Source organism: Dermacentor silvarum, chromosome 1, assembly GCF_013339745.2.
Source record: "Dermacentor silvarum isolate Dsil-2018 chromosome 1, BIME_Dsil_1.4, whole genome shotgun sequence".
Taxonomy (NCBI): Eukaryota; Metazoa; Arthropoda; class Arachnida; order Ixodida; family Ixodidae; genus Dermacentor; species Dermacentor silvarum.
The window spans coordinates 106,967,348-107,111,526 of NC_051154.1; the positions used below are offsets into that span (position 1 = coordinate 106,967,348).

Below are 144,179 nucleotides of genomic sequence, written 5' to 3' on the forward strand. Positions count from 1 at the left end.
CTCTAATGGTCCACCGATTATCCATCCTACGCATTACATGGCCTGCCCAGCTCCATTTTTTCCTCTTAATTTCAACTAGAATATCGGCTATCCCAGTTTGCACTCTGATCCACACCGCTCTCTTCCGGTCTCTTAGCGTTACTCCTAAGATTTTTCGTTCCATTGCTCTTTGTGCGGTTCTTGTTCTCGAGCTTCTTTGTTAACCTCCAAGTTTCCGCCCCGTATGTTAGCACCGGTAGAATGCAATGATTGTACACTTTTCTTTTCAGCGACAGTGGTAAGCTCCCAGTCAGGATTTGGCAATGCCTGCCGTATGCACTCCAACCCAATTTTATTCTTCTGTAAATTTCTTTCTCGTGATCAGGGCCCCCTGTGAGTAATTGACCTAGATAAACGTACTCCTTTACAGACTCTAGAGGCTGACTGGCGATCCTGAATTCGTGTTCCCTTGCCAGGCTATTGAACATTATCTTTGTCTTCTGCATATTCATCTTCAACCCAATTCTTACACTTTCTCGATTAAGGTCCTAAATCATTTGTTGTAAGTCGTCTCCATTGTTGCTGAATAGGACAATGTCATCTGCAAATCGAAGGTTGCTGAGATATTCACCGTTGATCCTCACTCCTAAGCCTTCCCAGTCTAAGAGATTGAATACTTCTTCTAAGCATGCAGTGAATAGCATTGGAGAGATTGTGTCTCCTTGCCTGACATTTTTCTTGATAGGTAACTTTCTACTTTTCTTGTGGAGAACCAAGGTAGCTGTGGAATCCTTGTAGATGTTCGCCAAGATATTCACGTATGCCTCCTGTACTCCTTGATTACGCAATACCTCTATAACTGCTGGTATCTCTACTGAATCAAATGCCTTTTCATTATCTATGAAAGTCATATAGAGAAGTTGATTGTACTCCGCAGATTTCTCAATTACCTGATTGATGACATGGATATGATCCATCGTAGAATATCCCTTCCTGAAGCAAGCCTGTTCTCTTGGTTGACTGAAGTCAAGTGTTGCCCTGATCTTATTCAAAATTATCTTGGTGAATATTTTATACAACATACTGAAAGCAAGCTAATGGGTCTATAATTCTTCAATTATTTAACGTCTTCATTCTTATGGATGAGTATAATGTTGGCGTTCTTCCAGCTTTCTGGTACGCTTGAAGTCATGAGACATTACGTATAAAGGGCCGCAAGCTTTTCAAGCATGATATCTCCTCCATGTTTAATCAATTCGACTGTTATTCCATCTTCTCCAGCAGCTTTTCCCCTGGTCATGTCTTGCAAGGCCCTTTTAATTTAATTCCTAGTTACAGAAGGAGCCTCTGTATCCTGTTCATCACTACTTCGAATGAAAGTAGCTTGACTGCTTTGGGGACTGTACAGGTCAGTATAGGTACAGGTCAGGTTCCGCTGCTTTTACTATGTCATCGAAATTGCTGATGATATTACTCTGCTTATCTTTCAGTGCATACATCTTGCCTAGTACTATGCCAAGTTTTCTTCTCACTGATTTTATGCTGCGTCCATATTTTACTGCTTCCTCAATTTTTTCCACGTTATAATTTCGAATATCCCTTACTTTCATCTTGTTGATCAGTTTTGACAGGTCAGCAAATTCTAGCTGATTTCTCGAGTTTGCCACTTTCATGCTTTCTCGTTTCTTCATTAGGTCCTTTGTCACTTGGGAGATCTTACCTACTGGTTGCCGTTGTGCCTTACCTCCCACTTCAACTGCTGCTTCTGAGACCAGCCTAGTTACGGTTTCGTTCATTAGCACGTTGTCTCCATCTTTCTGATCTAAAGCTGCATATTTGTTTGCGAGCACCAGCCTGAATTGGTCTGCGTTTGTCCTTACTGCGTCTAGGTTGGCCCGTTTCTTCTTGACTAATTTTACCCATTCTTTCTTGAAATTGAGAGAAATCCTAGACCAGCCATAGTCACACAGCCATAGCCATAGTCAGTTCTTATCACCATAGTCAGTTCATAGTCAGTTATTATCACCAGCAGGCTTATTGCGAACCTTCACCATTTTTCCCCTGTTCAGGGTTGCAAACCGGACCTTTCTATTTTTTCTGGTTAACCGCCCCACCTTTCCTTTGTTTCTCTCTCTCTCCAATGTTTGATCAATTGGCACGAATACGTGCGCACAGCAACATCTCCACGTGCGTGGACCAAGTGAAAGCGACCATCTCACAGGCCGGTATAATGTAAGGATCCGTCTTTTGCGAGAAAGAGAGGAACACTTTATTGGGAAGGCAGAGGTCTTTGCCGGCGTGCACATACGACCGCTGACATGCTACTCTACATGAGGAGTGGGGGAGGGGATCAAGAGATTCCAGAGCAAAGGGGGAAAAATAAAATAAAAATAAAATGAGCGATTAAAATTGATAATGATATTCAAGCTAGGTAAGAAGTTGGCGAAAAATTCAGGATTTTCTATATAATCAAGTGAACCTTGTTGAAAGCTTTCCGAGACAGCAAATTGCTCATAGGTAGATCGGAACAATAAATGCAAGGTGCGCTGCTGTTTTGAAGGGCAGGGAATAGAACCTAGCATGCCACGTAACGTGAGCGGAGAGTAACAAATCATGTCCATTTGGAGCTCAAGATAAAATATTTCGTCATGGTACGCGGGGCCATTCAAGTAATATGTGCTCCATTATCTCTAAACGACCACAGTCATCACAGTAGGGATCAGTGGTATGTCCTATGCGACACATGTAGATAACTGTTCGTGAATGCTACGTTCAGTCCAAGCCGATATGGTACAATGTCTTCACTGACGAGGATGTAGCTGACGAAGCGCGAGAAGGAATAGCATATAGAATCGTCAAATTAGCCCAGCCTCAAATTCGTTCAGGTAAAACCTTCTTTTGCTTACCAAAGCGCATAAAGGTAGCGCTTTGCTGTGGTAGTTTTCTAGCCAAGGGTGTGTGAATATTCGAAACATTCACATAACGATTTCAATATTGTCCGATTCGATTCAGTCTTCGAATCGAATAGTAACCATTCGAAAATACGAGTATTTTTAATACGTTTGGAATAGTAAAATCGACCACTAACGTTAAAACTCGCTAACTGTGCGTGACCAAGCATAAAGTAGGAGCGAAAATTGCGATCAATTTCATCCGGGCGACCTTAGTAGACGCAGAAGACAAGAGTTACTCTGTAGAGCACGCTACGTCGCTCAGTGAGGCAGACAGATAAAGAACTTTATTGATGGTCCTGAGGAACCGCGTTAGGGTACCTCCCTTTTCAGGGAGTCCCCGTAGCCGTCGCGGGCCGCACTCACGTCGGGGTCGGAAGATCGTGGTCCTCCGCCCTGTCGCAGGCCCTCTGGACAGCCCATAGTTGCTCTGAGAGGTCGCCGCTCTTAAGGGCTGCCTCCCAGTCCGTTAGAGTGGCAAGCGATGAGCTGCGTAACGCAGGGCATTGCCAGAGCATGGGCGCTATAACGTAAAATGATTCCAAAAAACTCCTGACGTCAAATTTACGTAACCACCGACGCAAGCATCGGGCGGTGACCGCAGCGTTGTCTGAACAACCCAATCAAACACTTTCCTCGTTTATAGGAGGTCACCTTTGTTCGCTTTCAAAACAAATAACGTTGTCTACACTGAGCGCTTTTTCTTATCTAATTGGCTGACAAGAGGCGAGGAGCACGCTCTAGTAGAGAGGGTTTCGATGGGGCCAATCCAGCACAGTGAAAATAGATAACCGCATGAAGAGGGTGGTGCCGGCTTCTCCGATTGGTCCGCTTCGCCTTACTTAGCTTGCGGTGGCTGGTCGAATATCGAGGCGGCGTGCAACGGAAGGATAAGAATGCCGCTAAAACGAATCCTCAGCAAGGAAGAATTGGCAGAGCGATGTCGTATGCATGCCGAAATGGCTCGATAACGTTTTACTGCCACGCCAAAAGGTTTATCATGCGCAAATAAATACATGCTCACCGGCAGGTGCGAGTAGCGAGGGCCTGAGCGATCGGCGGGCAGCCATCTTCTATTCCTTTCGGAACGGGGCAGTCTGTGGCTATTCAGAAAAACTTTCAGTTTTCTTCAGCATATTAATGCATTTTTTTCGCGTACACGTCACATTTACGTGGAGAGTTTTCGCGGTTTTGTGAGGTCGCGTGACAGACAGGCGAAGTGGGCGTAGCCAGAAAACATTGGACCAATAGCTGAGGGCTAATGGTGAAAAGGCGTCGAATCAGGAATGAAAATTTTTCTTTTGTGCGGTTTAATCATGCATAATCAGTGCGTACGTGTTATATCAGATGGGGAGCTATCGCGGTTTTCGTGACGTCGCGGGATAGACAGGCGAAGTTGGAAGTGGCCCGAAAATGTTTTGAACAATCGTGGAGACTGATTGCAGAAATTAGAATCAAAACAGTTTGGAACCATTTTACGTTATAGCGCCCCATATGTGATAAAGAGCAGTACGCATCCCCACAGTCTGGACAGTGGGGTTCGACATTAGGCGCGAAGTGACTGAATCGGCCCCTTGAGGGGAACGACCCCGTTTGCAGCATGCGAAAGGCCGACGATTGTGGTTTAGAGAGAGAGAGAGAGTAGATTTTAATGAAGAGAATGGAGGAGAGGTTGGCCTGGAGAGCGTGTCTCTAGCCTGCTACTCCTCACTGGGGTAAGGTGAAGTGGGAGATACAGAGAGAGGTAGGTGACAGGTGATTATGATATCGTACAATGAGCTACTATTTACACACGTTGTCCAATACGCGGTTGTGCACTTTTCACACACTACACGCAGGAGTAGTGTTGTCCACACAGAACGTCATCGCGCAAACACATTTCGCGCACTGCACGCTGCACAGGTCCTAGAGACGACCGTCTAAGCCCGTCTCACACAGTGAGAGTTTAGTGAGTTTAGGATGTGGTAGCGGCAAGGCCTGCCGAGCAAGTTGACAATGTGCCAAGATTTCATGGATGGAAGGTGAGAAGCGAATCCCTGTGCAGTCCTATAAGTCGCCGCCCCTGAGCCCACCGGAACCGCCGCGGTGTGTAAGACCTCGCGCACAGTCATGGGCCAACTCATTGGCGTTAACAACCTCATAGTGCACATTGATTCTCATATGGGCCGGGAACCATTTGATGATATGAAAACCAGCAGCCCCCTCGGTGCTGAGGATGGCCGCCGCCTCCTTTGAGATCGAGCCGGAGGCGAACGCTCGGGCTGCAGACCTGGAGTATGTAAAGATATGGGGACGTAAAGGGTCCTTCAGTGCTATAGCTATAGCAACCTGCTCGGCTACTGTTGCAGAAACCTTCCGCACGGATGCTGAGTTAATGAGAGTGCAATTGGAGTCAACCGAAACTACGGCATATATATATATATATATATATATATATATATATATATATATACTGATCAGAGCGCCCGTACTGGGCGGCGTCAACGAAACATGCAATATTCGGAGTGACCGCAGCCGCTTTCATTAAGGAACGATCCCGGGCTACCCGGCGCCCTACATTGTATTGAGGGTGGACGTTACGTGGCAGGGGATCTACCTTGAACGTATCTCGGGCCATGGGTGATAGGGTCGCGTTGCGCTCCGTGATTTCCTGGTGCCCGCATCCAACGGATTCCAGGATGCGTCTCCCCGCTCGCGATGATGAGAGTCGTAGTATTTGGGCCCCTCGTTGGGCCTCGATCACCGCTAACAGGGTTTTGTGCATGCCTAGTTGCATGAGACTTTTGGTGCTGATAGTGAGTGGTAAACCCAGCACACGCTTTATGCTTTTGCGCATGAGGGCGTCGATTTTGGTCTCTTCCCGTTTAGACCAGCGCAACGCGGAGGCTACACAGTTAACGTGGCTCATAAGAAACGCGTGGTAGAGTCTGAGGAGATTGCTCTCACTTAAACCCTCCCTGCGATTCGAGGCCCTGAGGATAAGCCTAAGCATATTCTCCGTCTTGGAGGTGATGCGGGCCATAGTCTATGAAGTTGCCCCCGAGAGATTCCAGCAAAAGTCCGAGGACCCTGACGGTATCCACTCTGGGGATTTGTTGTCCGTCCCTCGTATAGAGGCAGGAAGTTACCCCCTGTTATTTGCACTCCCCGGTAAGTCCTGAGTATACAAATAAACCGCTCAGAACACCAATGCATTTCGTCGGACAAATTGAAAATTAATATCCTGAAACTGGTGCAGTCCCGAGAATTCGTTCCTTGCGAACTCACTAGCTATAATTCCTAAATTAAAATATGTACCAAAATGTAATTAACTGATAATTATCGTAATTATGTTAATTATTCAATTAAGTATTTTGATTTCACCTAGAAGTAATCGCCGCCTCATCGAGTAATTTAAACCGAGGATTCGAATTGTGCTATCTGCCATAGGCAATTTTTAAAAATTTGTTGCAGCTAGAAAATAGCACCCTAATACTATAAAGTATATGCGAACTATATGCCAGACTGTAGCCGCACCTGCTCGGACTAAAGGGGCTTTAGCTCGGACCACTCGGAAACGCCGACGCAACCCTCCTCCCCCGGTGATCCACTTTCGCTTCGCTAGCTCGGCCGCACTAAAGCCCTCTCCACTTCTGCGCGCTTCTCGCCTCTTCTCAGCCGGTGAGATAAAGAAAACATGTCACAGTAGGCAATGCGATTCGCTTTAATACCAAACAAAAGGGACCGCCTATAAACGAGGAGAGTGTTTGATTGGGCTTTTCAGAAAACGTTGCGGGTCCGCGCCCACGTTTGCGTCGGCAGTTATGTAAATTGGACGGCAGTGGATTTGAATAAAATCTCTATGGAATGGTTTTACGATATGCGCTGCTGCTGACGAATTTGTGGACGAGGAACGCCTATTAAACCGCAGGCACCACGTAGCACGGAGGAGCAGGTAACTGTCTAAAGAAACACGCACCCTCCACCCAACCCTGTCCCCAAAAAAAGAAAGAAAAAAAAAAGAAAAAAGAAAGGAACCCGAAGAAGAAGAAAAATAAACAAAAAATAAAAAAAGAAAGGAAGCGTGCGTAAACATACTTCTACCTGTTACTGAGTATGGGAAAGACATCGTCACGCAGTAAAAAATTTGTACCTGTATTGAAAACGTCACATTTGAAACGCATGGGGAGAGAGAATAATGATGAGGAATGGCCGCAGAGAGATTTAGTCCCCCTGTCAACGGCACCATTCTTCCGCGGAAATTTCAGAGAAAGAGAAGAGAAAGAAGAAGAAATGGCAGCGTCCACGGATGGCGACAAAAACAGCGCCAGTTACCAAGGTTCAAATGAAAATGACGAGAGGAGATGTTCAGGCAAGTGTGCAGAACAATCGCATTCAAGCAGCCTCAACTCGGGATACGCGGCGTTTTGTACACAGCGCTTCGAAACATGTGCTGGTGAAAGCAAGTTAAAAAGCATCTTGCTCGCAGTCGCACGCGCAGTTCGAATTTTGACAGTTGTCTTATACAGGGTCAACGCCGTGCACTACACATACCCTACTCCTTTCTACTTCATCCCCGAGTGCCATCTTCGAGCAAGGCACTTAGCGAATTGTCTTCGCCCCACGCGTTAAGAAAACTGCAGTCGTGACTCACTCGTTCATTCGCACGAACTGTTTATTTCTTAATCTAAAGAACATAGCGCGACATTCCCTCAAAGAAGTACAGAAAGCGCCCATTTTCTCGAATAAAGTGAACATACGATTTCGACCGTGGATGGCATCTTTAATAATTCACAAAATGTATCTTGGTCAAAATCAGAGAACAGAAGGGAACAATACAGACATCACCGGTTCGATGAACGCGCAATGCCCAGAATGTTTGTGCAGCTACCGCCGGCGTCGCTTTGTAAGCTCGCAAAAGTTTATCAGTGGGTATGCTAACTATACGTATAGCAATCCGAGCTCCGATTTCCACACTCATCGCATGGCCGAGCTTGCGTGCGTGTTATGTGAGACGAACGCCGGACGCAGGACACTCCGACAGTAACGAGGCAAGCCACAGCGATGGCCACCACGGGCTCCGGCTTTGGGTGAGGTGCAAGAATTCGTGGTTACGTCCGCATGTCTCGCGGTCGCCATCAGAGCGCATGTTACTCAACTGGGTACTGTGCCTGATCACGTTCGTGGGCATCGCCACAGTGAGCATGCTGTTCGTGCTCATGAAGGTCTACCAGAATTCCCGGTTCGGACCCAAGGACCGGCAGCTGGCGGAGCTGTACAGCCTCATCACAACGGATGGGTACAAGGCAGACGACGGCCTAAACGAAGCTCTCCTCAAGAAGATCACCGACCATGACATGGCCCTCATGGTCCGGTAAGCGCCCGCCGAGACAACCATCTTGTCATCTCTGATTGGCGCACGTGGCGGCTACTCCCTCTCTTGATTGGCTCAAAGAACGTCAACGAGGCTGGAGTTTATAGTGTCCAGGGGACGTATTTTCGGATGGTCACCTTCGCCGATATCACTTTCAGTAGGCGCTCACTGGCTGGTTGACCACTACGTCACGCGAAATGTATAGTATCGCCGGAAGTAATCGTCTGAGAATACGTAGCCAGATAGCACCCCGGCTCATGGGGCTCTGTGCGTGGTGTGACGGTGCCAGCGTGACGTAAGGAGGAGGATGGCCCGACAGCCACTGTTATTCTGAGTGACTTTCGATCGCAGCATGCGTGCTTTGAGGAAATAATTGTTCACGTAGCTATCACAAGAACTCCTTTATTCAAAATTTCATTATTGCATTAGACATTTCACAGTAATAATTAAAATGCAATTAACAACACTCAGCTAGTTCCGCGCATAACAGCGCAAACAACCCATCTGGAGGTTCGCAATACGACACTGCAATGGTAAACTGCTGACTAATCCTACCCCTATGAGGTGGAGTAAACGTAATAAGATGTGAATACGATCACTAAAATTTCAGAGCAATGTGAGCGCGTGACAGGTAAAAATTCTCCTAAAATAGAGGCCTAAAACAATAGATGGAAAATAAATTGTTTTACATGGCTCACTCATTCTTTTCGTCGCTAGAATTTCTTTGTTGGGATGCCCACAATCGTCTGAAGGCTAGTGTCACGAGCATAAAAAAACAGTGTTCATGTCTTCAGAAAAGAGCATGAAGCGAGCCTCGTGTGCTGAAAATTTGAGGCCGTCTATGGACCATCAAAACGCCCCGCCATAGGAGTGTGCCAGTAGCGTATTATATATTTTTACTTCTTCTGCGAACAGCAGTTATTAGCCAGATAAATGGGTAGTTTCTTCCGATTGACGAAACACGAAAGCAACAGCCCCTCGGAGGATGTTCGCGTTCGTCTATATAGAGCTTGAAGTCTACTGTTCGTTCCGCTCAGACCGCTGTGTGCTTCACGGTGTGGTATGCACTACTCAGCTACTCAGCAGTAACGCTAGTGTTTAGTGCGCACAAGGCTCATGCCCGCAGCAGAAGGCGGAGCGCTGCCCTGACTTCGCTATACAGAGCCGCGGCGTGCAAAAACACCAAGATGCAGTGCGCTGATAACTTGCGAAGTTCAACTTTCTGTGAAAAAGGAACGATGGAGGAACTCATATGATAAAAAAGCATTAGGACATGCCACAAAGCTACTTTACAACGATACAAGCGACTTCGAACGATTTGCGTCTCGGGGCAGCATTGTGAAAAGCGGTAATACTAACCGCAAGATACAACTCTCGCTCAGTCTCCAGGAAGCTTGTAGGAGTTGCATTCTCTTCTTCTGCATGTATTTAAGGAACAGTAACCTCCAAAATAGAACCGGCTACGCGATATATACTACTCGCTTTTTTTTTTTTTTTGCAACATCTAGCCCCGCAATATTTCCGAAACATTGGGGAACGGAAGTGAGGGTGCAGCGCGCGTATTTCTGCATAGTGCGTTCACTTCCGTCAGCCTGCACATTTCATTTTTTCTGCTTTTGAAACTTTTAGCGGGCGCACCTTGCTGAAATCCAAAAAGTGCGCTGTTGTACATGTCAAATCAAACCAGCTATTTGAGTGAAGATGTAATTTACGGCTGATCGAAGAGACTGGAAGATCAGCTATGCAATTTTCAGATATTGCTTTCTGTCTGGTCCTATCGACCTTTCTTTTTCCTAGACACCATTTGAACATTGCGGAAGAGCCATTTCATTGTGACAGCTTCCCCGACTGCGGCCCCATTGCCGCCGAATCAGATAACATATTTAGGCAGAAATGCCACAACATTTTTTGTTCATTACATGACCGAAAGTTGGAGAAGATAGCGGGATTATATTTTCAGAACAACTGGCCACGTTTTTCAGTCAGCGCCCGTAGGCGATAGCTGTGAAAGAAACTTACAAACAAGAGGGGGCAATGAACAACCAATTTAATAACGTGCGCTGCAGTATCGGTCAAGCGCATGTCTGGCAGATGTTACTTTATCCTTATCAGTGCGGAAGTTGCACCAGTAACGCGCAACGGGCAGAAGTCACTTGAATACGTCATCTGCGTTTATAACATACCCTCAATCGATCTTCGCAAGGTGGACTACAAACGAAACGAAACCACCGCAACTCTGTGGGGTAGCTTGCAGCGCTACCACACATGAAGCCATGACTTATGTCAATTTAGGAAGACTACACTAAGCACCAAGTCAGCGATGCACTTGCAGAACGATGTATAGTACATCCAAAATAACCTTTCTTTGGCAAGCTTGTTGTACATTTGTTTTTTACGCGCTACTTGAACAACAGCAAAGATGGGATATGGAGACAGACATTCTGTATTATTCACTATCCTTTTTTTTTCATTTTGTTCAAGCCTTGCGTAAAAGAGTAATGTACAGAAGTAGTGCATGCGGTCGTCAAGGTCATATTGAACGCTGTTGGCTATGTTTGCCCAAATTTCGCAACTGAAGTAGAGGATGCACTTTAGCGTCGATCGTCGTCTCGACAATGGGATTACTGTATGCAGTCAGTGAACTCATGTCGTACCACTTTTATTTATTATATTACTTTGTTTGTACTATGCTGCTAGCCTTGAAAAAAGATCTAAGTATGAATGGGCAATACAAAGCTCATATTTGATACGCCCTCACCATGTGCGGTGAGGTGCAAAACATACATTATTTTTAAATATGGGTTTTTAAGTGCCAAAACCACGATCTGATTATGAGGCACGCCGTAGTGGGGGACTCCGGAAATTTGGACCACCTGGGGTTCTTTAACGTGCACCTAAATCTAAGTACACGAGTGTTTTCGCATTTCGCCCCCATCTAAATGCGGCCGCCGTGGCCGGGTTCGATCCCGCGACCTCGTGCTCAGCAGGCCAACACCATAGCCACTGAGCAACCACGGCGGGTTGCAAAACATCCTTAACAACGCACGGAGAAAGACATGCCCAAACTATGACATTGGAGGCAGCCCATCAGCAACGTCGGCAATATAGTAGGGGAAAAAAAACTGATACAAAAGTGCATAAAACACAGGATTTAAAGGCACAGCTAGACGCAGTAACAATTATCGGGATGGTGACAAGTGGCTTACAAGTACAGTTATAAAATCGACTGGAAGCATATACCACTGGCGCACTGCCACGCGAAAGAATGGAGTTTAAAAAAAATAAATTGAACAAAAAAATATTTGTCATTTTTAACAAAGCGCGTGGGTCGTTTTCAATGCTCTTTCAGATATATATCGCCGAAGCTCCCACTGTAGAGCGTGACCAGTCATTCGCGGAATAACGGACTCGTTATCTTCTTTTACCTTTCGCTAGCTATAAAAGCCGGCAGATCCCACGCCCTGTGGGAATCGATGTTATGCGAAGCAGTGTGCGGGGAGGATACCATGTTAACGAAACGACCATGAGAGCTCCAAGACGTAGGCGGCTCTTTCATGAAACGCATGACATGACATACATGTCACAAGTCCTCAGGAGTACCTTAGCTACACCTAAGAGACCGTATGGCGAAGGCCTTAGTCATGCTCATGACTATGACTTCTACCACCATCCTTTAGTGTTTCCTTCACCTAGTACCCACGTCCGAATCCATTTCAGTCGTTTGTGAGTGTTAATCTTTGTTCGCTGAGTCATTGACTTTTTTCTGAGTTATGCTCATGACTATGACTTCTACCACCATCCTTTATTGTTTCATTCACTTAGTACTCATGTCAGAACCCATTTCAGTGGTTTTTGAGTGTTAATCTTTTTTCACTGAGTCATTGTCATTTTTTTTAGTAATGCTCATGACTATAACTTCTACCACCATCCTTTAGTGTTTCCTTCACTTATTACCCACGTCCGAACCCATTTCAGTGGTTTTTGAGTGTTAATCTTTTTTTGCTGAGTCATTGTCATTTTTGCTGAGTAATGCTCATGACTATGACTTCTACCAGCATCCTGTAGTGTTTCCTTCACTTAGTACCCACGTCCAAGCCAATTTCAGTGGTTTTTAATTGTTAATATTTTTCGCTGAGTCATTGTCATGACCTACATGATACGCATGTCATGAAATTTATCTCATGACATATCACTTATGTTCGTCATACACTCCTGTCATACTATGCCCATTTTGGTACCTACCAAGTTAATGAAACGACCATGAGAACACCATGGCGTAGGCGGCTGTTTCATGACCTACATGACACGCGTGTCATGATATTCATGGCATAACATATCATTTATTTTCGTCATATACTCTTGTCATAGTATGCCAATTTTGGCACACACCAATTTAACGAAACGACCATGAGAGCACAAAGACGTAGGCGGCTAGATAGATAGATACTGCCAGAGTAGCAAATGTTCGCCAAGAAATGCTTCGCATTTAATACATATCAAAAAGGACGCTGTGAACTCCAGTCCAATATTTCTACGGTGAGCGGCAAAAAAGAGGCCGCAGTTGATGATGATGATGATGAAAATGTATTTATTGGAGGATGGCTCGAAGGCCTATTATGTGGAATAGGAAGGGGAGAGGGAAGGAGAAATTAGAGCCGTCCTAGAAGCTGCGTGTCCTTGGCGAAACCCAAGAGCGAGTCCAGGATGGCCCTGTCGGAATCCGCCAATCCAGTTGCCGGCCTAATCCACTCCTCGTAGGACGACACTTGCACCGCCCTCAGGTGGTGGTCCCGCTGCTTAGCGTAGCGCTGACACTCCCAAAACAAATGGGCTGCGGATGGTCGCGTGGCCACGCCGCAGTCAGGACACCTGTGCGGCTCCTGGGGTGCTTCTTCGTCCTCCGAGGCTGTCGAGGGGCCAAGTTCCTGCGACGGAAGGGGGTCAAGAGAAGGGAAAGGAGGACGTCTCTCCCTGCGTGGCCGGTACTGCCGCCACCGCTCTAGCACGTCCGGTGTAAGGACGAAGCCGGAACGGAGCCTATGCAGCAGCACCTGCCCCGCCCTGGGAAGACCCACGGGAAGTGGGTTTGGGTCTGGCGGGATACTCGCACGGAGTTTCCTCTTGCGTCGGTTGGCTGCTACTCTCAGAGCTCTATCTGGGTCATACGGTGGTCCTTTTGTCGTGCTCGTTGTGCTGGCGCTGAGGGTCTCTGAAGGATCCCGGTAGATGACGCGGTTGGAAAGAAGGGCGCGCGCCGCCTCATGGGCTCTCTCATTTCCCTCGATGCCCTGGTGACCAGGGATCCAATGAAGTGTTGCAGTGACCCCGCGGACCTCTGCACGCCTGAAGGCCTGCTTGACCAATAGAACTTCTGATGAGGCTGTGTGGCGAGACTTGCAAGCATGCAGCGCATATTGGGAGTCTGTGTATATATCGATGTGTTTTGCATGCGTGTTGCTTGAGACCTGGTCTACTGCCCAGCCTATCGCCCGGAGTTCAAGTTCAGTTGGGTCGTCGGCATCAGCAGTTATGAACGTAGAATGTGTCGCACAAGAACCGACTACGTGGTACCAGTTGATAAAGCTGCCATGATGAAGTGGTTCTTACGTTGGGTTCAAGCAGTGACCGCGGATTGAATAGCGCAGATAATTAAAAAGAAATTATTGTTCAGGGCCGGTATCAAGAAAAAAAAAACATCACTGGAAAGTTTTGCGAATTTTCCGGGAACGTAATCGCAGCCGGTGTAATATTGCGGCCGCCTCGAACAATTGCAAACTTATCTAGTCGGAAAAACAGGCGCTTCGTGTTCGTCGGCGGTTTGATTTGAACATATATACCAAATTAGCACTTTTCGATTATTATACTTGGGGAACCCTTCTGAAGGTCTCAAATACAGAAAAACAGAGGCAGCAATTCCGAAATGCGTAAATGCGCAGCTTGTCGGCAGCAACAAATGAATACCACAGCACGCCGCGTGTTTTCGACTATTCATTGTAGCGAAACTACAAAAATAGCGGCCTAGCAGTACGCCGCAGTGCGGGAGCTCTCTTCCGCAAGCCCCATAACAGCAAGCCCCCCCCCCCCCCCCCCCCTTTCCACTGTAACAGTAAGCACCGCCACTCATCAGTACAGGGACCACAGTAGACTGCTTCATATCACCACTCCTTTTCAAGCGACCATACCGAGTGTCTCGTTTACTGCTTCCTGCTTTGATCCCCTGGTGACGTGCTTTTTCGCGTATGCTTACAGGGCTTTCGAAAAGGCCAAGGGACCCGTGGACGCATTCGGAACTGTAAAGAAGCAGTGGGAAGGCTTTGAGATGGATGTCCTGAAGGTCAGGAAATACCAAATTCTGCGCAGCTGTCCCCACGACACAAAAAAGAACGAGGTGAGCATTATCATGTTACCTAACCGGAAAACTATTGCCATGACAAACTGTAATGGTAGGCATGATAACACGCCATTAAAATCGGTCAGAAGGGGTCATGCTAAAACCGCATGTAACGAAAACATCGCTTATATATTTGCAAACGTACTACCGGGGCACCTTCCTTTGGTATCGTTGTGTAGAGGAAAGCCATCACTCGATCATGCATGTGCCGCGTGCACTGATGGCGCCGTTGTTGCGTCACGGATGACGCAATCGAAGCTATATTAAGTATTTCGCTCGGCGTTCAGAGAACAATGGCTCGGTAGTACGTTTGTCGATCCGAGCAGGAGTGGTCGCGTTTGAGAGAGCTCACTATGCCACAGTAGGTATAATGTATCAAACTAAAACTGGTATTCATAAGGAGTTAGTATAAGGCGTAGAAGTGCGCTATTTTTTGCAGAAATTTCACACTTGCTCGATTACGCGCTCCCGCATTCGACGTGTAGAGTCCAGAAATGGCGTGAAGAGACTTTGGCAGCAATGCAGAGGAATGCCAGTGCGTGCCCACCACCTTTGACCCTGGCGGGCCCACTACATTAGGGAGAGAGCGCTACTGCTAGATTGGACCTTAGGATGCCCGTCCTAGCTGTATCATAAGTTAAGCATGTAAGCTTTCAAATCCGTGAATATATATCATGCGCTTTACCTTGGTATCGTTGCGTAGGGAAAATAAGCCATTACTCGATCATGCATGTGTCGCGTGCGTAGATGGAGCTGTTGTCGCTCCCTGCATGACGCAAATGAAACTAAATTCAGCCTCACGCATGCCTCACGCGCGGAGCGCTCACAGAGGCGTATAGCTCGGCTGCACGTTTATCCATCCGAATAGGAAATAGAATGTTCGCTTTTGAGAGAGCCCGCTATACCCAAGTAGGTATAACTTTACAAACTCAAAGTGGCGCTCATCAGGTGTTAAGAGGCCTACAAGTGTGCAAATTGTTGCAGAAATTTCCCTATTGCTTGGCTATATCCCCCCCCCCCCCTCCCGTATGCGTTCGACGCATACGGTCCAGAAATGGCGTGAGGAGACTCAGGTCTCAGACAGAGGGACATCCAACCCCTTTGACCACGGTGGAACGTGTCCATCTCCATAGGGACCACATAGGGACCGCCGGACTTGATCTAGGAGTGCCTTCTGCACTCTCCGATCCGAGCTGGCCAGCTGTGCCTCGCACTGCTCCGTACTAGAGGTTAGACGAGTGCTTAAATTGGCATTCCGATTTACGGGTTTCTGCACGCACGCCCACGATATGCGGTAGAGCGTGGGCCTTTCTCCACACCGCGGGCACAGGCCTAGAGTGAAACTATGTCGGGTGAATGGCATGTAATTTTAATAAATGCGGGTACGTGTCCGTCTGTATTTTTGGTAAATCTGTTGCATCCTCCCCACTTAGGGCCTTGTGGGGAGGAGCGTATTTTGGATGCGTAAAACGCTGGTGGGCCAGTACTTCACTGGGTAATATTGGTGTGGGCAACGATAGAGGGACGATTTGAGCTGCTCGGTTGCTAAGTTCACGAGCTAACGCGTCCGCCCCCTCGTTGGCCTCTAATCCAGCGTGTCCCGGGCACCAGACTATTTTTTGTGGTGGTGGGTGAGTTTTGAACTTAGTAGCCTGAGTGCTGTACTAAGTATAGTCTGCCCGTCATGTAGAGACGGCAGGCCTCCTGAGCGTACGTTAGTATTGTGGATGGTGCACCTTTGTGTTCGTATGCGCACCTTTGTGTTCGTATATGCCTGTATGGCCAGGGCTGTTGCTTCCGCCGGCGTGACTGAGGTTGTGCGCACGGAGGCGCAATTTATTAGGTGCGAGTTTCCTTCGACGGCGGTTAAGACGTGGCGACGCCTGTCGTAAGCGGCCACGTCAGCGTAAGTGACCTTGGGATTGGCTCCGTATTTTTTCCTGAGCCATTGGACCCTGGCCAAACGTCTGGCGTTGTGACATTGGTGGTGCATGTTTTTGGGGACGGGCGCGACCTTTATTTGTCTTCAACATTCGGCCGGCGCGTCTTTCAAGTCGTCATCAAGGTGTTGAGGGTGAGGTGAGGTTACAATCCTTGACAGCATTTCACTGCCAGCCGTAGTTTTGCTGAGGCGGTCTCTTTGGGAGATGAGAACAGCCGACTGGAGCTCCCCATAGGTGTTGTGTAGTGCTAAGGCTAGTAGTGCTTCGGTAGGTGTGCTTATTGGCAGCCCTAGGGCCGCCTTGTATAGGCGCTCCTGGTTGAGGCGTCGTCCTGGATCTCCTCGTCCCTGCTGAGTGAATGGTACGGTAGTCCGTACGCTATTCTCCTAAGGACGAGGGCACGAGCCTCAAGGTGTCCTTTTCTCGCATTCCCTTCTTCTGGTGTGTGATGCGGTGGATCATTCTTGAGATTTGTTTAACTGTTGTTAGAGTATTGATGATGTGGCTGGCCTTGCCACTGCTCTGCACCCAGAAACCTAAAATGCGGGCTTGGGTGACTTGCAATGGCGTGTACATCCGCATTGAGTACTATTTCTCCGTTGCTCTTGTAGCATTTGCCATGGACGCGAATGACTTCTGACCTGTCGAGGGGGCAGCTGAGTCCCATTTTCCTGACAAACCAAGCTACGGCCTCCACGGCTTCTTGAAATGTTTGTTCTTTTTGCGCAAGTGAGCCCCTTGTAGCCCAGAGTGTGATGTCATCCGCATACAAAGTGTAACCAAGATGCAGGATTTCCTCGAGGGCGTGAGCTATAGCTTGCGCATGCCGATGTTGAAGAGCAAAGGGGAGATGATGGCTCCCTGTGGTGTGTCCTTGCTATGGCATTGGTATGGGGTCGGATCTGGCCTGCCCTTACCCTGTGGTGGCCGTTCTCCCGGAGAGGAAGGATTTGGTGTAGTTAAAGATTCTCGCTCCGCAGCCAATTGCGTTGAGCTCGGATAGAATTGTTTCGTGTGAGATGTTATCGAATGCTCATTTAAAATCGAAAGCGATAATTAAATGTTCACCGCCTTTGGGTATTTGGCTAAGGACCTTCTCCCTGAGAAAGAGGAAGGCATCCTGAGTCGATAGCCTGGCCCGAAATCCAGCGTGGCTGGGATTAAGATGTTCTTTTCGATAAAATTTTGCAATCGGGTTTGAATCACTCGCTCGTAAAGCTTGCCCATAGACGATGTTAGAGATATGGGTCTTAGGGCTTCTAGAGCGGGTGTTTTGCCCGGTTTAAGTATTGTTATAATTTTGGAATCCTTCCTTTCCAGTGGAACGTAGCACCTCTCTCCCAACATTGCTTGTTGAGGTACTGAGTGAGGTGTTCCAAGACTTTATCGTTTAGGTTTCTGATCATCTAATTTGTGACTTTGTCCGGCCCGGAGGCGGAGTTTCTTTTAGCCGCCTGGGCCGCGGCGAAAACTTCCTCTTTGGTGATAAGCGCGTCGAATTCGAGGTTGTCAGATCCCCCGTGAGTAATGTTGCTGGGCGGAACGTCCTCAGTGCCTATGTAGCGTTTGACTAGAGCCCTGGTCCGTGCACTGGTCCGTAGAGCCCTGGAGTCTTGGTCCGTGTCCGCGGGTAGTCGTCTGCTATTATTTACAGCGTTCAACTCAAAGCTGATTTGAACTTGGGCTCCAGCGTGCTTCTGAGGATTGCCCAAGTCTGAGCAGTGCCCAAGGTGTCCCTAAGGAAGCTGCAAAACTGTGCCCAACCGTCTGTGGCCAGCTGTGCAGCGTATTCGATCGTTGACCTCCTAGGAGAGGGCCGCTATGCGTCTGTAAAGTTTGTGGTTAAGGCGTTGCCTTTTCCACCTTTTGAGGAGGTTGCGCCTGCTCTTCCAGAGATGCAGAAGGTGTCGGTTGATCGCCGGCGTTTCTACTGTGCGAGCGACCTTCCTGGGATTCTCTGCGCGCTCCCGTGGATAAAAGTCACCCAATCATTGACATCATTCGGTATTCGTTGAAAATCCACCCAATCCGTCAGTATCACGTCACCCGTTACCGTGCGTAATTTTGGTGACGCTATTAATGTACTGATGATAAAGTTGTCACTGCCTACAGATTTAATAAATTGGTCACTGCGACGTGCCTTTCCTAATGTTAAAGGTGAACATGAAGTCCGGGAAAGTATCCCTACTCACACTGTTACCCAGTCTCGTTGGCGCCGTTGAGTGGGTGGCCAAGTGAAAGCCTATAGTTTCACCACTGTGTATTCGAGCGAGTTTCCTTAGGGGGTTTCTTTGTTGTATACCGATGTAGAGTCAGGTGCGTTGAAATCGCCCGCCACCACAAGTTGGTCTTTAGTGCCCACTGCCAATTTTGCTACCGAGAAGAGTTCGGCAAAGTCCTCGTGTTTGTTCTTGGAAGGACTATAGATGTTTAGAATGACGGTGTGAGCCTTCCCTCTTTTCTTGGAGAGGACGCTGACGAATGGATGGTTCATACCTAATTTCTTATAATAATTCTCTTTGGCCGTGATGGATTTGGCCACCAGCGTTGCAACGCGGGGATACTCCGAATTGTATAATGTGTAATAGCCTAGCGATTTGAAGGGACGTTTTCCTACTTCTTGTAGGCATATTACGTCGGGAGGAATTGTGAAATTTGGACATATCTCTGGAGGGCCGCCGCACGTTTGTGAAACGTGCGGCAGTTCCCCTGCCATATTTCTAGATGTTCAGAATTAAGTGCCGTATTAGTCGCCATCTCCGATACTCTGGTTATTCATAACGTCGGACGTGTTTGTGGTGCGGCGATAGGCCGACGATATCGGACTTGTGGCAGGGCTAGCGCCGATGAGTTTTCGCGCCTCGCTTCATGCTGGTTAGGGAGTCGTTCACACAAGTTCTGAACTGCTAGAGTTCGAATTTCATCTGTTGTTAACATTGTTGTATTTGCTGTTGCATTTGGTATATTATTTGCGGCTGCATTTGTTGCATCATGCTTTGTACTGTGGCCTCCCAGGCTGCAACGGGGGGGGGGGGGGGGGTCACTAGTGGAGCGGGGTGGGAGTTAACTTTGGGTAGTGATGGTTCATCTACTTGGCGTAGCCTTCGCTGCTGCTAGTTGACATTTTGCTTCATTAAGGACATCTTTAAGCTGCCTATTCTCATTCATAATTTTTGATACTCCGGATTTAAAGTTATCGAAGCAGTGGGAGGCACAAACTTGGCCCAGCTCACCTGGTTTGCCGGCGGGGAGGGCATGGGAGCATGGTTTTTCTTGTTCTGCTGTTTTCTTGTTCGCTGCGGGAGGGCTTAAGGGCCTTGGACCGGGACGGGGTCCTTGCTCTGGACGAGGCTCTCGATTTGGAGGGTGACCGCGATTCCACCGACGTCTCTCGTTCTGAGCTGCACCGGCGCGGGTGGTGATCTGCTTCCCCTGATTTTTACGGCTGGGTCTTTCTTGTTGTTTCGGGGCAGATCTCTTGGGTAATGGCTTGAGTCGACGCTTGCATCCTCTGTCACTGGTGGCGTGGGCTTCGCCGCAAGCGGCGCACTTGAGACTGCAGTCGTGTCCATCTGTAGGGTTGTGCGTTCCGCACGTGTGGTACACCGAAACGTTCGGGGTGGGGCACACGTCCGAGCAGTTGCCGATTTGATGGCAAACGTGTCAAACGTGTAGATGGCAAACGTGCAGAGGTAGCAAGGAAGCTCACTTCCTCCATAGTAGACGTATTTCGGCACGTAGTCGCCCAGGAAGGTGATGACTGCAGTCTTCGAAGGGCCAAGCATTCTGGCTTGCAGGAGCTCCATCCTTTGGGTTCGGACTCGCAAGTTGGCTTTGAGTTATTCTGGAGTGGTGTTGGGCTCGATCCCGTGAATAACACCTCGGAAAGCTCCATTGGGAGTGGTCACATAGGCGTTGATGGAGCGAGCACGGCCGTTAATGGGGAGATGAGTTAGGCATCGCACTCGGTCTGTTACATGCTGGTACAGCGTCGACACCAATACAATGTTGGAACCCGGTCTTAAACGAAGCATACATTGGGTTCCGGTCACCTGGTTCTGGCAAGCGGCTACTACTGAATCAGCGAGCTGGAGGCTGGACAGTTCTTTGATTGAAAGGCCTTTGTGTGGCCTCAGCGCAATCTTGAAATCATCCTTGGGTAGTGGCGGGGGGCGGCGTCGTCTTGGGTGAAAGCCTGCCTTTTTCTGGGTACAGTATGTGAGAGCCATTGGGATGACCGCCGGACCTGTGACATTGCGGAGGTGGCTCTTCCGCGAATGCGCGGAGGGGATGTAGACGTGTGGGAGAAAGAAGAGGGCCCGTCTGGGCTTGTCGGATAAGGATGCCGTGTGCGCGAGATAGACCGAGTTGTAAAGGCGGCAACGCGCGGCGGGCAAGTCGATAGAGCTGGAGAAAAATGGGTGGAGGTCGGGAATCATGTGAGCCTGGCCCGGGGAAGTCGGGAGCCTGGCGAAGAGTGTCACCGGCGAGCCGATTAGCCCGTTCGTTCCCTCACGGTCCCGCGTGGCCAGGTCCCAACACGATCTCAACTGGTCTACTAAGACGACTTTGGAGTATGCGGGCCATGAGATTGAGGCAAGCGTAGGAGCCCCGGTTATCTACGAGTGCGGCGGGCACCAGCGGCGCAGGGCAGTCTGGGTCGCCACCAGTAGGAGGGGTCATACCCCTATAGTGCCGAAACACCCTGTGCTAAACAAACGGGCCCTACAAATAGGGAGCGAGCACGATTGCAGAATGAGACCGTAATACCCACACTAGCTGTAACATAAGTTAGGCATGTAATGTTTATATTGCGTGAATAAATTTAACTTGTGTATTTGGTTGCGTCATTTCTGCACCTTAGCGCCCATACACCCTCTGCAGCGCGCACAAGACGTTTCACATACCCCACTGCGGCTGCATCCCTCTTACAGCTTACCTAATTTTTTTTTGCCATTGAGAACGGCCACCCTTGGTCAAACAATTAGGATATTGTGTCTTACAAAAAAAAATAAAAACGTCGACAATATGTACTGATTAAGACAACGGTGAACTCCGCTTTATTATTCACAGGATATATTGTATTGTCGACATAGGTATCAGACGCTAACATTTGTATACACTATATAACACACGCATGAACGTAAAAATTCACTGCCTTGCAGAAGTAAGACACCCCTGAACAGACTTCACGTGACAGTAGCGGCGTGCTTTCAATACGTTCAGTACAGAGAAACGACGGCGAGGTACATGCATGCGCTGAACGTGTCAGGATATCTGATGAGGCACTAGTCGCTCGCCGCTCAAGGAGGGGCGAGAGAGTGAGCGTTTTGTTCGCACGTTATCCGGGACCAGGGGCCGCGTTGCAATACAGATGTCGGTGCGGCATGAGAACGGCAGAGTGTAGAGTGAATCCGGTGGTACAGGTGCGCGTAACCTAAATACGGCTGCCGACTAGGCATTATAAGTGACAGCACACATTCGAACAGACATCTTCGTGCCACCTATTGTGTTGTTTTGACTGCTGGTGCATCTGCATTACACTATGAGTCGACCGAATTCTGTGAAACGCTAAGGTCGATATAGCATAAGAACTTATTCGTGAACACGGACCAAAGGCCAGTATTCACAAAAAAAAAAGAAATGTTTTTACGGTTGAAGGAGGAATAACTGCAGCGTTGCGTAGGGCAGGGTGATAATAGATTTTATGAAACAAACACAATCGTAAAAATTTACTACGAGAGGCGAGGGAGATTAGTTAAAGGGAATTTTGCATTGCGGTAATACTAGCAGAACCACATGTAGGCATTTAAAATAAACGGCTGGAGTTCTTCTGAGACATCTCAGGAGCGTTAACCAGTTATCAGAGTTACGATCCTAGATGGACGCAGTCGTCTGCCGCAAAGCGGTAAAAAATGCTACCGAGTTTGTTTTGTTTTGCTTTTTGTTATTATGGTTATTTGCAAAGTATGCAGCTCCCGATGTGGAGCTCGTATCCAACATATGACGGCCGAGGAAGCCTGTGTGTGTCTTTTGAGCGAAAAAGAGCAAAACAAAGGAAATGTTTACCTTGACGCAGGTGAGGGTATACCAGTCACGAAAGATACTCTTAAATACAACAAGTACCGACGTCCCGTCCAGTATCTCGAACAACCGATCCGCTTTTCTGGCATACTCTCCTGCTGGCGACGTAAATGTAAGTTAACCACATTTTTTTTCTATTTCACCCCTTTTACCACCTCCCGATTTCCCGATTAGTGCACTCAGTGTAAACGTATATAGCTTGTGCAGCTCCTAATGATGAGCGCATTAACTTATCGCACAGGCACGCCACGCGCGTCGACGACAGGCAGTGGCAAAAACTCTGCAGCACGCACCTCAACAAGCGGAACGAAAGACAGCACCCACATAAAAGAACAATATAGACGGAAAGCTAGCGGCGTTGCTTTTTCGGCTTCTCTCTCTCTCTCACTTTGTCTTCGCTCCATGCACCGACTTCTACCTCTTTTACTGCGCTGGCTATTTACAACAAACGCGTGTCACTATAGCACTGCACGGGCAGAATTTCGCCGTATAAAGCCGGGCCCGGCCCGGTGCCTATATATATTATTACGATACCATCTAGAGATGCTAAAGAGACGAGCCGCCGCGAGAAAGACGATGAAGTGTGTCTGGGCTTTTGGCTCGAGCAAGGTGTCGGCCTGGCGGTTTTGGTTCCAGTGTAAATATATTGTAAATAGCTTCTTTCGTGTGTGTCTTTCCACACGTAACATTCTGGTGGAGGATTACGATCCCCGTCCTCGCCACGGAACTCCGAAGTGGTCGGTACATCGAGCTTGTCACCATGCCTCCCGGTGACGAGACCACATCTGCAACGGCTTCGACTCGTCCGCCTGCTCCAATCGTCACGGTTGCCCAACATCGCGACCCCGGTGTTTTCTCTGGCCTGGAGGGACAGGACGTTGACGAATGGATCAAGCTATATGAATACGCCAGTGCTAATAACAGGTGGGACCCAACGATTATGCTCGCCAACGCCATCTTTTACCTCGGCGGCACCCCACGCGTGTGGCACCAAACGCATGAAGACGAGTTAACCAGTTGGGACATTTTCAAAGAAAAGCTACGGGAACTGTTCGGCGACCCCATTGGGCGCAAGGTTGCCGCGAGAAAGGCTCTTGCGTCTCGTGTTCAGACATCTACGGAGCCCTACGTTTCCTACATCCTCGACGTTTTGGCTCTATGCCGCAAAACTGACGACACCATGTCTGAAGCAGATAAAGTGGCACATGTGCTAAAGGGCATCGCCGACGACGCTTTCCATTTGCTTGTTTTCGGCAACGTGTCGACTATCGACGCCATTATAAAAGAATGCCGTCGCCTTGAACAGGCTAAGAGCCGCCGTATCACACACCGCATCACGCGGCTACCAAACACTGCTGCTACGTCGACATGTGAGGGCCGCCTGCGTCAGACGACCACCTGTGACGACGTAACCCGTATTGTTCGCCGCGAGCTCGAGGCCACCAGTTCGCCTGCCTTCTCCGCGACGCCTCCCGATCCGCCTGCAACCACGATTGCCATGATTCAGGCCGTCGTCAGGCAGGAATTTGAGCACATGGGTTTAAACTCCGTGTGTTCAACGGCTCAACCCAGCGTTCATCAGTTCTCTAGCGGCCCTCCTCGTCCCCTGCCGTCCTTTTCTGCTCCATACCGCAACCCGTCCGAATGGCGTACCCCTGATGACAAGCCGATCTGCTTCCACTGCTGTCGCATCGGCCACGTCGCTCGTCACTGCCGCAACCGATGGCCACCACCTACTCGGACGTACGCCGACGCTTATTCCCGTACCTTTCGACCTACTGTTCCCTATGCTACCCGCCACGAACCCACTGCCGCTGACGCCCCATCTCCGAACCTTCGCTACAGCCGCTCGCCCTCACCTCGACGCCATCAGTCTCGTTCGCCCCAACCCCGCCGCTTTTCTTCGCCGCCCATCACCTCCCGGATCCAGCCGGAAAACTAACCGCTGCAGCTTCTGGAGGTGAAGCTGCGTTGTCGACCCTGCCCTCAAATCCTCTGCTCACGTTGCCTACGAATCAAAACCTTCTTGACGTTGACGTTGACGGCTGTCCTGTCACTGCGCTGATCGATACAGGAGCCCATATTTCTATTATGAGTGCTGCCTTCCGACGACGACTCAGAAAGCTCCTCACCCCAGCGTCGGCACGTGTCGTCCGCGTTGCTGATGGAGGTACTGTCCGTATCGTCGGCATGTGTACGGCACGTGTCAGCATCGCCGGCCGCCACACTCCTGTCCTCTTCACCGTGCTTGCTCATTGCCCCCACGACCTAATTCTCGGCCTCGATTTTCTCTCTGCGCATTCTGCTCTTATTGACTGCTCTGCCAGTACCCTTCGCCTTGAGTTGCCGCTTCTCGCAGAACCTCCTGATGTACCCCAGTGCCGCTTACGCCCCACCGGCTTTATTCGCCTGCCACCAAAGTCATTAGCCTATATTGAACTGATGTCTTCCCCACCTGTTCCTGATGGCGAGTACCTCGTCACTCCTCTGCCCGACATTCCACTGCAGTATGACGTCACCGTGCCGCACAGTATTCTTACTATTACTGATAACTGCACTCGCATGCCTATCTTTAACTTTGGATTGGCAAAGCAAATTCTCCCGCCAGGTATTTGCCTTGCCAACGTTGATTGTCTCGCCGACCATCAAGTGGCAGCTTTATCAGCCGATGGTTCTTCCGAACATGGCGGGCCCCTCGCACCAGCCTCGAGCGCCGATCCCAACATAAAGAAAATGGTTGCGGCAGACCTGTCCTCTACGCAGGCTGAAGACCTTTGCCAAGTGTTATCGTCGTACCGAGATATTTTCGACTTTGACGATCGCCCTTTAGGCCAGACACTCGCGGTCAAGCATCGGATTCCTACTGGCGATGCTACGCCTATTCACCGACGACCGTATCGAGTTTCTGCGTCGGAACGCCAAATAATTCAAAAAGAAGTAAACAAAATGCTAGACCCCTCACTAATCTGTTGAAGAAAGGCGTACAATTTTCGTAGGGTACTTCAGAAGCCACCGCCTTCTCTCGTCTCGTCACTCTTCTCACCTCACCACCCATTCTCGCCCACTTCGACCCTGATGCACCTACAGAATTGCGTACAGATGCCAGCGGTCATGGCGTAGGTGCCGTCTTAGCCCAGCGTCAGCGTGGCCAGGATCGCGTTATTGCTTACGCAAGCCGCCTCCTATCACCATCGGAGCGCAACTATTCCATTACGGAAAGAGAATGCCTTGCTGTAGTCTGGGCAGTTGCGAAGTTCCGGCCTTACCTTTACGGTCGTCCTTTCTGCGTAGTCACTGACCATCATGCCCTCTGCTGGCTCTCATCGCTAAAAGATCCTACAGGCCGGCTTGGTCGATGGGCTTTGAGGCTACAAGAGTTCTCATATTCCGTGGTGTACAAGTCTGGCCGCATGCACCAAGACGCTGACAGCTTGTCGCGTTACCCTGTTGACGACTCTGACTGCTCTAATATTGACAGTGCTGCTGCTTGCGTTTTCTCAGTATCCAAGCTCCTTAATTTAGCCGACGAGCAACGTCGTGATGCCTACATCAGAGCACTCATCGACCGTTTTGAACACGCTCCGGCCGATGCTACTCTACGCCTCTTCGTCCTCCGCGACGGTACTCTATACCGTCGTAACCTTCATTCACCGGTAACCTTCGGACGGCTCTGAGTTACTACTTGTAGTACCAAAACACCTCCGCTCAACCGTTCTAGAAGAGCTTCACGACGCTCCAATGGCAGGACACCTTGGCGTATCTCGAACCTATGACCGAGTACGTCGCCGTTTTTTCTGGCCGGGCCTTGCACGTTCCGTACGGCGTTACGTCGCCGCTTGTGAGCTTTGCCAACGACGCAAGAAGCCTTCCCAGCTCCCCGCTGGTTACCTGCAGCCGCTCGACATCCCTGCCGAACCCTTCCATCGTGTCGGCTTAGACCTTCTCGGCCCATTTCCGGAATCTACATCAGGAAACAAATGGGTTGCCGTCGCTGCGGACTACGCGACCCGCTACGCCATAACACGCGCTCTTCCGACCAGTTGCGCTACTGATGTTGCGGACTTCCTCCTACACGATATCATTTTGATGCATGGTGCTCCGCGTCAAATGCTCACCGACCGCGGCCGTATGTTTTAGTCCAAAGTCATTGACGACATCATGCGTGCCTGCTCAATACAGCACAAAATTACCACCTCCTACCACCCACAAACGAACGGCCTCACTGAACGTTTGAACCGCACCCTTACAGACATGCTATCCAAATACGTTTCAACCGACCACCGTGACAGGGACCTGGCTCTACCTTACGTTACCTTTGCGTACAACTCTTCCCGTCTTGAAACTGCTGGATTTTCCCCGTTTTATCTCTTGTATGGCCGAGAACCGACGCTACCACTAGACACTGTGCTTCCGTTCACCACGGCTTCAACTAGCGATTATGCCCGTGATGCTATCGCCCGTGCTGACCATGCTCGTCAACTTGCGCGTGCTCGTCTGGAAGTGTCCCAAGACAAACAGAAGCAACGCTACGACCTCCGTCACCGTGATGTGCGTTTTGCGCCCGGCACCCTCGTGTTGCTTTGGTCACCATCGCGTAAAGTGGGCCTTTGTGAAAAACTGCTCTCCTGTTACACAGGCCCATATCGCGTGCTCCGCCAAGTGACCGATGTCACATATGAAATCGTTCTAGCCACGCCCACTACGTCCTCCGCTGGGACAACCAGTGATATTGTCCACGTCGCCCGACTCAAACCCTACACCTCTCCAAGCGCCTTAGATATTTAACTGCACCGTGACGGTGCTTTCGCCGCCGGGGGGTAGTATTACGATACCATCTAGAGATGCTAAAGAGACGAGCCGCCGCGAGAAAGACGATGAAGTGTGTCTGGGCTTTTGGCTCGAGCAAGGTGTCGGCCTGGCGGTTTTGGTTCCAGTGTAAATATATTGTAAATAGCTTCTTTCGTGTGTGCCTTTCCACACGTAACAATATGAACGGGCCCGGCCCAAGCTTGCCGGAGGAACTTAGTCTATGCACGCAGGCAACTGTCATGGTCTCGGCGGTGTATTCTGAGACACAACAATAAAACTACATGCAGTGGCAGTAAAACACTGCGAACAACTTTTTCCTATATATAAAGCACGTGCACAGATAACCTGAAAATGTCGACAGAAGCAAAACACGGGTTAAACATTTCTGGCAAGGCATTTTATTGTACACCAGTGTACAGAATTCTCGTGTATACACTTTATGTTATAAACCCTAATGCACACTAGTGAAATGTGTGGCCGTTTCGCCAGAAGGCGAAGCATTGACAGCGATATAATGAGGTTTATGGCGTTGCGCGCTAGCTCCTCGCAGGTTGTCTAATCAAAACGCGGACGCGACATGTTGCTATACGCAGCAGGAACAGAGCTCTGAAAGATACATGCCGTGTCAATAGCGTGACGAATGTTGGTAACGGCGTTACTATATAGGGTGGCTATAGAAGCCTAGCGTTACTGCAGCGTCGCACCTCGGTGGTGCACGAGATGAGAAAGACAGAAAACTGCTAAATATTTTGGCGTTTTGTTTAGCACTAGATTTAGCTCGATGTTTACTTTTCTTTCTGCCCAAACCAGTGCATGCACCTCGGTGTAGCAAGCAGACAACTTCTCAGTATGAACGCTAATTCGTGAGTGCACAACGCTAATGGTAGCTGTAGAAGCCAAGGCCGGTATTTTGTAGCGATGCCTTTAAAGTAATAATGCCTTTTCGCGCTTATCGCGCTTTGTCAGTGGTCAGAGCGACGGTCCGCTCGCGTTATCAACGGGATCAGCCGGCCGGGAGCGGTGGAAGATAAGACTATTCTAAAATAAGTCATATAAGGCATCGCTATACAACGCTTCCCTGCCTACGGCATGCGCCGATTAAGCGGAGCGCGAAGGTGATTCATTTTGTAAGACAGCGTGGAACACGCTGGAGGACTAGCTAGCCCGGTCTCATACCCTGCGTGATGGTGACTTGGCTTTGACACATTTGCAGCTAAACGCAACCCTGCATGCACGGGCTACGCATTCCGCGTCAATACCCTGACGGCACGATGGCGGCGCCCCGCGAGCGCGCCTTCGGTGTCCTAATTGCAATCGCTACAAAATGGCTCTCGTAAATAGTTCTTACAGCAATAAAAAGCTTAAAATTTGATGGTGAAAAAGCAGATGAATACTTCAATGCGCATATTCTAACGTGGGAACGAAAAAAAAAATTAAGGTGAAAAATACGCTGTCACACCAACCAATCTGAGCCCACGACGAAACAATTTTCATGCATAAATTTGGGGCTCATGAAGAACGCTGCGAATACCGTTGAGGCAAAATCTATCTTTGCGTACTGCGGTGACCGTAAAGCAAACGTCAATGTGGTGCAATAAATAAAAAAAATGACTCAACTGGAATAAAATAATCGTATCAAGAGCGATGAAATAGTGGAATCACAAAAAGCGGTAACAGCCAGACCGCATCTTGAGCGTTTTGTAGTATAGAATTTTTTCTTTCGAGAGAACAAAGCTTGTTTCTTAGCAAGAAAACAACAAAAAAAAATAATAGAAAACGTTTTACACAATGAAATCAAACAAAAAGAATCAGAACTCTTTTTTTATATATAGTAGAAGGCTACAGCCCTGAACCGACGAAGACGGAGAGAGAAGAGGCACACAAAGAACATAGACACAGCGCTGACTTTCACCAATAACACTTATTTCGCAGTCCATGCATGCCATGGACTGCGTAAGAACCAGGCATGTCATTGTTCCCATCGAAACTTTGCAGCCACCGAAAACTTGTGGAAGACAGTGGCGATACAAACTTGGTCTTCTATGTTGCAGTGACTGTAAATGCCCGTGCTTCTTCATTTGAAGACAAGGGCTTCTTTGGCGACTTCACACGGGTTTAGCGTACTTGGGATATTGGTATCTATGTGACTTTTTGGTCAATAAACGGCCTTTTAGCACCTCCAGAGCGTAGTAGCTACTCGCAAAAGGTATCAAAATGTAGGTCTCAACGAGGCAAGAAGCAAGAATTAGTCGCCGAGTAGGTAAAATTACCGATACGGGCGTAAAAACACGAATATAGTCGAAAATTAACCACATTGCACCATAGACTGCACTGTCTCCGGGATGGGCCTACCTAGCCTCTTGGTTAAAAAAAATAGAGAGGCGTGTCAACTAAAATTGACGTTAAAGAAGACAACGTCGACGTACAAGCGCATGAAAAAAAGAAAAAAAGAAAGGAAAAAGCAAATGAAGAAACTAGACGCAAGGAAAAAAAGAAAACATAATCAATTTACTCACCGTGTGCACAGATAATGAACGCCCAAGCACGAGGTGCCATTGGAGCAATCTTCTTCCTGAGCTCAACGGACGTCTCAATAAACGAAATAGAGGGTCGGTAGAAAATGTATGATCTGGCAATGGAACACAGAAAATAATGCAAATAATGGGAAAATACCATGCAATTTTGCCACCTTACATCATCTTTTGTGCTCCCCCCTTCAATATCAGTACACATAAATACATATTCAAATTCAAATTTATTTACCAGACAATACACTGGAAGATGGGATAAAAGCCGTGAAAACGGCTTGACAGGGCCGTTTTCATGTACATATACCATGTACGTCGACCTTGTCTTCTTTCGTGTCAACTTTGATTGACACGCTTTACTTTTTCTCTTTTTTGGAGGAATACTTATTACATACAAAAAAAAAAAAAAAAAAACTGGAGCGGCTTCACAAGCTTGCGTCTGCGCTTTTTCTTTTTCTTTTTCTTTCTTTCTTTTTTCTTTTTTGCCGCGAACAGGGTTCCGCTGTCTACGTCAACTATGCGGAGAAATCTGACTTCAAACTTTTGAGCATTTACAACATTACCGTTGCTGGACGCATATGTTTGATCCGAGTCGGGAAGATCACCAAGGGTGAGCAGGCAAGTTCATATCTTTACCTTACAAAAAGTACTCCAAAAATAAAGTCTATACCCTTCTTTCCTATCTCGAAAACAAACGTTTGCTTATTGCTTGAGTTTCTGATCGCGCGGTTGTGCTCCTAGTCATGACAATGTTTACATATGTTTAGTCTGCGATCTTTTACATATATGTTTGCTCAGACGTACGGTAAATTTGATAATTTTGTCGTCATGACTCGTGTACGTGTAAGGCGTGTGTTCCTTCTTCATGTGTTCACTTCGCTCTGTTCTGCATATATATTTATTTTTTGTTTTTATTTATTTTCAATACTGTGAGCTCTTTCGGGCTGTTACGGGGTGGGATAATTCACAACACTAAGAGCGAATATACAAACAGCGTAATACAAGCAACACAACGCAAACTGAAAGCAAGAATGTATAAACAGCATACAATAGCATAAACAAAACATCAGCAGAAACAGTGCAGTACAATGCCAAAAAAAAAAAACATTGAATTTAATCATATAATGATTCTAGGTTTCTTTCAAAACTCGCAAGCGAATTTATACCGTCAAATATTTCTGAGTCAAGTTTGTTCCACTCTTCTATAGTTCTGACCAGAAACGAATGTTTGTAAACATCAACTCCAGGCACATAAGGTCTAACAACGTATGGGTGACAGGACCAAGGTGACACTCTGCCAGGAGGCCGCAAGTAGAGTCCGGGATTTATGTTTAACATGCCATTGTATAATTGATAAAAAATTTTAGCCTGGCTATTTTCCTGCGTGAAGCTAGATCTGGAAGGTTTGCCTTATCAATCAATGCAGTAACAGATTCAGTTCTCTCGTATTTAGAAAAAACAAAGCGCACAGCAAGACCGATTCGCTCGATCTGATTTATTAGAGTTCGTCGATACGGGTCCCACACTATACTCGCGTACTCCAGGGCAGGTTGAACAATCGTAGTGTAAGCCTTCAGCTTTTAGTCAGGAGACGTTTGCTTTAATTTCCGCCGAGGCATTCCCAGCTTTCGCTGTGCTGATCCACAAATGTTAGCAACATGTTCGTTCCAGCTTAAATTATGTGTGATGGTAACACCCAGGTATTTCATCTTCATTGTGCGTCGAATTTCCTTACGTTCAATTCTGTAAGTAAATTGCAATGGGGATTTTTTTCGCTGTAACGCTCATGCAGACCGATTTATCAAAGTTAATTTCCATGTCGTACGCTGCACACCAATTAGAAATTACGTTTACGGAATCATTCAGCAGGGATTGGTCGTGGACGCTCCTCACTCGACACAAGAACAGACAATCGTCCGCGAAAAGGCGAACCTCAATTAGTGGGTCCACATCTTTAGCAATATCGTTGATGTAAAGCAAAAATAGCACGGGTCCTATCACAGATCCTTGGGGCACCCCAGAGGTGACATGCAATGAAGCTGAGTACTCATCAGCTATTTCCACAAACTGCCGTCTGTTACACAAGTACGCGTCAATCTACTTTACTATCATGTGATTTATACCGTATGTTTTCAGTTTTTGACTAAGTTTTACGTGGCAGACTTTATCAAACGCTTTTGAGAAATCCAGAGCAATTACGTCAACTTGCTCTTTCTGCTTTATAGTATCTGCAAAATACTTAATTGTTTCAAAGAGCTGCGTAACGGTTGACAAGCGCCTTCGGGATCCATGTTGTTTGGCATAGAAGAAATTGTCTTCGGCATACTGAACCAGATATTTGTTAATTACATGTTCAAGTAGTTTGCATACGGTGCATGTTATCGAGATGTGACGATAATTAGTTAATTTTAGCTTGTCTCCAGCTTTGAAGATCGGAACAACGTGGGCAACTAACCAGTCATCTGGCAAGGCACCCATTTCGAGGGAAGCAGTGAATATTTCTACTAAAAAATTAGAAACCCATTCACAATAACGTTTTAGAAACGCATTCGGTATTTTATCACGACCAGAACTTTTCCTCACATCTAGATTTACAAGTAATGCTACGATTCCGTCTTTAGAAATAATGACGTCACTATAAGTACGTTCTTCATTTACCCCAGCTTCTACGACCAGATATTCTTTCTTAGAGGAAAACACCGTGACAAAGTAGTTGTTAAAAGCCTCAGCCATTCTCACCGGTTCGCTACAGACGGTTTCATTGACTAAAACACCATGTATCATTGGCTTTGAAGAAGATAAGTACCTCCAAAATTTTTTCGGGTGCGATATATGCGATTAATGGCAAATAAATTGATGTCGAATGCAATTTTGGCTTCCTTTTTTTTTGCTTAGTCATTCATGCTATGAATATAGCGCAATGTACATTATCTCGCTCACACCATATTTTGCGAATTGCTACACCAGTCGGCTCTTGCACGATGCCCGCAGTATAGAGGAAAAGAGAAAGAGTATTACAAACATTACTTCACTGTAAGAAACGAAGACGCTAGGAAAAAAAGAAATCATAGTCAATTTACTCACCGTGTGCACAGATAATGAACGTCCAAGCACGAGGTGCCATTGGAGCAATCTTCTTCCTGAGCTCAACGGACGTCTCAACCGCAGTGAATCGAAGCATCAGCTTTCCTGAGCCCATTTGGATTGGTGAAAATGCCCTGCAACATGGAACAGTGGCCAGGCTTCTCGGCGACCCCCTGACGCCTGGTTACCCCTCGCACGGTGAGACACACGCCATGCGGTATCAGTCGGGCCACACAGAGACAAAGCAGCAGAAAACGCGTGCGCAGTAGTGGCTTAAGTGTGGCTGCTATTAGGTCAACATTTTGTGCGGCCATTGAGTGCAAATGCCGTGGATTTGTCCAGTTGTCTTATACGAAGGAACCACTCTAGAGAAGGTAGCTGTTCGGGGCATCCACGGCATTCGTGATAAGGTGGGGCTGGTGGATGGTCACTCGATATCGCTATGTGCTGGATTCTGTTCTTTATCGTAGACACAGCACAGGTCCTCGGTGTCTGAGCACTGAGAGTTCGTGCTATGGCATCGGCCTTTATACGGCAGGTGGCCTGCATCGGCTGAGCGTGCAAGACTCGGGCCTACCCTCCATCCCAGCACAGCCGATAAACGAGTGCGACGCCCGAGACATATTTCGGTAAGAAGTCTTCACCGACCCCTTCGCCTAAACGAAAGCTCGTGACGCCGAAAGTTAGGAGGCCCGATTTCACGCAGGTTCATGACGGAAGTAGCATGTCCTGAGCAGTGGGATCCCAACTTGAATGTCCCGTGCGGCCTTGTTTTGGAGAGCGGCACGACGTAAGTATGCAACTATCCAGCTCTTTTTCGTAATCGCGTTGTTGAGACCAATTGCTCTGAGGAAGCTGGCTCAAGTTGCGCTGCATGAATCATGTCAACCGAACCAACAGTCGCTGTGGATATGTAAGCCCCAGATTATAAGAATCAAGCTTTCATTGGGAATTTCATTCATTGGGAAAGATTGGTGAAAAATGCAGTTGAATCAAGTTCACATTATTGAGACTACGATCGTGTGTCGACACGCGCAATTGGCAACGTTGAGTGCGTACTTTTCCTCACTGATATCACTCCACAAATCGCCTTCGGACCCTGCTGCTGAAACTAAACAGGGTACGTGCTATGTTGATATCTGCAATTACAAAGCTCATCTTGGCTATTGTGATGATTTTTTTAGCTTTCTTTCTATATAAACGTCACTCTATACAGGAAAAACTGCAAAATCGATCCATGCGCGTTCCTTTGTCTCATCGAAAGAACAGCTACGTAGTCACCGGCTGACTGAACAGCGGCAGGCGCTCTTGTTTCCCCTTGGCAGGCTCGGGATAACGACGCACAACGACATCACAGTCTCCACAGTCGAGAACGTCATCGGCATGTGGAGAGGAAACATCGAACCAGGTAGGCACCACAGAAGCATCTCAATAATATCGCACAGAAAAGCCCTCAAAAGTAACAACTAAGTTTTGCATATAAGCCCGCATGATTGTATTTCTCTCTATTAAAAAAAACACGCAGATCCAGCGCAATATTGGAATCTAAATGACGCGAAGTTTGTGTTTAACGAGAGAGCAGCAGTAGCGCAGTACACGACCACAGCATCGTCACCAATGCTTCGCCATGCCGCATGTTCCGCCATTTGGTTTGTTTATCCGCACGTGCTGTACGGATAAACTCTCCGGGTGACACACACCGCAATGAGCGATCCCGGCGCCTCACCGCCAACCCACACACACACACGATTGATTACACAGCACAAAATCACTATTCGAAGCGCACTGGTCGAACGTCACCCACGCGCCCAAGCACGAAAGCACAGCGCGGCCAGCATTGCTTTCAACTTGGCTATGCTTGGAAAACAAGAATCTTGCGGTAACATACAGCAAACTTCCTCACTGTGATTTTATTAGATTACATACTGCATTAAAAAAACTACCTATAGATTACTTCAACGGCGACTGTATATGTGAACAGTTGCACGCGGAAGTAAGCGCAGCAGCGCCGGTTCTGTCCCACGCGGCACCCGTCGAAAGCTCACACTGTGCCGTGTGGCACGGCCACAACTCCATTAGCCACCATAACTCCATTTCCGTAAATCTCCATTAGGGAGTTTCATGCTCAGCAGAGTTCGCGGGTGCCCGTGGGACAGGGGTATAACTGCAACACAGTATAAATTAGTTGCATTTCTTCATTCACAACCTCAGGCACTACAATAATATACTTATATTATGGCCTCGCTCCTACTTACCTACAAAAGTGGACAAAATGCATGCGTCTTTGGTATAACACAGCACTCATAATGCACAACTAAACAAAATAAAATTAACTGGTAACCTAAAGAAGCCAACGTGAACCTTCACTAATTCACGAGCAGGTAGCTTCACGCTCACGTGGCTCATGAAACAGTATTCTGTGCCAAGAATCTTAGTAGAACAAGGGTGGTGAGCGTCATGTGCACGGCCTCGGAGAAAATATGCATGCAGTAGTACGACAATACCTGCTTTCCTGTTTTTGCTCATGCCACACCAACCCATTAATCTCGATTAAATCATTAATCGAAAAATTGAAGGGCTAGAATTGGCCCGCACGAGGTACTACTTGTAAAAAAATCACCTCCAGCGCTTGTCGAATGGGTGTCGAGGAGGAGCCGAGCCCCTCATTAAAAAATGTGGGGAGGGGCGGGGGGGGGGGGGGGTAATTTTCACTCTAAATAAAGTTTACACCCTTTGGGTCGTATCTGGTCCCCAAACAATAATCGTCATCTGCCTTGCTTGCGTTCCCTTTCTTGAAAACTCGGCGCTCGCTACTTTTCTGCCGAGAATGCTGTGTCACGCTGATAACGGGCAAGCCTTTCGTGATTAGGAAGTACCTGGCTCGCAGCGTTAAAAAAAAGGAAATGCGAACAAGGCAGATGACGATTATTATTTGTGGACAAGATACGACCCAATGGGTGTAAACTTTTTTTAGGGTGTAAGCATTGCAGATATTTCGCCAAAGTGTATTGACACAGCTACCGTATATACTGGTGTAAGGCCCGCACCCCGAACTTGGTAGCCCAAAATTTGGAAAAAAAGATTTCCATCAGCGAAGGAATCGCGTTCGGTGCCCCGATGCCGCGCGCGCGCATTGACGAATTTTCGCACGCTGCATACTTCCGCGTGCCGCTACTAGATGGCGAGAGCTGAGTGTTGACCTCGGATGTAATGGTACATCCAGGGATCCGGAATGTGCACAAGTCACCGACTGCGTCAGCACCATTTTTATCAAAAGGTTCGGTACCGTGTAAGGGCCGCACCTCGTCAAAATTGGGAAATAAAAGCGCGGCCCTTACACGAGTCTACACTCTAAGAACAGTTGCACCCTTTGGGGTGCATTTTTGCCACACAACAATAATCGTCATCTGTCTTGCTTGCGTTTCCTATCTTGAAAACTCTGCACTTGCTACTTTCCTGTCGAGAACGCTGTGTCACGCTGATAACGCTCTTGTCGTTCGTGACCGAGAAGTGCCGGGCGCACAGCGTTAAAGAAAGGAAAGCCACGCAAGTCAGATGACGATTATTGTTCTGTGGCAAAAATACGCCCCAAAGGGCACAACTGTTTTTAGAGTGTATACGGTATGTATAGGAAATATTCTGCGAGAAATGATTCGGGAAAATAATGAGGTTTAAGTCCTAAAGAACACACTAGCTTACCGAGTTGATGCTATATAGTGCCACCTGTGGGTAGTGGGTCGAGGGCAAGAGTGGGTCGAGGGCAAGAGTGGGTCGAGCCCAAGAGAACGAAGAAGACCGCGCGCCCCTTTAGCCGAATTCTTGGAACGCACTGGTCGGACGCATCAGCTGCTCGCCGCTCGCCTGCTGTCTTCGTCTGCTGTCCTGTCTCGGGTGTGGTCAAGTATCGGGCGGCGGTTATCTATTGCTCTTTTAACGTCTCGATTGTTCTTTTGATTCATTTATTGATCTTTTTTCTTCACCTTTAGGATTATTGTGTCGCGAGTGTAAAGTCAGACTAACCTGATGTCTCTTTCTTCCCCCGGTCAAGGGCATTCCCCTTGGCTAGCCTCAATCCCTTCCCGAGAGTGGCCAATAGACTCTTTTTTACGCAGTGGCAACAAAAGTGTCCCTGTGGCTCTTGTGCCTATAAATGGGGGATCGATTCAGATGAAGAATCCGAAAGCGATTCAGGTGGAGCTTCGAAAGGCCTCCTCCCAGTTCCAAAAGATCACCGAGGTCCGCCAGTTTGGTCGCGGTGGTATTCTTTGCTGCTCATCGGACCAGGAGTGCGTTCGAGACCTTCTAAACTGTTCTGAATTCGCATCGAATCCGGTGAGCCCGTTTATTCCACCACACCTTGCATGCTCGAAAGGCTTAGTTCGTGGGGTCGACGCGAGCCTGGACCCCTCAGAAGTGCTAGACTTATTTTCAGTTGCTGGAGCTGTATCCGTATACCGGTGTAGCCGAATTATTGAGAACAGGAAGTCACCTACGGAGTCGGTGATTGTTACGTTCGCGGGAACAGTTCGTCCAACTGAAATCAAGGCATGGCCCCTGATATACAGAGTAGAGCCACTTTCCCCAAGACCACTACAGTGCGTGAAATGTTGGCGCTACGGACACACTATAAAAGGATGCAGATCGGTTACTCGATGCCGCCTATGTGGAGAGAATCACGACAGCACAGATTGTAAGTCGCAGGAAGAAAACTGCTGCCTATGCAATGAAGCACACCCTGCAGACTATTCAAACTGTTCTGCAAAGGAACGAGAATTAAGGATACTAGAAGTGGTGGAACGCAGGCGTTGCTCACGTAGGGAAGCAGTTACAGAAGTTCAGGGAAGATCCCAGGGCTACGCAGGCGTAACAGCTCGTCACACCGCTAGTATGGATGTTTCTCTATCCAAGGCCATAGCAGAGGCAGTAGAGAAAGCTATGGAAAAGGCAATGGAACGACTTGCAACAACTCTTTTTGAGTCCTTGACACAAATGATGACTAGCCAGATAGCGCAGGTCATTGGTGCAGCCTCTACCCAATCTCCTGCATACCAGGTTGCAAATGTACTAAACATAACTCAAAAACAAACATTGTCATCAAACTCGTCAGCTGACTCCCCTTGCGCAGGACCTTCTACTCAAGTAGAACGGACGGAACCGGAACCCCTAACGGAAGAGTATGAAGACTACCAGGATGTAGACATGGAACACAAAAGTCTAAAACGCACACGATCTCCTCCCCACAAAATTTCTTCAAAGTCAAAAACTCAAAAATATGAAAAAGTGAACCTTTCCAAGAAGGACTTTTTGAAAGAGACTATTTTGGATCAGGCGGTTTCCGCTACCGTTCTATCTTCACCATAGGGTCTCTAAAAATCTTGCAGTGGAATTGTCGTTCAATTGTTTCTGCTACTACAGATCTATCGTATATTTCTTCTCAATTTTCTCCAGACATCATTATCTTACAAGAAACCTGGCTTTCAAATGGTCAAAAATATTCTCTAAAATATTATCGAATGTTTCGTTTGGATCGGCCTGCCAGAGGTGGTGGCGTTGCTTTCTTGGTTTCAAATAAATTTAGTCACAAAGCAACGATATCGTTTCAAAGAATGTCTACCGAATGTGAAATTTTAGCATTAGACATTTCACTCCCAGACTGCTCCCCTTTTACCTTAGTTAATTTATATTTCCCAGCAGGAGTGCAGGATACATTTTCTCTAGACACCGTATTAGCTTCCTGCAGAAAAGACATAGTATTCGCTGGTGACTTTAATTCACACCATGTATCTTGGGGTTTTAAAACTGATTCAGAAGGAAAACGCCTGTGGGAATGGACTCTTGATAATAATCTATCTTGTCTAAATTCAAAAGTTATTACGTTTCTTCGCGGACAGTCTCAATCGGCTATAGATCTCACTTTCTCCAGCTCATCTTTAGCTATATCATCGTGGAATACTATAGACTGTGCTACGAACAGCGACCACCTCCCAATTATTTTTCAAATTGATTTCCCTGTGATTTCTCTTAGAAGGAAAAATAACTCATTTATAAACTATAACAAACTTCAAAAGACTTGAAGTCTACGATGCTTTCACGTACGGATATGCAAGAGGATATTAGGGCTCTGAGCCTCTGTGCAGTTTTAAAGCGTTCCGCGAAGAATGCAACAGTTAATTTAACCTGCAACACAGGTAAACCATTAAGTCCGTGGTGGAATTCAGATTGCGCGAGGGCCCACCGAAAACGAAAAGCTGCCTGGAAGCAACTTCTTTGTAATCAATGTCCAAAGAATTGGAGTGATTACCAATTTGTTGCTGCAACATTTAAGCGTACGATAGATAAAGCCAAAGAGGAGTATGATATGAATAAATACAATCGTCTGTCTAAATCAAAAAACAAAAAAGCCCTTTTTAGGTTTTTACGCTCTCGAAAAATGATTCCAGTTCCAGCAAATATTGACTCTTCCGTGCTTTCGCCACGTGAATTATCCGAATTATTAGAAAATATTGGAAAAGGACTGAAAGATAGGTTCACTTCAATCATTCCACCGTACATAGTGAAACCGTTACCACTAGAGGAATTTAGGGAAGTCACAACACAAGAACTGGCGGATGTTGTTCGCTATCTGCCTTCTTCAGCGCCAGGACCAGATGGAGTTACCACAGCCGTGATAAAAATTCTGTATGAATTGTCCCCAGAAGAAATTTTGAATATGGTAAATTACTCTTTAAAAAATGCGTGGGTACCTTCAGAATGGAAGCTTGCTAAGGTAATTCCGATACTTAAAAAACAGGGAGGTCGATATGATTTAGATAATATTAGACCAATTTCCCTAACATCAAACTTAGTTAAACTAATTGAACGAATTTTAAATTGTCGAATTACGACCTACATTTCTGAAAACTTAATACTTAGCCCCTGTCAAATTGGTTTTAGATCAGGGTGCTCGATTTGGTGTGCGCACGTAGATTTAGAGAGTCGCATAAAACTTGCTCGTCGCCGAAGAGAATATTCAGCATTAGTGACCCTGGATCTAGCAAAAGCTTATGATTCCGTGGAACATAGCATACTGATAAAGCAATTAGAGAATTACAGGTTTCCGAAATACATCACGGCGTGGTTGTCAGAATTTTTAAGGGAAAGAGAGTTCTACTGTTTTCAAAACGGATGTTCATCGTCTAGGTATAAGCAACAGAGGGGAGTACCACAAGGATCAGTATTATCTCCTGTTTTATTTAATATATTTTTAAGCTCCATCCCGCTGCTCCAAGACATTCATGTGTACGTCTATGCTGATGACATCGCTTTTTTTGCATCGAATGCTGATCTACATTCACTTTATCAAATGTTACAAAATTACTTATCTATGCTTGAAACTTGGATTGAAACCATACATATGTCTCTGAACGTTAGTAAAAGTGCACTCCTTCTCTTTCCTTTAGATGTTCCCGTTCACATTTCACTGATGTATCGTCAAGAGTTCATTCCTCAGGTGGATTCTCTTAAATATCTGGGAATTACATATGATGGAACACTAAACTGGAAAAGCCACATTGATAAAGTCGCGTTTAAGGCAACTCGGGCTGTAGGATGGTTGCGTAAAATCAGTAACCGACGATACGGGCTGCGAAGAAACACATTAATTATGATATATAAAATGTATGTCCGACCAATCATGGAATTTGGATGTGTCTTATTTTCTGGGTGTCCAGCTTATAAAATTAAACCTTTGGTACTATTAGAAAAGGAAGCTCTGCGTTTGTGCCTTGGACTCCCTAAGTTTGTTGCAAACAACGTTCTGTATATGGAAGCGCGACTACCATGTTTAATTAGTAGATTCCAAATCCTTACTGTCCAAACGTACCTAAAGTTTTACGATTCTCCCCAAAGAAGATCAATGTATGTTTTCATTAATGAACCAAGTACGTTTTTTAATACTCATTGGTCGCGACTGCACACCCCTCAGATCGTATTCGTACAGGCACAGCTTACACCACTGAATGTACAAATTCAATGTATTCACCCAATAAGTCAATCCAAGAAAATCCTCCAAATTGAATTTGACGATATCTTCCCCTCGAATGCTAAACTAATGCCATTCCAATATTTAAATGACCAATTACAAGATTACCTCTCTCACCAGGAAACAAACAATATAATAGCCACGGACGCTTCAATGTTAAACGAAAAGGCTGGCGTAGGCATCTTTTCTCCTTCTCTTAGTTGGTCCTTTTCTATTCGCCTTCCGGATTACACGACTACTTTCATAGCAGAATTATTGGCGATTGTTTTAGCACTGCGCAAACTACCCCCGAATCAATTATCAGCTGTCGTAGTAACAGACTCTCGATCGGTATGTGTGTCGCTTTCCTCGGCAACGAATTCAACTATCTTAAATGTGTTTCAAAATTTAATCCCTACAACGTTACAAAAAATTAATTTACTCTGGGTTCCTGGACACTGCGGTTTATACATAAACGAAATGGCAGATTTATTAGCCAGAACATCTTTAAATGGACCTGTGCTTCATATTTTACCGGATACAGCCTACGTCACTGCATCGAGATTCAGAACGTTTAGCCTACGAAATGACTTAACCAAATTATCGCTGATCCCATCTACAGACTTTCAGCATCTCGGTTTTGGCTGGAATAATCAGTGGTGTCCTTCTCGGCAGTTAGAAGTTACATTCTCCAAATTACGCTGTCGCATCCCGGAATTGAATTTCTATTTACACAGAGCTGGTCTGACGATGTCCCCTCTGTGCCAAAATTGTAAGGAAATTGAAACAATAGACCACTACTTTTTATCATGCCGACGTTATTCAAACCAGAGAACGAAATTACTCGAAGCTCCACTCTGCAAAATTGGATTAAGATTAAGTACACCAGTATTATTATCATTTGGGGCCTCCTCCCTCGGCTATTGTCTCAGAGACGTTTGTTGCGCAGTCTTTCAATTTTTAACAGAAACAAGACGATTACCCTGTTAATTATAGTAACCCTATTCTACCTATCAGATCAGTATTCATTTCACTGAAATTTGTTTCTCCAAATTCGTTAGTAACATTGTATTTTTTTCTGACCTTGATAATAACTATATTTTTCACCTTTCGGTTAGTCTGACTGCTCGTTGGCACAATACTCTAGGTATACAAAATTTTCTTTGTTTTTGTTTGTGCCTTCTTTACTTTGCGTATCTCATTGTCAAAAAGAATTTTTTTTTTTAGCTACCTACTGCCGCCCGATTCTTGGCCTATCCCCCTCAGTGGGTGCGAGCCATGGTGAAGGATCATCATCATCATCATCATCATGGCGGTGGTGCTAGCTCTACGCAAATTATATCCATCAATTACGTCTGCCGTGATAGGCACTGATTCATTATTATTGTGCTCATCCCTCACTGCTTCTTGTGACTCTCGCGTATAGAGGACGTTTCATTCATTAGTACCTGGTTATTTGAGAAGTTTGCATTTATATTTGGGTGCCTGGCCATAAAGGACTTATTATAAATGAAATAGCATATTCACTAGCCAAGGCATCGATAACCGGACCAATTTTTCCGTATTGTCCTTTGACTGCTCATGTCACTGCTGCTAGATTTCGCAGGAGTGTCATTATGCAGGCAGTGTCAGGCTCTGCTCTAACTAATTCTTTGGATTATAGACATCTTCTATATGTATACCCTTGGCACAGATATTTTTGGCAAACCCGGAAAATTGAAGTGGCCATCACGAGGCTGCGCTGCCGTATCCCTACGTATAAACTTTTACTTACACAGGTCTGGTCTGGTCCCCTCACCATTATGCTCATTCTGTGGCGAAGCGGATACAATAGACCACTTCTTGTCGCCTTGTGGGCGTTTTTCTGCAATAAGGATAAGACTACTGGAAATCCCGCTTCGCAATATTGGCCTAGATTTATCGGAGCCTGTAATCCTATCTTTTGGAGCCTTTATTATTGGGTTCAGCCACAGAAATGCTTGCATGGCAATCCAAAATTATCTCATTGAATCAAATCGATTACCATGCTAAACTAATTGTCACCCTTCCCACCATAGTTTTCTTTTATTCATATATTCATTTATTTCTTTTTGTACCTATTAATTAGTTTTTTTCTCTCCTCTCACAAAATCTTCCTTTCTAAGCTCCAGTGTTCGAATCGTTAATTGCATTGTTTTATACACCGAATATAACCACCCAATTCATGGCCAATCCCCCACTGTGGGTATGCGCCACAACCACTCAGGTCGACAACAACAACAACAGCCAGCCCCGACGGACGCGTTTTCCAAGAGCCAGCTGCTCTACGGTTTATGAAACCTTCAAGACTACTTCACAAGGCTCGTGACAAACTGGTGGCCGGAGGTGCGGGGTACGCGTCCTCACGGATGTTGCAGACCCCTCCAAGGATCCGCGCTACGAATCCAGTGCCTGTCGACACTCCCGTGCATCGGGCCAGCCGCAGGATCAGGAGACTGTCCCCAGAAGTCGTCGACGCTACGGTTCCCACCACAGCAACCGGTATGACCAGCGCTTCCCTTCAAACCGCCCCAACCGGTACAGGAAGCACCATGCCGAACCGGTACACACTTGAGAGCCCACAGATCCCGAAGACGTTTCATGGCCCGTGTTCGAAGACGTCGAAGACTGGATGGTCGACTTCGAGCGCGTGGCCTCTGTGAACAAATGGAACGACACGGAAAAACTCCGACACATCTACTTCTACCTGGAAGATGGCACGCGTACGTGGTTTCAGAACCGCGAGGGGCAACTGACGTCGTGGCGCGAGTTTTGTCGTCAGATTTTGGAGACATACACCAGTCCTGATCGCCACGAACGAGCGGAACGTGCGATTCAGGCCCGCGTCCAGTTGCCAAACGAAACTGTGACCACTTACGTCGAAGACATGACGCGCCTCTTCCGACGGGCGGATCCAAGAATGACGGAGGAGAAGAAGTTACGTCATCTGATGCGCGGGGTCAAGGAGCAACTCTTCGCTGGCCTCGTACGGAGCCCTCCGAAGACGGTCGCGGAGTTCTTGTCCGAGGCCGTGACCATGGAAAAGATGTTTCTGCATCGCTTGAACCTGTATGAGCGGCAAGCGAACAGCATGTCTGCTGCTGACATTTTCACGGCCATAGGAAGCAACGGTGACTGTCTGCGAGAACTCATCCGCTCTGCAGTGCGTGAGGAGTTGCAAAAGGCCGCCGTAACACCGCATTCTACGGTAAGCTCCATATCAAGGACGAACTGCACCAGGCGCTCCGGGACCTGATAACGCTCCGTGGCCTCCTGATAACGCTGCGGCAGTACCTCCTGAATACCACCGTGTGACCTACGCAGAAGCCCCGAACCGCCGCTGTTCGTTCGTGCTCCTCCTACGGTGTCACTTCAGTCGGCGCAGCCGATATCGTACTACGACGCTGGGTACACGCCAGCGCCCGTTGTTCATGCCGCTCCAATCGCCCATTGTTCGGAGCAGGCGGTTCACTACGTCGACGACAGATGCCCGCCCCCTCGAAAGTCGGATGTTTGACGCACACCCGATCATCGGCCTCTGTGCTTCCACTGCGGTGAAGCTGACCACTTGTACCGCCAGTGCCCATACCGGCGCATTGGGATTCGCGGCTTTTCTGCATACTCGCCGCCGCCCCGATAGGGCCAGCGACCCCGGGGCATTCAGGACTACCTCTCTCAGCAGCGCTTGCCACCGCCTGCCAGGCGGCAGTCGCGATCGCCGTCTCCGAGACGATTTTCATCTCCGCCCCAGCGGTATTATCCCGAGCGGTCGCCCAGTCCCCGCCGGGAAAACTAACTGAGGTGATCTTTGGGGGCAAGGTCGCTGACGGTCGAAGCGCTGAAGACCTCCGACGGACGCAGTTACGGAAAGATACCGATCCGACATCACCTGCAGCTGAACGGGACGACCGGCTTTCGCTCGATATACCAGTGACTATTGACGGTTACGCCGTTAGTGCTTTAGTGGACACCGGCGCAGACTACTCGATACTAAGCGGCTGAAGAAAGTAATCACGCCCTGGCATAACTCGCAGATTCGGACGGCTGGCGGCCACGTCGTTACTCCACTGGGCGCCTGCACGACTAGAGTTGAGATTCAAGGATCTACATTCGTAGCGAGCTGCCTTGTCTTACGCGAATGCTCCCGCGACGTTATTCTTGGGATTGACTTCCTGCAGGAGTACGGCGCTATTATCGATCTGCAAGAGCGTCGTATCACTTTTTCTGCCGAACGAGCAATCCAGGTGCAAGACGGCCAACGGCGCGACGACGTACTTCGTGTTTATGCAGACAGTGTAACGCTTCCTCCACGAGCCAGTGTCTTCGTCGACGTCACATGCTGTGGCTCACGCGATGGCGAAGCGGTGGCCGAAACTAACTTGGAACACCTACTGAATCAATTATTTGTGTGGCTCGAAGTGTTATACAGCTTCGTGCTGGTCATACGCAATTGCTTAATTGTTACCAACTTTAGCTACGAGCACCGACACCTGTTCCGCGGCACTTCGTTAGCGTTTGCAGACGCAGTAGCAAACGTTAACAACTGTTTCACCTCAGAAGTAGTGGAGACAGCAGAACGGTTTCTGGGCCATCTCGACATCAATTCTGAACTGTTCACCGATAGCCAGACAGCACTGCGCAAGCTCTTGCTTGAATTCAGGACCTGCTTCGCACATTCTTCCAAGGTACGCCATACTTCTATCAATAAACACAGGATCATCACGTACGAAGACGCACGCCCGATACACCAGCAGCCTTACCGCGTGTCGGAAAAAGAACGCGAAGCCATATATATACGTACGCAAGTCCGGGAGATGCTTGACGATGGCGCCATCGAACCATCCAACAGCCCGTGGTCGTCTCCGGTCGTTCTTGTCAAAAAGAAAGACGGAACGCTACGCTTCTGTGTCGACTACCGCAAGCTCAACAACGTGACTAAAAGGACGTGTACCCGCTTCCGCGTATCGACGACTCGTTAGATAGACTACGGCGTGCCCACTATTTTTCTTCTCTCGATTTAAAAAGCGGGTACTGGCAAATCGAGGTAGACAAACGCGACCGCGAGAAAACAGCTGTGTGACTCCAGATGGTCTCTATGAATTTTGAGTGCTTCCTTTTGGCTTGTGTTCAGCCCCGGCTACTTTCCAGCGAATGATGGACACTGTCCTTACTGGACTGAAGTGGCAGGCCTGTCTTGTGTACTATAGATGATGTGGTCATCTTCTCTGAAACGTTCTAGCAGCATCTTCACCGCCTACGGAGTGTGCTAGAAGCCATCCGTTCGGCAGACTGCTAGAAGCAGCAGATCGGCAGAAGTGCCACTTTCGTTATGAAGAGCTCAAGTTCCTCGGGCATGTAGTAAGCGCCAAAGGGGTCCGACCCGATCCAGACAAGCTTGCCGCTGTGGCCGCGTTTCCAGCTCCTGCCGACGCTTCCAGCTCCGTCCGACGCTTCCAGCTCCGTCCGGCGCTTTCTGGGTGTGTGCGCCTACTATCGCCGGTTTATTAAAGGCTTTTCGAAGATAGCGGAACCCCTGACTCGCTTTACAAGGGACGATACGCCATTTGTGTTTCATAATGAGCAACAGGCGGTTTTTGCTGAATTACGACAGCGCCTGCAGTCAGCACCCGTTCTTGCAAATTTTGACGATGATGATGATACTGAGATGCATACCGACGCCAGTAGCATTGGCCTTGGCGCAGTGCTCATCAAGCTTCAAGATGGAGTAGAAAGAGTTATAGCGTATGCCAGCCGCTCCCTGTCCCGTGCCGAGGCGAATTATTCGACTACGGAGAAAGAGTGCCTCTCGGTCGTGTGGGCGATCACCAAGTTTCTCCCCTATCTCTATAGTCGTCCCTTCAAAGTAGTGACGGACCACCATGCCCTCTGTTGGTTGGCAAGCATGCGCGACCCTTCAGGCCGACTGGCATTGTGGAGCTTGCGGCTACAGGAATTTGACATCACCATCGTTTATAAGTCTGGCCGTAAGCATGAAGACGCTGACACGCTGTCCCGCGCACCCATTGATCCTGCCAGTCAGGAAACAGAGGACGATGACGGCTTCCTGGGCGCCATTAGTTCGTCGGACTTGAGCAGACGGCAGCGTGACGACGCTGAGATTCGACCGATCATCGATCATTTAGAGGGCCGCGACACAACCATACCACGCCATCTGTGCCGCTCGCTGACGTCCTTCTGTCTGCGAGACAACGTGCTGTATAAGAAGAATGTTCGTTCGACCAGCCGTGCTTACCTCCTGGTGGCTCCAAGGGACATGCACGACGACGTCCTCTTCGCTTGCCATGACGAACCGACATCTGGTCATTTAGGCTTTTCACGAACACTAGAGTAAGCGAAATGTACTATTGGCCCGGACTTTCGGCCAGCGTCAAACAGTACGTTAAAGGCTGTCGTGAATGCCAGCGCCGCAAGACACCATCCGTTAGACCGGCTGGCTTACTTCAGCCAATTGAAGCATCTCACACTTTCGACCAAGTCGGCATGGACATTCTCGGACCGTTTCCTCTGTCTGCCGACGGCAACAAATGGGTGATCGTCGCGACTGATTATTTAACACATTATGCTGAGACGCAGGCGATCCCACTAACCACGGCCTCAGAGGTAGCGCAATTCTTCATGCGCCACATCGTCTTGCGTAACGGTGCTCCCTCCACTGTAATAACAGAGGGACAGCATTCACAGCGCAGCTTATGGACGAAGTTTTTTTTTTTTTTTAATTAAGCAACACCAGGCATCATCACAAGACGACCGCGTATCATCCGGAGACGAACGGACTTACCGAGCGACTGAATAAGACGGTCACAGACATGCTCGCAATGCACATCGACGTCCAACACAATACATGGGATCGGATTTTGCCTTACGTGACCTCCTCGTATAACACCGCCGTACAAGAGACGACGCGCTTCACGCCCTTACGCCTTCTCTACGGTCGCGAAGTCCAGACGATGCTGGACGCTATGCTGCCGTGTCAAGACGCTGACCTATTGACAACTGACGCCGAGGAAATTGCAGAGCTCGGCAGCTCTGCAATTCCAGCTCTGCAGCTGCCGAGCTGGAAGCTCGGCAGCTAGCGTGGCTGCATATCGGCAAGCCACGGCAGGCAGACGCACGACGCTACAACATCCGCCAGAGGGGACGTGTCCTACAACCCCGAGGACCAAGTTTGGGTGTGGACTCCCGTTCGCCGTCGTGGCCTCTGTGAAAAGCTGCTGAGCTGGTATTTCGGTCCATATAAAGTGCTCCGCCGCGTCAGTGACGTAAACTACGAAGTTGTTCCGGGCACAACATCGCAGACACGGAGTAGGACACAAAGAAAACCGAGCTCAGACATACTTCATGTTGTGCGCATGAAGCCGTACATTGAGCGTCCGTAACTTTCTTTCTTTTCGTTTTTTTTTTCCTCTCATGCCCTTCTTTGTTTCTGCTTTTAATTTATCTTCGTGGACTTGCTTCAGCATTCATTGACTGTGCCGGCGTGACGTTAATGTTTTTGTTTTGGCATACTTTCGCCTTGCCGGCCTTCTTCTTTTTTCTTCTTACGCCTATTTTTTTAGCATCGAGGCGATGCTTTTGTTCCGAAGGGGGGATATTGCCACCTGTTGGTAGCGGGTCGAGGGCAAGAGTGGGTCGAGCCCAAGAGAACAAAGAAGACCGCGCGCCCCTTCTCTGCTCGAGCCAGCCCCGACGGACGCATTTTCCAAGAGCCAGCTGCTCTACGGTTTACGAAACCTTGAAGACTACTTCTCAAGGCTCATGATAATAGAGATGTAAACGGCGAAAAAAAAAAAAAAAGATCGCGGAAAGCTTATTGGGTGTCTCCCTAAAAAATGTTTCGCATGGTCGAACAACACTTTCCCGTGTGTCCGTGTTGAATTAAACCTGTATGTCAATAAACTTTCGGTCTATACAAATATCTCTATTCTGCATACTTGTGTATCATTGTGTCCAGAAATCTTTTGCTCCGTCACCCCCGAGTGTCCAGTTTTTTTCCGTAAGCAAACTTTTTCACTGTATAGAATAAGGCGAGCATTTTATTCCATTATTTAAGTATTATCGCCCTCACGAACGCCTTGCTAACAAACACTATCATTTGTTAGTTGCAAATACGACCAGAACAGGTGAAATGCATTATCAGTCAAACCAAAAACCGGCTCGCTGCTTCCTCTTACGCAATGTGGACTTCAAAGATGGGAGGTACGAGACTGTCCCGCACATTATGGTGGTAGTCGGAGATATCGCGATATGCGCGAATTCGATCGCGATGTCGGTTTGACGTAAGTAACACTGGTACACTACATCGATAACGTTGATGAAGCTGCGGTTGCTAGATGATTGCGCGTACTTCGCTATGACCTATCGTTCGCTATATCTTGTTACGTCATTGCTGCCGTTTCTCTGGGACAGACCGGCTGGTGGTACTGGGCGCCAGGGTCTCGCGGACGGTGACCAACCCAAACCTCCAGAACCAGTGGTTTCCCGTAAGCCAGCTTTTGCAGCAGACCATCGCCTTCCGAGCCTTGCGCCTCATGGGATGGAGTCCGCGGCGCAGCCTCGCCTTCGTGCTCTGGCAGTCGGACGAGCACGGCGCCCAGGGCTCCGCCGAGTGGGTCGAGGACCGCGCCGGCCTGCTCCGCAAAGGGGGCGTGCTCTACGTGGACAACAGTCGGGTCACAGGTACGCAAGTAGCGGTTGCGCTCCGCTCTTGCCTTTTCTGTCACATAACGAAAAAATACGAACACTCTTGTTAAACCAATAGTCGAAGGCTGTTCATCTGTGGTTTAATGTATATATAAGGCAGAAAAACTGTCGCTGCAGCGAAAGAAAATGACAAGTACATCTAAATTAAACATGTCCGACAGTTGACCGTGCTACAGAAAACACTCGCACGGACTAAGTTAAGGACAATTTGCACTATATGTCTATAGTAATTCTAGCATGAAGTAACACAATATTCTAGACATTAGGGTTCAGCTTGCTTGCTCCATTACTCCACGGCGCGCGGTGATCTTCACTTCACAAGGCACGACAGTGTAAGCACGGAAATTTTGTGGGACATCTTTAGATATGAACGTGTGGGTGAAAGTAACACGCAAGTTACGAAGCGAAGTTTACCATAATATAAGAAAGTGCAGATAGCATGCGAGAGTAGCGGCGACGCAGTAGACATTCGGAAAGCTTGGGTTGTACTCCATCACATAACGGGATCGACGTGTCTGATGGGGGAGCAACGTCTTCCGGATGCACTGCATACGCAGACAGCACTGTTCTGTTGGTTGATAGCCGGAGAGGTATTCAGTTTCTGGCAGATATTGATGGAGAGCAGGGCGAAGTTCCAAGTTTATTGTAAAGAAATCAGGCTTAACAGTGGCACCATTGATCAGGCATCGAAACAAGACAAATTGTTCACATTACGAACGGTTCACAAGAAAAGGTGCGAAGGGGAATTTGTCGTCCCCTATAGTCGAAACGCTCGTTCCAGGCTGAGGCTTCCCTTGTTCGCTAACTGTTGGTCACTGATCGGGCAGTCACATACAGGGAAGCAAACTAGCAAGGGTAGAATTGCGTAGGAAAGAATCGCATGAAAAAATACCAACAGGTGACCCAACTGAAAGGCAAGAGAAACACGGTCGTAACTAAACATAAAAGCGCCATGGGAGTACAACTATGGGGTAGTGCAAAGCTTGTGGGAAGCAGTCATGGTTCCCGGACTTACGTTCAGAAACTCGGTATTGTGTCTAAATTTAGAAATGCAGTTAGGACTATATATTATTCAAATGATTTTTGGAATACTATACAGCTTCGCGCAGTAGTTGTTACGCTAACGCACGCGGCAGAGAAAGCGATATTGATGTATTAAAGGGTATTAAAGAAGTCAACAATGCAAGAAGGGCATACTGAATGGGCGCAATGTAGAGGAAGCCAGCTATGGAACTATACCGAACAGCAAATAATGAAATCAGAAGGGAAAAGAGCAACAGACCTGCTGGAACTGGACCACCGAACTCACGTTCACGCTATTACAAAAGTGAATCTGTGTTTTATTCAACTGAAGCACTTAAAACGATTAAATAAGAGACGTGCGTCATCACCTTCTGTGAGTGAACTGCCATGATGAGTGCTCTTTACAACTCTTCAAAAGGTAAATTACATATAAACGTTGCTACCAACATGAGTGAAGAAATTTTGGACTTTCGCAAACGAGAAAAAGAACGTTTCACAACTTAATATTTGGGGTGGCATGATTTCGGACTGATTCGTGCATAATTTTAACAGATGTTTTCATCCTGTGTTCTTCCAAGCCAACACGAGCTCATCCAGTGCAGCGCTACTGCTTCAGCATTTGATGCTCTTATTCTGGGCCAGCATTTTATAAGGACCCTTTGGTCCGATTCTGTTCACTTCTTATTCATCCCGCCGAATACAGCCGATCCCGGCGATATCGGGACCGCGACTTCGTGCAATCCAATGGCCAAAAATAATGAAAATGAAAAGAATTCTTACAAGATACAGCGCCTGTCCTGCTCTCCCCTCTATTAAGTTTCAGTGTGAAAACGTCTTGCGGTTGTAATAATACACAATGTTTTTCTCTGGTGATATCAGCGCCTATACATCACGCGAAATTTCTTGTAACAATATTTTGCGTGTCTCTAAGAGCCGGCAAATTGCCCGATTATTAAGGCATCTCAAATTTTCTGTTTTAATGTGAACCATTATGTCGCTCATTCCAGGCACATTGCGGTAGGTATAGGTTCCTGTCTCGCCTCGTTTCGGGCCACCTTCAGTAAAAATTCGTGTGGCCGCAACGTTAATTCATACGGGGACAGACTACCAGCGAAGCTGTTTAGACTGCATTCATGGGCTGCATACATTATGAAACCATACATTTCTCTCATACGGCACCACACTACGCCGACGCTAGCGCCGCCGCGGTCACTGTACCTCCAATGCATCTGCCGCAATCGCTGCGGCAGCCACGCTGGCACCTTCGACGCGCGTGACACCACAGAAGGGCAGGCGCCACATGCACAGGCGCCGTCGCCACACTCTTTCCCCCTCTCATAATTCGTCAAACAGGATTTAAAAGAAATAAAGCGCCTGAAGACCAACTTGCTACACTAAGTGCACTTTCTTATAAAAATTATGGGGGTTTTACGTGCCAAAACCACGACCTGATCATGAGTCTCACCGTAGTGGGGGACTCTGGAATAATTTGGAGCAACTGGGGTTCTTTAACGTGCATCTAAATTTAACTACACGGATGTTTTCGCACTTCGTCCCCGTCGAAATGCGGCCTCCGTGACCGGGATTCGATCCCGCGACCTCGTGCTTAGCAGCCCAACAGCAGTGCACTTTCTTATATACAGGCTGTCCCGACACCCAACTATCATGCACCAAGATTTGAAAATATTGAAATGCCACGTAGCTGGACAGAACCAATTTAATGTTGTTTGCCGTCGCTTGGAGGTACCCAGATTATTTTGGGATTCCGCCTAATTACAAAATTAGTCTTAATCAATTAATCAACTTCTAAAATATTATAATTAGATGCAAAGTGTCAATGAGAAAATTGTAGATGAACATGAAAAACTCCCGATACAGCTTCATGTTGATCAATGCGTGTTACATAAAAGTGTTTTTTCCGGGCGTGAAAGAAGCCCGCGAATACACGCAAAATTGCCGCGCGACTGGCCGCTCGAGGCACGCTCGAGGTTGGACGCGGAGACGTGAATTTGGCGTAGCTGGTTCGGTATTCCCACAGGGTGAGGCGAAGTGGTGCTGCGGAGGTCATCGTAGAATCGGGGATGCTGAACTCCCTTAAATAATTCCTCCCAAGCCAGCTGATTAGCTGTTTCGTTGCACAGTATCCCTGCGTACGGAAATCCAAGATCCATTCCAAAATATTGAAATAATTAATTAACTAAAACACATTATTTCCATAGGGACATAAAAATGTGCCTCAATATGCACGATAACGTTAATCGGTAGTGGGTTTGCCTCCAAGAACCGACCGGCGGGCTTTTTTTATAGTTTGTATAGATGTAGCAGTGGGGGGGAGCGTTGCGAAGTGCGTTTTATTGAATGAATGAATTCTGGGGTTTTACGCGCCAAAACCGCGATTTCATTATGGGGCACGCCGTAGTGGGGGACTCCTGATTAATTTTGACCACCTGGGGATCCTGCCCCCAAGGCACGGGACACGAGCGTTTTTGCATTTCGTCCCCATCGAAATGCAGCCGCCGCGGCCGAGATTCGATTCCGTGACCAGCGTGTTTTACTGCTATGGTACTATGGCCCGTGTAAATCCGTCGTGGTGGACAAATGGTTTTACACTGCTCCGGCAGTTCTTGCCACTCAAAGAGTTCCGATTAGGGGCATGCACTTTCACTAGGGCACACAGCACGCCCTATAAAGAACAGCAACTAATGCTTGAAGACAGTTTGATGGCAGTTTGATCGAAGTAAGTAAGACATGACGAGAGAATCGTGGTGTTGTTACAGTGCAGCAGTCTTTATAGTCTCGCAAGAATGCGTACGTTATATCCTTCGTTTACTACTTTTCGCAAAGAAAAACAAAACTAGCTTTCTCTCCAGTGCAATTTCTCAGGCGCAAGCAGTTTTGAAAGCCTCGACTTCCATTTCCGTTTTTAATAGTTTGCGACGCTGCTCATAGGCGGAGGTGACCATATCACGCGCTTCTTGAGGGCGATAATTCACATAAAAAAGCCAGCTCAGCTGTTGTGGCGGCTGTACAAATAACATGTTGCAGCCAGTGACTGCAACTTGAGTGCAACCTTGAAGTAATCGCAGGGTGCGATGCGACGCAAGAAAAAAAGTACTGACGCGCACCGAGGCTTAGCGGCCTTTGTATACTCTCCTGCTGTCGCATGATTGCACGTTCTGCTCCACTTTTCTGCTGCAATAATAATAACAAAAAAAGGAAAAAAAAACTGCGCAATGATTTCGTTCTAGGAAGTCTGTTCGAACCACACGCATCTCCGGGCCTGTCTTCATCGCTGAGAGAAGTAGCAAACCTGGTGAGTGTCGGAAAGCCGAAATACCCACACATAAGCGGCGTGTACAGCGCTCAGCGACAGAAACGCGATGCACGGACCGCACAGAAGCCGGCGCTTCTTGCGCCACTGGTGAGCGCTCAGTGATCGCTGAGGGTGCCGAGCGCAGTCGGAATGCACCAAAAACACTCGCGCTTTCATGTGATACAAAAATACACCAACTCGGTGTCCCCAGCGCCCACCGGTGGCGCAAAAAAGTTCCGGCAGCCACGCGCTCCCTGTACGGCGCAGTTCAATCATTGAGCAGCTGTACGCGTTCCAGCACCGTGAATGTATGTGAAATGAAATATACCCCAAGTCTTTTCAGTGTTTATCTCGGAACGTGGCTGCGAAATATATTCTCCTGCTCCTGCCGTCAACTCAAGTCACGTTTCCCAGGACACCGCTCTCGCCAAGTATATCTAATGTAAACAAAGAGTTATATTTTACGTACATAACGGCCCTCTTTCCCCGCGAAAATCCCGCTTCGCACGGGCAGTTTGCTCAGGAATATGTAACCATAAGTAACTCAATAAACGTATACAGGGTGTTTCAGTGAACACTTTTAAAATTTATCTAAGGTTGCCTGCGGCAGATAGCCCAATTCTAGTTAATGAGCTGTTCTACTCGAAGAGGCGGACATTACTTGCGCAAGAAATTGAAATGCATAATCGACTTATTAACATAAATTCACTAATCAATTTTTTAACTAATTACCTGATGGCCCTGATTGCAATTTACAAATTGTAGCCGTGGAGTTCGCAAGGCGGATCCACTTGGAACGAATTCTCGGGATGACACCAGTTTCGAGATATTATTTTCCTAACTTTGCGGAGAAATGCATTGGCGTTCCAGTTAATTTTGTGCTTCAATGCAAAAAGCGACGTTTTGTTAAGAACCCTAACTGGAACGCCAATGCATTTCTCCGCAAAGTTCGGGAATTAATATCTCGAAGCTGGTGTCATCCCAAGAATTCATTCCAAGTGGATCCGCCTTGCGAACTCCACGGCTACAATTTGTAAATTGCAATATGGGCCATCAAGTAATTAGTTAAAACCTTAATTAGTAAATTTCTGTTAATTATTCGATTACGCATTTCAATTTGCTGTGCAAGTAATATCCGCCTCTTCGAGTAGACCAGTTCATGAACTAGAATTGTGCAATCTGCCACAGGCAACCTTTAAGAATGTTTGAAGGTGTTCGCTGAAACACCCTGTATATTCAGCTCTCAGGTCCTGCGTTCTCGATCTACAGCAGATGAGTTACGAATGGCGACTTACAAGCAGTGGATACAATCAGAGAGAGAGAGCAACCGCGCTCACAAGATATGTCCATAAAATTGATTTCGCGGCGTATAGGGGAAAAAAAAGTAGCCTCCTTACGCACGTGTGCTGCATACCAAATATTTCCTTTAGATATTGGCAGGCACCTATAGGCTTTTTGTTTTCTCACATGAAATTTGACATTTATCAGCCCCAGCGTTTTGCCGCGTCTTCTAACGCGATAGCGTTAAAGGCCCAGTGTCGCAGAAAATCCGGCGTCGGTGTCGGCGTTGGCGTGAGCGTCGGCATCCGCGACCCAGAGATTCATCCCGAACCACCCTGACCACCCAGGCCTTCTGCGTGGCGCAGATGCGTTAGTGAACTAACTGAATTTCTCAAAGTAAAATGCATCAGAAAAGTCGTAAAGTACAACTTAACCACAACCTACAGACGTGATAGCGTCGGATTGTAATTTTGAGTATACGAGAAAACGTAATTCTCTTACGGCGAAAACTCAAATACCAACTCCTTTTCCAGCATTTATACTATACATACAGCGGCGCGCCCCGGCTGGTTCCTTGAAAAAACACCATCCAGATGGCGCTCACCTCCTCGGGAGCCTAGAGTTATTGTATATAGGCTCCCTTAAAAGGGAGCCTATACAGTAACTCTACGGGCGCGCGACGGCCGGTTGGAGAAAAAAAATCACAGTATATCCACGGGGTGATTGATGATGAGTGGGCGAAGCTCCGGAGGGAATCATCGGATCTCCCGCTTAAGGGGACGCTAGCACAAACGCGTTAGAGACGTGCAGTACTCTCTAGTAAGGGGGAGCGGCCACAGCGTCTTACGCAGCCATTTACACATGCCGGAACGTGCATCGCGTTTGCCGACGCCATCACATGACTGCTGAGAGAGTATACCCCCCGTATTCATAAACGCTCCTCGACTTGAACTTGACTTGCCACCGCCTTGGGCAGCGCGTTCGAAACGCGTTGAAGGTAAGGCGGAGAGGCCACAGCGTCTTACACCAGCTTCTTACACGGGCCGTAACGCGCTAGCACAAACGCGTTAGAAACGTGCTAGAAACGCGGCCTTTCGTTAATGTTGGGTATTTATTGCCATCGTGGTGCTTGTATCTATGTGTGCTTCGTGGCGTAGTGAGCTAACGCCGCGCGCTCGGAAGCGAGGGGTCCCTGGTTCGATTCCGCGCTACGGACACAACTTCGGAATTTTTTTTCTCATTTTTCTCAGACTGGTTACACACTACTACTACGACGAGGGACGAACGGGTGCCGCTTTAAGGAGCTTCGCCCCTAAAAGAAAGCTGCAGTTGCCAGGAAGCCTGCCAGAGTCAGGAATCTTGATTTTCAATAAAGATGTTGTAACCACCACCACCTTGAATGCTATCGCGTTCCACCCTTAAAGGCAAAGCTTAAGTGTCCTCGAAATTTTTTGCAGCATTTATTTACACATCTTATTAAATTCTGAGGTTTTACGTGCCAAAACCACGATCTGATTATGAGGCACGCCGTAGTGGGGGGGTCGACTGCGGAATAATTTGGACCACCTGGGGTTCTTTAACGTTCAGCTAAATCTAAGTACACGGGTGTTTTCGCATTTCACCCCCATCGAAATGCAGCCGCCGTGGCCGGGGTTTGATCCCGCGACCTCGTGCTTATCAGCCCAGCACCATAGCCACTAAGCAACCACAGCGGGTAAAAAAAGAAAAAGAAAGGAGAAAAAATAAGAAAGAAGAGAAAAATTATAATAAACTTTATACTGTACCATAGAAGCATAAACAAGAAGAATAGACAAGGGGCAACTCGCTGCACCGCTATACCACGGAATCACGTTCCTGCATGCATGTGCTGCGCTCGTTGACTATTGGAGATTTCTGGTTATTGAAAAGTAACAGAAGTGAACAGCTCCGAAAAAAAAACAATCGAGTGTTAATAATTGTTAACTGGAACATCAATGCATTTCGCCACAGGTTTTGAGGGGGTACTTCTCGAAATTGGTGTCATGCACATATTTTCTGCTAAATGGATAGGACTTTATTACTATTGACATCGATTGCGCAGATGGGATACGTGCCCTAGGATGCATTAAAAGGTTAGTGAAATGTTTTTTTTTTATTTACTAGCGCAATACTGCGACTTATCCTGCAAAAGTTATCGTGCAAATAATCCTCCTGATGCGACAGAATTGCGCTACCTGCCACTGGAGATATTTAGTAAGTCTGTTTCCGCCATAACAGATCACGTGCTACATGTCAACTATGGTATAGGCCTTGTTCTTTGGATGTTTACCGCGAAATAGGCAACACAATACTACAAAATCGAAAGTAGCCCCTGCTGTCTAGGTTATGCGCTTTTACCCGAAGCCAGTACAATTGAAATACGAAGCCACGTCGCCTTCCGCGCGGAATTGTAATGAAGGTAAACGGATGGCTGCATTTCTCAACCAGGTGCATCCAGATGGACGGGAGAAAACGCTGAAGTCTACCTGGCAGTCGCGACCTCACACCCTGAAAGACATCAACGGGGAAGCAATGTAAGTTTTTTCACCGTGCGAACAGTCTCACACTGCAAACCGATTTCCTTAAGGGTGCAAATCGATCTATCACTCACATCCTTACACCCCAGTGGCACACCGACGGGGGGGGGGGGGGGGGGGGGTTGTAACCCCCCCCCCCCCCCCCCCAAGGCCGACCTAACCCCTCTTTTGTTTAACCCCTTTTCTTTCCTTGCGCATTTGAGTACTGTAACTAAGATGTAAGGACGCGCAATCGTCTGCACACTCGTAAAAAGCGCATTTTTTGACAATTTCCCGTGAAGAAATTGAAATTAGTGCTGTTTAGATGGTATTGGCAAACTGTCAACCCCCCCCCCTGGCAGAGATCCTGGTTGCGCTACTGTTACACCCCTAGTGAGTTATAAAAGAAATCACTCTTAAAAGTGCAAACTGGTTTATAGCGCAGAGAACCGACCACGGCCTAGATAATAGGCTCGGAATGCAAAATCACGCGAAAGCAATGCTCGTTGAGAGGCCCGACTAAAGCAGCATAGCAGACTACAGAGGAGCGCGCGTCAAAACGTCGCGATATCCTGCTGCCACGTGACCACCTTCTGCGTCATGAAGTCACGATACAATCAGCTCCTTGGAAACGAAGCCGAAACTGAGTGTAGAAAATCTATATTAAATTATGTAAGGTACTTTGAAGGTTGCCAGTATTTTTCTAAGGTTTAGATGTCTATAGGACCTTCATTTCATGCCAAAAAAATGTGCGAAATATTATGTAAGCGCTCATTTAAGACGTTGCACCCATATTTCTTTGTTTCTCTACGCGATGCAAGTTTATCAGATTCAATGCGAACGAAAAACGCACTTGTCAGTCTGCCAGAACTTCTACAATTAAATCCACCAGTACGACCTAGGTGGCCTGTAATCGCAATTTGTGCTTAGTGGTTTGTTGCGTTAAGAGGCCTTAGATGCTGTCTTGTCGTGTCCAGAGGCCGATAAAATGCACGTTTTATTGCATCGTTGCGCTGAAACAAATTCGCGTGGAGCCGAAATTTTGAGGACTGACACCCCACCCCATCCGAACGTTAGCTTCCTTTAAATCGGGAGGTTTCATTCAACGATGCTTTTTGATATGTACTAATACAGTCAACCCCGGATATATCAAATCCACATATAATGAATTATTGTGTATAATATGAACAGCAGTAAAATCCTATTGAAAAGTTTTGTCTAATAAAATGTGTATGTTATATTGTATTACCTATATATCGAACTTCCTTGTGATCTCCCCTTCAGATTCGATATATCCGGCTTCGACTGTATAACCATGTTCGCATGTGCTGAGGAAGATATATCAGGAAGAGCCTATTTATAGCTGCACGACGACTCTCTTGATCTTGCAAGATAGCTTCTCTGGCTTTTTTTTTTTTTTTTACTGTAGTTACAGAACAACACCGCAGAAATTAACAGTAAATATACTTTGAGACTCTTCTTTTTTATCTAGCGTCATAGCGCGTCGTGTGTTACCATTGCAACACGGATTCCATGCGTTTTGGGTCAGCCGCAGTTCTTACACGTTATCAAGCTTTGCGACGACTTTTAGCCCCATCTTTACCTTTAAAAATTCCTATTATATTGTTATTCTTGCACCACTGCAAGTTGCTTCTTAATGCGTCAAGAAGAAGCCACCCCAAACCATGACGCAGTGCCATGTCACGACGCTGTACACGAGACGCAGCACAAAACATTTGGTGCATTTTCAGGATCTCCCCAACTATACCAGCCACTCCCTTTTCGTGCTGTATACATAAGCTTCATTTCATTTGCACTATGCTAAGGCGCACACGAATCGAACAGAACATACAATTTTGCAAAAAGAATGACTTACTTAATATTTAAGGCTGATTGTTTGGTTGACAGAACACTTTTATCGTCTTAATGCATAACACGGGGACTATGAGAAACGCCGCAGTGGAACGCCCTGTATTATATTCTACTACCTTCCCTGCTTTACATTTATTTAACCCTGAGTGCTGAAGCGACTTTGCGTTCGTCTCCCTTGTAATACGCCCACCGCGGCAGGCAGTTAAACTTGAGACATTGTGTTCAGCAAGAGAACGCCATAATTACTAAGCTGCGCCGTAATCAGAGCTGGTCACGCCTTCGTATTTCTTATTTAAGAATACCTGTGTTCCTTCTGTAGCGCTGCAGGTTGTTTCTTATTTCATGGAACAAACGGAAGCCATTATCAAACCTGATGCTTGTGCGGCGCGGCGTTCTGAAAGAGAATCCGCAAGGCGCCATGCTCCGCCGCCTATACGTATCACTATTCACTGCTTTCGTTTGCACCCGAAACGAGATAATGCCGCGCATTTTTGCTTATAACCAATGACAGGAGATAAGACTGGAAAATTTGAGCGAAATCGGAGATCGCTTATTATTATTATTATTATTATTATTATTATTATTATTATTATTATTATTATTATTATTATTATTATTATTATTATTATTATTATTATTATTATTATTGGCAGCCTCAGGACTTTTGTCAATAAAAAGTTTTTACACACACACACCATTTATTGTGACCTCAGCAAAGTTTTTGATGTGGTCAGCCACTCACTACTTCTGATCAAGCTTACACACTTTGGTGTTGAATCGTTAATTGTAAATCTCTTGCGGAGTTATCTTATTGATAGATCATGTTATGTTAACGTCAATGGTCAAACGTCTTCTTGCGTGGCAACTAGCAGCGTCCCTCAGGGATTAGTATTGGGACCGCTCCTCTTTTAAAAATTGTTATTAATGACGTTCTTTCTGCCATTCGGCATTCTTCATTCCTTCTATATGCCGATGACATAAAGATGTTTAAGGCAATTCACACTGTTGATGACTGTCGCATCCTGCAGTCTGACCAGCTTTCTTTTTCTAAGTGGTGCACAGATAATAACCTAACCTTGAATGCTGTTAAGACCAAAGTCATGACTTTCACCGGCAACACAGCAAGCATTTCTTTTAACACGAAAGTGTTTTATGCCGGGGTCCACCAAGACTTCACTGACGTATTTCCGTCACGGAAATACGTCAGCTTACAATGTACACGAACATAATACAAAGAAAGAAACCAGAAGAAAAAGTTCCACAAACATGCAAAATTTGGAAATCGAACCCACGACCTCTCGGTCCGCGACGATAGATCGCCGAGCGTTTAACCCATTGCGCCACAAACGCATTTGCAGAGAGCTACACAGACGCGCCTTATATATCTAACACTCCTCCGTGTACCCGCGCTCTTGCTCGGGGCGGTGCCGCCGCCTACGAGCAGAAAAGAGAAGTACTGCATTATGACACTAACGCGCACCGACAGTGAACGCTTCGGTGGTCTCAGCACTAAGACGCCTCGATGCCAGCATTCGAAGGGACGCTGGCATCAAGAAGCACTACCAACGCCACCTAGGTGGCGTTCACCGTACTCAGCACAGCGGAGCGTGGCCTCCGCAATTAGCTCTGAAAATGTTTCTGAAGTTGATCGCGGAGGCTGCAATTACGACGCGCTGTACGCGCTGATTTGACTCGGTGACGATTCAGTTACGTGCTTTGTCTTGCGCGTTGTATTAGTGTCAGTTACGTGCTTCGTCTTTCGCGTTGTGCTAGCGTGTGCAGCGTAGTGCAGCTTCCATATGCACGACGGTTGCTCATGGTCATCGACGTTGGTAGTCGTGATGGAGGAGACGTGCCACCAGGCGTCAGCGTGGGTGCATCAACGCCTAAGGGCGCTTTAGCCACAAAACACCATAGACATTATATATCAATGTGCAATAAACATTACACTACTTCTGTGAAGACACGTTTCACTTTCGTGTTCTATACCGATTCCTATATAAGAGGGATCAACCACATTTTTTTTCTTATTCGGTAGATTCAGTACCATGGTGTTGGGTCCCTGAGATCAATGATCTCAGTGTACTTTTTGATACAACCTTACGCTTTTCAGCTCACACTAAACGCGGTGCAATGCGGAGTATGCGCACTCTTGGCTCTGTTCGTAGACTATCGAGAGAATTCAATTCTGCTACACCATTCCGTAAGTTGTGCACAACAATCTGTCTTCCTCAACTCGAATACGCGTCGGTCGTCTGGAACGGCATCTCTAGATCCAGCAGTGACAGTATAGATCGGGTCCAGAAAAAGTTTCCAAGCATATATCATCACCGCTTTGCTAACACGGACTCTGCGCCCTGCTCTAGCACTGTTGGATTATTGCCATTGCCCTTACTTCGCTGCCGACGTAATCGCGCTGACCTGCTTTTCCTTTTCAAGCTCCTTCACGGTATCCTCATGTGCCCTGAACTCCTCAGTTGTATGAAGTTTCGTATTCCGCGCAAGATCACCGAAGAACACAGACCTTTCCATGTTGCTGCCTGTCACCACCAACACTCAACTGTCCACAGAATATACAGTCTTTATAACGCCCCCTTTCATGACCTTGATATTTTTCACAACTCTCTGTCTTTGTTCTGCTCTGAGCTTTCCGTTGTTGTGTCTTAGTTTTACATATTCCTCAACTTCCCTTCTCCTCCTTTTTATTATGTATGCATTTTGCGCCTACAGTTACATGCATGTACACTTTTCTTTTCAATACAGCTATTTTTCATTCGTTGTTCTTTTTTTTACTGATATTCCCCTGCTGTATTTCTTGTTCTATGTATACGTGCGCCAGCACTTAGACCTCATGGTTGTTCCTGGGCACGATAGATAAATTATTATTATTTTTATTATTATTATTACATTATTATTATTACATTATTATTATTATTTACATTATAGATCGGGTCCAGAAAAAGTTTCTAAGCATATATCATCACCGCTTTGCAAACAAGGACTCTGGGCCCTGCTCTAGCACTGTTGGATTATTGCCATTGCCCTTACTTCGATAGATCGGGTCCAGAAAAAGTTTCCAAGCATATATCATCACCGCTTTGCTAACATGGACTCTGCGCCCTGCTCTAGCACTGTTGGATTATTGCCATTGCCCTTACTTCGCTGCCGACGTAATCGCGCTGACCTGCTTTTCCTTTTCAAGCTCCTTCACGGTATCCTCATGTGCCCTGAACTCCTCAGTTGTATCAAGTTTCGTATTCCGCGCAAGATCACCGAAGAACACAGACCTTTCCATGTTGCTGCCTGTCACCACCAACACTCAACCGTCCATAGAATACAGAGTCTTTATAACGCCCACTTTCATGACCTTGATATTTTTCACAACTCTCTGTCTTTGTTCTGCTCTCAGCTTTCCGTTGTTGTGTCTTAGTTTAACCATATTGTTCAATTTCCCTTCTCCATTTTATTATGTATGCATTTTGCGCCTTCTGTTACATGTATGTACACTTTTCTTTTCAAGATTGTAATTTTTTATTCATTGTTTTTTTTTCACTGATACTCCCCTGCTGTATTTCTTTTTCTATGTATACGTGCGCCAGCACCCAGACCTCACGGTTGTTCTTGGGCACGATAAATAAATAAATGATTGATTGATTGATTGATTTATTATTATTATTATTATTATTATTATTATTATTATTATTATTATTATTATTATTATTATTATTATTATTATTATTATTATTTCCCTGTCATTGTTCTGTTATGAGCTTTCCGTTCTTCTGTCTTAGTTTCACATATTGTTCAACTTGCCTTCTCCGCCTTTTTCTTTTGTATGCATTTTGCGCCTTGTTGTATGTACTATCAGCGTCAAATGAAACTTGAACAGCGGAGCGCGTGGCCGAAGCATAAGTGATTATATAGTGCGCGCCGTCCAGTCACCCCCTTTGACAGGCGCACACATCCGGTTTGGCCGCACTGCGCTCGGCACGCCCACGCCGGCCACCGTCGCGGCTGCCAACGATACCGCGCTACGCAAGTTTGCCGATCGAAAGAATGAATGGGGCGCACAAGCGGCAAACCGCACGAGCGAATGTATCTCTAATGATGACAGTGCAAACTGCGCCATGCTCGCCGCTGTTCGCGTTTCATTGGCGCCGATAGCACTTGTGGTTTCGGCGAACCGTGCGACAATACTCGCCATGAACTGCAATATTTTAGTTTCTGTTTTCTTTTAGTTTTATTTTCTCCCTTTCAAATATAAGAACCCGAACAGAAGCGAAAATATTTCACTCTAGGGGGATCGCGCAGCGCCCAAAACGGATGTGCGCGCCTGTCAATGGTGATGACTGGACGGCGCGCACTGTATATACCTTCACTTATACTTGCACCACGCGCTCCCCTGTTCAAGTTTCATTTGGCGCTGATAGTACATTCTTCTTTTCACGATTGTTATTTTTTATTCATTGTTTTTTATTCATTTTTTAACTGATATTCCCCTGCTGTACTTTTTTTTTCTTGTTGTTCTAAATGTATGCGTGCGCCAGCACTTAGACCTCATGGTTGTTCCTGAGCACGATAGATAAATGATTTATTTATTTATTTATTTATTTATTATCATTATTTCCGCACGAAAACTGTCATACCTTTTTGACACTTAAGAATTTTTCAACGTTCCCCACCAAACTTAAAAGCAAAGGTGCATATGAGAGACTAAATACACTTTTATGCGCGTTTAGCACGTGGCAAGTACCCACCGAAAGAACGCAGAGGGAAACTCGCTGTTAAAAACAAGATACATTAAAAAATTGCCCAGAAAGGTCAACGTATCTAACCTGTTGTTCAAAAGCGAAGTTTGGCATTTTTTGTCTGTACTATGGGGTAGTGCGAACAACTAAATTTGTTTTATTTCTATTAACAACGCTTTGTGTAAATAAGGCATAAAAAGTGCGAAAGCGCAGAAAATTTTAATTTTTCGCACTCGAGTCGGAACATCATGCAATCGCCTAAGCACCATGTTCCACCTTGTGTCGGTTAAGATCTTCTGATGCTGAAACAAAGGCGTGCGCGGATAAATATATTTAAAATTTAATTATGGGGTTTTATGTGCCAAAACCCCGATTTGATTATGAGGCACGCCGTAGTGGGGGACTCCGGAATAATTTGGACCACCTATGCTCGGTTCGATGTGTGAAGGGATTTGGCTATGTCAAATAAAAATTGTGTTGAAAATCAAAATAGTCGGGGCCCCCTCTGACTTTCCTTATTTGAGCGCATCCGGTATATTGCTTTGGTATGAACCGACTTGCCCGAGAGCGAGTTCCGGGCCGGTATTTTGTAGCGATGCCTTATGACTTATTCTATACTAGTCTTATCATCCACCGCTCACAGCTGGCTGATCCCGTTGATAACGCGAGCGGACCGTCACTCTGGCCACTGACAAAGCGCGATAAGAGCGAAAAGGCATTAGCACCGAAAATACATCGCCACAAAATACCGACCCTGGGGCGCTATAACGTAAAATGATTCCAAACTGTTTTGATTCCAATTTCTACAATCAGCCTCCACGATTGGTCAAAACATTTTCGGGCCACTCCCAACTTCGCCTGTCTCTCACGCGACATCACGAAAACCGCGATAGCTCCCCATCTGATATAACATGTACACACTGATTATGTATGATTCAACCGCATAAAAGCAAAATAATCATTCCTGATTCGACGCCTTTGCACCATTATCCCTCTGCTATTGGTCCAATGTTTTCTGGCTACGCCCACTTCGCCTGTCTGTCGCGCGACCTCACAAAACCGGGAAAACTAACCACGTCCAAGTGAGGTGCACGCGAAAAAAAATGCATTAATATGCCGAACAAAACTGAAAAATTTTCTGAATAGCCACAGACTGCCCCGTTCCGAAATGAATAGAAGATGGCTGCCCGCCGATCGCTCAGGCCCGCGCTACTCGCACCTGCCGGTGAGCATGTATTTAGTTGCGCATGATAAACCTTTTGCGTGACAGCAAAACGTTACCGAGCCCTTTCAGCATGCATACGTCTTCCTTGCTGAGGATCCGTTTTAGCGGCATTCTTATCCTTCCGTTGCACGCCGCCGCGATTTTCGATCAGCCACCGCAAGCTAAGTAAGGCGAAGCGGACCAATCGGAGAAGCCGGCACCACCCTCTTCATGTGGTTATCTATTTTCACTGTGCTGGCTCGGCCCCATCGAAACCCTCTCCACTAGAGCGTGCTCCTCGCCTCTTGTCATCCAATTAGATAAGAAAAACCGCTGAGTATTGACAATGTTATTGGTTTTGAAAGCGAACAAAGGTGACCTCCTATAAACGAGGAGAGTGTTTGATTGGGTTGTTCAGACAACGCTGCGGGTCACCGCCCGATGCTTGCCTCGGTGGTTACGTAAATTTGACGTCAGGAGTTTGAAATCAAAACAGTTTGGAATCATTTTACGTTATAGCGCCCCAGGATGGAGGAAAACTAAACAACAAGACGCCGAGGATATCAAGGCAGTTTGCGCCCCTACCGGGACCGACTAATTTACCGGCCTGTTTGCCTGCAGGGCGCTGCCTGTGACCGGCCATTCAGACGACGGCCCGTTCGCCTTCGCTGCGGGAATGCCTACCCTCGCTGTGTCCTTCAGTGTGAGTCCTGCGCAGTTTCAACAGCCCCGCAAAGTATTTTATAACATTTGAATGCGATTAGCATTCTTTGAATACCTTACGCACTTTTTGCTCTGCCGGTATATATTTGTCTAACCTCTTTCACGGCACTCTTCAATTAAGAGAGAAAACCCATAAAATTTATTGAGTGCCGGGCGGACTTGAGCCCGCGTCACTCAGACTCTTCAAGCACAGCAGCCCGACACTTTATCGTGCTGTAGCACAAATCCCTGCGAGGAGAGAGGGATTAATGATGCAATCCACTGGTAAATTTGGAGCGCTCTACAGCGTTCTCACCGTACCGTTTACATTCGGCTGGTCGAACTCGAGCGCTCGGAGGATATTCGCCTGGTTCATTGAGAGCCTCGCACTCCAGCTAGGAGGAGCTGCCACCTGATACGTGGGAGCGCGGCCAAAATCCCACAAAAATTCGATCTCGTGGCTGCTCCGATTGCTCTGAGAGCAGCTAGCACGTTCGGCTGGGGCCTGCTTGCTTTGGTTCCAACCTCGGGAGGGTTCGCATCGCTGCAAACCGAGTTGAAGCGCGGCAGGAACCGGCATAGGTCGGCAGTGTGGGAGAGCACTCACTCACCATAATTTTTTCCAGGCCCCGCACTCACTCAAGTTCACACTCACCTCCACTCACACTCACAGAACTCACTCGCACTCACTTCCACTCACACTCACTGGCGCTCACTCGCACTCGTACTCACTTCCACTCACACTCACAGACACTCACTCGCACTCATATTCACTCACACTCACAGGCACTCACTCGCACTCGCACTCACTTGCACTCACACTCACTGGTACTCAATCGCACTCACCTGCACTCACACTCACTGCCGAACCGGTCGAATGTACCATAATTCTCAGTGTTCGCACGCGCCGGCGTGCCACGTATCTATTGACCCTTTTCGCGGAGCAACTTGTTCACGAGAAACGAGATGGCGCTTTCGGCGGCGCGCCATACGTTGTCTCAGCGAAAGCGCACGAATACGAAACCATTACCGCTTCTGCCCTGTTTCTGTGCGATCAGCTGTCGGAAATGCAACTGGGCTCGATCACGCACTGTGCTCAATTCATGCTGCAAAATGTGGAGCGGTGATTGAAAACGTGTGCAGTAGTTGGCTGCAGAAATAGTGACTGGCATATTAAGTAATCGAATGAGTACGTGTGACCAATTAAGTTCACGGACGTTGCTACATACAGACAGCCTCTGTTGCCGGCCCTCCTCGATGTACGACTTTCCTTGTGGATAAAAAAAATCACTTATCCGTCAGCGTTGTATCGCTAACCTCCAGAGAAAAGACTTCAACGCCGGCAACAGTGAGCACCGCTCGTTAAACAATCACAAAGGGAGCAGCGCCGCTTCCTGACATAGTAAGTTTCGCGCACGTTATCTACCCACGTCGACCCCAACTCGCACGCAAGCTTACGCACACTTTATCCCCAACGTATTAAGAATATGTGAATGGGCGCACACTTGAATCAGTGCGCCAAAGCATGGGTGACCGCGACTACACTGACAGCACACGAATGGTCGAAGCTGAATGTTTCGTGACGGTCCACAGGAGTAAGCGAGTTACTAGCGATAATACATATTTGCTGCAAGCTATTACAAAGTACAGAACAGCTGCGTTCCTAAGCATTGTGTGCAGCAAGACTAAATATATTGCAGCTGAGCACACTTTTGCGAGCGATTAGGCAAAAAATTATCAGGTAGTCACCGCACCGACGAACTTCACTGACTAAGAAACGTGACAAACAACTGTTTCAATATATTTGCCAAATAAAGAACGAAGAGCAAAACACACTGATCCTGATTCAATTCATAGTCGGAAAGCTTGGATAGCTTGGGATACATTTTTAGCCTCGTTTTTAGAACTAGCACCATATACGCTGCTCGCGCCGTTTGGGCAAAGCTTAATGGGCTTCGAAAGCGCTTTTACATGTCCTCTGAAGCTGTCGCCAAAGCTTCGTGTCGACCACCCAGTCAGCGTCTGCGATATCTTCCGTAACAGAGGTTTCCTGAGCCGCTCCGGGCGTCATGTACGCCCATCGTAAACACGGAGGCAACGAAGTCAACGAAGGCAGCTGAGGCAAGCAATGGACGCGTCAACACGTGATCAAACATGGCAGCGCCCACGGGATCGCCGCGAAAAGGGTCAATAGACGCTACACACGGACTTCGCGGGTGCGCCGTATAGATGGCGAAGCGTGTCTAGAGGGGAGTGCTTGAGAGAAGTCCGGCTGCAGTACACGGCTCATACGCAAAGGCGCGCCACCGTTTCAATCTCGCAGGCCGGACTTAGCGGCGCCGCCGCTAGATGGCGCAAACGGATCTTAGAGGTAGTGGTACACAGTAGATTTTCAAAGGGGAAAAAAGATTAGGATGATGTATACAAAAATGCTAGACAAAAACATTAAGAAAAGTCAAATGCTACATAGCACAGGTCAGTGCAAGACACAAGGAGAGGAATTGAACGTGGCAACAAACAATTAGAAAATACTGCTACAATATCTTATGCTACCAGACAATGGTACGAGCAAAGAATCCGTTGACCTTTATGTTTGAGTGAGGAAGAAGAATGATCTCTAACAAGAATGGGGAATAAAGAAAATTTATGCGTAAGTGTCAAATGACCCATTGAGCGAAATGCAGCTCCACTAGCGTGAAACCTGGGGAAGTGAGAAGCATGCAGTGATGCACCGCTAATGGGCTCATACTGCCTTAAGCAATGGCTCATAACCCCGTAAACGCGGCCTCCCCATTACGACGACAGAAGAGAAGTGAAATTCTACGCTGGATTGATTAGCGGCAACGCAGCCAGATGTGGAAGACGACGACGAAAGCGGGAGCAGTGGAACGAGCACGTGCCAAGCGCGAGCACGAGCCACTTGCTTTACCGTGACGACGACAGGAGACGCCGACAGCCCGAGCGCATAAGGTACTTAGCACCTAAAAAACATGTATAGCATGCCTGATTAAATCAAGCAGGCTAGATGACTATTGGTCACTGCCCCGTTTCAAAGGGGATGCCATTAAATCATCATCATCATCAGAAGCGCGAGAGAGGAGCCTGACTACAGTACACACCTTACACATGGCGCGTTACGGCGGTAGCAATACGGTGTGTCGCTACATTCATCATCATCAGCAGCAGCAGCCTATCTTTATGTCCACTAACTGCAGGACGAAGGCCTCTCGCAGTAATTCATCGTAAGGATCGTAACAGCGCAAACAAGACACGGACAAAAGGAAGGAAAATCGACCGTGTCGATTTTCCTTCCTTTTGTCCGTGTCTTGTTTGCACTGTTACGGTCCTTACGATGAATTCCAACCAACTGGCCCAACTTGCCGTCTTGTTGCAGTATATTTCTCTCCCAGTAATCTCCAATTACCCCTGTCTAGCGCTAGCTGATTCCAAGTTGTACCCGTAAATTTCCTCATTTCATCACACCACCTAATTCTCTGCCGTTCCCGACTGCGCCTCCCTTCACTGCCACCGGTTATCTGCCCTATATGTATACGCATTACATGGCCTGCCCAGCTGCATTTTTTACAGCGAAGCTGTTAAGGGCTGCACTCCCCAGGTTCGCGTCCTCGTGTAGAAAAAAAGCTATCATCAGCATTGGCTCCAGCGTCGTCGTCTTCTTCCGCAGCTGACTCGTTGGCGCCCCTCGGTTTGCACTCGTGCAGCTGGATGCCGTGCCGAGCACGAGCGCGTGCCGTGCTCGGCACGGCATCCAATGACACGTAGAACAACAAAACGACGCGTAGAACAATTTCGGCTCCATGTGCGTGGCGGTTTCCCGCCAGTTGTGCCTTAGCACAGATGTCAAAACGGATGATGGATGGCCCGTTGTTATACCCCTCGCCACCGCCGATGCCTCTTTCACAAGTGTCGCGATACTGTCGCGATACTCGGCGGCGGCACGTCCCACCAATCGCTGTGCCCCTTTGTCTCGTGACGTAGAGATCGCGCTAGCGCTGTTATCAGCAGTTGCCTTTATACTCGCTATGGGACGGACGCTCGTTTAAGCACATCTTCCAGGATCCTGACGTCACGATCCTGACGATGCCGTGCAGTGTGCCACGGCTATGAACGCTGTGGCTCATACGCTAATCTATGACGATGGAGCGGATTGGCGCAGCCAACGTACTACTTCACCATCGCGCCGGGCGAAAACAAGACGCCGGTGTCCTTGCTCTTTGACGAACATGCCGAAGAAGCTCAATATGGTCAATAATGATAATATAGAAATTCACTATAGCAATATTCACTATAGCAGACCCCCCATAGTCACAGCTTCGCTGGCTTCCATCTTCACAGTAGTCGAAGGGCTCTGAATTTTTTTCTCTTGATGTCGACTAGAATATCGGCTACACCCATTTGATCTCTAATCCGTACATCTGCCTTCCTGTCTCTTAACGTTACGCCTAATTTTTTCGTTCCATCGCTCGTTGCGCGGTCCTTAACTTCCTATAAAGCTTCTTGGTTAACCTCCAAGTTTGTGCCCCATTGTGTCGCTACAGTCCTGCACCGCTAATCACATTAGGTAGTTTTAGGGTGTCCGGTATTCTGGTATACGCAATGGCATTTGCGTAACACCGGGTTCGCTTTATTTAACGGGTCCTGCTAGCGACATCTTGTGACGCTTTGTCTAACCACAATGTCTTACAGGCAAGCTTTCGTGTTCCCGAAGTGTTCTTGTAAAAAAAATCACCGACCATTGCGATTCTCCCTAATGCGAAGTTTGAGCTAAGCTCTATACGTGTTTCATTTCGGGATATATTGGCTGGCGCGGACAATCTGTCTCGTGCGGCACGTTGCAAACGGAGCGAAGTGTGGCGCGGCTGCCTCGCTAATCGGAAGGTCGCGAGAACCAACGCGTGGATGACGCGTGGGCGCGATTCACAGCAGCCACCGCAGACAGACCTCTCAGACAACGCGCGCTACTCTGGCGCCATCTCGTAGCCATCGTCGCCGTCGTCGTCGCCGTGAGGTTCCGTATAAAGGCCAAGGGCGATAAAATTGTCGCCGCGCGCCGTATGCCCGAGTGAAAGCGCGCTATCACGGAGAGCGAACGCACGGCGGAAAGCAAACGCGACTTCCGTCGCGCGAAAGACCGTGGGAAGGAGGGAGGGAGGCGGCGCTGTGCTGCGGCACCAAATGCGTATCTTGCAACCGGGCGCAAGGGGAACTGGCCACTCAATCTGCCACGCGAAAGGGGGAAAGCGGGAAGGCAGCGCGGGAGGGAGCGGGGGGGGGGCAGTTTCAACTTTGCCCGGCTGCGGCGGTCGCCCGCACCGTCTCTTAAAAGTGATCTCCACACGGCTCTGACCTTTGTACGCGCTGTGCATTCGCTGCTCAGTTTCCGTTGAAGCGATAGACCACACGAACCTTCGCTCGCTGCGGCGGCTGCGTTTGCTACCAACATTTTGACAGTGGTTGCCTGCGGTCATTGAGTGGGATCTATTCATGTTTGCTTGTGCGCGCTGACACCACGCTTGTTAATTCAGTTAGTAAGCGGATGTGTCCAAGTTTATGCAGCCGATAAAACTACTATCCCTACTCCGAATAGCTCTCTACTAATTTGCTATCGCAAATGATGCTTCGCCTTTCGGGCGAAACTGCGACTTTTTTCATCCACCGCTGCGCTCCGCGTTCGCTCTTCCATCCGCTGCGCTCGTTCGCTTGGTTACGCCAACGCTAGCCGCAGCTGCGCTCTACAAAAGAGTTTAAATAGGCAACGGGTTCACGATTACGCCCCTGCCAAAAATTTACACCAGCAGCGAAGTAGAATACACTTGGTCACTGCAATAACCGCTCTGTGTTCTCCTGGTTGAGCTCTGCGACACAAGGTGGCGCCACCCATCCGGCGGCTTACGTTTACGCCTCCGCTAACCCGGTTATCTGCAAACGTTACCGGAACACCGGACGCGCTAAGAATCCTAATTAACGTCGACAGTCATCATGACATGGATGCTGCCGTTTTATTTTCCAATGTCGCATCGGGTCATGGCCGCCATAAGTGGCTCATGCATGTGCGACGCGAACCGTCCTATAACGACGTAACCAGGTTATCAGACGGAGGCAGTGAGCATACAGGCGTCAACATTTGAAAGGGAGAAAAAAGTCGCAGTTTCACCCGAAGTGCGAAGCATCGATTTCGATAGCAAATTAGTAGAAGCTATACGAAGAATAGTTCATTCTATAGTATAAAATAGTACATTCGCTTACTATTTTGCTTTATTCTTTATTCTTAATTCATACATTTTCCGGCTTAGCCCGAAGCAAGGGGGTTACAAGCTTGCAAAAAATACATCTTCATTCTCACTGCACACTTGCTCAGACGTCAGTCGATTCCACTGAGCGATAGATTTTACAAAAAACGAATTTGCGTACAGGTTCGGCCTGGACTGGTATTCCCTAATTTTGTACTTGTGGTCAGTCCGTCCAGATATATAACTTCAGAATAGTGTTCACCTGAGCTCGTTGGTTGCACGTACAAATGGTTTCCAGCAGAACGTACGGACACGGACAGAAAGGGACGACGACACACGCTGGGCCAGCGTGTGTCGTCGTCCCTTTCTGTCCGTGTCCGTACGTTCTCTACTGGAAACCATTTGTGCAGATATATAATTTGGCCTTCTACTTTTCTTGTCCTATCAAGAATACCTATCAAGAAAGGTGGCAGGCAAGGAGACACAATCTCTCCAATGCTATTCACTGCATGCCTAGAAGTATTCAAGCTCTTAGACTGGGAAGGCTTAGGAGTGAGGATCAACGGCGATTATCTCAACAACCTTCGGTTTGCAGATGACATTGTCCTATTCAGCAACAATGGGGACGAATTACAGCTAATGATTCAGGACCTTAACCGAGAAAGTGTAAGAGTGGGGTTGAAGATTAACATGCAGAAGATAAAGATAATGTTCAATAGCCTGCAAGAGAACAACAATTCAGGATCACCAGTCAGCCTCTAGAGTCTGTAAAGGAGTACGTTCATCTAGGTCAATTACTCACAGGGGACCCTGACCATGAGAAAGAAATTTACAGAAGAATAAAATTGGGTTGGAGTGCATACGGCAGGCATTGCAAAATCCTGACTGGGAGCTTACCACTGTCGTTGAAAAGAAAAGTGTACAATCATTGCATTCTACCGGTACTAACATATGGGGCAGAAACTTGGAGGTTAAAAAAGAAGCTCTAGAACAAGTTAAAGACCGCACAAAGAGCGATGGAACGAAAAATGTTAGGCCTAACGTTAAGCGACATGAAGAGAGCGGTGTGGATCAGAGAACGGGGATAACCGATAGTCTAGTTGACATTAAACGAAAAAAACGGAGCTGGGTAGGCCATTTAATGCGTAGGATGGATAACCGGTGGACGTTAGAGTTACACAATGGATACGAAGAGAAGGGAAGCGCAGTCGAGGACGGCAGAAAACTAGGTGGGGTGATGAAGTTAGGAAATTTGTAGACGCAAGCTGGAATCAGCTAGCGCAAGACAGGGGTAATTGAAGATCACAGGGAGAGGCCTTCGTCCTGCAATTGACATAAATATAGGCTGATGATGATGATGATAATTTGGCTGTTTTAAGTAACTTTTGCTATCAATTTCAGCTTTGTGATTAAATATTTGGTACTGTTGTGCCTGGCACTTAAGGATGCTTCACCGGCAAACCTGCAGCTATGAAATGTTGAATCTGTCGAGCTTTCTGGACAAACTATGCATACCGGCGAGCGTGCAGCTATGAAAGGCCATTCACGCGTCATCGTCTTTTCAATGCCAAAGAACTGGCGACGAAGCATGTGTCACATTAAGATGATTGACAAGTGGCTCTACGTCGCGTGTTCGTCTGAGCTGATGAACAATCGAGTCAGGTTCTGTGAAGGACCCCAAACTGTGAAGTAGTCTTCGGCATTGTATCAACAGCTAATTGCTGCAAAGTGCCTACGCTGACGACTTCGACTTCGTGGGAACAGCGCCGGCCCAAGCTTCTCATGAAATTGCATTGCGTAGAAGGCGGGTTGAAGCTTGAACTCCAGAGGCGGAGATCGGCGGCGTGGTGCGTCACCAGGGGCGGGATGTTGCAGTCGGTGCGACAGTCCAATTGGCCAGGATGAAAGATGTTGAATTTCCTCGACGAGAGAAAGGGGGAAATGAACTCATAAAAAGCGGGCGTGTGTGTTGTGTGGACGCTCGGAGATGTAAACGCTCGGACATGCAAACACGTTAGCTTGCAGACGGCTCCAAGAATCATGGAGTCATTCGTGTAAAATACCATGTACCTACATTTGTTTATAAAACTCTTTTCTGATCTCATGGAACATCTCTCTGGACCTCTCCTTCTCCCGCAACTTGGTACGGCACCATCCATGGAACCTTCATGGCTGCTCGGACCCCCGACTTCACAACTTTACAAGAGTTTTAACCGCAATTTTTTTCGGCGAGACGGAAATAATTCCCAATTCAACTCTTTTTTCATTTCAATGCAACTATAGTTCCCACCGCACCTACGCAAGACCAACCTGGCTGCTCTTTTCTGAAATTTTTCTAGTTTACTGTTCAGACATGCACGGGTCCCAAAGGGTACAGACATATTCCAGGATAGCTTATCTTATACATGTTAGGTACGCCATGCTTCAAAGGTTGGCATTTGCACATTTTAAATTTCTTTGAATATAATTCAATGCTACTGCAGCTTTGGCAACCACATAGTCCACATGTGCATTTCAAGAGCAATCGCCCGACAGCAGCACACCCAAATATTTATTCGTAAATTTCTTACCTAAAGTGTTGTTCATTATATGGTAACTTGCATCAGTTATTTTTGTCTTAGTAAAACACACATGGACGCACTTATTCGTGTTAAGATTCATTTTCCACATGGAACACCATTCAAAAATACGTTCAAGATCGGCCTGTATTTCTAGGATATCATGTTCATTCTGAATTTTTCTATATATAATACAGTCATCCGCGAAGAGCCGCATATTTGAGCTGATGTCTAAGTGAATATCATTAATATAAACAAGAAACAAAAGAGGCCCCAGCACAGACCCCTGCGGGACACCTGACGTGATCTTTAGATAATCTGACTTGACTCCGTTCAAGAGAACACACTGACAGCGTTGGGACAAATAGTTCTCGATCCAGTTAAAAACACTTGGATCTGTATGAATCATTCGAAGTTTTTCAAGAAGTAGTGAATGGGAAACAGTGTCAAATGCCTTGCGGAAGTCTGGAAAATGCAATCTATTTGTCCACCCAAATCAATTACAGACGCTAGATCATTATAGAACTCAAGAAGTTGTGTCGTACGTACATGAAAACCCCTTGCGAAAACCGTGTTGACTGTTCGTTAGCAAGGTGTTGTCCATAAGATGTTTCATTATAGCCTTGTACAGGGTGTTCATTTTTAATTTTTACGGAATTTTTAGAAATCACCTGTGGCAGGTAGCATAATTCCTATCATTGAGCTGGGTTATTCGATGAGACGGACATTAGTACACGGACCAGGGGTTGCGCGATAAAGCTGATTTTTTCCTTTGCCTGTGAACGCAACTTGAAATTGAGGACTGCACTCCAAACTTGGTATTGCGAACTTCTCAGTATGCAGTTTATGCTTGTTAATTATGAAGTAATTCAGCTTTTTCGGTGACCCTATGGTCCGTATACTTTTGCTCACGGGTGTACATACGGCGCGCGGCGACGATTTTATCACCCTTGGACTTTATACGGAACATCACGGCGACGGCATAAATGCGCCTCGAGTGTTGATATACTTGCTATCGCAATAAAAATCCGCCTCCGTTCCACCCTGTGAAAGTGGATGTACTCTGTTGCCGTTGCGAATCTGTTGCCGACGTTACACAAGCACCACCAGCACAAGGCGTCGCACCGTCGAGATCAATTAATGTAGCGTCCACGACCGCGTTCGCGCCCTTTCCGTTTGTGCTTCAACGCCGCGGTGCTCGCTGTGCATATTCGCGGCGTCCATACGCTTGCGCGTAACCCGCGTTCACGAAGTGAAACGTCGCTGTAATTTTGTAGCGTTAGCTACACTGGCCTAGCCAAGCCCGTTTCGCGCGGCACATCAAGAGCCGTGCTGCGCATGCCCAAGGATCAGTGATGTCACACGGCTTGCGCACCGGAGCCACCGGAGCCGGCACCTCTCGCGCACTCCACCGCCGCCGCCGCGCGCGACTCACCGCCGCCGGTCTGCGCATTCCAGAGGAGTGACGTCGTAGCCGTGGTAGACGCACTGGCGCCGGCGCGCGCTCGCTGTGCAGTCGCCGTCTGACACTGCGCTGGAGCCGCTGCGCTTCTGACTGGCGTTTGCCAGTGTGGTATAGCCATGGAGAAGGAGAGCGCAAATGCTGCTCAACAGCGCAGCCATCTTTGTCGCAATAGAGAAGCAACGTGACGTTGAGCAAAAATAAATATACATGTGCCACATAATACGTATACCGCGTGTGTGTCATTGGAGCAGCAGTAAGCATGACAATCAAGCTAATCCTTGACAATCTAGACAACCAGGAAAGCTAAGAATAATCAGCTGAACCTTTGCTAACGCTACGTATATCCTGGCATAGCCGAGCTAAGCCACTGCAACTTTTTTTTTTTTTTTGAACAGCGTTTGCCCCAATGTCGATTACGGTCGCAGCATAGACGGTGCGACAGATGCAACGGGCCCTCGCATCAATCACAGATGCATGACATGCACACGTTTGTCACGCACGCACGCCCGGAGTGCAGCATACATCCTCATTATAGTAGGCCCTCCACCAAGCGCAAGTGCCTTATTGAACTAATTCAATTTTTTAAGTAATATGCGTCACAAAATTTGTAAAGTATACGACTTAAACGCAACCTGCATGCAGACATGATAGCATCGAATTGTAATTTGAATATACGAGAAAACATAATTCTGTTACGCGGAAACTCAAAAAAAAAAAAAAAACCTTTTCCAGCTGCCGTTTCTTTTTCGGTGAGCACAGACCGAATTCTCCTGACCAACTAGAGGCTAACAGCTTCGCTGTAAAACTGATGTGTTCTTGGATCCCGTGCGCGTGTGCTTGGGCTCACGCGTTTAAGATGCTTCAAAATGAATGCGCCTTAACATTTAATTGGCCTAATTTTCTTGCCACCACTATCGCGACTACAAATCCAGAACATTTTGTTGACACTCTATGAGTGTACCATCGTCAAAAAGGTAAACACGAATGAATCAAAGTAAATTATAACGCAGCTCAAGCGTGATTACCTGAAAGTGTCACTTGGCATCACTACGTAGCCGGCCATGCCATAGCCCTGAACTCTTTGCGTCGAGAATGCACCACTGATCTGTAACACACACTCGTGAAATTGGAGGCAAGCACGCATAGTTAACGCTGACTCGCTGGAGTTTCGATGTACGCCGATCGCGTGTGCGCCGGCGCTGAAATCGTAGCTGGCGTAGCTGAAAACTTATCCTTTATACAAACCGGCAGGACCCCGCGCGTCCGTACGGCATGTGGCCCGCTCACCGCATGGTATCCACCAACTCCACAGAACTCACAAGTGCGCTGAGGACAGCGACGCAGGTCGGCGCGCTGATGGCTCGCATGTGGGCCGACCGAGAGGTGCTGCCCTACGCGCCGGCAGAAATGGCGTGGTGGCTCACCGACGCTCTCGAACGCTTTGAGCGCCGACATGCTGATACGCTTCGCAACCGTGGCCTGAGCATCGGTAAGTAAGCTAAACAAAATACTGAGGAAGAGGTATTGAGGAAGAGAAGTTAAAGAGCAGAGCACCGGGTAAAACTAACGTAATTGTGTGATAAATAGTATTTAGCGTCAGAAAGTGTCTGGAATACTAATCACTGATAGCAAAAAGTAATTCGTCACATCCAAAAAGCGTTCAAACTGGTGATTTCTTCTGCAAACTAGCAAGGCTGGTACATTATCCAATTAAAACAAACAAGATTGCATTAAAGTATTTGCATACCAGCGTGCCCCTGGTTTTCCAACAGCCAGAAAATCTCCATGGTCCAAGCGCGGTGCCACTGCGCATGTGCGCACCCCATACCGATTGGCTGCGTGGAGGCGTACGAGTCACCTTACTACTGCACAACCTAGCAGGCTCGCTTGTGTTCCATTTCGTCCAGGAGATATTCTTGCTTCTCGAAAAAAAGAAAAGTACCATATTAAATGAACAAGTTACCATCGGAAAGTATTTAAGCTGTAATAATAAATATTAGCTCATGGAAGTGTCTAAGTGACGAAGTCAATAAAGAAAGTATATTGGAGAGAGTGACTAGAACATAAGACAGTAAGTTACATACTATACAAGCCTGCGGTATTCAGTCCACCATAGTCCACATAGGAAGAAGAGCTACAAAGATCGCTCGTATTACCAACGCGCCGCTCTCTTAGCGTATAGACACTTTGCCGGGGTAAACCCTTGCTTCTTCTTCCCGCAGAGTCGGCAAAGCGTCTTGCGAAGACATTTCACAAAGCGGCGGAGAGTTTTATGCACTACGTCGCTGAAGCACCCCGCGCCAAGTAAGTTTTCCTTGAAATTCCATTCCATGACTTGTCAAGGACGCCGGATCGGGCGGCGAGCAAGCGACATGGTCTCTCATTGCGTAATCGAGGGGTCTTGGCGAGTTCCGTGAGCATTTGTCAAAAAATACTCAGGCTCCTGCGCCGCTGGCCGGAGCGGCGCTCGAACCAGTCGCTGGCGTTTCTCTGCCGGCTTCTTTGCGCCGGCGCATGGTGGATCCAAACATGGCAACGGAGTTAAGCACGCATGTCCTGCAATGATGACTTGTGGGAGCACTTCCGCACCATCTATACGCGTCGCGGGGGGTCAACTGTTTGACGGAAGTACCGCTATTTTCGGACAGCCGATGTCATGCCCCCAACTTCCTGACCCCCTCCCTCCTTATATATATATATATATATATATATATATATATATATATATATATATACACTACTTGTGTGTTTGTGTGAACGAGAAGAAAGGAATTAACATCCAAATCCGTCGTCAAAGCTTGTGAGGGTTAGTTGTGGTAGTAAAACATAAATACCCCAGAAAGTGGATGGGAAAACGGCGCCGCGGTAGCTCAATGGTAAGAGCATCGCTGGCGTAATGTGCAAGCGTGGGATCGTTCCCCACCTGCGGCAAGTTGTTTTTTCATCCACCTTCATTTCCATTAATTTATTATTTATTTATTTCAATTAGTAAGCACATGTAATTCCTCCTATGTTGTCCTTGGCATCTATGTTCGTTGGCTTCTTATGATATGATCAATAAAAATCGGGCTCCTCGGTTAGCTTCCTTCTCGTTCATTACATAACGAGGGTCTCGAATCCGGCAACATTGATGCCTTCAGGTAGCATATGTGGGTTTTATTGACCAGTTGCCTTCACCCATGACTCCTACAATTTACCCATGGCCCACAGTCCCCAGCGGCTGTGGAGCACCTGACCAAGGTGGCCGTCAGACCTGCTAAGCGGCAGAGGGTGCTAAGAATATCTGGGTCCGGACAGGCCGCCACTGGAAACTGAACCTGGCAACGTTCAATACGCGCACCCTATCAAGTGAGGCTAGCTTAGCAGGGCTATTTGAAGAATTATCAGGTATTGCCTGGGACATTATTGGCCTTAGTGAGGTTAGAACTGGTGAGGATTATACAGTGCTAACGCCCACGTCCTCTGCTACAGATAAGACAGATGCTACAGATAAGACAGAATTCGGAGTAGGATTTCCAGTCCATAAGGATATAGCGGGCAACATTGATGAATTGTACAACATTAATGAGAGGGTAGCAGTCGTCGTAATAAAGCTGAATGAGAGGTATAGAATGAAGGTAGTACAAGCCTACGCCCATAGGCGGCAAGTTTTCATTTTTCCGGGGGGGGGGGGGGGGGGGGGGCTGACTAGCTTTCCGAACCCCACCCATGTATGCATATATATAAATTACCTTTAATAACAGTTACATTGGCAACTTCGTGAGACCTCGAAAGTTTGTTCACTGCAGTGACGAGCTTATATGAGTGTTTGCAAGACCTCAGAGTAGGACTACTAAGTGGTTCATTTGAGAAAGGAAAGGTTGGCGCTATCTTCTGCAGCTCTTGAGGAAGCACGGCTCAGCGCCAACAGAGTAGAAGACAATTCAGTTTTACAGCCTGAGTCCCCTCGCACCGCCAAGAGACTGGCGTCTCTTGGTTGAGCCATGCGACAAGCGGATTCAGTTAAACACGTTAGGGATATGCATGTGTTTTGTGCGTGTTAAGTCGCACAAGTACACATCTATGAAAAAGCAATGTAACGCCTTGCAAAATATTGTTACGCGAACGAAGAATTAAGTACAGGAGACTATTTACAAGTATATTTACAAAAGATAGCTGCAGCGCTGGCCAGATCAGCCGATAGCTCGAGAGCCCAGAGCAGTTAGTCTTCTTCGTCTAGGCACCCGCGCGCCTCGTTCAAACAACCAAATACCACACGCGTGTAGCATAATCCCCCGGCGGCAGAAGCGACGTCCCGGAGCGTCTAAATGTCATCACTGGGAGGGTGATACTGCTTCAGTCGTGTAACGTGCACGATATCACTGGACTGGGAAGCAGATGGGGCGTCAGGGGCGATCTCGTAGGTGACAGGAGTCACGGCACGAAACACTCGGTAGGGGCCTGTGTAACGAGACAGCAGTTTTTCTGACAGGCCAACCTGACGCGACGGAGACCATAGAAGCACCAAAGAACCAGGCGGGAAGTGCACGTCGCGGTGTCGCTGGTCGTACAAACGCCGTTGACTCTCTTGGGAGTGCAGAAGGCGGCCACGGGCAATTGCCCTTGCGTGGGCAGCGCGGGCGACGGCGTCAAGTGCATATTCACTGGTGGGTGCTGCGTGAACAGGGATGCTTGTGTCGAGGGGCAGTGCTGGTTCTCGGCCGAACAGAAGGAAAAATGGCGAATAACCGGCTGTGTCGTGGCGCGAGGAATTATACGCAAAGGTACACAACGGGAGAGCGAGGTCCCAGTCAGTGCGGTCGGAAGACACATACTTCGCGAGCATGTCTGTGAGAGTGCGATTAAGACGCTCCGTGAGGCCATTCGTTTGCGGATGATCCGTATGACGTGGATAGCTTGTGCCTCATGGAACAGGACTGCAGGATGTCCGCGATAACTTTTGACAGGAATGTCCGGCCACGGTCTGTGAGAAGTTGTCGCGGAGCTCCATGTAATAAAATCACGTCGCGTAGAAGAAAATCGGCAACATCTGTGGCGCAGCTTGTAGGGAGCGCTCGGGTGATGGCGTAGCGCGTGGCGTAATTTGTGGCCACAGCGATCCACCTGTTCCCAGAGGTAGAAATAGGAAAAGGACCAAGTAAATCTAAACCAACCCGAAAGAATGGTTCCGCGGGAATGTCAATTGGTTGAAGGTACCCAGCAGGGAGCGTCGACGGTGTCTTGCGTCGCTGGCATTTCTCACACGCAGCTACGTATCTTCGAACGGAGCGAGCAAGCCCTGGCCAAAAGAAGCGTCGGCGGATCCTGTCGTAGGTACGTGACACACCGAGGTGACCGGCAGTGGGGAGGTCGTGAAGTTCGTGGAGAACAGCCGAGCGAAGGTGTTTAGGGATCACAAGGAGTAATGCTGGGCCGTCGGGGTGAACGTTGTGGCGGTAGAGTACGCCATCTTGAAGTGTGAATAAGAGAAGGGAGCTGTCGGCAAGTGACGATTCCAGGCGGTCAATGATGACACTCAAGGACGGGTCACGGCGCTGATCGTCGGCGACATGGACCAGTGGAAAAACAGAGAGAACGCAGGCGTCGGTGTCAGTATCAGACGTAGAGGTCGGGTCTTGGACTGGGTAGCGAGAGAGGCAATCTGCGTCCTGGTGTTGGCGTCCCGACTTGTACGTCACTGTGTAGGGATATTCTTGTAGTCGGAGAGCCCAACGACCGAGCCTACCAGTAGGATCCTTGAGCGACGAAAGCCAACACAGCGCATGATGGTCTGTGATTACTGAGAAGGGCTTGCCATATAAATATGGGCGGAACTTTGAAACAGCCCAGACGAGAGCAAGACATTCGCGCTCGGTAATCGAATAGTTGCGCTCTGCAGTTGTCAGGAGCCGGCTAGCGTAGGCTATAACGCGGTCGTGTCCGTGTTGTCGTTGCGCTAAGACTGCGCCGATCCCATAACCACTGGCATCGGTTCGGACCTCTGTAGGTGCGGACGGGTCAAAGTGGGCCAAGATCGGTGGATTGGTCAGAATCGTGATAAGGCGTGAAAATGCGGCAGCCTGAGGGGAACCCCACGTAAAAGGCACGTCTTTCTTCAGAAGTTCAGTGAGTGGTCGAGCGATTGCTGCGAAATCTTTCACAAACCGTCTGAAATAAGAGCAGAGCCCCACAAAACTCCGGACGTCTTTGACAGACTGAGGTACAGGAAAAGCTGTTACTGCTCGAACCTTCTCCGGGTCGGGTTGTACTCCGGAAGCATCGACGAGATGGCCGAGCACTGTAATCTGTCGGCGCCCGAAGTGGCACTTCGATGAGTTTAATTGGAGCCCAGCCTTGCGGAAGACGTCAAGGATAGCTGCGACGCGCTCAAGGTGCGTCTCAAACGTAGGAGAAAACACAAGGACGTCGTCGAGGTAACAAAGGCAAGTTGACCATTTGAAACCTTGACAGACTGAGGTACAGGAAAAGCTGTTACTGCTCGAACCTTCTCCGGGTCGGGTTGTACTCCGGAAGCATCGACGAGATGGCCGAGCACTGTAATCTGTCGGCGCCCGAAGTGGCACTTCGATGAGTTTAATTGGAGCCCAGCCTTGCGGAAGACGTCAAGGATAGCTGCGACGCGCTCAAGGTGCGTCTCAAACGTAGGAGAAAACACAAGGACGTCGTCGAGGTAACAAAGGCAAGTTGACCATTTGAAACCTTGAAGCAGAGAGTCCATCATCCGTTCGAACGTGGCGGGGGCATTGCATAAACCAAACGGCATAACCTTAAATTGGTAGAGGCCATCTGGAGTGACGAAAGCGGTCTTTTCTTGGTCTTGGTCATCGACGGAAATCTGCCAATAACCAGATCGAAGGTCAATGGACGAAAAGTATTTGGCACCGTGAAGACAATCAAGAGCGTCGTCAATTCGTGGTAACGGGTAAACGTCCTTTTTAGTGATTCGGTTTAGGTGGCGGTAATCAACACAGAAACGCCACGTGCCATCTTTCTTTTTGACGAGCACCACCGGCGACGCCCAAGGGCTCGACGAGGGCTCAACAATGCCTTTGGCGAGCATCTTGTTGACTTCCTGCTGAATAACTTGCCGCTCTGCCGTGGACACGCGATACGGTCGGCGATGAATGGGAACAGCATCACCAGTGTTTATCCGATGCTTAACAAGGGACGTCTGACCAAGTGGGCGATTGTCAGTGTCAAATATGTCGCGATAGGAAAGCAAAAGGCGATATAGGGCGGCTGCTTGGCCAGGGGCGAGGTCCGGAGCGACCATGGGACGTAATGGGCCGTCGAGGTTCAAGGCATCCTGTGGGTTATCAGGAGGATCTGGAGACGCGTCGGCTGCAAAAGCAGTGACGTGGTCGTCTGTCACTGACCGGAGCGTGGCCACCGCTATGCCTTCAGGTAACACTTGCTTCGTCAAGCCAAAATTGACAACGGGGAGACACATCCGATTAGCGGCAAGGGTAACGACGGAGTGTGGCACAGAGATGTCGCGCGCCAGGAGGACATCACGAACAGAGGCGACGACATAGTCGCCATCAGGCACGGTTGCCGTTGATGCCAATTCGACGAAGGTTAGGACTTTTGGAGGTAACCGAACAAACGCTGTAGTGCATAGGGTGTGCGGTTGTTCGGGGCGAACGTCGGAAACAAGAGGAAGCTCGAGGAACAGCGTACCGGTGGAACAGTCGATGAGGGCAGAATGCGTCGTAAGAAAGTCGAGCCCGAAGATTAGGTCATGAGGGCAACTGGTCAGCACGGAGAACAGGACGGGAACTTGGCGGCCAGCAATTCCTACGCGAGCAGTGCACATACCACAGACGGCAACAGTGGCGCCATTGGCGACGCGTACGGCTCGAGTGACGGCAGGCGTAAGAACTTTTTTGAGGCGATGACATAGGTTAGCGCTCATTATGGACACTTGGGCTCCAGTATCAATCAATGCCGTCAACGGGACACCATCTACATCTACTTCAATTAGGTTCGTGTTCGTGAGGAGCGTCAACGGAGGATTTGGACAGGACGAACGTGATGCAGCACTACCTCCAAGAGCTGCATGGCCTAGTTTTCCGTCCGGGAGGGTCCATAATTGGTCGGCGACGAATAGCGGCGTAGCTGGGGCGACGGGGACCGACGGCGCTGAGGTGACGGCGAGCGAGTGGGACGACTGTCATCGACGGATACGTGAGAGCTAGAAGGCATACGGCGAGGCGAGTAGGGGCGAGGGTCGGCATATGGGCGAGGAGACGGGGAAAGTAGCTCGAATACGGCGATGTCCAGGAGGTGCGGCAGTGGCGAGCGACGTGGCCAATGCGGTGGCAACGAAAGCAAATGGGCTTGTCGTCCGGAGTTCTCCACTCTGTAGGGTTGCGGTATCTGGGACGGGAATACAGATCGCTGCGAGGCGCAGCTGTCGGCACCAGTCGGGCGTCAGCTCGGGAGATGGAGCAGGCAGCAGGAAAACCGAGGTTGGCAAACTCTTCCCGCACAACCTCCTGAATGAGGGAGATCGCTGGGGCTGGTTGGTCAATGGTGGGGTCAAGTGGGCGCGGAAGGAACGTGGCAGGACTGGCAGCCTCGAGCTCGCGGCGAACAATACGCGTGACGGTCTCATTGGAGGGGGGTGAAGCGGTAAGGGCGACGCAGGACGACGTCGCAGCCGTGTTAGGGAGCCGGGAGAACAGTGGAATGACGCGGCGGCTTTTGGCGAGCTCAAAGCGGCGGCATTCTTTGACAATGACGTCGATGGTAGACACATTGTTGAAGATCAACAAGTTGAACGCGTCGTCCGCGATCCCCTTGAGAACGTGGCCAACCTTGTCAACTTCGACAATGTTCTCGTCGACTTTCCGGCAAAGAGCTAGCACGTCTTGTATGTACGAGACATACGATTCAGTGGAAGATTGTACTCGTGTAGCAAGCTCTTTTCTTGCAGCCTGCTGCCGACCGGTCGGATTGCCAAAGAGGTGGCGGAGCTTCTCCTTGAAAGCGTCCCAGCTAGAGATCTCCTCCTCGTGTGTCCGGAACCAGACACGAGGTGTTCCGCCCAAGTAGAAGAGGACATTAGCTAGCATTGTGGTAGGGTCCCAGTGGTTGTTGCGGCTAACAAGCTCATACATGCGTAGCCAGTCATCAACGTCAACATTATTTTGGCCGGAGAATATGCCAGGATCGCGGGGAGTGGCAACCGTGACGTACGTTGTGGTTGGAGTTGCAGTAGTAGCAGCAGACGAGTTGTCGTCACCGGGAGCCATGGCGGAAAGCTGGACGGTGCGGCCGCTGCGGAGCTCCGTGGTGAGGACGGGGAACGGCACGCTCCTCCAAAATGTTACGCGAACGAAGAATTAAGTACAGGAGACTATTTACAAGTATATTTACAAAAGATAGCTGCAGCGCTGGCCAGATCAGCCGATAGCTCGAGAGCCCAGAGCAGTTCGTCTTCTTCGTCTAGGCGCCCGCGCGCCTCGTTCAAACAACCAAATACCACACGCGTGTAGCAATATTTAATACAAAAGACTCAATCATGAAATCATTTCCTAACGAAAGGTCAGTTATTGAGAAGGTAAGACATAAATATATAAACATTTAACGATATATAACAATTTCTGAACACAACTTATGACTAGAATTATTAGCATAAGTATAATGTGATTCTATAACGCCATAGTTTGATTACATATCAAAGCATGCCTTATGACACTGGTTTCGTTTATTTTCCGGGGGCAGAACGAAGGATTATAGACTAAAAATTATAAGGCGCCCAAATAAATAAATATCATCATCATCAGCCAAAATTTATGTCCACTGCAGGACGAAGGCCTCTCCCTGCGATCTCCAATTACCCGTGTCTTGCGCTAGCGTATTCCAACATGCGCCTGCCAATTTCCTAACTTCATCATAAATATATTAACAAATAAATAAATAAGATAGCGATATCTCAAAAGGGCGAAAGGACTCGATAGCAAATATAGGAACGTGGATTGTGTTATTGAGAGGCAAATGGAGCATACGACGAATAAAAGTAATAAGGAAAATGCACACATAGACTAGGGAGTTTTACAAATAGCGCAACCACGCGTCTTTTCTTACCCAAATGCCCTCACTCTGCTTGCGCTGTTATGTACCCCATTTTCGTTCCTTTCTATAACTTTTTGCATGGTTTTTAAGCCATGTGGTTTTCTTTGGCTTGTAAGTTGGTGCATTTCTCTCTCCTATTAAAGACATCAGTTCTTTGTCTGATGCGATGATTTCACCATCATTGAAAAAGTGTTCGTTCAGGCACTTGATCTAGAAATTAAGTCTTCGGCAATCTTAATCAAACTGATTTTGCGGGAGAGGTCATTGTGGGCGTGAAAAAATTGCCAAATGGTTCAAACGGGCTTGTCCAGTCGTCGACCGCAAGTACATTTTCAGTCGCCGAAGGCAAGAAAAGGACCTCTCGGATATGGTCGACGAGACCGGTATGGCCAACGCAATTTTTTTTAGCTTGGTCATTTCCGGCAAAAGGTTTCGCAGGTGTTCGCCCTTGCCCCCTCGTAAATATGTGCACGACGTCCCCAAATGTGTGCAATGATGCCGGCCTTTGCTGGCTTAAAATGTCAATCAGCATATCTCTGTGCAAAATCAGGCGTCCTGGTTTCAAGGTTGTCACCGTAGAACTATGTTATTTATGACCCGCCGTGGTTGCTCAGTGGCTATGGTGTTGGGCTGCTGAGCACGAGGTCGCGGGATCGAATCCCGGTCACGGCGGCCGCATTTCGATGGGGGCGAAATGCGAAAACACCCGTGTACTTAGATTTAGGTGCACGTTAAAGAACCCCAGGTGGTCCAAATTTCCGGAGTCCCCCACTACGGCGTGCCTCATAATCAGAACTGGTTTTGGCACGTAAAACCCCATAATTTAATTATGTTATATATGCTTCGTCTTCCTTCCCTATGGCAAGCTGCTCAATATGGGACTTATGCTGCCACATATCAGGTGGATACCTGTTATTTAACGAAGACAGCACTGTGTCAAGTACTTCATAGAACCTCTGGCGGTACATGTCACTCGCTGATGGAAACACGTGAGCTGAGGAACCTTCTTGATAGCGGCGTGGAGTCTTCTTTCCTCTAGCGGCTAGAACACATGGGTCCTCAACTTCTACTTTTCCTGCCTCTGCCATACATATGTGGGTCACGCACTTCATTTTAGAGTTAATCTGCGCCGAGTTCAAGCTTGGGCCATCCGAGATGGCTGGTCCCTTCGCGTGCGCTGTCTCCCCGCACGCCTAGTTTTATGTTTCCGCTGGTGCTTATACGGTGGAAAATACGCTTCCTTTTCGGCGTCAAACGGGTTCTGGCGAAGTAGCGATAAGCGAGGTGCCCACTATTGGTTTTGTCGTTGGTGCTCATGCTGTGTTTGTAGCCGGTGCACATTGCAACGTCCGCAGCCGCGGTAGAAGCGAGCTCGACGCGTGTTTTCTATTTCTCCTTTTATTGCGACAGCAATTGTATCGACACCCCAGGCAAATTTTCGCTGTCATCGTCGCTGTGATATTCCGTATAAAGTCCAAAAGTCATATGAGTGAGCGACCCGTACACTACGGGTGCGAGGAAAAGCCCGTAACGCTGAGCCGTAACACTTGATGGACATTATCTTCCCACGCGCACAATATTCAGGTTAGTTGGAGGTCACGTGATCAAATGCGCGCATGGGGAGGAGAGCACGCGTCTTCTCATCTAGCCCTGCCGCAGCTGCAAATTACAGTGTGCGGTTGACGCTTACGTGGCCCGCGTGCCGTATCCCATTGTTGGTAATCATTTGGGGGTGCAATGATCAAGGGCGAGCAGGAAAGGCTGCTAACTTCATGCGCGCTGTCTTCATTCTTTGGCTGTTTTTCCGCGCCCCAAGTGTTGCAGATCGCATAGCCTAAGTTAAGAGACAGAGGTAATTGGAGATCGCTTACAGAAGCCGTCCTGTAGTGGACATAAAATATGCAGACGATGATGATGAATCTAATTTTCGGAGGCGCAGCGAATCGCATGGCTGTACGAACCATCCGCCCCCGCTGCCGGCGTTCTTCATAACGCCAGCGTTGTGATAGCGACTGCTCGTGATCATCCAGCGGGATACTTATAGTGAATTCCACTGGCGGATCTGGAGCGGTGTGCCGAATCCACGACGGAGCAAGAAAATCCGCCGCGGAGCGACCCGATCCCGATCGACCAGTGAAAAATAAACACGCTCCGGCAGGGATTGCAGCGGAAGTTGTCGCACGCATCCGGTTACCCATGTTGCCAATCTCGCATTAGACCACGTTGGGGGTTCTAGGCACAGCGGCAACTGCACTTCGCGTCCTGCCATTGCAACGTGCAGCAGCGCGATGGATGTTCTTACGGTCAGTCCAAAGCAACGAGCAATCCGGCAGGGTCGAACGACGCTATTTCAGAACTGTAAACAACGCCACAGGGTTACCAGACAGCGCTTGAAAAAGCGCTGCAAGCAACCGACGTACCCGATTGTTCCGGAAGTGACGGCGCCTAGTCGCTGGAGTTCCGGCGAAATCCGGCTCTATAAGACGGATCAACGCGGATCGCTCCGTCGCGGAGCAAGTTGCCCCAAATCGCCCAGTGGAACATGCGATCTTGCTCTGGATCCGCCAGTGGAATTCAAATTCTCGGCCGCGGAGCAAAAAAACTTGCTCCAGATCCGCCAGTGGAATTTACTATTACAGGTTTACATGGTTCGTGCATTGCACGATGTTTGTTATTTTAATTAGTGAGTAAATGTTACTACAATTCATATAGGCGATATAACCAACGTACAGACCCGTGTGAGGGCCCCACTTTTTCGCCACAATTTTGACGAGCCTTACACGGGACCGGGCCATTTTATCTAATTTTTCCAACTACGTGTATGAAATGCGCCGTACACCTCCGCGATCACATCCTCTCGCCATCTGTAGGCGTGCACAACTTTAGAGGGCAGCGGCATTTGCCCCTCAAAGGCGGATGCACACGAGCATCCACCAATGGGTGGGCACTCTAGACTGACGTCATGAGCCGGAAGGCTGATGACCCCGCCGACTGAGGACATGGCAGCCCGCGCTTCGAGCTGGGCCGAGTCGCGTCAGCGGGACTATTTCTTAAGTCGCGGTGGAAATCGGCTGCTGCGCTTCAGTGGTCAAAGCGGGGCGCGTCTCCTGTCTTTTTAAGTTATAACTGCCTCTTTATATATATATATATATATATATATATATATATATATATATATATATATATATATAGTTGCGACACGCGAAAGTGCGCTGCGCGGGAAAATTCGCAGTGGAGCGCGATCGGAATCGCGCTGAACGCGACTGCTCCTCGGTTGGATTTAAAAAATATATATATATTTGCTTTCAAGTTGGGGGTGCGGCTGTTACACGTATTTATACGGGAAGAATCTTTTTCGTGTAATTGTCTTATGCTTCGCTATCACTAGTACTGCTTCGCCTTTCCGGCAAAATTGCAGCCTCTTTTTTTTTCTAAGTCCTAGTAGGAGCTCTGCTGCGCATGACTGCTATTCATTCTGATTTCGAGTGAATCCGGCTTGGCCTCACTTCGGTTACTAAGTTAATATATATATATATATATATATATATATATATATATGGCCTCTGCATGCACGTTGCGATATTTCCATCCCCAATAAATGTAAATTATTATAAATTTTTTTTATGAGTCGCTAGCATTACCTACTGAAAGAGAAGCAATGCTGAGACACATATCATTCACGTGTATTTCACACACCGCTGATAAAAGACTCTGCCGAAGAGGTCACTGAAGTCTGCAGGTCCTTTTCAGTGTCAAAAAAGTGTGCAAAGGAATTTGCAGCGAGTTGAACATACAGCAACATGTTGATTCTCTAGGCATAGGCTATCCATATTATTAGAAATAATTGTTAGTTGGCTACCTCTTTCTCTTTCAAAATATCATAAAATTTCTCCTGTGTAAATACAGATTGAAATATAATGTGTCTGTGCATGGTGTTCACACTGAAAATTAAAATACCATGTTGAAGTGAAAAAATACGGATGAGGGAGCCGCCGTTGGGGTGCTTCTAAGGCGTTTGTTTTCCTATTGCCAGGATTTTCAGAAATAAAGTTAAATTATGAATAAAAACCGTGCATGTCCGCGTCAACAATGTTGCAGTCAGCTTTTTGCCACAATAACATTTTAAGGGAAAATGTAGCGGCAACTTAAAAGGAACCATAAACGGTTTGGGTAACAGGACTCTGGAACTGACATTTCAGGAGCGGGGGGGGGGGGGGGGGGGGGCTTCGGCATCGACGGGGGGGGGGGGGGGGGGGGGCTCGAGCCCCGGAGCCCCCCCGTAGTCGGCGCCTATGCCTACGGCCCAACCTCCAGTCACGATGATGAATAAATAGAATAGTTTTATGAAGATGCTGAATTAGCAATGAGAAAGGTGCAAACTCAGTATACTGTAGTGATGGACGACTTCAATGCAAAAGTGGGGAAAAGGCAGGCTGGTGAGGAAACAATTGGCAACTACGGCATCGATTCTAGGAACACTAGATGAGAGATGTTGGAAGAATTCGCGGAAAGGAATAGGCTCCGAATAATGAATACCTTCTTCAGGAAACGCGGCAACAGGAAGTGGACCTGGAAAAGCCCTAATGGAGAAACATGAAATGAAATGGATTCCGTACTGCCGATCCCAGCATAGTACAGGATGTAGATGTGTTAGGTAGGGTAAAGTCCTAAAACAACGAACAGGCCCACATAATGTGACAAGAGCTTGCTGCACAAGCCGGGCTTGCGTTGTGGGGTCCATAGCAGCACTAGGTCACCTTTTTCAAAAATAAATGGCTTGATGGGAACTATCGTACTGATCATTCGAGCGGTTTTGTGATGTCAATGTGCGGATGCGGGCTATTCGGCGGACTTCCTCGGCGAGGCAAATTGTCTTGGCGACGGAATCCTCAGCGTCCAGAGAAAACAGCAGAATCAGCAGAAAACGGCAGAAAAGGAAGCTCCGCGGCGATCGAGCATAAAGCAGACAGAAAGGGCTGTAATTCGTTGTCTCATGCTTCGCAGTGTTGTAGGCGTATGTTATGAATGGCAACACATTATCCCAGTTCTTGTGGTTAGAGGAAACATAGATAGCATGTTCGTCAAAGTTCGATTCGTGCGTTCAACAAGACCGCTGGTTTGCGGACGGTACGGCGTTGAGTGACGAAATTGTGTTCCACATAGCCGAAGCAGCTCTTCAACAGCGTCGGCCACGAGTTGACGACCGCGATCACTTATGATCACGCGAGGTGGGCCATGGCGTAGGACGATATAATGCAACAAGAAAGCTGCGACGCAAACAGCGGTAGATGACGGCAGTGCTGCGGTCTCTGTGTAGCGCCTAAGGTAGTCTACACAAACGATGATCCATCGATTGTTATTTGATGACCGTGGGAATGGGCCTAGGAGGTCCACGCCAACTTGCTCAATAGGTGCGTGAGGGGGAATCAACGGTTGCAGAAGACCTGATGGGGCGGTTGAAGGTCGTTCCCGCCGTTGCCATTGGTCACAACTAGCCACATATTGCTTTGTTGTTTGGCGCATGTGAGGCCACTAAAATCGCTCTTGCACACGCTGTAGCGTTCGGGCGAATCCAAGATGACTTGATGTTGGGTCATTATGCATGGCATGTAGTACAGCACTACGGAAACTCTCCGGGACTACAAGAAGAAAGCGGGCGCCACTTGCAGAGTGGTTGGTTTTATATAACAAGCTGTCGCGTGTGGAAAAACCACCACTGGTTTTAGGATTCAGGGCCATCACGAAAATAGGCTCCATATTGACGTCGTTGCGTTGATCCTCCTGGAAGATGGTCGCGTCCGGAAATTCAGGTGCAATAGCGGCCAGACAGTCATCGAAAGTGTCTTCTTCAGAATTTGCCGTTGGCAGTGGTTAGCGGGAAAGACGGTCGGCGTCAGCATGCCGGCGGCCGCTTCTGTATTTCACTACAAAGTCGAACTGTTGCAGTCGTAAGGCCCACCGTGCTAGACGACCAGACGGATCCCGAAGGCTGACCAGCCAGCATAATGAATGGTGATCAGTGACTATGCTGAATGGGCGACCATAGATGTAACAGCGAAATTTCTGAACAGCAAAAACAGCTGCAAGGCATTCCTGCTCAGTGACTGTGTAGTTTCGCTCGGCATTGCTTAAGCAACGACTGGCATAGGCAACGTGTTCGGCGTCGTTTCGCCGTTGAACAAGTACTGCCCCAATGCCTATTCTGCTAGCGTCAGTATGAACTTCGGTAGGGGAACACGAATCAAAATGACGCAGGATGGGGTCTGACGTAAGTAAGAATTTAAGTTGACGGAATGATGACTCACGATACATCCTTTTGCAACAGACGCGTCAACGGTTGCACAAGGTCGACGAATTTTGGGACAAAACGATGGAAATAAGACCAGAGTCCCAGGAAACTGCGCAGTTCCCGCGCTCATTGCGGAGGCTGGAAGGCACTGACCGCTTCAATCTTGCGGGAGTCAGGTCTGACTCCATCTTTGTCGACTAGATGACCGAGGACCAATGTCTGTCGCTCCCCAAACCTACACTTTCCAGAGTTGAAAATCGAATCTTCTTTCTCCATGCATTTCAGAACCAGGCTAAGACGCTCGTTATGCTCCTCAAAAGTGCGGCCGAAAATAACATCATCCAGGTAGCAAAGGCATATTTCCCACTTTAGACCGCGGAGAATTGTCCATGAATCTCTCGAACGTTGCTGGAGCATTACAAAGCCCGAACGGCATAACGTTAAATTCGAATAAACCGTCCGGTGTGACAAAGGCGGTCTTCTCTTTGTCGATGGGATCCACAGGTATCTGCCAATAGCCTGAACGCAGATCGATGGACGAAAAGTAGGAGGCAGAATGTAGGCAGTCTATTACGTCGTCAATTCGCGGGAGTGGGTACACATCCTTTTTGGTAATTGCATTTAGTCGCCTATAATCAACACAAAATCTCCATGAGCCATCTTTTTTTCTTTACCAGGATGACAGGTGCGGCCCACGGGCTTCATGCTTCTTAAATGACATTTTTCCTCAGAATCTCTTGTACCTGGTCCGCAATAATCTTGCGCTCTGATGAAAACACTCGGTAGGGCTTCTGCCGAAGAGGATGTGCCGATCCTGTGTCAATGCAATGACGAACCCGCGAGGATGGTATAGTTGTACGGTGCTCATCTTGAGAGAAGTCGAACACGGAAGCATACTGTGATAGCAGTTGTACTAAGGTGTCCGGTTCACGTGAAGACAAAGACTTGCTGACCATGCGTAGAACTTACTGCTCGTAAGGGCAGGTGGCTCGTCCTTCAGTGGAATCCTCGTCACTGACGACCATCGATGAACAGCGCGTGACGTCGTCGAAGACAGCAATCTTCTTGTGTTAGGGAACACGCCCAGGGATGGCAGAACAATTTAACGTCCACAAAAACGTGCTACCATTGTTCACAGATACGATACTATTGGGTACCAGTAGGTTTTTCCTTCCACAAGAGTCGCCAAAAGTTGTACCACGGCGTCAAATGAAGCGTCTGTACAAGATGCGATGACGGATACCGGTGCTAAAGACCACGGAGGCAGCGTCACTCCCTGAGCAACGGCAAATGTCTTTTGTCCAGCGGGTTGTTGATCCACGAGGTCTGATAATGACGGATCCTGACAAGCATCGACTCCAGGTTTTCCGCTATTTATCGAAAGCTCGCCGGCACCACCTGCGACTGAAGCCCCGCAGGTCTGCAGAGAGTCTATCCCTAATATAACATCATGCGTGCAGCGTTCCAAAATCACAAACTCGGTTAAATAACACTTGTCCGCCAATAACACATTCACAGCACAAACACCAAGGGGGCGCAATATTTCACCGCTTACTCCGCGGAATTTAGCATGCGTGTCGAGGGAAAACATTACTTTGCGTCGAAGCCGGTTCTTGAAAGAAAGGCTCATAACTGATCTCATAGCCCCGGTGTCCACCAAGGCCATTGTACATATACCATTAATTATCACTTCCACTTTGTTTCTCAGCATTGTGACCGGTGGAGGTATCAGTGTCGTGTCGAGTCTGGCGACCTCACCTCCATCGGCCGCGCAGTCTAGTTTCCCGACGGCTGTGGTGAGAATGAACGTCGCCTCGGTGAAGGAGAGCGACGTTGATGTGAAGACGGTGGAGTGAGACTTCGGTCTGAAACGGGCGAGTCGCTGCGGTGATTCCGTCGAGGACTGTTGATGGGGAAGGTCGTCGACGAAGTAAAGGAGCGTGGAGGCCAGGAATTGTCGAAGTTAGGACGTTCAGTGCCATAGGACGTTGGCTGTGACTCGTACCACCTCGGTGCCCAACGACGCTGGCGACAGAATCGAGAGATGTGTCCTCGCGGCTAACGTTCGGGTAGGATGGGTATGTCCGTGGCTCCGAGTAGGCCGTTGCTGAACAACGGGCATATCCCTCAGCACGCTCGCTGCCGGTTTCCCGGGGTTAGTTTTGTTGCGTTCTCATTGGCCTTCTCGAGCGGTACTCCTCGACAGTCGTTGCAGCGATGGAACGGGAGCGATGGAAAGGGGAGGATTGTACGAATGTTGACTATCACGGAACTCATTGTTCAATTGCGTGCAACGACGTAGCTCCTCTCTAACAATCTGTCTAATGGTCGTCGCGAGATCGACTGATGGGATGTCGTCTTCAATGCTTGCAACAGTTGTTACGTTTGCTAGCCGGCCAAACTTCGGGATTATGCGGCGCAGTTTGAGAGCCTCAAAGGTACGGCAATGACGTATTACGTCGGCGACTGAGCCAAGGTTCTCTTTACCAGTGAGGAAGTTGTAAACGTCCTCCGCAATTCCCTTCAACAAATGGCCAACTTTGTCCTCCTCTGACATACGAGGATTGGCCGTCCTGCATAGCTTGAGCACGTTTTCGATGTACGTCATGCACGTCTCGCCCGGAACTTGAGCTCTTTGAAGGAGCGTTTGCTCGGCCTGCTTCTTCTTTGCGATTGAATCGACGAAACGCTCCTTGATTTCGGACGTGAAACGATCCGCTGTCAGAGTTTCCTCGTGGTTATCGAACCACACGAGCGCCGTGTCCATCAGAAAGAAGACTACAATGGAGAGTCGCGTTACGCTGTCCCAACGATAGTGCTTGCTCACCCATTCGTAGTGGTTAAGCCATTCTTCGACATCCTCGCCGGGCTTCCCCCGTATGTGCGAGGTTCTACCAGATGTTGGCGCTGCCACGGACTAGCCATCGTTTGGGCCAAAGATACCGCTCGTTCCGTGCGAGTGTTGGATTCGGTGTGGGACATCTAAAACACCGGAAGTAATGCGGGAAATCCAGCGATTCGGCGGCTTCGACGCAGATCAGGAGGTTGGAGAACCGTGTTGTCCGTGTTGCGTGGTGGTCGGAGGTACCCAGCAACTTCCACCAAAAACTGTTACGGATGATCGATGTTTATTCAAAAATGAAGACCAGGATGGATGAGAGGTCGCCACGATGTCGCCACCGAAATGTAGCCGTGGCTGCTGCTGAGTTCTTGTTCTCCTCCTCATCTATCTCCCCCTCTTCGCCCCGTTACAATATATATATATATATATATATATATATATATAATAAAGTAAATAAACGTTTTATGCTCCAAACCAGTTGACCTGTCATCCCCTTTATAGCTGCATTCCATACTAACGCGTAGCAGTTAGTAATGCACTGAAAAGCATTGTCAAGTGCCAAGGCCGACGAAGACTGTGCGTAGACAAGGTGTTGCATTAATCAGAGATAAATTGAGCACAAACGTTCGTTGACCGTTGGAACGCCGTCTAACATTTTGTTACACTGTCGCGATTGCAAGTGTGCTTCTAAATTTACAGTGTAGTTCTGTTCAGAAATAAGAACGAAGTGTGTGTTATAATTGAGGCATGGCACATAATAGCGGTAGCACGTGCGTAAGTCAGCCCTCTTGCACAAAGAGGAATTGTCATGCCTAAACCGTTATATTTCGCGAGTGTCCACAAGTGTGTATCATTGACGGGTTGGCACTGCCTGCTCTTGATCATGCGCAGATAAGTTCTCCTCAGTTGACAGTCGGCCGTTTGTATTACATGTCATTCGTTCCTTGTGTCCGTGCTTATTGCACGCCTGCCTTTCTGTAACATGAATCCCTACCAGCTTGCTCAACTTTCAGTCGTTCTACGCTTATTGTCACTCTGCTCGCCTCACAGTTCCCGTCTCCCGTGAAATGAGCTTTATCGTCAGGTAGCTCTTTTTGAATATTTGGATTCACCAAATGAGCGACCACGCGAAGAAGTGATCTTGTTTCATAACTTGTACCACGCCTTTTCTATTTCACTGAAGGCTGTAAACGTTAAACGAACACTGATACGGTGTCGGGTAATTCTCTGCGCAGCCCCCTCATCACGTGTATGATCAATGACATCATGACTAGTATGGAGAAGGTGTTTACCATCCCGGGAGGTGTACCGACAAGGCACATCACTCACAGGTATTGTGTACCTATAATGCCTCACAACGTACGTCACGCGGTTTATAATATCTGCTTCCAGTTCAGCGGCTGTTTAATGAATCTGGCAGCGAAAGGCGGCTTGCCGATTAAAGGGGTCTGTACAGTGTGAATCACACTTAATTAGAATGGTCGCAGCTAGTGGTCAAGAGGCCGGCTGCGGACTGCGTGAGCATCCGAAGTCGCTACACCTATAGCGGTATAGTTGCTTGGTTCTATAGTTGCTTGGTATAGTAGCTTGGTTCTATAGTTGCTTGGTACTTGTTTCCTATATAGCGCGTGGGCTGAGCATGCGGCATGACCATGCGTGGTCTTATTGTGGTCAAATCGGCTGATTGACCGCTCTAGACAAGTGTCATTTACACTGTGTGATAACAAGTCATGATAACGCCAGTTCGCGTTTCCACTTTCACCAGCATTTGTAACATGTAAGCGAAGTTGCGCTGAATAGTTGTGACGAAACACACACGAAGAGAAACACGATCAGACACACAAGATGATTTCTTCGTGTATGTTTCGTTACTACTACTATGCAACGTAACTTGGCTCAAGAACCGACTAACTTATAGAGACAACCGTTTGTTAGCATTTGTAATATGTTCTGACAGGGAACTTTGGGCCCCCAGAATATTCAGAAATCGGCTGCGCAGCGAATGTGCATGGCAGATAGTCACTCGTGTAGATCGAGACCGCCCCAATTTTCTACGAGTAAGCTAGATTCTGACGTACGTAGACCAGTATAAAGTGGCTGGGCTGCCACATCACGTATGCAGCATGCAGTTCCGCTGCGGCTTCCTTGTGTACGTCGTGCTCGTCCACGGTCTTAATCAGCGATCCGTACCGTCGCGTGAATGCGACAGGACCGCGACGCGTTGCTCCGTTTGTGTGCGAATTTGAAGCTTCGAATCGAGGGTGATAATATTGAGGAAAAAAATAAATAAAGCAATTGCATGAGACAGTAATGTCACGAATCACAATATAAAAGTATCAATCCGTACTCAATCCCCATGAACACTTCTTGACCGAGCACGTTAAAGGGACACATACAGGGTGTTCATTTTTAAGTATTACGGAATTTTTAGAAATCGCCTGTGGCAGGTAGCTTAAAACCGCATGCACGCGATCTTGCTCGCGAAAGCGACAAACGACGCGATGGAGATGGCTGTGGCGTTCGCTCGTCGCCTATAAGTCGTACCGCATGCGAGCGACGGGACGAGCGACGACTTTGAGCGACGTCTCCCCGGTGTTGCCGGTATGAGGGCAGCAAATACTCGCCGAAACTGGCCTGACGCGTGCTTTATTAATTTAAGTTGATGTGTTTTAGTGTAAAGAGTAGCATAAATATTTCTAAAGGTCTTGCACTACGTTATTATCCTTGCACGTATCAAAATCTAGTCGTTTGCTCGTTCCGTGTGACACTCGGTAATACTTGACTGATGTATATCCTGTTCCGGCTTCGCGCTATTGGCTAGTCGCTCATAGCACTTCCGGGCGACGAGCGACGAATTCTAGATTTCCATAACCGAGCGATCGAGCGACAAGAACGAGCGATCTGTTCGCGCGACGGCCCGTTTCGTCGCTCGAAGCCGTCGCTCGTCGCCGTTGCACACAAAATCGCTCTCATGCGGTTTGAGCATAATTCTTATGATTGAGCTGGGTTATTCGATCCCCGCAGGGGCGCCTGCGTCAGCAGGCGTTTGGTGTGTTGCGACATCACGTACCCGAGCACACGAGAGTTGGACCCTCCCGCGTCTAACCGTGTGCGGCTTAGCCGTGTCCGGGGAAAACAGGATCCTGGGGGTTGAGCCAATGCTGAGTGCTTGGACCTTTATGGCCCCTCGGCGGAGGCAACACGCCCCTTTGGTCTCGGCTTCACGTAGACGGCACCCCCGGACTGACCCACCTAGGGTGCCTCGATGCCACGCTTCTCCGTACGGCGGGAGGCGGCGTTGACATCGAGGCACCCTAGACCCACCCGGGGGAAATCGGTAATTGCCTTTTCCCTATCCTCCTCTTAAATCTTCGTCTTTCTCTCTCACTTTCAATCTATCCTGTCTTCTCCTCTCTTCTATTTACTTCCGATCTTCTGGGCAGCGAGCGTTAACCTTGTGTGCGATAACCAACCTTGGGGTTATAGTGGCTGTGTACTGCTGGCGCTGGCACGCTTTGTGTATACAGATTCTTGCCGCGTCCCCTTGTTGGGCACCGTGGTGGGCGGCTGGCACAGCTGCCGAAAATTAAATACATTTATGGCTTTAAGCTCATTCCCAAAGCTGCCTAATCGCCCTCTTTTGGAAAGAGGGCGCACCGATGAACCTTTAAACTTTTTCGCCAAGAGTAAAGACATCTTCCCGCGTTTCCACGTGATCCATGCTGAAACCCCCCAAAAGACTCTAAGAACCCTATCTCCTTTTGTTGTCGCGAAGTGCCTCGCCGACATTCTGGGCCCAGGATACAAAATTACGAAAATGGCCAGTGGCGACCTTCTCCTTGAAGTTCGTGACAAAGTCCAACATGACAAACTGAAAAATCTCGGTTCATTTGGTGACACTAAAATCTCAGTAACCCCTCATCATTCCCTCAACAGCACACGAGGTGTAGTTTGTGGGAATCCTCGGGTCCCATAACCGCCGCACGGGCAGCGAACGTCGCGTCAAGCGCATGCGTGCCAGGGAGAGTTGGGAGAGGGGAAGCTTTCCTTCCGCGGGCGGCGCGCGGGAATCGCAAGCGCTATCAGCGCCACCGGGTGGGTCACGTGAGATCCCGCCGATATCGCCCGGGTCTCTTTGGTCTCCAGCAAGCGGCGACGGCGGAAGTCTCCGCCGCCGCTCCCGTATTCCCGCACGTGGTTAGTCAACCGCGTTCTTGCCGCGGCAAACACCGCGGCAGACCATCTGTAAACCTTACAGATGAAGGGGACCGTTTATTTTAGGTCGCGAAGGTGAGCGCAAGAGCGGCTGGCTGGTTGATGCACTCAGCGTCGTCCTCTTTCTCTTTTCCAACCCGGGACCGCAAGCACGTTCGCCGGTCCTCGTTTTCCTTACGCGTAACATTCCTCCCATCGCAGACGAAGCCCGCCGGGCGAGTCAATCCATTTGTCTTGAAGTGAAGAGTTTCAAGCGGGCGACATGGACCACTTGGGTCTTGGCAGCTCTTCTACCACTCGCCATGAGGCGAGCTATGTGATAGGTGACTTCCGTCAGTCTGTTAATAATCACAAACGGGCCATCGTAGGTGGCCAAAAGCTTTTGGCATAACCCGCGTTTCCGTACTGGAGTCCACAGCCAGACTAAATCACCCGGGCGATAGATTACCGGACGGTGGCGAATGTCGTAGCGTGCTTTTGATCTGTCCTGCGATGCCAAAGTGCGCAAACGAGCAATACGACGAGCTTCTTCGGCAAGGCAGAGAGTCTCGGCGACAGTGGGATTTTCGTGACTGTGGAAAGGGAAAACAGTGTCGATTGTGTACCGGGGTGGCCGTGCGTACAGCAGGAAGAAAGGGCTATACCCGGTAGTCTCATGTTTGGCGGTGTTGAACGCGTACGTGATAAAAGGCAGTACGTCATCCCAGTTCTTCTGGTCGGATGAAACATACATAGATATCATGTTTACAATTGTTCGGTTGGTGCGCTCCGTAAACCCATTCGTTTGTGGATGGTACGGTGTCGAGTGACGCAAGTGGGATTCACACAAACGAAGCAGCTCCTCCACGACATCCGCTGTGAATTGTCGTCCACGATCGCTGATGATCACGCGAGGCGGACCATGTCGCAGGATGACATATTTCAGCAGGAATGTTGAAACGTCATTGACAGTTGCGGAGGGCACGGCCGCCGTCTCGCAGTAGCGTTTGAGGTAGTCGACGCAAACAACTATCCAACGATTTCCCTTGGCTGATTTCGGAAAAGGGCCCACGAAGTCAATGCCCACTTGTTGGAAAGGCGTGCTTGGAGGCGGGATCGGCTGCAGGAGACCGGCTGGACCAATAGATGGACGTTTGTGGCGCTGACACTGCATGCAGCTGGCCACATACGTTTCAACAGACTGTCGCATTCCAGGCCGTAAAATCGTTCCTGAATCCGGTAGAGCGTCCTCGCCGAACCTAAATGGCCAGACGTAGGGTCGTCATGCATAGCACTCAGGATCGCTATGCGAAGGCTCTCCGGCACCACTAGAAGAAAACGTGCGCCTGTGCCTGAAAAGTTCTTCTTGTACAGGAGTCCATCACGCACGCAGAAATCGTGTGCTTTAGTAGAGGTAGTCGTAGCGGTGAAGAGCGGTGTTAATTTAGCGTCCTTTCGCTGCTCGGCTTTGAAACAGTCGAAGTCTGGAAAACGCGGTGACAGAGAAGCCACAAGGTGATCGAAGTCGTCGGCGTCACAGTCCGTAGTGCTAAGTGGCATACGCGAGAGGCAGTCCGCGTCAGCGTGTCGTCGACCACTCTTATAAGAGACGCTGAAGCTGTATTCTTGCAGTCGGAGCGCCCAGCGCGCAAGGCGGCCACAAGGGTCACGAAGATTTACAAGCCAACACAATGAGTGGTGGTCGGTGACAACTGTGAAGGGGCGTCCATACAGGTAAGAGCGAAACCGCTGAACCGCAAATATTACCGCGAGGCATTCTTGCTCCGTGACAGTGTAATTCTGCTCAGGCCTACTTAAGGATCGACTTGCATATGCGATCACGTGTTCCCGGTCACCATGGCGTTGAACTAGGACGGCACCAATACCTATGCCACTGGCATCCGTATGGAGTTCCGTCGGAGCTGAAGGATTGAAGTGTTGAAGAACAGGCCGTGACGTCAGCAGAAACTTCAACTGACGAAAAGAAGAGTCGCACTCCGGAGTCCACTCAAAGGGGATATCCTTTCGTAGCAGACATGTCAGCGGATACGCGACGTCGGCGAATTTAGGAATAAAGCGGCGGAAATAGGAACAAAGCCCCAGAAAACTACGGAGCTCCTTGACAGAGCGTGGTGCACTGAACGCTTCAACGGCTGCTGTCTTCTGGGGATCAGGGCGGATGCCGTCCTTATCGACGAGATGTCCAAGCACAAGGGGTTGGCGGTCTCCGAAGTGGCATTTCTTGGAGTTTAAAACTAGGCCAGCGTTCCTGATGCAGTTCAGGACAATATTCAGACGCGAGTTGTGTTCGTTGAAGGTGCGGCCAAAGATGACGACGTCGTCGAGGCAACACATGCAGATGTTCCACTTTAAGCCGCGCAGAATATTGTCCATAAATCTCTCGAATGTTGCCGGAGCGTTGCACAGTCCGAATGGCATCACATTAAATTCGAAGAGCCCGTCAGAGGTTACGAAAGCAGTCTTTTCCTTGTCCTCAGGATGCATCGGAATTTGCCAGTAGCCGGATCGTAAGTCTACTGAGGAAAAAGTAAGAGGCGGAATGAAGGCAGTCTATTGCGTCATCAATACGTGGGAGTGGGTACACGTCCTTTTTTGTTACAGCATTCAGCCGGCGATAGTCGACGCAAAATCTCCAAGATCCATCTTTATTTTTAACAAGAATCACTGGAGCTGCCCACGGACTTACTGACTCTTGTATGACTCCCTTTTTCATCATTTCGTGCACTTGTTCGTTGATAATCTGGCGCTCTGATGGTGAAACGCGATATGGCTTTTGTCTAATCGGATTTGCCGAACCCGTGTTGATGGTATGGCGTGTTCGAGACGCGGGAATTGCAGGCATTTTGTCCTTCTGCGCAAAGTCGAATACCGAAACGTGCTTCGAAAGCACACCCACTAACGTTCGGCGTTCACTTGTGCTCAGCGATTTATTTACCATCGCCAAAAGGGCCGTTTCCGAACTGTGGCCATCAGGTTCTTCCGGCACTTCTGTAAGCTCAGCCACTGATAAGGACGCGTGTTCCCTGACGAAGGCTAATTTCAAGCCCTTTGGTAGCATAACGGGCTCCTGAGAACAGTTTACGGTCCATAAGCCAGCGCGTCCGCCTTTGATCGACACTACACAATGTGGCACCAACACATTCTTCTTCACACAGTTAATGTGCAGCGGTTCTACGGTAGCATCGAAGCTGTCGGAATTGGCGCCGCAACAGGCAACGGGAACACAAACGGTAGATGATGCAGGTACGACCGTATCACCACAAACACACAATGTAGTGTCGCGATCTACAGGGTTCTCAAGGAGTCCTGACGGAATCTTACCATTCACGAATACCTTCCCTGGGCGGCAGTCGACAGTGGCACCACACTCCCTTAAGAAATCCATGCCGAGGATCACATCATGAGTCGACCGAGGAATCATTACAAACTCTGTGGGAATAACATGGCCTCCCAAAGACACGTCAGCACTACACACACCAATAGGTCGCAAAGGCTCGCCACTCACTCCACAGAACTTTAAATATTCGTCCCATTTAAACAACACCTTTCGCCCTAACACGTCTTTAAAAGAGACACTCATGACCGAAATTGTTGCGCCTGTGTCCACCAGAGCCATCACAGGCACATTATCTACAAAAACGCGCACTTTGTTTTTAAGCATCAACACAGGAGGTATTTCTGTCAGTAGCACTTATCCAGCGACCTCACCTCCATCGGCCGCGCTACCTAGTTTTCCGGTGACGAAGGGGATGCGTTGCGACGTAGCGGTGAGGGAGAACGGGAAGCACGAGGACGCGGTGGGGGCGTCAAACTCCTGTCAGACGCTGGGGAGCGATTCCGGGAGCTGCGCGGCCAATACTCGTAGCCAGACGATGCGTAGGCTGGCCACGGGTCACCATGTGGCCGTTCGGAGGGCCGTGAAAACTCATGAAGGCTGGCCATACCACGTGTTCATACGCTGGTTAACAAAACCGCGATATATGACCCGGGACACCGCAAGAGTAACACACCGGGGGAGGTCGAAACATTGGTTGTTCGTCGATGAAGCGAATATTGTCATTTTCTCTTGTGCATTCAGTTGGTTCATGGCGGCTGTCATGACGATACATCGGGGGTCGAGAAGGCGTGCGCTGTGCGCGTCGGTCATAGCGTGGAGTCGGAGAGCGTGTTGTCATCCGAGACTGTGGGGCTGCGCTGTACTCTACGGCCGCTGTGCTAACCATCGGTTGCCAAGGGGCCGAACGTGGTGCAGTCATACCCTCACGCGACGTGTACATGACATGGTGGTCAGCTGTTGAACATGACATCTCATCGCGGCGGGAAAGTTCCTCGCTGACAATCTGTCGGATGGTCGGCTGGCTGCGCAAGAGCGGCTGGCTGGTTGATGCACCCAGCGTCGTCCTCTTTCTCTTTTCCAACCCAGGACCGCAAGCACGTTCGCCGGTCCTCGTTTTCCTTACGCGTAACATTATTACAGCCTTGCACATAATACATACAGTTCCATAGACCTAAGCGTAGCATCCCCGACCTTAGTACCCTTATTAGAATGGAATGTTATTATGAACCCTTAAGGCAGTGATCATTTTCCTGTGTGCCTTAAATCTACAAAAGAACATCATCCTCCTCCACACGCGCCTCGATGGAAAATTGCGTCCGCAGACTGGGAAAAATTTAAGACAATGACGCACATGCCTCGAAATGCTCTTAACGACTTCAATATAGACGATGCTGTTGCTTATTTTACCGCTTTTATCATTGACTGCGCATTACAGTGCATCCCACAACCGAATAGGGTTCCAAAGAAAAGGCGAGTGCCCTGGTGGAACGTGGACTGCAGGAACGCGCGGAAAAAACAGAATAAGGCTTGGGGCATGCTACGCCAGTCTCCAACAACTGAGAACCTCATTAACTTCAAACGTATTAAATCCCAAGGAAGACAAATACGGCGCATTGCTAGGAGAGAAAGCTGGGGAAAATACATCTCTAGCATTAATTACTACACGCAAGAAGGAAAAGTATGGAACTGGCTGAGAAAAACAGTAGGTCGTCAACCCTACCTCCTGCCTTTGGTCGATAACCAAGGCAACAACCTTGAAGACCAGGCTAATGCTCTTGGACAGCATTTCGAGCATGTGTCTAGCTCCGACCACTATTCAGAGTCATTCCTTAAACAAAAACAATTAGCAGAAAGCAGGCCGCTGAACAGGAAATGTTATGAAAATGAACCATACAACCGTCCGTTTCGTGTTGCCGAGTTCAGAGATTCCATAAACAATTGTCAAAGCTCTGCCCCCGGAGCCGACAGGATTATGTACGATATGATAAGACATCTTCAGTCTGACGCTCAAATGGCGCTGCTGTCCCTCTTTAACACTATTTGGGCGGCTGGGTACCTTCCACTCGTATGTATGGAGAGAAGCCATCGTAGTACCCATTCTAAAACGAGGTAAAGATCCATCCTCAGCGGAAAGTTACCGCCCCATTGCTTTAAGTTGCCTTTGCAAACTTTACGAAAAAATTATAAACCGCAGGCTTTTACACTTTCTTGAATCAAATAAACTGCTTGATCCGTATCAGTTCGGTTTTAGAGAAGGCCGTTCCACGACAGACAGTCTTGTTCGCATAGAAGCAAACATTCGTGACGCCTTTATCCACAAACAGTTATTCCTGTCTGTCTTCCTCGACATGGAAAAAGCGTATGATACAACGTGGCGGTATGGAATATTGCGAGATCTCTCAGAAATTGGTATTCGCGGGAAAATGCTTAACATAATTGAAAGCTGCTTATCAAATCGCACATTCCGTGTTAGAGTTGGTAATGCTCTATCCAGACAATTTACACAGGAAACTGGGGTGCTACAGGGAGGCTTACTCAGCTGTACGCTTTTTATCATAAAAATGAACTCCTTACGTTCAGCAATACCGCGCGGCATGTTTTATTCTGTATATGTAGATGATGTACAGATCGGTTTCAAGTCATGTAACCTCGCAATTTGTGAACACCACATCCAATTAGGTCTTAACAAAGTGTCTAAATGGGCCAGTGAAATTGGCTTTAAACTTCATCCCAACAAATGCTCCTGTGTTCTATTCACACAGAAGAGAGGACTGGCCGCAGATCCCAATATAGAGTTAACGCGACAGCGCATACCTGTGAACACAGAACACAAATCTTTCGGCATCATTCTGGACAAAAAGCTAACTTTCATTCCACACCTAAGTAATCTTAAGCAGAAATGCCTTAAAACAATGAATATTTTGAAAATCTTGTCGCATGCGACATGGGGCAGTGACAGGAAATGCCTTAAACGACATGATGCCAGGAAATGCCAGGAAATGGGGCAGTGACACGAAGCCATAAACGACATGACATCTGCAACGCTGTTTGCTAATCGACCTGCAGCTAGAGAACCATTTGTTCTGCGCGTAAGAAAGCTTTCTGAGGAAATGGGAGTTCAGATTCTTGAGCAAAATCTTATGGTACCAGCGAAGCCATTGCCACCGTGGCAGTGGCAGCTCATAGAATGCGATACATCGTTCGTAGAGGTTACAAAGCACGCTCCAGAGGCACATATAAGAATGCATTTCCTAGAACTCCAGTCCAAGTACTCATGCACAGAATTTTACACTGATGCTTCCAAGTCAAATGCCGGTGTTTCGTATGCAGCCGTCGGCCCATTGTTTTCAGAATACAACGTCCTGCACTCGGAAACAAGCATATTCACCGTAGAGGCTTACGCAATACTGTCTGCTGTTAAACAAACAAAAAAACAAAACAAAAAAGCCGTTATATTCACAGACTCCCTATCTGTCGTAACATCTCAGATGTCATTCAAGAGTCACAAAAATCCTGTACTCACTAAGCTATATTCCCTCCTGTGCAAAGTATATACATCTAATCAGCACATCATAATATGTTGGGTGCCTGGGCACAGAGGGATTGAAGGCAACATGCTTGCAGATGAAACTGCCACATCCAGTGCAATGAAAGCTGGCAACTCTTCCATAGATATCCCAGCCATAGAGACCTGAAGCCATTTTTGCGAAAACAACTTAGACGAGACGACATTGGCAACAGATGTGGGACCACTGAGACTTCCAATAAACTCCATTTAATCAAGCCACGCTTAGGAAATTTCCCACCAATATCAAAAATAAGGCGATTTTTTTGTCGCCTTAGGATGGGCCATACTTATGGCACACACTCTTATCTGTTGACCGGCAGCGAACCTCCTACCTGCTGTAAGTGGGGCGAGACACTGACCGTCCTCCACGTCTTGCTGGAGTGTCGGAAAGTTGAATCTGAAAGGAAAAACCACTTCCCTCTAGCCTACCGACAGCCTATTCCTTTTCATCCTAGAATGTTCCTTGGTACGGACCCGTTTTTTCCCCAGAAAATCAGTTTTTAACTTTTTACAGGATGTTGGCGCATTGCAAATTATTGGCCCACAAGTATCGTAGCACCGCCTCTCGCCCGAGGCTCCTGCTGCGATAGTAGCGCTTTGTAGAGCACCTGCCTCCAGGCTCTTGCACTTAAGGGCCTCGGTGAGGCAGTAGTGCTACTGGTATTTATACATTTTAGTATTTTACTCCGTCCGAGTATACCTTTTTGGTTTACAGCACACCTCACGAGCCATTGTCATTAATTTATTATGTTTAGATGTTGATACTGGTTTTAGGCCCCTATACAGCCGCGTTATATCTTCACAGTCAGTCACGTTTCCCTTTGTGATTATTTGTATCATCATCGAGCACACCATCGTTTGGCGCTCTTTGGCCATTACTGGCCCTTGCGCCATAAAACACCACATATCATCGTATCATCATGGGTTATTCGATGAAGCGGACATTAGTAGCACGATAAATCTAAACTTATATTCAACTAATTAACAAAAATTCGCTAATTAACTTCCTAGTTAATTACTTTACGAGACATATTGCAATTTACGAATTGTAGCTGGTGAGCTTGTCAGGCGTATCCACTTGGAATGAATTTCCAGAATGACACCTATTTGGAAATATGCGCCATCAAACTCGCCGTAAAATGCACTGTTGTTCCACTTACTTTTTAACCAAAATGCCGTTTTTACATTGAAGCGCAAAAGTAACTGGAACGTCCATGTATTTCGTCCCACACTTTGGGAAATAATATCTCGAAACTGGTGTCATCCTGGAAATTAATTGCAAGCGCATCGTCTTGCAAACTCACCGACTACAATTAGTAAATTACAATATGTGTCGTAAACTGATTAACTAAGTTAATTAGTGAATTTTTGTTAATTAGTTGAATATGTGTTTCAATTTCTCGTGCTACTAATGTCCGCTTCATCGAATAACCCAGCTCAACGATAAGAATTATGCTACCTGCCACAGGAGATTTTTAAAAATTCCATAACGCTCAATTTTGAACACCCCGTATAATGAGTAACACTAAATCAGTCTATAGACTGGCGGAGTTCTCTTTCAGAACTATATATTTTAATTCCTTTGGAGAAAAAGGGTTAATTATATTAGTGGGGGAAATGTAAGCCAAGCTTCCCTTTATTTATTTATTTTATGAAAACCGATGACATCACGGCGAGCCAGTGTGGAACTCCAGGGCAGTGTCGCCACCCGTCTTTGGTGTTGTGTCTAGCGGTCCTTCGGGACAAAGGAGACCTCACCAACAGACGTGAAGCTATGGAGTGCTCTTCACGATTGTCGTTTCTCGCGGCCGGGGAGCGTCACCGTCACCTGGGACTGATGGATGAGCAATTAGTCCTCAGACTGCAATGGGTCATCGGCCTCGTGCGTCGCTAAAATGGCACCGTCGCTCTTGGTGTGTTTCTGTGAAGCACCAGAGCCCGCCCGAACTACGACGAGGCCCGGCGCCGACTGTGACGCGCCAACCTGGAAAACCCTTCCGAGACATCAGCCACCGCCCTCCCTGGAAACGGTGGCTTCCGCGAAATGACCGTCACGGAGAGGCGACTAATTCTTGCAATGGGCCAGCGTCGACCATTCCCGTGGGAAGCACATCAACGTTTGGTTCCCAAGGTGTCACCCGTTGCCTGGTGTGCGGGGGCGATCACGCAACATTGGAGGCAGAGCCCGGTGGAACGGGCGCACATCATGGGCGGTATATGGCGAACTGGTCGAAGATGGTCAATGCCTAAGAACTAAAGTGCATTCGCTCGTCGAGTGAAAGAGGGAAACAAAAAGGATAAAAAAGCGGGACTTGAGTGTTGTAGGGGCACTCGAAGATCTAAACGCTAGAACATGCAAAGATGTTAGCATGTAGACGGCTCCAATATCATGGAGCCCTTCTTGTAAAATACCACATGTAAATTTGTATATAAAACCGTTTTCTGATCGCACTGGACCTCTCATTCTCCCGGAACCTGGCACGGCACCATCCATGGAACCTTCGTGGCCGCTCGGGACCTCTGACTTCGCAGAAGTGTTTGCGTCTAACTAGCCTCTCCTCAGAGTGCCCGCTCTGATAATTCAGAAGCGCAATTTTGCTTACTTAATCGCTACATCTGGACGGCTGCACCACTGCGAAGACTCAGGAACTTGAGCGAAGTAAATTTTTCTTCCCTCTTTCTCGACTGGTAATCGAAAAGGTGATCGTAAGGGCACCGCCCGACCTTGTCCATTACGCTGCGCGTTATAACGTCTACACGGGGAACCGAAAATAGATCACGCATGCTGAGCGCCCGGCCCCCTGATATTTACCATTTGCGATATATTTTCATGGTTGAAGCCTGAGAGGCAGCGCAGGCTGCGTGCCTTTTTGGCTACGATGTGCCCGTGGGCACCGTTCGAGTTCTCGGTATAGGCATCCGTCGTGTGCCCATACCGGTGCGCCAGTAGTTGCAACTGGAGCACACGGCGGCAGTTGCGTCACCCACCTTTTAATTTGTTTTTCTCGCTGCAGGAACATCCTGTACTCGCCCGAAGGCATTCCCTTTCCCGGCCTCGAAGATGTGCTTAGGCTGAGCCCCGTCAACAAAGCAGCGTTCAGAAATCATCTGGCCCTCCTCATGGAAAGCATCATACAGGCTACAGAACTAATGACTGTAACCCCTTTTTAAAATTAGCACTCGCCCGCCAGAACCGGAAGACCCACTGGAAATAAAAGGTACCCTCTAGACTTGGCATCGATGTAACCAAAACAAAAAGAAGAGGAATTGCTGCCCGCAGCTCAAGTGGAATGAACGGCAACGGCCTCACGCATTCCTGTAAGCAGTATTAACTGGGCACGTACTACGTGTATATACCGGGTGTTTCACGTAACTATATATACAGCCAAATTTTAAAAAAGAGTGGTATACCTTTGACGAATGAGACCACAGCTCATCGTGAAGTTACTCAGATTATTTTTTTTTTTGAAGTGCGATCAGTTAGATAATTAGTTAAAGTATGCGAAAATATTAAATAATCACTTTAGGGTATAAATCGTATTTGAAAAAACGTAGGGCGCTGTCAGAAACACCGATTGAAGTGGTTTCTGTGACGTTATCTGTTACATGCTTATTTTTTGCTGGCTCTGACGAAAGCTATCGAAATATGAAAGTAATGATGTCACCGTACTATTGCGCCTCTGGTTGGCAGCGCTTTCTATCGTCTTTCGAAAGAAGGAAGCTCGCGAGAGCGCAGAGACATCATTATATTTATATTTTGCTGGCTTTCTTGATAGTCAGGAAACAAGAGCCACGTAAAAAATAACGCCATGGGAAAAACTTCTTTGGGTGTTTTTGAACATGGCTCTATAACTTTTCAAATATGACTTATGCCCTAAAACAAATATTTAAATTGTTGCCTAACTAAACGTAATAAATTTGCTAGCTCACCGTACTTCGAATAATAGTCCGAGTATACCTCAAGACGACGGCGAACAATATAGCGGTGGTCTCATTCGTCTCAGGTGTACCACTCTATTTTTAAACCTTGGTTGTAGTTACGTGAAACACCCTCTATACGCTGTCAACAGATGTTTTTTTGTTTTTCTTTTTTTACCATAAAAATCTTGAAAATCGCCTATGGCAGATAACGAAATTGTAGTCCTTGAGCTCGACAACTCGAAGCGGCGCACATTGATTGCACAAGAAGTCGAAATGTGTATTTGAATAATTAACAATAATTCACTATTTTTTATTTATTGCTTTACGGCACATATTGCAATTTACAAATTGTAGCCAGTGAGTTTGCAATCCATTTGAAACGAAACATAAGGATCGCACGGGTCTCGAGATATGCGCCGTGAAATTTGCGGTAAAAATGCGCTATTGTTGCACTTATTTTTCCAACAAACCCCTGTTTTATGCATTTAATCCCAAAACTAAATGGAACGTCCATGTATCTCGCCGCACACTTTGGGAATGAATATATCGAAACTGGTGTCATCCTGAGAATCCGTTCCAAGTGGATACGCATTGCGAGTTCATCGGCTACAATTAATACATTGCAATTAGTGTCGTGAAGTAATTATAATTAAAAAGCAAATTTGAAAATGTGTTAATTTTGTCGATTATGCATTTCGGTATTTCGGTTATTGTGCAAGTACTGTCCGCCTCTTTGAATCATCTAGCTCAATAACTATACAATTATGTTATCTGCCACAGGCAATATTTAAAAATCGTGTACCGATTTAACAACCCTGTACATCGCAACGGCGAGCTGGCGAGTGAACGTGAGGGTGGCGTCGCCAATGGCCTTCCGTTCTTGCGTCCTTTCTGCTTTACCAAGCCTCCTCTCACCGTAAGAACGTAATTCCCTACATGCAGCTGAACTTAATATTCCACTTTATAGCGTCCCTTTAACGCCAGCCGACTGAACACTACATATAGTCGGAGAAGTAAATACTTACATATAGGAATCGAGCAACACACACACATCTGAAGTCTGAAATACAGCATCAATACTCGTGAACAAAGAAAAAAAAAAAGGAACAAAACCCAGCAACGACGAAGACAGTCGCATATATACTCGGCGGATCCAGGAGTGAGTCCTGACCACAACCTTTATTTTCGCAGGTCTGGTTTGGCTGAATCTCCTCGATGCCAGTTTTTTAATGAAAGTGAAGCTATATAGAACAATTCTTTTTAACATACGATTGGTTTTCATTGCAAAGGAAGCGCATTCTGGCGGATTCGCTTTAACAGAATGAATTGCGCCTTACTCGCGCAGTGGTATTTTTCCACGGTACCTCTGTAGCACAGTTCAAGTTTCAGCAGGCTGGAGTGTATGTGATATGCCCTATTTCATTTTAAGGCGCGAGAATGCGACTATAGGTGTGGTGGAGAATGCCCACTCCAAACGTCGACTAGAATTTAGAATGAACACGGGAGCTATCGCGATGAAGATTGGAGGGGGGGGGGGGGGTGAAGAGCAAGCTAGAGGCGCTATTTTCTGCAGTCCTTTAGGGAGCACGACTCAGCGCCTTGGGGAAGGGGCGGGGGATGTAAAGAAGAAAGAAAAGAGAGAGAAGGTCGAGGCGATTACACAGCCCTTGACTGCTGGGCATGTAAAGGGCGATGTATGGAAAAAAAATTACACCTCCCTTCCACTCCGTGAAGATAGTCGAACAGCGAAGCTGTGTTAGTTACACCGAGTGTTACATGTGCATGTGTTGCACGTGACGCGTGAGCAGGAACAGGATGTACACCCGTGAGCAAAAGTATACGGACCACAGGGTCGCCTAAAAAACTGAATTTCTCCGTAATTAACACACATAAACTACAATTTACGACCACGCTGGAAAGTTCGCAATGCCAAGTTTGAACTGCAGTACTCAATTTCAAGTTTCATTCGCAAGCAGTTGAAAAAATCGGCTTTTTCGCGCAACCCTGGTCCGTATACTTTTGCTCACGGGTGTACATCAGTCGAGTACTACCGATTGTCGCACGGAAGGAGCGAACTAAATTTTGATACGTGCAAGGATAAGAACCTAGTGCAAGACCTTTAGAAATATTTATGCTGTTCTTTACAATAAAACACATCATCTTAAATTAATAAAGCACGCATCACGCCAGTTTCGGCGCGTACTTGCTGCCTTCATACCGGTAACAAGACGTCGCTCAAAGTCGTCGCTCGCGTGCGGTACGACTTGTAGGCGACGAGCGAACGCTACAGCCGTCTCTATTGCGTCGCTTGTCGCGCGCAAGATCGCGTGCATGCGGTTTATACATTATACCCATCGCCTCACCTCCTGGCGCCCAGTGCGGCCTCTCCTTGGTCGCCTCGTCCCCAAGCGCCCCTCTCCTCTGCTGGTCACGTGACTTACCCTCCCCGGCGCGGCTCTTATCCTCTCCTGGTCACGTGACCTGTGTGAAACCGGCGGATGGACAGACGGCGCAGCCTCGACCTACAACAGCTCCGCTGTTAAAAGCCGCAGTTTCGCCCGAAAGGCGAAGCATCGATTGCGATAGCAAGAGAGAGATAATTTACTTGAAGGAAGGCAGAGAGGTCGGCCTGAGCTAGCATGCTCTAGCCAGCTACTCTGCACAGGGGGAGGGGGGAACGGGGACATAAAGGCTGGATGAGGGGTGATGATGACATAGAAGAAGGATGTACAACGGTAAAGGCAAGCAAATTAAGAGACAGAAGCAAGGATAGTAGCTTTATCGGCGGTATAAACTTCGAATTATTTGCTTACTAGCCAAATTAACAAGCATGGTGCCAGCGCGCGCAGGCAAACATGAACACATCACACTAGATAACCGCGGACACTCGCTATCAAAACGCTGGCGTCAGCAAGCGCGGTAGCAGCAGCGAGCGAATAGGCCTTCGTGTTGTGTATCGCTTCAACGCAAACTGAGCGACAAGAACACCAGACGCCCAAAGGTATGAGCCGCCTGCAGATCGCCTTCAAGATAAGGCGCACGCGACCGCGCGCTGCCGGGTGAAGTACGCAGTTAGTGCCCGAGTAAACGCCAACCCCCACCCCCGCTGCCCCTCTGCGCTTGCTTCCCTTCCTGCGCGCGCGAGATTGAGCCGCGATGGTCGGTTCCCCATGCGCGCGGTCGCGAAATACGCAGTTACTGTCGGAGAACAACGCCCCCCCCCCCTCTCTCTCTCTCTCTCTGTCCCATTCCCCTACGGCCTTTCGCGCAACGGAAGACGGCGCGTCTCCTTTCAGCTTCCCTCTCTGCGGGCGCCAGATTGAGCCGCGATCGTCGGCTCCCCTCGCGCGCTTTCGCTCGCACATACAGCATACGGCGCGCGAGGACGGTTATCGACCTTGGACTTTATACGGAACATCACGGCGACGGCGACAGCAGAAATCTGCTAGGAGTGCCCACAAAATTGCTATCGCAACAAAGTAAGAAGTGTGAAGTGTTATTAGATGCGTTCCGAGAAATAGACATAAATTCATGCAGCTGTATAGGTTATTCAACAGTGCGTTTCAAAGCTGTCGGGGGTGTCGAGATAGAATTTGGTAGCAATAAAGAAACAAGAAATTGGCAGTTTCGACCGTTCGGCGAAGCTTTCACGGTAGCTATGTTTAGCGTAGCGCTCGAGTTCATCGCACGGTGGTCTAAAATACGCGGGTGCGACATGTTGGCGCGACGCATCACGCGAGGCACATATATGGCACGTTAAATTCTGGGGAAAAGTTGCGCCGTACGTGGCTTGCTTTGTGATAGGTGTGTGTAAAGTCCCTGGAAATGCTTGCTTCTTTTTCTTTCAGTAAAAAAACAAGCGCATACAGGGACTTAATGTTTGCGTACTGCTGGCCGCAGTTTCCCCCGCTTTCTCCAGCCCGTGCCGCTTGCTTTTTTTGCTCGCTGCATTTGCTGCCTTCAGTTCTCGGCCTCGATAACATGGAAACATTATGGCCATTGCAACGGTAACACTATAGCTCCCGAGCGTCCGCACGATTAGCCGCACGTAACAATTTTATAACGGCGCAACCGCGCGGTATGTCTGGAAACCACTGCTTGCTCTCACGTGCTTGGGTACCTTTCCCATGATTTCTCCTTTCAGAGCGCAGCTCTTAGGCGCCCGTTACTGCGTTGAGCGTCGGCGTCATCCCTCGGCCTAACCGAGCGAATGAGCAGAGCGAAGGATGAAAGAGCGAACGCGGAGCGCAGCGGGAGCTAAAATACGGCGAGCGAAGAGAGCGCAAGGAGGAAAGCGGAGGAGGCGGGTATGGCATAAGCGTGAGAAGAAAAGCGTAGTGCCGCGCAAGACGGGCTCTGCGGCGACGATGGCTACGAGATGGCGCCGAGTGGATGCGTCGTCTGTTCACCGATGGCATGCCGCGAGCACGTCCAACGATACCATATATGGAAACAAAGCGCTGCGTGAGCGGAGGTCTGTCTGCGCCGGCTGCTGTGAATCGCGCCCGCGCACTGCCTCCCGCGATCTACCGATTAGCGAGGCAGTAGCGCCACACTTCGCTCCGTTTGCAACCTGCGCCACGATACAGATTGTCCGCGAATATATCGCGAAACGAAAACACGTATAGAGCTGAGCGCAAATTTCGCATTAGGGAGTATATCGTAATCGTCGGTGAACTTTTAACTTATGCTGTCATGTGACGCTATCTCCTAGTTTCTTTCTTTTTTTTTCACCGCAGTAGCCGTTTTTCTCAACGTCTCCAGCAGGTTTCCGTTTTACGGCTACTATACGTCATTATACATGACTCAACCAAATATATCGAGTCGGCGTATACTACACTCATGTAGATGTCTTCCTGCCGCTTTAAAGCGAATAAATTTAATTCGTTCGTTCGCCAGTTTTCGTACTCGAACGGGCGCGCTTGTCGCCGAACGCCAACATGGGGGCGAGGAGTTACGGAGTCGCCATCTGTCGGAAGCGCCTCGCTTGCGTAGTATGAGGGATAACGCGGCGCGCTCCTCGTAGGTTTGGCTGTCAGCGCTCAATAAAAACACCACGCGGGAGCCCTCCTGGTCATTTCTGTAAGTACTCTCCAAGTGAGGGAAGTTTCTTACTGTCAAAATAATAACCTTGGGCAAAAAGAAAGCGCAGAATAGTTTACAGGCGCTATCTTTTTACCGAATACGTACAGTGAACGCCCATTGTGCGCGCTCGACTCGATCGAGTCCCCCGAACCAGCGTCTTGCGTGAATCGTAGGCAATCGCTGGGAGCAGACTAAGCGAAATGTGTTCTTATAGTTAGGCTTTCTGTATATCCAAATGGAGCATAACAGAATGAAGCCTCAATGCAGCGATCACACGGGTTCGCAGCGACCTACTGCGCGTCTGCACGCATGTCCACGCACAAATGTCTCGCTTTCGCTGCGAGCGCGTTTTCGCACCGTGCCGTGAGCTTTAGGTCGCAGCATATGAACATTTGACAGTACACAAGCAACCATTGTTGCGTGGACGCTATCAGAGCTGTTAAAAAATAATTTCATTACAACTAGTGTCTTCAACGCTATACGGCGACTCGTGATGTGCCATCGTGACGATTCAATCTTTTTTTTTTCTTCTGAATTCTTGGACGTTTCAAAATCGTTACTTCTCAAGTTGCGTCGCACTGTAGTTTGTCGGTCTTCTCAGTGAAGAAATTCCCGGTGCTTCTTTTATTGCGATAACAATTATATGGACACTTCAAGCGGATTTGTGCCGTCGGCGTCGCCTTGAGGTTCCGTATAAAGTCCAAGGGCGATAAAATCGTCGCCGCGCGCCGTATGCGCGAGTGACCCGCGCGCTTTCACTAGAGTGTACTAGACAATGGTCCATATTCTAGTACACTCTACTTTCACGAAGAGCGAACGCACGGCGCAAAGCATACGCGACTTCCTTCGCGCCGCGAAAGGCCGTGGATGTATGGGAGGGAGGGAGGCGGGGCGACGCTGTGTCGGCACCAAATGCGTATCTTGCAACCGGGCGCAAGGGGAACTGGCCACTCATTCTCCCACGCGAAAGGAGGAAAGCGTGAAGGCAGCGCGTGAGGGAGGGGGGGGGCAGCTTCTACTTTGCCAACAGCGCTTGTACTTTGCCCGGCTGCGGCGGTCGCCCGCACCGTCTCTTAAAAGCGATCTCCACACGGCTCTGACCTTTGTATGCGCTGTGCATTCGCCGCTCAGTTTCCGTTGAAGCGATAGACCGCACGAACCTTCGCTCGCTGCGGCGGCTGCGCTTGCTGCCAGCGTTTTAACAGTGGTTGCCTGCGGTCATCGAGCGTGATCTATTCATGTTTGCTTGTGCGCGCTGGCACCACGTTTGTTAATTCGGTTAGTAAGCGAATGTGTCCAAGTTTATGCAGCCGATAAAACTACTATCCCTACTCTGAATAGCTCTCTACTAATTTGCTATCGCAATTGATGCTTCGCCTTTCGGGCGATCGAAACTGCGACATTTTTTTTTGTTAATCCAGTACATTCATTATTTAGTGCTAACACAAAGATGAGCATATGCCATGCCTTTTTTGAATGTGCTTCTTACCATTTCCTTTCCATTCTGGTGAACTTGCCAGTATCTATCATCAAGTTCATAGGCCAAATCTTCATTACATTACCAGTGCAGCGCGCGCTTTCTGCTACTCACCGAACATCGCAGCCCCGACGCCGTAGCAGAAATCTCCCTCGCGGAAGTGCTTGCTACACACACGAGTCGTAGCCGATGGCTGCTTGCCGGTTCTAAGTTTCGCAATCCAAAGTACACGCAGCTTCTTGGCCTGCGGGTACGTGTGAACGCCGACACCGGGCTCCATTGCATACGTCCGGCGCTGCGGCACCGAGCAGTAGCCTACCATTTCGGACGCCTTCAAAGGCAGCCACTAGCTATTATAGTGCTTTCAAGTGTTGTCAAGCAGACACCCGAGGCGGAAAAACATCCCCACTTTAAACTTTCGTTGTCAGCTCGCATCGGGGCTTCCGAAGCAGCGCCGACGCGGCCGCTGTGTCCACCTGATCCCTCATATCACGTCACGCCGACGGTGGCGCCAGCTTTTCCAGTGATGTAGCTCGCCCCCAATAGCTCTTTTAGACGTACGTGCTGTCTCGCGGGAGAGCTTTGTGGCGCCTTAAGATTTAGATGCTGTGGTAGGATGTCGCACTGTGTCGCGTTCCTCCGCCGCTAAATATTAAAGCGAGAGCTTTAAGGGCACCGTTGCGCAGTGAGCACGGCGTCGGCGGCGTTGAGCGTGAGTTGACCGTGAAGGCGGTGAAGCGTGTTTCTATTTGCGCCGAAGCCCAGCGCTATACAGGGACCTTACCAGCGCTCGGCCTCTGGCGCCGCCATGCGCCGCGCGTGCGTACCATGTTTCTAGCCGCTGCCGTTGGAACGAAGAACACGCTGGGCTGGTGGTGACTAGGGGTGCGAGGGTGCGACTGTTTTCACAACAAATCCGTGCAGGGGCGGGGCCTCGCCTCGATGACGTAACACCATTTTCTTTTTCCCCCTCTCTGTTTGGCAGCGCGGTCGGTGTGCGGCGCCTCAGTTCTGATCAGCTTAGATCAGCTCATTCCACGTGAGCGAGAAGTTGGCGAGCGTATCATATTCGCGGCGTGCGTTGTTTTGTTTCGCTTGTGAAAGCACGCAATGCAACGATGAGCGAGCCTCGTGACCGACAGAAGGTGATCGAAAAGTACCTACAAGGGTTAAATCATGAAGACGGCTACTCCCATGGATACCTGAATTCAGACGATGAGCTTAAACTTTTTGAGAGGTCCTTGACTGCCGTCAACGAGAGGTATGCTGTGCGGACATCGAGAGACCTAAACAAGCCGTCTAAATGTAAGGGTGTATCCACGGCTTCTTAATGTTTCGCCCTGCGCGTACTTTGAAAAGTTACCCGTATATTAGTGTTCCGTTTTAAACCTTGTCCCCGTGTAATGCTTTGAAACACTTCTTGATGGAAACTTAAAAAAAAGTAATTCATCAATACACATCTTACTTCGCCAGAAAATTTCATTATCTCCAGATTAAACAAGATGCCTTGTTTATTTAGAGGCGTACCAACTATTTCTCGAGTGGGGGGGGGGGGGGGCAAACCGCAGATCTGACTCTCTATCTCTCTCTCTCTATATATATATATATATATATATATATATGTTGAATTACTATTATAATAAGTGAAAAAGTCTGGAAATGCATCTGGTATTTATATTTGTAACAATAGACCTATTTTTCAATAACACATGGTGAACCATCGAGGCCCGAAAAATTATTTGAATATGCATTTATTTCTTGTCGCTATAAAATCTATATGTGATGCAGGGACAAAAGGCATTGAGTGCCCAGAGGTCCCTGATCCAACCCAGTAGCAGCAGTGCAGCTCACAAAAAAATGCACATTTGCTGCAGTCAATTTTACTAATTCGTGTTTAAGTCTACAGCATAAATGTATCATTAGTTAAGGTAATAGTACTGTCGAGGTTATACAGACCGAAGTACAATCAACATAATTTACTCTCAATACTAAAAAAAAAGACGGCAGAGGTGTGCGAATTTGGTGAAGTACAACCCGATTTTAAGTGAAGCTGTTTTTTTTTTTTAGAATAGTTGCACTAAATGGTTCAGTTTCCTGTAATTACATCACATACTTTGAAATTTTACCCGTATATTAGTGTTCCGTTTTAAACCTTGTCCCCATGTAATGCTTTGAAGCACTTCTTGCTGGAAACTTTAAAGACAGTAATTCATCAATACACATCTTACTTCGTCAGAAAATTTCATTATCCCCAGATATAAACAAGATGCCTTGTTTAGCTCACCGAGGACACCGGAGAAGCAACCTGGTGGTTGCTTAACGGTAGCCCTTATTCAGAAACGGCATGAAAATGAAATCGATGAAAGCAGAAGTGACACAGGCCTTTAGAAAAAATTCAGTTAAGTGTTCTATTGGCACTGAAATGGCTCTGCACGTTCGACCAAGGTCACTTTCACGAACATACCACTTCGCAAACCCTCATGTAATGTCCCGTTCTGGGACCTTTGAGGTATCATGAATAAATGAACATGCATATAAAACCCTAATCCGTTCTAAACTAGAATATGCCAGTGCTATCTATGACAACCACCAGGTAATGATTAATTCCCTTGAATCGGTTCAGAACCGTGCTGCCAGGCTCGTTCGCTCTGACTACTCCTATAATAAAAGTGTCTCAGCCTTAAAATCCCGGTTGTGTCTTTCCTCGCTCACCTCCCGCCGCAAAAGTGCTCGTCTTTTTTTTTAATTATTTTTTAGGTTCTTTCATTCGCTGCCCACAGGCAACCAAATCATCATTCCAGCGCATCGTTTCTCCCGCCATACACATCCCAATGCATTTTATCTACCACGCGCCCATTCCACCACGTATCAGCGTTGTTTTTTTCTGCACACAGCCTGAGAATGGAACACCCTTCCTTCTGACGTCGCCCTCATCACCGACATTTCCCGTTTCAAAGCTGCTATTGAAGACCATCTTTCAAGTCACGCCACCTAACCTGTCCCGCCATTTTTCTACGTGCCCACCCTTCATGTAATGTCCTGTTCTGGGCCCTTTGAGGTATCATGAATAAATGAATAAATAAATAAATAAATAAATATACGGTAAGTCGTGATTACACAAAGAAATTCGGCAGTTACACCTGTAAGTGGTTTGATTAGATTTTTGATGGTGATACGATATATATTTATACTGCAACGCTACGTAGACTATCTCTGGACGGAGATTCAATAGTTCCAGAATTTGATAAACCAACCATTTCATGCAGTAAGGCACACCCATCGTTGGGCGCGGCTGATTAAAATACTACATGCGGACCTTTCCCCTCGCCCGAAGGTTAAATATATCAAGCCGATTGTTCTGTTTTTTCAAGTATGGTTAGGCGGTAATTTGCAACTGCGGGAACTGTCCAGTGCCAGGACTTCTGCGCAATGCAAGCGTGTATGGGGAATCTCGCGCGTCGCCCGCTACAGCGCGTCACGAGGAGACACAATACTCGCTGCCCAAACCGGGGATACGTAGTTAAGAAAAGCATTAGTAACGTGGTGGCTCTATTAAGATATAAAACTTAGCTTCAGTTGTAGTTTTGTTGGACTTTCCAGTGTGTAGCCAAAAGTGCCCGCTTTCGAAAATGGGGGGGGGGGGGGGGCACGTGCCTCCTCTGCCCCCCCCCCCCCTCCGGTAGATACGCCTATGCATGTATCATTGAAAAACGCAGTAATAATTTTAACCAGGAACTCAACCTGGCAGAACGACTTGTTTTCTGTTGCGGTTAGTGCGCAACACTCGACCATTAATTTATCTTGATTCGCCTTTTTGAAGATCGGGTTATCATTGTTCTGGTTACCGGTTCAGAGTTCCCCTGGCACCGATTTATTTCGGTTTGAGTGGAGTATTCTGGTTACCGCGACATGACGCGATCTTCAGAAATTTTGATAAATGTAAAAATAACTGAACTGTTTAATTATCCAGGCTTAAATTCTTTTTTCAGTGGCATCCTATGGGAATGGGGATATTTAAAAAAATGGGTTGCATAAGGAACAGGAATGCACAAGAAAATAGGCGCATTTATCAGCTAGTATTTTAAAATTAATCTGTACATGTACATTACCATGTAACATTACCATTAACATGTACTTTTAGTATCGTGGAACTAGAAACAGCCAACGTTGAGCTGCCTAGTTTTTGCCCATCATGTAACCAAAACATGCGACCTGATGTATGGTGCATCAGTCGTTAGTATGGTGCATACTACATAGCCGTTCCACGGAAAGGGGAAAAGTCTCGTGAACCCTCTTTTTTGTGTCTTGGAGGTTCATTCATTTTTTCTCGTACACCTCCTTCGGCCAGTCAGTGGTGCTTGAATCCTGTAAATGAAATAAAGAATATTTATTTCTCGTGTCTTCAAATACATGTTAAAAGACGCACAGGTCAACTGTAACATTATGCGGCTTTGGTAAGTACAAAAAAAAAACAACAGTTACGTGCTTCCACAGTTCACACAAGGCATGTAGCCAGCATTTTGGCTCGCAACTACTGAATGGGGTGGGGGGGGGGGGTGCATGGGAAAACGCCACAGGTGGGAGAGGGGGTAGAGGACGTCCCAGCAAAACTGAACATTTCTTGGGGGAGGGCACTCTAACCACCGGCTATGTGCCTGGTACACAGCCCATAATGGTCTTTTCCTAAATTTATTCATTTACTAGGAACCTAAGGGGCCTGAAAGGGTCTTGTATAAGGGAAAATAAGTTACAAACAGCTGTCGCAATGTATCCTCTTTACACTGCTTGCACACAATCTTTGAGTTGGAAGGCTGCTGGATATCTGCATGAGATTAAAGCGTTTGCAAGTGCATCCTTGTAGCATACCTGGTCTTCTTTTTCTCCTGAGTCTTCTTGTAGTATTCCATTCCGAACATGCAGACTTTGACTGATTCCTTGACAACTTGAAACGGCACATTGTCCAGAGAGATTTCACATCCGCAGTGGATTGTGGAGAAGACGCAAACGATAAAGACGGTTTAATGACGGCGCCTAGTTTTATGCATAGCAGAAGGCAATATCGAATCTAGCTTTAGTTTTTGTTTAATGGGCAGCAAAGAAACTAAGATTCGCATGCATCTGGCAAGAAATTCTGGCTCTCATCAACCAGAATAATCATAATTATTATTATTAATTACCCAGACCTTTTTGTGTGGTTTTAAGCAACAACTTGCAAGCAGCGCCAAAAAACCAACATGTTACAGTTGGGTTGGGCCTTGGGATTTTAATATAACACGACAAAAAAGCTCGACACTGACGCTTCAGCTTCTCATATACAGAGTTCAATATCAGGCCTATGCCTTGCAGCAGGACCGCGGATGGCACACGCGGCCATGTCACGACTTGAGTACAGCTATGGTGGCCCTTCTAGCCACCACATAGTACAGCCCCACCGCAATTCGTGTCTCGTGTGGCGCGTGTTGCGCACGATTGCTTTTTCAATGTTCAAAAAAAAAAAAAAAAGCGGAGATGCATACAAAACAAACGCCCAAGCGCATCTCTGTCTTGAATTCAAAGCAAATATGTAAAGAGCACAGGGGCAGACTTTCTCATTTTTTAAAGTCACAATTAGCTTGCATGCGCGGTTCTAATCATGACTGAAACCAAAAATTAACAGTTAAGTTATTTTTACGTTTATCAAATTTTCACAAGATCGGGTCATGTCGCTGTAACCAGAACAATACTCCACTCAAACCGATATAAATCGGTGCCAGGGGAACTCTGAACCGGTAACCAGAACAATGATAACCCGATCTTCAAAAAGGCAAATCAAGATAAATTGTCTAGTGTTGCGCACTAACCGCAACTGAAAACAAGTCGTTCTGCCGGTTGAGGCCCTGGTTAAAATTACTACGGCATTTTTCAATGAGAAATCTACGCGCAGAGCGAAACAACAAGAAGCCGTCGATACACCCTTACATTTAGACGACTTGTTCAGGTCTCTTGATGTCCGCACAGCATACCTTTCGTTGACAGTAGCCAAGGACCTCTTAAAAAGCTTAAGCTTATCGTCGTGACTTCAGGTAGCCATGGGAGTAGCCGTCTTTATGATGATGTAACCCTTGGAGGTACTTTTCGATCACCTTCTGTCGGTCAGGAGGCTCGCTCATCGTTGCATTCCGCGCTTTCACAAGAGAAACAAAACAATGCACACCGCGAATATGATACGCGCGCCAACTTCTAGCTCACGTGGAATGAGCTGATCCGAACTGAGGCGCCGCCAAACAGAGAGGAAAAAAAAGAACATGGTGATACGTGACCGACCACGCCGCCAAAAGAGAGGAAAAAAAAGAAAATGGTGATACGTCATCGAGGCGAGGCCCCGCCCCTGCACGGATTTGTGAAAACAGTCGCACCCGGTGGCAACTAGGCACGACTTGGCTGCTGTTAAGGGATCGATGGTATTCCTAAATAAACGCATCACCGTTTTGATGATCCAAATATAATCTCACTCACAGTGAGGGAGCAGTCTACCTGATTGGAGCAGTATTTTTTTTTTGGGGGGGGGGGGTGTAGTGGAGCGCAGCGTAGCAACACCCCAACGACTGCCACGGCTTCCCCCGCGGCACGGGGGCTCAACCGACCGCGCCGCCAAACAGAGGAAAAAAAGAAAAGGGTGATACTACTGGAAGAAATATCTAGCCGAGGCGGGATTCGAACCCGCGGTCTCGAAGCGAGCGTCGTAAACACTCGGCCATAATAAAGCCACGCTTTCAGAGCATGCATTCATGCGAAACATATGATTGCGTTCGAGCGCCCTCGGCAAAAGAACGTACCTAGAAACGTACGCGCGAGCGGCGCATGGCGGCGCCAGCGGTCGAGCGCTGGGCTTGGACGCAAATTGAAACACGCTTCCCCGGTAGGGGAAGGGCCGACGAATTTTTTCCTTTTTCATGATAGAATATTTTTATTCTTACACTGTTGAAGTGATGTTTTCCTAATGGTGTCTGGTCGTCTGAAAGCCGTTAAGCAGAAACAGTCTGATCATGCTAACCTAAATGAACATACAATTTGCGCATTGAAAAGTGATCAGATTTATTTGCAAAAAAATAGTGTAAAGCATGCTTGATAATCGTGAAACATGATATAGATCATGTTACATCGTTATACTCATGATATAGCGTGGTGCGAATGTTCTGGATACACCACTCGACAGTGAAATAAAATTTTTCTTGTCAGCAAAAGCTTTATATATGCAACACCAAATGACAAATTATGAGTGAAATGTAAGTAATGTTTGTATTCAACTACACCGCTTATTTGCGGAAGTTTCACGAGATCTGCTATTTCCATAGCTATGTAGACTCGCTTCGCACTTGGCGTGATATACTGTACGACTGAGCTACGAGATCATCTCTTACCATGACGGCTGCGTTATGGAAGATACATTAAAGTTTTAACTTTGTTGGCCTTATAATGCTGACATTTATAAATTTAACACTAGAAAGAAATAGGCAGTAATCACCACCTCAGCGAGGAAAACGAACACCACCGACGAAGCAGCGCTCTGAACATTTCTTTTTAGGACGTCGTAGTTTTAAGGTTAAAAGATTGTTTTTAACCATTGTGTTAACTTCACTTGACGTTGACTCTCCTGGTGGTTCTTTCCTTTGGTGCTACCAAACTCGGTTTCAGTGACAAAAAGGTTGCGATGTCCTCTGCAATTTCCTATGCGAGACAAAAATAACTCGATGCTAAAATTTTAGCTTCATTTTTCTTTTGTAACTCAAATTCTCTGTGTAATATATATGTAGATACAATAGAGTTTATATGTGGTCGTCTGTTTGCGCTGTTACCCAAAGTTTCAAGATGTACCAACTCGCCCAAAAAGAAGTATTGATCAAATTACAAGTTTTTATTGCTATCATATTTCTCAAAATTAGTATTCATGGCGGATTCCTCAGAGTGGGTTGCGCCAGGTCACTAAGGTACAATAACGACGACCCCGAGTACAACATATAGGCAGCGTCGAGGCCTTCTAAAGCCTGTCTTCAAAGACAAAACGTATTCAAGCTAACCCAACAGCCATCACGTGGATGGCTACATTACTGTTGAAAATGAACACCACATGCGGCCTCGCCGGCGGTTCAGGTCGTCCCAGTGCGAGCGCAACTGTATCGAGGACGTCACAAGTTTGACCGGGTCGTATGCGACAGCACCAGCGTCTTTGACCAGAATTGCCTTCGACTGGCAGTCTACACTTTTCCGCCGACTACACCGTCAAGTCCGCCACCGCTAGAGAACACCGACGACTTTGGCCAAAATAGAATGAAAGTTTGCAGCTGTTCCAGTTTTATGACCTACTGCGCACCGCCGCGCCGATGTACCACCCGACACCTTCGGAGCGCCTACATCGAGAACGCCTACATGGACGACTTGCTCATGATCAGTAAGTCCAAGAAAAGGAATCAGACTCCTCTGGCACCTCCTCCAGTCGCTCACGCGCCATCAGATGATTCATGGGCGTCGGTTACCACCTGGTGGGATGCCAGCGGCAATCGCCACAGCCAGCGCGACAGGCTGTTGCAGACATGGAAAACGAGAACGAGAGTGGAGGTACTATTCAGGTCAAATGGCGGAGTATGACAACGTCCAGAATAGTACCCCGTGTACGCGTTGCGCCGATTCAACCGCCTCCAGCTGGAGAACTTCGTCCAAATCGATGAGACTAAGGAATGAAGTTTAGAAGATGAGGTGGTGCGCCGCTGTCATCATCGACCATATCGTCCGTTTTCTCGCGGGCGGCAATGTGCTGAGAACAGAAGAGGAAGAAGCGCGCCATCATCACGTGCACGGGATACGAGGTTCCAATAAGGCAGTGTCACCGAGCAATTCAAGACCCCTGCGACCCCTTTACAATGTAATGAAACGCACTTGGCCATAAAGTGAATGTTAAACCCAGCTGCAGTCTGCCATGCACTTTAAAAATATTTGGTTCAAGTTACGTGTCTACGTTTTGTCTACTTCCGGTAAACATTTTGTCTACCCTTCCGGTAAAACCCACTGCACGACTGGCTAAATAATGAATCAGAAAGCAAAAAATAGCACCTGTTGGTATTGACCCAGCCTGTTTACTATCGAGAGTAGGCCGGAAGGAAAGCAACGGCAGCATGTCAAGACGGTAATGCCCACACAACAGTGCGGAAAAGCATAATCTAGTTATCACCCTCTTGAAGATTGCCGGCTAACCCTAGATCAGTAAAACCCGGTGATACGAACCCGGCTGGTACGAATTTCGGTGTTACGAATTCGTAACATTCCCACGGCCGAAATTCATTGCCCACAATACGAAAAAAATCGGCTGTTCCGAACGCGTTACCACGCCGCTGCGGATCATACGAACGCGTGAGCAACAGCGGCGGCGGCCGAGCCAGCGGGGCGACCGGGCAAAGACAAGCCGGCACAGCGGGATAGTCGCCAAGCAATCGACTACGTCACGCGGCTACGCAATCTCTCATTGGTCCCCACGTCGAGCGGACCGGACCACATCACAGCCTAGCCTATGCTTAAGGTGGATACACACTGCGAGGGCAAAATCCCGCCTGCTCCGTGGGCCAAACAGTCACGTGATCACTTGAATCCGGCGCAGCCGAGTTAGGTCGCATTCCCACAGCCGGAGCGCCGTTTGCGGAATCCACGTGCTTACTCTCGACTCCAACGCTTATTAGCAGCTGCGCGTTTGCATACTCGGCATGCTCTATATTCAATAGCGCTGTGAATCCCTCAACAAGAGCCAAAAAAGTTACGGTTGCCTCTTCACTTAGCGTTTTCTTGTGCACCTCACTCATGTTGAGGTCACGCAGGCTGCGCGGTCTGAGAGAGAGAGAAACTTTAATGAATAAAATGAAATTTGAGGTCCCGTGGTTGGGGCCCTAGTCTGGGCCGTATTCTGTAACGCTTCGGTTTTCGAAGGATTCGGTTTGGCGGTGGCGTCACATTGGGGCGGTCCGTTGACGTAATGAAAACAAGTGGAAGGACAGAGGCCAATCGGCGCGAGGGTTTTCTTTTGTGGCAGTGACCGTCACAAACCAAGTAAAAATATAGTAATTTACGAGCGCTTCTTGGTAAATAAAAATAATTTGTTCATGGTATTGATGAGGTTTATATTTTTCATTGTGAAACGTGTGTGAGTTGTACTGGCGGTGAGTGATTTAACGAATTTTGTTTACTTCGGTTGACTCATTTATGCCGCTAGTTGGGACGTTGTACGCTAACTTCGCGTTGCGGCCAAAATACACACTCAAGTTCCTCGCACAGTCGAAGCACTGTCTCTTTTGAGAATCTGAATTGTCGCCTGAATCCCTCGTCTGTCATCTGAAAGGCGTCTTGTCGACGTCGAGGTCGTCGTTGTCTATCACGGAGGCTCGCTAAAAGCACGATAACAGGCGCCACAGGCACCGCACACGCCGTCATTTTGCTCCGAGTGCCGCGATCTCGACCGTGCACACGGCACGCACAGGCTCTGCACACGGCACACCGCGCTTCGGATCAGACCGAAGCAGCGCGCGCGGCTTCGCTTCGTAGCAGACGACAAATTCGGTTTCCGCGTGATTGACATGTGCGTGACGTCATCAAAAAATGCGTTCACGCCCTGAGGCGACGGCGTCACCCAGGCGGCGACCAATCGCTGCACGCAAACCGAATTCTTCGAAAACCGAAGTGTTACAAAATACGGCCCCAGGGCTCCACTGGCACGAGCGGTTCGCTGGGCTTGGTCCAGGAGAGCCAGTTGGCTGTCCTGGTCCTCGTCCGCAAGCCGCGCCTCCCACTGCCTGTTAAAATCTTGTGTTTTTAGTAGTGTGGAGTTTATATGTTTCGGTCTGTTTGGGCATATCCACGTGATCTGAGTAAATAGAAATGCCGCGGGCAGCCACGACTCGCCTTTCCCGCTGCATCAAAACAAAAGCACATGCGGTCACTGCTATACAACAAAAACAGACGTAGCTTCAAGCCCACAACACGCCATTGTAGCCACGCCAATCTGTCCAATCTGGACAGATTTGACGCTGACTACGCTAAATTGACATCAGACGACCGCCAAACGGACAGATGGAAATACCGGTGCTCATCGCCGAAAGCGACTGTGCGCTTCTTGCACTGGTCTGTCGTTTTGCGCAATAATCTTTTAAAGCTTCGCTTACACCGATTCAGACAGCGAGTGGCATCTGTTGTCTGACACTTTATTTTAACGCATGTTCTTGCCGTGCTAGAGAACCTAGTAAGATGAATGCCAGGTTGATGTAAATGGACGGTACCCATGTGCATGTGCCAGCTAACCCGGGCCAAGCTAACTGAAAAAAAAAAAAAAAGCTAGAAAACAAGATAGGACGATGCGACAAATAACATGCGATATCATAGCGCGAAAGACTTGTTTTAGCTCATAAAAAAAAAGAAGCCGTGAGCACGTCGCCGTCGCAGATCGCTGGACAGCTGAATTTCTACGCCGTAGGCAGAGATGACGTGAAAGATCGATGATGCTAAAGAATATTGTTGCAGGAAGAAAGCAGGCCCACGAGTGTAGAAGGATGTATATTTACAAGTGAAGAAATATGGCATTCAGGCAACGGCCAGAGACTTCGTCTTCCTCTCGTTCGAGTCACCTTCTTCTTTCCCTTCACCGTAACATCACCCTCCCGGTGGGGTTAGCTCCGTCCCGGTGCAGGTTATGGAGCGTCGCTTAATGGGGAGACATAGGGCTTGAGCCTGGCGACGTGAACAACATCGCTGGTGACGTTGGGAGACACTGAAGGCTGACCGACTGGGGCGATCTCGTATGTCACGTCGGACAGTTGCCGTAAGATGTGGTATGGACCAGAATAACGGGAAAGGAGTTTTTCCGACAAGCCGACTCGACGTGAAGGCGTCCAGAGAAGGACAAGGGAACCAGGTGAAAAATGGTGGTCTCGGTGCCGAAGGTCGTAGCGTCGTTTTTGAGAAGCTTGCGAGACTGTGAGGCGATGACGGGCGACCTCTCGGGCCTGGGCGGCTAAGGCAATAGCATCGCGAGCGTAACCAGTGCTGGGTGATTGTACTGCTGAAGGTAGCAACGTGTCGAAGGGCAAGGTGGGGTCGCGGCCATACAAAAGGTCAAATGGGGAGAATCCGGCAGTATCGTGACGGGACGAGTTGTATGCGAAAGTGATGTACGGTAAAGCGACGTCCCAGTCGCGGTGATCGTCGGAAACGTACAGGGCCAGCATTTCGGTTAGTGTGCGGTTGAGTCGTTCGGTGAGGCCGTTCGTTTGAGGGTGGTATGCGGTAGCGAGCTGGTGTTCTGTAGAACAGGAGCGGAGCAGATCATCGACGACCTTCGAGAGAAAGTAGCGGCCGCGATCCGTGAGTAACTGGCGAGGGGCGCCGTGGTGCAGGATGACATCGTATAGTAGGAAGTCGGCGACATCTGTAGCGCAGCTGGTTGGCATCGCTCATGTAATGGCATATCTCGTGGCATAATCGGTTGCTACAGCAATCCATTTGTTTCCTTTCATAGAAATAGGAAAGGGGCCAAGGAGGTCGAGGCCCACACGGAAGAAGGGCTCTGTAGGGATAGCAATTGGTTGAAGCAAACCAGCAGGAGGCATAGCAGGCGTCTTGCGGCGCTGACACAGGTCGCAAGAAGTGACATAACGGCGCACAGAGCGATAAATGCCGGGCCAGAAGAAGCGGCGCCGCAGGCGGTCGTAAGTACGAGTGATGCCCAGATGTCCAGCAGTAGGAGCGTCGTGAAGTTGCTGGAGCACGGCCAGTCGAAGGTGCTTTGGAACGACTAGGAGCAGCTCCGGGCCATCAGGACGAACACTACGACGGTATAAAGTTCCATCGCGCAAGGTGAACATCCGCAGAGACGGGTCATTAGGCGAGGAGCTTAGGCGTTCCATAAGTGTTCGAAGAACAGGATCGTGGCGTTGCTCGTCGCCAATATGGAGAAAGCCGGAGAGAGACAGAATACTGATGTCCGAGTCTGCATCGGTATCGTCCGGTTGATCCACGGGATTGCGGGACAGGCAGTCAGCGTCTTTATGCAGGCGCCCTGACTTATACGTAATAGAAAATGTATATTCTTGTAGACGCAATGCCCAACGTGCAAGTCGTCCAGTTGGGTCCTTCAAAGAGGAGAGCCAGCAGAGGGCGTGATGATCGGTTACGACGCAGAAGCTCCGACCGAAAAGGTAAGGCCGAAATTTCGCGACTGCCCATACGAGCGCGAGGCATTCCCTCTCAGTGATGGAGTAATTTCGCTCGGGCGTGGAAAGAAGGCGGCTGGCGTAAGCGATGACACGGTCGTGGCCCTGTTGACGTTGAGCGAGGACAGCGCCGATGCCATAACCACTCGCGTCAGTTCGTACTTCAGTAGGCGCAGAAGGGTCAAAGTGTGACAGAATCGGGGAGGTTGTAAGCCGCTCGATCAGGGTAGAGAAGGCTTGCTCCTGCAGTGGTCCCCAAGAGAAAGAGGCATCTTTCTTAAGAAGGTCAGTGAGAGGGCGAGCGATGTCGGCAAATTGTTTCACAAATCGCCGGAAATAAGAGCATAAGCCCAGAAAACTACGGACATCGTTTGTTGAACAAGGTACAGGAAAATTGCGCACAGCGTGGACTTTCTGTGGATCAGGTTGGATTCCGGCGGCGTTTACGAGATGGCCGAGCATGGTAATTTCACGGCGACTGAAATGGCACTTGGAGGAGTTTAGCTGAAGGCCAGCCCTGCGAAACACAGAGAGTATGGTCGTGAGGCGCCTCAGGTGGCTCTCAAAGTCCGACGAAAACACAATCACATCGTCAAGGTAACACAGGCATGTAGACCACTTCAAGCCGCGCAGCAGAGAGTCCATCATGCGCTCGAATGTAGCTGGCGCATTGCATAATCCAAAGGGCATGACTTTAAATTGGTACAGACCGTCCGGTGTGACGAAGGCGGTTTTCTCGCGGTCCATCTCGTCGACGCTAATCTGCCAATAGCCGGAGCGGAGGTCAATTGATGAAAAGTATTGGGATCCGTGAAGGCAGTCAAGAGCGTCGTCAATGCGAGGCAGGGGATAAACATCCTTCTTTGTTATCTTGTTGAGGTGACGGTAGTCAACGCAGAAGCGCCAAGAGTTGTCTTTTTTCTTTACTAAGACAACCGGTGATGCCCACGGGCTACTGGAAGGTTCAATGATGTCCTTGTCCATCATCTTGTCGACCTCTTTCTGAATTATGGCCCTTTCTGTTGCGGAGACACGATATGGCCGTCTATGAATGGGGCTGGCGTCACCGGTGTTGATGCGATGCGTGACGACAGATGTCTGACCAAGTGGACGGTCGTCCAAATCAAAGATATCCCGATAAGATGACAGGAGGTGACAAAGAGCTGTTCCTTGCTCGGAAGGAAGGTCAGGGGCGATCATCTTACAAACATCGTCCGCAGGCGTCGAGCACGAAGGAATGGGTGACAAAGGTGCGTTAGTACTCAGGAAGGATTCGGAGGCCAAAGAAGAAATCTCAAATTCATCCAAAGGAGTGATAAGTGCGACGGCAATGCCGTGTGGCAGCACATGCGTCGAAAATCCAAAATTGAGGATGGGCACCCGAGCGCAGTTTTCGAGGATCCGGATTAAGGTGCTTGGTAGGGCAATATTTCGTGACAAAACCACGTCAGTAAGCGGAGACACGACGTACTCGCCATCAGGTACGGGAGGACAGGGCGTCAGGAGGACATTGGTAGCCGCCTGTGGAGACAGCCGTGCAAACTCAGCAGAACATAAGCGGGGTGAAGCACAAGTTGTTGCGTCTGCGTCGGCAGGAAGCGGCAGATCCAGCTGTACAACACCTGCGGAGCAGTCAATTTGGGCAGAGTGTTTCGAAAGGAAGTCGAGGCCGAGAATTAGGTCGTGTGGACAGTGCTCGAGGACGATAAATAAAACAACGCTATAATGGCCCGCAATGGTCACACGTGCTGTGCACATTCCAAGAACAGGTGAAGTACTCCCATCAGCGACTCGCACAGTGCACGGTACGGCGGGAGTCAGAACCTTTTTGAGCCTTCGGCGGAGAGCAGCGCTCATAACTGAAAGCTGCGCTCCTGTGTCAACGAGAGATGTGACAGGAACACCATCAACTTCAATGTCCAGTAGGTTTCCACGTGTAGGCAGGGTCAACAGAGGATTTGTGGGCCGGGTCGGAGTTGCAGCTTCACCTCCGGGAGCTGCACCGCCTAGTTTACCGAAGGGAAGCGACCGGTTGCGGATGGGGACGAAGAGCGGTGAACGAGAGGCGAACGGGACCGACGGCCTTGCGGAGACGGGGAGCGGCTGGATCTTGGTGGAGCACTGTCGGCGTTGATGTTCCGAGGCGGCGTGTAGGGCGAGAAAGTGCGATTGTCTGGTACTTGGCGGTAGTGACTCGGAGACGACCACCGAGGAGACGACGATCAGCGATTACGGCAATGACGGGCGATGTGTCCAATGCCGGAACAATTAAAACAGATGGGTCTGTCATCCGGTGTGCGCCAGTCAGCGGGGTTGCGGCGGAGTGGCGGGAAGCTTTGCGTCTGGGAGCGAGCGGCCGGAGAAATCTGGTAGGTGTTCGTATGGCGGACCGAGCAGAGAGATGGAATGCCCAAACTCGCTATTTCTTCCCGAACGACCGCTTGTATAAGCGAGATAGCGGGTACACTTTCCCGACAGTCGGAACGAATTGGAGCCGGAGCCATGGCCTCAAGCTCACGGCGAACGATACGCGTTAGATCTTCTGATCCTGTCGGCTGAACGAACCGCGGCGGGTCTGCGCACGAAGATGTCGCAGCGGTATTGGGCAGCCTGTCGAAATGTTGAGGGACGCGGCGGCCTTTCGCTTGTTCGAAGCGCCGGCACTCCTTTATAATTGCATCCACAGTGGCACAATCCTTACACATCAGGAGATTGAAGGCGTCGTCTGCAATACCTTTTAGTATGTGACCAATCTTGTCCGCCTCGGTCATGGTGTTATCAGCCTTGCGGCAGAGAGCCAGCACATCCTGTATGTACACGACATAGAATTCTGTGGACGTCTGAGCGCGGCATGCAAGTTCTTTTTTTGCTGCCAACTGACGACCGACAGAACTGCCAAACAGGTCACGCATTTTTTCTTTGCAGACATCCCAGCTTGTTAGGTCAGCTTCATGCGTATCGTACCATTGCTTCGCAGTTCCTTTTAGATAAAACATGAGGTTTGCTAGCATCATTGTTGGACCCCACCTGTTGTTGTCGCACACTCGTTCGTACATCGCAAGCCAGTCCTCGACGTCGGTGTTGTCCGTGCCACAAAATGTCCCCGGGTCCCGCAGATGAGTGAGGATGACCGTTGGCGTGGACTGCTGAGGCGTTGTCGGTTGTGTCGGTTGATCTGCCATTGTGGCGGCAGGTAGATGACGTCCACTGCGAAGTTCCGTGATTGTACCCAGCACCTTCCACCAAAATGTTGCAGGAAGAAAGCAGGCCCACGAGTGTAGAAGGATGTATATTTACAAGTGAAGAAATATGGCATTCAGGCAACGGCCAGAGACTTCGTCTTCCTCTCGTTCGCGTCACCTTCTTCTTTCCCTTCACCGTAACAATATTTTGCGTTCACGACAGCTAAAAAGCAGAGTTTGTGATGAATATTACTGTAAATAAATAAAAATAATAACTTAGTACTACCTGTCATAAAATAAAAGCACTGATTTCGCCCTCTGCAGCGATTCGCTGGAACTGAAGAGCTTCCGGGCCCAATCAAAAAGTGTTCTGTGCAAGCATGACGTCACTGTTGTTGATGTCAAGGGCCAACCGTCACGGTGGCAAGGACATTTCGTTACGACGGGTTGTGCAAAAAAGCATTGCCGTAATCTAATGTGAAAATGTATACACAAATAAAACTGAAAATAAAAAAGGCTATATTTCGCTACGAAATTTTTTTTGCTCTTTTTGTGTTTGGCTACATTTGGGCTACAACTTCTCTAGCTTTTGGCTACGCCGCCTCGTCGGACCTGGCAACACTGATACCGGCGAGCATTTTCAATCCGGACCGCGATCGGAGGAGGCCGGACTAGGCGAGGCCGCGCGGCGCTCGCGGTCCGGATTGAAAATGCTCGCCGGTATTTCCATCCGTCCGTTTGGCCGTCGTCTGACCTAAATTTAGCGTAGTCAGCGTCAAATCAACATTGGACGTATTGGCATGGCTACAATGGCGTGTTGCTGACTTGAAGCCACCTGTGTTTTTGTCGTGCAGCAGTGACCGCATGAGCTTTTGTTGTGGTGCGGCGGGAAAGGCGAGTCGTGGCTGCGCGCGCATTATATTTACTCAGACCGCGCAACTTGCGTGACCTCAACATCAGTAAGGTGCACAAGAAAACGCTAAGTGAAGAGGCAACCGTCACTTTTTTGGCTCTTGTTGAGGGATTCACGGCACTATAGAATATGAAACGCGCAACTGCTAAACGTTGGAGTCGAGAGTAGGCACGCGGATTCCGCAAACGGCACTCCGGCTGTGGGTATGCGACCTGACTCGGCTGCGCCGGATTCAAGTAATCACGTGACTGTTTGGCCCGCGGAGCAGGCGGGATTTTGCCCTCGCGTGTGTATCCACCTTGTGGGGATTGAGGGTTGCGCCGGCATGATTGCGCGGGCTTCACTGCTCTGCCATCCCTCGCCATCGTTCCCCGCTGGCCTCCTTCCCCGCCCGCGCCGCCTAACCGGTTCCCGCGGTGGCGCTGCGCACGCAGCGGTTTGCGGTGAGGGCGGGGCGCTGACGTCACTACGCGGCCGGTTGTCGGCTGCTAGCGGCGAAGCGTGGACTTCTCTCGGGGACCAGCACACGGTACGTTCATGCTTTCCTCTCGTCCGCCGACACCTTTGTGACTAGGACTGGAGCTCGCGCACGGTGCCTTTGCCCGTGCGGGGAGCGCGTACTTTGTGCTGATCCTTTCCCGACGCTAAGCCGACGAGCGGTGCCATTAGTGCTCGCGCGAGGTCGTACCTCGCCGAGCCGCACTTGCCGAAAGCCTAAGCCGAAGGATATTGCCCGTGCTCTCGCGAGTTGACCCATTGGTTATCGCCAGAGCAAGTAGCATAGCCGCCGGGACTTTTCCTAGCGGCGTGTCCTAGCTTGAGCCTGTGCTCTCGCCGCGACGTGCTATAGGCGCCTGTTATTGTATTTTCGCCCTGGTGCGGGACCCCTTTGGCTCCCCTCCGTGCGGGTGTTTGTGCAGTGCTGGTGCCGACGGTTTCAGTAAACGGTTTCCGTCAACTCAGGGCTTTACTGTGTTTTTGCGTGCGTCGCTCGGTAGCCCCTTGCGGCCTCTGAGCTCGCGCGCGAGCGGTGCTGGAGGCGACGGCTGACGCGGCCCTGTGGCTCGCTAAGCTCGAACCCGCGGTGGTTGGTCTCCTGTGAGACACTAAGAACCCACACTGGTGCCCAACGCGGATTCAAAGGCTCATTAAGCCTTTGTCTGTGCTTAGCCGAGTCAATACGCCTTAGCGAATTGGACTTGCCGCGTTATGTCTGCTAGGCGTAGTGACCTTTGTCCTTTGTTAGTGCTAGCAGACGCCGCGTTGCTCGAGAACGGGGCCAGGGCCCCCCTTGAGCAGCGCACTCCTGCACCCTCGCTTGTAACGACCCCCTGTGGGGACGGCAACGCGAGGCGCTACGTACCAGCTCCCTTTGGAGCAGTAGCGTTGTTTGGAAACGGGGCCAGAGCCCTCTCCGAACAGTGCACACGGGCACATTCCTCTGCCACGGCTCCCTTTGGAATGCCAAGCAGTGCGATGTCGCAGCGCTCCCGATCATTGACTCCTTCGGGAGTAAACGGAGCGCAGCGCGGAAACGGGGCCTTAGCCCTCTCCGACTTTTGCCCGTTGGCTGCTTCTCAATTGAACAGCCAAAACCAGTGGTATGCCGCGGCCCCCTGTGGGGAACCTTCAATCACGGCGACCACGAATTCCGCTCATACGTCTCCCTTTGGAGTACACTCGGTGGCGCCCAGTGGCACACCGATCGAGCACACACCTGTTGTATCGACACTGGCTGCTTCTCAATTGAACAGCCAAAACCAGTGGTATGCCGCGGCCCCCCCAGTGGCACACCGATCGAGCACACACCTGTTGTATCGACACTGGCTGCTTCTCAATTGAACAGCCAAAACCAGTGGTATGCCGCGGCCCCCTGTGATCGATGCTTCTTTCCGTTGTCTGTATTCACCGACGCTTATGTTATCAGATTGTATGACCGACGCGAATTGTCTAGAAGTTTCTGGAAGACACGCGGGCACCAGGGAATAACATGGAACATTCGATGACTCGTGTATAAAAGCCAACGCGTTTCGCCGCTGATCAGATTTCAACGATCGCCGACTGTGCTCGCCGCTTTCGTTGTGCTTCGAGCGCAGCTTGCTTTTGTGGGCACAGGTTTGCCCAATAAAGAATAAGTTTTGTCATACACAGTTTTACGACTGTTTACTTCAGCGTCACTATTACGTGACATCTCCCACGGATTGACGACGCCTTGGATTGACTCTACAACGCAAAGTATTTTTCGTCGATGGACCTCAAAACCGGCTACTGGCAAATCGAAGTCGACGAGAGAGACCGGGAGAAGACTGCCTTTATAACACCAGACGGACTGTTCGAGTTCAAGGTCATGCCGTTTGGTCTTTGCTCGGCACCTGTGACTTTCCAACGGGTCATGGATACAGTACTGGCAGGCTTGAAGTGGCAGACTTGCCTCGTCTATTTGGACGACGTCGTTGTGTTTGCCTCAAGCTTCGAGGAAAACCTCCGGCGCCTTGAAACAGTTCTTCAAGCTAGTAAGACCTCCGGACTCACGTTGAAGCCAGAAAAGTGCCGCTTCGCACACGAGGAGCTCTTGTTTTTGGGCCATGTCATCAACAAGTCTGGAGTGTGCCCTGACCCACAGAAAACGGCGGCCATCACTGACTTTCCTCTGCCCGCCGACAAGAAGGCAGTGTGTAGATTTCTTGGCCTGTGCGCCTATTACAGGCGCTTCGTCAAGGATTTTTCACGGATCGCCGAGCCACTGACGTACCTCATGAAGGCCGACGTCGAGTTCAAGTGGGAGACGCCGCAAATCGAAGCATTTGAAGAACTGAAGTGACGCCTGCAATCGCCGCCCATTCTTGCGCATTTCGACGAAAACACCGATACCGAAGTCCACACCGACGCAAGCAGTGTAGGACTCGGCGCCGTGCTTGTGCAGAGGACTGACGGACTAGAAAGGGTTGTAAGTTACGCTAGCCGGTCGCTATCGAAGGCGGAATCAAATTATTCCACAACAGAAAAGGAGTGCCTCGCCATCATCTGGGATACATCAAAGTTTCGCCCCTACCTCTATGGCAGGCCCTTCAAAGTTGTGAGCGACCACCACGCCTTGTGTTGGCTAGCTAACTTGAAGGATCCTTCAGGTCGCCTCGCACGATGGAGTCTGAGACTTCAAGCATTCGACATCACCGTCGTCTACAAGTCCGGCCGAAAGCACTCTGACGCCGACTGCTTGTCTCGCGCCCCCGTCGAACCGCCGCCACAGGACGACCAGGATGACGACACTTTCTTGGGACCCATCAGTGCCGACGAATTCGCCGAACAGCGAGCCGACCCGGAACTAAGGAGCCTTGTAGACTACCTGGAAGGCGACCGTCACTGTGCCGAAGGTGTTCAGGCAAGGATTGGCGTCGTTTTTCTTGCAAAACGACATTCTCCTAAAGAACTTTTCGCATCTTCGAGCCAGCTACCTCCTTGTGGTACCCTCAGCATTGCGTCCAGAGGTTCTGCAAGCTCTCCATGACGACCCAACGGCTGGACACCTCGGTTTTTCCCGCACGCTCGCGAGGATACAAGAAAAATACTACTGGCCTCGCCTCTCTGCCGACGTGGCCCATTACGTAAGGACATGCCGAGACTGTCAGCGACGCAAAACACCGCCAAGGCCAGCCGGACTTCTACAACCGATCGAACTACCTCGCCGACCAATCCAGCAGATCGGGATGGACTTACTTTGGCCTTTTCCGACGTCGACGTCCGGGAATAAATGGATCGTCGTAGCTACGGACTACCTCACCCGCTACGCCGAAACAAAAGCCTTGCTGAAAGGCAGTGCCGCCGAGGTAGCCCGATTCTTTGTTGAGAACATTCTCCTGCGTCACGGTGCTCCAGAAGTCCTCATCACCGACAGAGGCACGGCCTTTACGGCAGAACTAACTCAAGCCATCCTGCGATACAGCCAGACAAGCCATCGCCGGACCACCGCCTACCACCCGCAGACGAATGGCCTCATCGAGCGCCTAAATAAGACCATTGCCGGCATGCTGGCAATGTACGTCGACGTCGAACACAAGACGTGGGATGCCATTCTTCCGTACGTGACCTTCACATACAACACGGCCGTGCAAGAAACGACGCACATGGCGCCGTTCAACCTGGTCTACGGAAGGAACCCGGCAACGACGCTTGACGCCATGCTACCGGACGTCACCGATGAAGAAAATCTCGACGTTGCCACCTATTTGCAGCGTGCCGAAGAAGGTCGACAGCTCGCCCACCTGCGCATCAAGAACCAGCAGAGGACCGACAGCCGACACTACAATCTTCGACGACGCTACGTTGAGTACCAGCCCGGCGACCGTGTTTGGGTCTGGACTCCGATACGCCGGCGAGGACTTAGCGAGAAACTGTTACGACGCTATTTCGGACCCTACAAGATTATCCGACGGATTGGCGCACTGGACTATGAGGTCGCGCCAGACGGCATTTCGCAGTCACAGCGGCGCCGCGCACGACCCGAAGTCATCTACGTGGTGCGTCTTAAGCCTTTCTACGCCCGCTGACAAACTTAGGTACTTCGTTGCTTTGTTATTTTTATTGTCTTTATTACGCGTGGTTTATGTTTTCGGATTCGTGTTCGATAGTAGCATCGGGACGATGTTTTTTTTAAGGGGAGGGTATTGCCACGTGTATTTGTTTATCTTTCACCGGTGACAGCTCTTCACCGGCTCACAAATGTTAACCGTTGTTGCACGGCGCAGGACGCGCCTGCATGTATCGGAAGTTTCTCGAACGTGATCGATGCTTTTTTCTGTTGTCTGTATTCACCGACGCGAATTGTCTAGAACTTTCTGGAAGACACGCGGGCACCAGGGAATAACCTGGAACATTCGATGACTCGTGTATAAAAGCCAACGCGTTTCGCCGCTGATCAGATTTCAACGATCGCCGACTGTGCTCGCCGCTTTCGTTGTGCTTCGAGCGCAGCTTGCTTTTGTGGGCACAGGTTCGCCCAATAAAGAATAAGTTTTGTCATACACAGTTTTACGACTGTTTACTTCAGCGTCACTACTACGTGACAATAGGCTACTTTACGAGGCTATGGTTTTTGGAAAGCTGATGGCTAAGCATACAGAGTAATGAATTTCAAGAGTTGTAATTGCAACAAACCATCAAGAAGGGATTCTTTCTAATTTCTTTTACTTGTGGCTTGTTGAGTAGACTGAAGAGCCATAACCAACACAGCAATTAAGGATGATTTAAAAAAATTGTCATTTTACGTGCCAAAACCATGATCTGATTATGAGGCACGCCATAATGGGGGACTCCGGAAATTTGGACCACCTGGGGTTCTTTAACGTGCACCTAAATCTAAGTACACGGGTGTTTTCGCATTTCACCCCCCCCCCCCCCCCCCCCCGAAATGCAGCCGCCGTGGCCGGGATTCGATCCTGCGACCTTGTGCTCAGCAGCCCAACATCAAGGATGATTTCTAATTTCTTTACACTTGTGGTTTGTTGAGTGAGGCAATGAAAGAAGGGCACAAAACAATACTACACCAGCATGTAAAAATGTTCATTATTTTATTATTTTTTTTAAGTTAAACAAGCACTCCTAAACAACAACCATTCCATAAACCCTCACTCAGTCCAACTAAAAAAAAAAGACCACGTTCGCTCAATTATCGCAAGCAGAAAAAGTGTCACATCAGTGAAACCCAACATGTGTATACGCGACCAATTTCCTTTTTACAAAAATTGTGTAATGCCTAGACTCCTACAGAGCAATTGTAAACACTGAAATATCTTGCACACAATTATTTGCTCTAAACAGAGGAACCAAACTGCACATTTCCAGAGAACCCCAGATACCATTGCACGGCTCTGAAATATTGAATAACGGCACTTATCTTTTTCCAGTATGGAACTCCTGATTACAGCGGGCTCGTACATAACACCTTCTAATGCACTACTTTTCACCGTTACTCTCAACCTCCTTTCTCTTACATCTTAGCACTCACCAATATATATATATATATATATATATATATATATATATATATATATATAGGTGTGTATAAATTCTCTCTGGACAGATCATAGCGCTGCACTACACTCGAACAAAAAAAAAGAAAAGAAAATGCAAGAAAACACAGGCTATTTACATTATCATCCCTAAAATAAAAGCTTGCAAAGACTGTGTTCACCACTGCTGTTGCCTGCCATAAACATTCACTTGGCTAATATACGATGCATTCCCAACCACGACAGCCTTTGGCAAAAGGCTATGCAGGCAACAAACTTGTGTCGGTAGCTCCCCGTAATTCCCTCTTTCTAAAACATCCTCCAATGACGAGTGCTCACGGGTACACATTCTTTATACATCCGCAAACACTGGTGTCCTACATGTCACATGTCACAGTTCCAGTAAGCAAAAGAAAGAAAAAAACTGGTAAGGACACAAGGGACTTAAAACAGCTCACAGTCATTCCTGTCCCCTATACGTCCTGTGGATGGAATGGCTAAGCACACCCAGAGCACCTTGGCCTGTTCTATCTGCTGGCCTCTCACAAAGAGAGAAAAAAACTGCCAGCATGGCATCTCAAAATATAAACGCTTGAGCGAAGTGCACAAAAGAAGAAAAACATGAAGAGCATAACACAATGGTGAAAGTGATAAAAGAAAAAAAAAAGAAAAGAAAAAAAAAGGTCGGTAATATTTCATGTTTCACACAGCATTCGTAGCATGCCTAAACATGTTCTGTAACAACAAAAAGGGGCATATCATTAGAGTGACCCAACATGTGGGGTCACTGTTGCACAGTGCAACACACTTTTAACAAAGTCAGGTTGCCCAGTGCAGCACCTCCTTTTGGGGAGGGATGAAGGAAACAATGACTAAGATGTTGGTCGCACCTACAAAAGCTGCAAGGTTACTTGGATGCTCTGGAAAAGGAAGGGAATGAGGAGCATAGGATGTGAGATAGGGGAATGGAAAAATGGCACTTGGCTCCTCTGCTGACTTGTATAGCAGTTCTCATGGCTTTTTCCTTTTCAATTCCCTTCCTCTCCACCAAGTCCTTTTACACGCAGACGTCCATCATTTCTCAAAGTCGTCTGTCCTCTTCAGTTTTTCACTTCGAAGCATGAGGCTCAGTGATAGAACTCAGCAGCCACCTTGCTCACCAGCGCATGACCTGAAAGTTCTCAGGAGTGAAGTGGTGCGACAAAGAACCTGTAAAAGATAAGAATCAACCATTCCGATTATTCAAATCCTACCCACCTAAGTTAATACCGCTAAGGCTAAGAATATCTGCCGTTCACATTCATACAAACTATAATGAAACCTGTCAGGTGTCTTCGTAACTTGCAATTCTTTCTAAAGCATGCACATTTAATTATGGCCACATTAGCTGGAAAAGTGTGCAGCCTGCCATCAGCAGCACAATGCGTATCACGAAAACAGGCAGGAGTCAATTTTCTGCCACTGGACGAATGGGCCCTGGAATTTTCTTTTCTTCTTTAAAAATTAAATTTTTTTCTCTCGGAATGGTGCTTATCAAGGGGGCCAATGAAAAGGGGATGATTTAGTCACATGCGAAAGTGAAGCAAAGAACTGCCCTCTTTTAACTTCACCAGAAATAAATGCTGACACCAGCCAGAATGATCCAAGCAAAAAGCACACACTAATGCTGCAGCTATTATGTGGCTGCAATCATGGTTCCTCCAAAGTTACTAGGCAACTCTGGTGCTGTGATCGTTCAGCTAACATGGGAATGATGGGTAGTACATACATGGATTTGTCTAACCTTTGTGCTCGTGGCTTCAGACTTCCTTGTGGTGGCTATTTATTATGCTTTATCTTTCTAAATTTCCAAGAAATATTTTCTACAAGCATGAACGCAGTTTCTGCACACATGAATAACCATTACAAACTGTCACATTTATAATGCAATATTTTGTTAAAAATTACCATTTTGAAAAGTCGCTGAGGCATCTCTGAAGCCAGAGGAACTAGAATCCGGGTACTACCAATCATTTCCATGCTGGCTCAACTGCAATACTTGCAGCTCCCATAGACATTTGCACCAGAATTTTCACTAGTAATGCTTGTAGGAAACTCTATGATTGCCACAGCCATGCGAGACACGAGCCAGTGTGTCCATGAGACTATTGGCACATTCCAACACAAATGGCCCTAACAGGTGCATCAGTCCTACCTATACTGAAAAGAGCAGTTGGATTATTATACAGCTTTATTACAGGCCACAATTAGTGAATCAGGCTACACCGACTTCATACCTCAGTGCAATTCATATCATTCATTCATAGCACAAGCCTCTGCTAGCATTCTACACATGAAACTTGAAATAAGCTGGTCTTCTTGTGAAAGGAGACTATTCAAGTGAGTTGCCAGTTCATTTATCCAACCTGTATGAGACAGTTCTGCATTGATTCAAAGAGACATGGGATGCAAGTTGGACCCAAAATGAATTTAGCTTTCATTTACAAGAAAAGCTAAACATATGACATCATAGAGCTATGATGATACTGGCACCAGTTTTAGCCCCTGCAAGGGCAATCGTTCACACCTATACCATATTTACACACGTGAAATGACTAAGAATACAACATAAGGGAGGATTTCTTTTTCTAGGTCAAAAACATAAAGGACATCACTACAACTACAATATCACCTGACACTACACAGACCAACCATAGCCATGCACTTCAGAAATGGCAATACGACCAGGAAGTACTTGGTACAGGCTGTTCGTTCATTTTTATTGTTTAAGTTCGGCTTTTACTTACTGCCCACGCATAATGACAGCTAGCAAAGCAGAAGGATCATCAACTGGTCAAGTTGGTAAGGTGCCATATCGAAAGATAGTGTGAACAAGGCAGAGACTTAAAGAAAGGAAGTGCTTGTATAGTCCTTCAATGAGAGAATTACCATGCTTACCTTTCACTGCCATACAGAGGCTGGGAAGTTGTTCACTTCAGCCTGCTCCAGGACTTGAGCACCATTGATGCTGTAGGATATTCTGATTCGCATCCTCAAAGGGTTCTATAAGGCAGCATGACAGGGACGTACTATGCAGTCAAGCAAACCTTACAGTGAAACAAATGAAGGCAACACAGACAAATGAAAGTGCTTTTTATGTGCTCGTCAAATAACACCAGAAACAGCCGCATGCACATCAACCAGTCAGGACATCATATAACACATATTACAAAGAAAAGCAATAGCCTT

The 144,179-nt window shown here is 48.3% G+C and overlaps 2 protein-coding genes and 1 long non-coding RNA gene across 3 annotated transcripts in view; 2 read left to right on the forward strand and 1 right to left on the reverse strand.

Annotated features, from left to right (window-relative positions):
• The first annotated feature begins 14,500 nt into the window (after positions 1-14,500).
• Positions 14,501-30,656, forward strand: LOC125947363 (uncharacterized). The gene is made up of 3 exons (XR_007468240.1): positions 14,501-14,671; positions 22,697-22,813; positions 30,534-30,656. It is a non-coding gene; the product is annotated as an uncharacterized LOC125947363 (long non-coding RNA).
• A 2,476-nt stretch (positions 30,657-33,132) lies between these two features.
• Positions 33,133-110,359, forward strand: LOC125947380 (glutamate carboxypeptidase 2-like). Its single transcript, XM_049672002.1, has 12 exons — positions 33,133-33,320; positions 33,661-33,751; positions 33,829-33,912; positions 34,448-34,530; positions 49,567-49,836; positions 54,132-54,196; positions 57,944-58,029; positions 66,457-66,538; positions 78,063-78,300; positions 79,034-79,115; positions 97,258-97,353; positions 110,157-110,359. The coding sequence occupies exons 1-12, from the start codon at positions 33,137-33,139 to the stop codon at positions 110,311-110,313; spliced, it is 1,518 nt and encodes a 505-aa protein (XP_049527959.1). The 5' UTR covers positions 33,133-33,136; the 3' UTR covers positions 110,314-110,359.
• A 30,134-nt stretch (positions 110,360-140,493) lies between these two features.
• LOC119453723 (AP-1 complex subunit gamma-1-like) overlaps positions 140,494-144,179 on the reverse strand; it is a 112,483-nt gene continuing 108,797 nt past the window's right edge. Inside the window, exons 14-15 of the mRNA XM_049666668.1 lie at positions 143,889-143,993; positions 140,494-142,160 (exon numbers count right to left, since the gene is read on the reverse strand). Of these exons, the coding sequence (XP_049522625.1) occupies positions 143,892-143,993 (102 nt within the window). The 3' untranslated portion in view covers positions 140,494-142,160; positions 143,889-143,891. The remainder of the gene's footprint in view (positions 142,161-143,888; positions 143,994-144,179) is intronic.

Excerpts from the sequence above, each read along its gene's own strand:
- LOC125947380 (XM_049672002.1), top strand. The coding sequence starts at position 33,137 with ATGAACGTCCAAGCACGAGGTGCCATTGGAGCAATCTTCTTCCTGAGC. Across the intron at positions 33,752-33,828 it reads GACGCCCGAGACATATTTCG|GTTCATGACGGAAGTAGCAT; the intron begins GTAAGAAGTCTT and ends GATTTCACGCAG. Across the intron at positions 34,531-49,566 it reads GAGAGGAAACATCGAACCAG|ACCGGCTGGTGGTACTGGGC; the intron begins GTAGGCACCACA and ends TCTCTGGGACAG.